Below are 144,179 nucleotides of genomic sequence, written 5' to 3'. Positions count from 1 at the left end.
AGTATGTCAAATACATATGAGTCACAACCCACATTTTTAAAATCACAGCTGTATCTTAAAGCCATGTTTTCTATGGTGCTGAAATATTTATGAATAGAGGTTCGTTCTTTTGAGTTAAAGAATTTTGTGTTTTAGGAACTCTCATACACATTATTGACCATTGTCATCTTTAGCGTATCATTTCTTCATTTCCTAAAAGCTCCTATTGCAAGGTATGTTCAAGGTATTAATATTATACTGGGCATGGTTCACAATAGTGAACAAAATATATATGGATGATCATGCCTTAGAACTTCAAGTGTGAGCTTGAAAACGGACAAAAAAGCAAATGAATACAACCAAACATTTAATTGAAATCACTCAATGAATATTTATTAAGTGTGGTTTCAACAATTGAATATGTTTTCAGTTGGGGGGCTAGTCACAGGATAAATGAACATGTACATTATATCGCCATATTTTGAACAGTTACAATGTGCAGTGGGAAAAATAATATCTGTAAATAAATAAGTACTCTACAGCAATTATGTACACGGTATTACCAGAGCAAAAGATATGGTAGAGAGTGATTAACTCTACCTAGGGAATCCAGGGAGGGCTTCTAAGAAGAGGTGACATTTTATATGGAATCTGAGAATGGGTGGGATCCGCAAGATACATCCAGGTATTAGATCCTGTTAGGAATTTGGGCTTTGAGGTAATACAAATTACTGCAGATTTTTGGTTTTCACAGCAGGAGTGTGGCACAAAATTATATCCCTGAAACACACATGAATTATGTGACATTGGCATTACCAGCACAAAGAGAATAAAGGTCAGTTACAGGTCAGTTACAATTCAGTTAAGTTCTGCAAGGGGTAGACATAGGAAGAGATGGAGAATTAGTTCTGGTGTTTGGGTTACTGTCTAAGGTAGGACTGATTAAGATAGAAAACTTTAGGTACCCACATGGAATGAAACTACAATAAATACCTAGATGGGAGGAGTCCAAGCTTGTCTTTACATTTTTTTTTTAAAAAAAAACATTGTTTTAAATCAAGCACTCAAAGTCAACTTTATAAAACATGCTGCTCCTGAGGCCAGTCTGCATGGTTCCATTATTGTTAAAACAGCAACACTCTTCTCTTGTTCTATACTATTTATGACATAGAAAATGATGGGAAATGAAGAATAACCACAGAAGCAAGGTCAAAATACATACCACACAGTTCACACAATTTACTTATGGGAGTCTGTTTCTTAGGTTCCTTCTAGAATCTATTTATCCTTGTTTTAGATACAATTCTAATAAGCTTTCTTGTTCGCTTTTCTAAGATCGGGAAGGGTAGGTTCACCACGTTGTGCCTTTAAAACAGTGCTACTGTCAGTTTTCAGAGGCTTTGCATTTTATTCTATAAGGAATAATAAAGAGTGTGTGTGTGTGAGTGGGCGCGCGCACATGTGTGTGTATGTGGTTGGGGGCGGGGTAATTAGCTCTGTCCAGAGAAAAGTTCTTTAAAAAATTAATGTCTCTTCTGGAATAAATTTGGTGATTAATTTTCAATATATGGAAAAATGTTAACCAGTTTTTTTGCATTTGGCTCAGGGCACCGATTTGCTGGTGTTATTCTCCTTTGCAACAGAAAAAGAGAGTCTCATGAAGAATTTTGTACTCATAATCACTGCCAAAAATAATAGCTTTTGATGGTTTTAATAGGCTTTTGTTTAGGATTTAATAATGCTTAGAATTGTTTCTATGTCTCTGATTTAATTTTTAAAGGCACTATTTTTCTAGAGATGGAAGAATACCAATTCAGAAAGAATCACTGTGTAAATAATTCACAACAGAAAAATATCCCTGTTAAAAGCTTAAGGGAGGTTCCTGTTTCTCCTCTGAAACTAAAGGCAATTCTAAATAAAGAACAGCTCTAGATGCTCATTGGTTTTGAGTATAATAACTGCTAACATTCAAACCTGTTAGAAAGCTGGGTGGCTGAATTAGACCTCAAATATCTCAGTGTGTAGAATTTTGACCTCGATCAAGAGATGTATAGCTAGCCCTGAAATTCCCTTTAAAAATATTCCGCCATTGCTCATCATTTAAGGATCATGATTCATTTGGTTTTTTAACAGATATTCACTATTAAAAAATGCAAATATTGCCTATGAAGAAATGAGAGCATTAATATTTAAATTTGTACCATATCTGACTATATGAAATTAATCATACAGACCACCTAATTTTTTGTCATTGTATTTTCATAATAAATGTTACAATACTTATATCTTATTCTGAATACAAATACATGTACCCTGTGTAAAAATGGACACAGAGCCATTATTTTTTACAACTTCAACTTTATTTTAGATTCAGAAGGCACATGTGCAAGTTTGTTACATGGGTACATTGCATGATGCTGAGGTTTGGGATGTGGATGATTCCATCACACTTAGAGTGAGCATACTCAACAGTTAGTTAGTTTTCAGCCTTCCTCCTCTCCTCTAGTTGTCCCTAGTGTTTATTGCCACTATCTTTGTGTCCCTGAGTGCTCAATGTATAGCTCCCACTTATAAATAAAAACATGTATTATTTGATTCTGTTTCTACATTGATTCACATAGGATAATAGCTTCCAGCTACATGCATGTTGCAGCAAAAGACATGATTTTCATCTTTTTTATGGCTGCATAATATTCCACAGTAAACATGTTTCACATTTTCTTTATCCAATCCACCACTGATGGGCACCTTGGTTGATTACGTCTTTGCTATTGTGAGTAGTGCTACAATGAACATATGAGTGCATGTATCTTTTTGGTAGTACAATTTCTTTTCTTTCAGATATATACTCAGTAATGGGATTGTTGGGTCAAATGATAGTTATTTTTTAAGTTCTTTGAGAAATCTCTAAACTGCTTTCCACAGGGCTGGATTAGTTTACATTCCCGCCAACAGTGTATAAGCATTCCCTTTTCTCCACAGCCTCACTAGCATCTGTTGCTTTTTGACTTTTTAATAAAAGCCAGTTTCATTGGTGTGAGTTGATCTCATAATGGTTTTGATTTGAATTTCTCTGATGATTAGTGAAGATGAGCATTTTTTCATTTTTGTTGGCTGCTTGTATATCCTCTTTTGAGAAGTGTCTGTTCATGTGTTTTGCCCACTTTTCAATGGGGTTATTTGGTTTTTGTTTGTTCAATTATTCAAGTTTCTTACAGATCTGGATATTAGACCTTTGTTGAATATAAAGCATGTGAATATTTTCTCCCATTCTGTAGGTTGTCTGTTGACTTTGTTGATAGTTTCTTTTGCTGTACAAAGGCTCTTTAATTTTAATTGGGTCTCACTTGTCAATTTTTGTTTTTGTTGCAATTGCTTTTGAGGACTTTGTCATAAATTATTTTTCAAAGCCAGTGTCCAGAATGGTGCTTCCTAGGTTTTCTTCTAGAATTCTTATAGTTTGAGGTCTTACATGGAAATCGTTAATTCACCTTTAGTAAATTTTTGTATATGGTGAAAGGAAGAGATCCAGTTTCATTTCTCTACATATAGCTACCCAGCTATCCTAGCATTATTGATTGAATACAGAGTCTTTTTTCCATTGCTTATTTTTGTCAACTTTGTCAAATATCACATAGTTTTAGGTGTGCAGCTTTGTTTCTGTGTTCTCTATTTTTCTCCATTTATCTATGTGTCTGTCTGTGTATTAGTACCATGCTGTTTTGGTTACTGTAGCTTTATAGTGTAGTTGGGTAATGTTATATCTCTGGCTTTGTTCTATTAAGATTGCTTTGGCTATTCTGACTCTTGCTTTCATATAAATTTTGGAATACTTTTTTCTAGTTCTGAGAAAAATGACATTGGTAGTCTGATAAGAATAGCTTTGAATCTGTGGATTACTTTGGGTAGTATTGTCTTTTCAGCGAAATTGATTGTTCCAATTTATAAGTGTGCAACGTTTTTTCATTTGTTTATGTCATTGGTGAGTTTTTTCAGCAGTGATTTGTAGTTCTCCTTGTGAGATACTTCACTTCCTTAATAAGATGTATTTCTAGGTATTTCATTTTTTGTGTGTGGCTATTGTAAATGGGATTGTGTTCTTAATTTGGCTCTCAGCTTGGATCTTATTGGTATGTAGAAATGCTGCTGTTTTCTGCACATTGACTTTGTATACTGACATGTTATTAAAGTCATTTATTGGTTCCAGGAGCTTTTTGGCAGAGTCTTCAGGGTTTTCTAGGTATAGAATTACCCTATCAGCAAAGAGAAAATTTGACTTCTTCTTTGCCTGCTTGGATACATTTTATTTATTTTTCTTGACTGATCATTCTGGCTAGGATTTCCAGTACTACACTGAGTAGGAGTAGTGAGAGTGAGAATCTTTGCCTTGTTCCAGTTTTCAAGGGGAATGCTTCTAGCTTTTGCCCATTCAGTATGATGTTGGCTGTGGGTATGTTATAGATGGCTTTTGTAATTTTGAGGTATGTTCCTTCTATGCCTCATTGTTGAGGGTTTTTATTATGAAGAGATGCTGGATTTTATCAAAGGCTTTTTCTGTGTCTGTTGACATGATAATATGGTTTTGTTTTTAATTCTGTTTACGTGATAAATTACATGTGTTGATCGGTGTATGTTGAAACAACCTTGCATCTCAAAAATAAAGCCTACTTGATTGTAATGAATTAACTTTATTATGTGCTGCTGGATTTGGTTGGATAATATTTTGTTGAGGAATTTTGCATTTATGTTCATTGGGAATATTGGCCCATAGTTTTCTTTTTTCATTGTGTCCTTGCCAGGTTATTATCAGGGTAGTGCTGGCTTCATAGAATGAGTTAAAAAGGAGTTCTTCCTTCTTGATTTTTTGGAATAGTTTCAGTAGAATTGTTACCAGTTCTTTTTTGTATGTCTAGTAGAATTTTGCTGTGAATCTGATCTGATCCAGGGCTTTTTTTGGTTGATAGGCTTTTTATTAATGATTCAATTTTGAAACTCGATATTGGTTTGTTCAGTGTTTCAACTTCTTCCTGATTCAATCTTGGGAGGTTTTATGTTTCCAGAAATTTATCCATTTCTTCTAGATTTTCTGTGTACACAGAGGTGTTCAAAACATTCTCTGAGGATCTTTTGTATTTCTGAGGGATCAGTTGTCATATCTGTCATTTCTGATTGTGCGTATTTGGACCTTCTCTCTTTTTATTCTTTGTCAATCTAGCTAGTGGTCTTTCCATTTTGTGTATACTTTTAAAAAGCCAAGTTTTGGTTTTGTTGATCCTTTTTACAGATTTTTGGGTCTCACCCCCTAGAACCAATTTTTTAGTCTTTAAGTCATGAACCCAGGCAAAACAAGATGCACCTGTATTCCAAAGATTTGATTATAACTCAGTGTGAAGCTATTGAAATTTTGTTTTAATAAAAGAAAAATGTGACGACTTTAGATCATAAGAGATGTTTTATATACCTTGATATAAGGGCATGTCTTAATCATTTAAATTATGTATCACATTTATTCCTTCAGTTAAAATTTACTAAGCACCCAAAGCTTAGTTGGAAAACAAAAACAAACACATACACAGAAAGAATAAAATGCAAGTAAAAGAAAAAGCTGGGAGGTGGGTCTCTTAGTCGTGCCCATCATAGTGGTAGTTCCTGCTCCAAGATGCAGAGTCTGTAGTTTTTGTTCCTTTTATACCACTGGATAATTTGTAAATTTTTTTAAGGTTGACAGATAGAACCGTTTATTTTGCTTTGTTTATAATTGCTTTGATGCACTTTTTTGTTCTATACTATTTCTGAGAAATGTGTTATTTTAACCTTTGGAACATTTATTTTTGGACAGTTGACAACAATAGTGTCCCATGCCTCTGAATCATGGCAGCCCTTCCCTCCACTGTGCACTTACGGATCTACTACTCAGAACTGGATCCCAGGTAAGGAAGCTGTGTGAATTTGTCCAGTAATTAAGTTTCCTTGTGCCTTTGTTTCTCACATGTGAAATGAGGATTCTATTATTTGCTTCAGGTTGTTGACTGGAAATTTAAAATAATTTGCACTGCATTTAGCACACAGTCTGGCACACGGTAAATCCCTTACAAATATTGCTTATTATTAGTAGTACAGTTGGTGCCAGAATAGTACAGGGGTGAGGGGTGCTGGCCTCTGTGCAGCTCAAAATCCATATACAAGTGTTGACTCCCTGAAAGCTTAAGTACTAATACCTTACCATTGTCTGAAGCCTTACCGATTATATAAAGTCAATTAACACATATTTTGGGCATTATATTATGTGCTGTATTCTTTTTTATTGCATTTTAGGTTTTGGGGTACATGTGAAGAACCTGCAAGATTGTTGCATAGGTACACACATGGCAGTGTGATTTGCTGCCTTCCTCCCCATCACCTATATCTGGCATTTCTCCCCATGCTATCTCTCCTCAACTCCCCACACCCCCGCTGTCCCTCCCCTATTTCCCCACAACAGACACCAGTGTGTGATGCTCTCCTCCCTGTGTCCATATGTTCTCATTGTTCAACACCCACCTATGAGTGAGAACATGTGGTGTTTGATTTTCGGTTCTTGTTTGAGTTTGCTGAGAATGATGGTTTCCAGGTTTATCCATGTCCCTACAAAGGACACAAACTCATCGTTTTTTTATGCCTGCACAGTATTCCATGTTGTATATGTGCCACATTTTCCCTGTCCAGTCTATAGATCATCAATGGGCATTTGGGTTGGTTCCAGGTCTTTGCTATTGTGAACAGTGCTGCAATGAACATTCGTGTGCATGTGTCCTTATAGTAGAATGATTTATAATCCTCTGGATATATACCCAGTAATGGGATTGCTGGGTCAAATGGAATTTCTATTTCTAGGTCCTTGAGGAAGTGCCACACTGTCTTCCACAATGGTTGAACTAATTTACACTCCCACCAACAGTGTAAAAGTGTTCCTATTTCTCCACATCCTCTCCAGCATCTGTTGTTGCCATATTTTTTAATGATGGCCATTCTAACTGGCGTGAGATGTTATCTCAATGTAGTTTTGATTTGCATTTCTCTAATGACCAGTGATGATGAGCATTTTTTCATATGTTTGTTGGCCTCATGTATGTCTTCTTTTGTAAAGTGTCTGTTCATATCCTTTGCCCAATTTTAAATGAGCTTATTTGTTTTTTTCTTGTAAATCTGTTTTAGTTCTTTGTAGATTCTGGATGTCAGCCCTTTGTCAGATGGGTAGATTGCAAAAATTTTTTCCCATTCTGTTGGTTGCCGATTCACTCTAATGACTATTTCTTTTGCTGTGCAGAAGCTGTGGAGTTTGATTAGATCCCGTTTGTCTATTTTGGCTTTTGTTGTCAATGCTTTCAGTGTTTTGGTCATGATGCCCTTGCCTATGCCTATGTCCTGAATGGTTTTGCCTAGATTTTCTTCTAGGGTTTTTATGGTGTTAGGTCTTATGTTGAAGTCTTTAATTCATCTGGAGTTAATTTTAGTGTAAGGTGTCAGGAAGGGGTCCAGTTTCTGCTTTTTGTACATGGCTAGCGAGTTTTCCCAACACCATTTATTAAACAGGGACTCCTTTCCCCATTGCTTGTTTTTATCAGGTTTGTCAAAGATCAGATGGTTGTAGATGTATGATGTTGCCTCCAAGGCCTCTGTTCTGTTCCACTGATCTCTATCTCTGTCTTGGTACCAGTACCATGCTGTTTTGATTACTGTATCCTTGTAGTATAGTTTGAAGTGTGGTAGTGTGATGCTTCCAGCGTTGTTCTTTTTGCTCAGAATTGACCTGGGTATGCGGGCTCCCTTTTGGTTCCATATGAAGTTTAAGGTGGTTTTTTCCAGTTCTGTTAAGAAGGTCTTTGGTAGCTTGATGGGGATAGCATTGAATCTGTAAATTACTTTGGGCAGTATGGCCATTTTCACAATATTGATTTTTCCTAACCATGAGCATGGAATGTTTTTCCATCTGTTTGTGTCCTCTCTTATTTTGTTGAGCAGTGGTTTGTAGTTCTCCTTGGAGAGGTCCTTTACATTCCTTGTTACTTGTATTCATAGGTATTTTATTCTCCTTGTAGCAATTGTGAATGGCAGTTCATTCTTGATTTGGCTCTCTTTAAGTCTGTTATTAGTGCATAGGAATGCTTGTGATTTTTGGACATTGATTTTGTATCCTGAGACTTTGCTGAAGTTGCTTATCAGTTTCAGGAGATTTTGGGCTGAGATGATGGGGTCTTCTAGATATACAATCATGTCATCTGCAAATAGAGATAATTTGACTTCTTCCTTTCCTATTTGAATACGCTTTATTTCTTTTTCTTACCTGATTGCTCTGGCTAGAATTTCCAATACTATATTGAATAGGAGTGGTGAGAGAGGGCATCCTTGTCTAGTGCCAGATTTCAAAGGGAATGCTTCCAGTTTTTGCCCATTCAGTATGATACTGGCTGTGGGTCTGTCATAAATAGCTTCTATTATTTTGAGATACATTCTGTCAATACCTAGTTTACTGAGAGTTTTTAGCATAAAGCGCTTTTGAATTTTGTCAAAGGCCTTGTCTGCATCTATTGACATAATCGTGGTTTTTTGTTTTTGGTTCTGTTTATGTGGTGAATTATGTTTTATAGACTTGTGTATGTTGAACCAGCCTTGCATCCCCGGGATGAAGCCTACTTAGTCATGGTGGAGAAGCTTTTTGATGTGCTGTTGCAATTGGTTTGCCAGCATTTTATTGAAGATTTTTGCATTTATGTTCATCATGGATATTGTCCTGAAGTTTTCTTTTCTTGTTGAGTCTCTGCCAGGTTTTGGTATCAGGATGATGTTGGTCTCATAAAATGATTTGGGGAGGATTCCCTGTTTTTGGATTGTTTGGAATAGTTTCAGAAGGAATGGTACCAGCTCCTCTTTGTATGTCTGGTAGAATTCAGCTGTGAACTCATCTGGACCTGAGCTTTTTTTGGGTGTTAGGCTCTTAATTGCTGCCTCAACTTCTGCCCTTGTTATTGGTCTATTCAGGGATTCAGCTTCTTCCTGGTTTAGACTTGGGAGGATGCAAGTGTCTAGGAATTTATCCATTTCTTCCAGGTTTTCTAGTTTATGTGCATAGAGTTGTTTGTAATAATCTCTGATGATGGTTTGTATTTCTGTGGAATCTGTGGTGATATCCTCTTTATTGTTTTTTATTGCATCTATTTGATTATTCTTTCTTTTCTTTTTATTAATCTGGCTAGTGGTCTGTTTTGTTGATATTTTCGAAAAACCAGCTCCTGGATTTATTTATTTTTTGAAGGGTTTTTTGTGTCTCTATCTTCTTCAGTTATGCTCTGATCTTAGTTATTTCTTGTCTTCTGCTAGGTTTTGAGTTTTTTTTTATCTTACTCCGCTAGCTCTTTCAATTTTGATGATACGGTGTTGATTTTAGATCTTTCCTTGCTTCTCATGTGGGAATTTATTGCCATAAATTTTCCTCCAGACACTGCTTTAATGTGTCCCAGAGATTCTGGTATGTTGTGTCTTCATTCTTGTTGGTTTTGAAGAACATCTTTATTTCTGTCTTCATTTCATTGTTTATCCAGTCAACATTCATGAGCCAGTTGTTCAGTTTCCATGAAGCTGTGTGGTTCTGAGTTAGTTTTTGAATTCTGAGTTCTAACTTGATTGCACTGTGGTCTGAGAGATTATTTGTTATGATTTCCATTCTTTTGCATTTGTTGAGGAGTGATTTACTTCCAATTATGTGGTCAATTTTAGAGTAGGTGTGATGTGGTGCTGAGAAGAATGTATATTCTTTGGATTTGGGGTGTAGAGTTCTGTAATGTCTATTAGGTTTGCTTGGTACAGGTCTGAGTTCAAGTCTTGGATATCCTTGTTAATTTTCTGTCTTGTTGATCTGTGTAGTATTGACAGTGGGGTGTTAAAGTCTCCCACTATTATTGTGTGGGAGTCTAGGTCTCTTTGTAAGTCATTAAGAACTTGTTTTATGTACCTGGGTGCTCCTGTATTGGGTGCATATATATTTAGGATCATTAGCTCTTCTTGTTCCATTGATCCTTTTACCATTATGTAATGCCCTTCTTTGTCTCTTTTGATCTGTGTTGGTTTAAAGTCCATTTTAACAGAGACTAGAATTGGAACTGCTGCTTTTTTTTTTGCTCGGTAAATCTTCCTCCATCCCTTCATTTTGAGCCTATGTGTATCCTTGCATGTGAGATGGGTTTCCTGGATACAGCACACTGATGGGTTTTGGCATTTTATCCAATTTGCCAGTCTGTGTATTTTGATTGAGGCATTTAACACATTTACTTTTAGGGTTAATATTGTTATGTGTGAATTTGATACTGCCATTTTGATGCTAGCTGGCTGTTTTGCCCATTAGTTGATGCAGTTTCTTCATTGTGTTGATACTCTTTACCATTTGGTACGTTTTTTGAGTGGCTGGTACTGGTTGTTCCTTTCTAAGTTTAGTGCTTCTTTCAGGAGCTCTTGTAAAGCAGGCCTGGTGGTGATGAAATATCTGAGTAATTGCTTATTCATAAAGGATTTTATTTCTCCTTCACTTATGAAGCTTAGTTTGGCTGGATATGAAATTCTGAGTTGAAAGTTCTTTTCTTTAAGAATGTTGAATATTGGACCCCGCTCTCTTTGGCTTGTAGGGGTTCTGCAGAGAGATCCGCTATGAGTCTGAAGGGCTTCCCTTTATGGGTAACCTGACCATTCTCTCTGGCTGCCTTTAGCATTTTCTCCTTCATTTCAACCCTGGTGAATCTGATGATTATGTGCCTTGGGGTTGCTCTTCTTGAGGAATATCTTTGTGGTGTTCTTTGTATTTCCTGGACTTGAATATTGGCCTTCCTTCCTAGGTTGGGGAAGTTTTCCTGGATAATATCCTGAAGAGTATTTTCCAGCTTGGATTCATTCTCTTCGTCACATTCTGGTACACCAGTCAAGCAACATACATTAGGTCTTTACACATAGTCCCATATTTGTTGGAGACTTTGTTCATTCCTTTGTACCCTTTTTTCTCTAATCTTGCCTTCTCATTTTATTTCATTCAGTTGATCTTCGACCTCTGATATCCTTTCTTCTGCTTGGTCAATTCAGCTGTTGAAACTTGTGTATGTTTTGCAAAGTTCTTGTGTTATTTTTTTCAGCTCCATCAATTCACTTATATCCCTCTCTAAGCTGTTTATTCTCATTAGCATTTTCTCAAATCTTTCTTCAAAGTTCTTTGCATTGGGTTAGAACATGGTCTTTTAGCTCAGAGAATTTTGTTATTACCCACCTTCTGAAGCCTGTTTCTGTCATTTCTTCAGACTCATTCTCCATCCAACCTTGTTGTCTTGCTGGTGAGGAGTTGTGATCCCTTGGAGGAGGAGAGATGTTCTGATTTTGGGTGTTTTCATTCTTTTTGCACTGGTTTCTTCCCATCATCTTTGTGGATTTATCCACTTGTCATCTTTGTAGTTGTTGACTTTCAGATTGGGTCTCTGAGTGGACATCCAGTTTGTTGATGATGAAGTTATTTCTTTTTGTTTTTTAGTTTTCCTTCTAACAAACAAACAGTCAAGCTCCTCTGCTTTAGGACTGCTGGAGGTCCACTCCAGACCCTGCTTGCCTGGGGATCACCTGCGGTGGCTGCAGAACAGTAAGGGTTGCTGCCAAGTTTCTTCTTCTGCTATCGTCTTTGTCCCAGAAAGATACCCACCAGATATCAGTCTGAGCTCTCCTTTATGAGGTGACTGGATATATGGGGGTCAGGAAGCTGCTTGAGGAGACAGTCTGTCCTTTATAGGAGCCCAAGTGCTGAACTGTGAGCTCTGTTGTTCCATTCAGAGCTGCTGGGCAGGTACGTTTACGTAAGTAAAAGTGTGCTGTAGCAGAACTCATAACTCCCCCTGCCCTTTTTTCCCAGGTGCTCTGTCCTGGGGAGTTAGTTAGGGCTTTATTTATAAGTTTCTGTCATGCTTCTGCCTTTTTTCAGAGCTGTCCTGCCCCTCAAGGAGGCAGCCTAGTCACTGTCTGCTGCAGAGGCTTTGCTGAGCTGCTCTGGGCTCCACCCAGCTGCCGTGTGAACTTCCCTGCAGTCCTGTTTATACGGGTATAGTTAGTTAGAACTGCCTCGGCAATGGCGGACTACCTCTGTAGTGGTGGACTTCCTCAGTAATGGCAGATACCTCTCCCCAACAGAGCTGGACCATACTGGGTTCAGCTGTGCTTGCTGTGAAACTCTCAATCCAGAGCATTTCAGATTGCTATTATTTTATTGTGCGGGTGGGACCAGCCGAGCCTGATCACCTGGCTCCCTGCCTCAGAGCCCCCCTTTTTTTTTTCAGTTGAATGGGCCACTCTTTCTCTCAGGTGTTCCAGTCGCCTGTTGAAAAGGTGCTGGGATCTGTGTGCTTTTCCTTGTGGTGACCCAATGCACCGGCTGAAACAGCTGCGTGGAGATTTGCGGCGCTTTTTTGCCCCAGAATCTCCTGGCCTGGCTCCCTGTTTCAGTCCCCTTTTTATCAGTTGAATGGGCTACTCTGTCTCCCACGCACTCCAATCACCAGGTAAAATGGCACCCAGACCCATGTATTTTGTGCAGAGACCCATAGCGCCAGCCAAAACAGCCACACTCGTCACCCGTGGGGTTCCTCTGCCTGGGAATCTCCTGGTCTGTGGGCCATAAAAATCTGTCTGGAAATGCGGCGTCCACTCACCCTCCATGCTTTCTCTGGGAGTTGCAATTCTGAGCTGCTCCTGATCAATCAGCCATCTTGGATCCATCCCCCCATAGTCTTATTTATTTTAAAAAGTAGGCTAGAGAAAAGAAAATGTTATTAAGAATACCATAAGGAAGAGAATATATATTTACTATTCATTAAGTGGAAGTGGGTCATTATAAAGGTCTTCCTCCTTATAGACTTCATGAGTCGGCTGAGGAGGAGAAGAGGAGAACTGGACTGGTTGTCTCACAGGTGGTGGAGGTGGAAGGGGAGGGAGGCACAAATGGTTTAAGTTTTATTAAAAAAGAAGAAACAAGGCTGAGGAGTGCACTGGCTTATGCCTGTAATCCCAGCACTTTGGGAGGCTGAGGTGGGTGGATCACAAGGTCAGGAGGTCGAGACATCCAAGTTAACCTGGTGAAGCCTCATCTCTACTAAAAAAATACAAAAATTAGCTGGTAGTGATGGAGCATGCCTGTAATCCCAGCTACTTGAGAGGCTGAGGCAGGAGAATCACTTAAACCAGGGAGTCAGAGGTTGCAGTGAACCAAGATTGTGCTACTGCACTCCTGCCTGGCAGCAGAGCAACACTTGATCTGAAAAAAAAAAAGATGGCTGAATAGGAACAGCTCTGGATTCTAGTTCCCAGTGAACACACAGAGGGTGAGTGATCACCACATCTCCAAATGAATTTTTACTGCCCACAGACCAGGAGATTCCCAGGCAAAAAAGTGCCACGAGTCTCCAGCACAGCTGTTTCAGCCAGTGCAGTGGGTCTCTGCACAAAAACACAAATTTGGGCGCTGTTTCAACTGGCGCCTGGAAGACAGAGTCGCCCATTCAACTGAAAAAAGGGGCTGAAACAGGAAGTCAGGTGATCTGGCTTGGCCAGTCCCACCCCCACAAATACTAGCAATCTATCTGAAACACAGTGGGACCTGGGATAGTCCAGCTCTCTGTGGGGAAGGGCGTCTTCCATTACCAAGGCAATCCACCATTATAGAGACAGCCCACCATTATTGAGGCAGTTCTAACTAACTATACCTCTATAAACAAAACTGCAAGGAAGTTCACACAGGGGCTGGGCAGAGCCCACAGCTGTTTAGCAACGCCTCTGTTGGCAGACTGACTAGGCTACCTTCTTGCTGGGCAGGGCAACTCTGAAAAAAGGCAGCAGCATGTCAGGAACTTGTAAATAAAGCCCCACCTTCCTGGGACAGAGCACCTGGGAAAAAAAGGCAGTTATAAGTTCCAATGCAGCAGACTTAAAAGTACCTGCCCCGCAGCTCTAAACAGAACAATGGAGCTCAGAGCTCAGCACTTGAGCTCCTATAAGGGACAGACTGTCTCCTCAAGCAGCTGCCCGACCCCCATATATCCAGAGACACCTCATAATGGAGAGCTCAGGCTGATATCTGGTGAGTAGCTTTCTGGGACAAAGATAACAGAAGAAGAAACTAGCAGCAACCCTTACTGTTCTGCAGCCACTGCAGGTGATCCATAAACAAGCAGGGTCTGCAGTGGACTTCCAGCAGTGCTACAACAGAGGGGCCTGTTAGAAGGAAAACTAAAAAACAAAAAGAAATAATAACTAACTTCATCATCAACAAAAAGGATGTCTACTCAGAGTCCCCATCTCAAAGTCACCAACTACAAAGACTACAGGTAGATAAATCCACAAAGATGGGACAAAACCAGTGCAAAAAGGATGAAAACACCCAAAATCAGAACGCCTCTCCTCCTCCAAGGGATCACAACTTCTTACCAGCAAGGGAACAAGGCTGGATGGAGAATGAGTCTGATGAATTGACAGAAACAGGCTTCAGAAGGTGGGTAATAACCAACTTCTCTGAGCTAAAAGAACATGTTCTAACCCAATGCAAAGAAACCAAGAACCTTGCAAAAAGATTTGAGGAAATGCTAAAGAAAATAATAAACAGCTTAGAGAGAAATATAAACGAATTGATGGAGCTGAAAAACACAACATGAGAACTTCAGGAAGCATACAAAAATTTCAATAGCTGAATTGACCAAGCAGAAGAAAGGATGTCAGAGATGGAAGATCAACTCAATGAAATAAGAAGGCAAGATTAGAGAAAAAAAGAGTAAGAAGAAATGAACAAAGCCTCCAAGAAATATGGGATTATGTGAAAAGACCTAATGTACATTTGATAGGTGTACCTAAATGTGACAGAGAGAATGAATACAAGCTGGAAAACACTCTTCAGGATATTATCCAGGAAAACTTCCCCAACCTAGCAAGGAAGGCCAATATTTAAGTCCAGGAAATACAGAGAACACCACAAAGATATTCCTGAAGAAGAGCAACCCCAATGCCCATAATCATCAGATTCACCAGGGTTGAAATGAAGGAGAAAATGCTAAGGGCAGCCAGAGAGAAAGGTCAAGTTAACCACAAAGGGAAGCCCATCAGACTCACAGCAGATGTCTCTGCAGAAACCCTACAGGCCAGAAGAGAGTGGGGTCCAATATTCAACACCCTTAAAGAAAAGAACTTTCACCCTAGTATTTCATATCCAGCCAAACTAAGCTTCAAAAGCAAAGGAGAAATAAAATCCTTTAAAAACAAACAATTGTTCAGAGATTTCATCACCACCAGGTTTTCCTTACAAGAGCTCCTGAAAGAAGCACTAAACATAGAAAGGAGCAACCAGTACCAGCCACTCCAAAAACATACCAAATAGTAAAGAGCATTGACACAATGAAGAAACCGCATCAACTAATGGGCAAAACCAGCTAGCATCAAAATGGCAGGATCAAATTCACACATAACAATATTAACCTTAAATGTAAATGGGCTAAATGCCCCAATCAAAAGACACAGACTGGCAAACTGGAAAAAAGTCAAAACCCATTGGTGTGCTGTATCCACGAAATCCATCTCACATGCAAGGATACACATAGGCTCAAAATGAAGGGATAGAGGAAGATTTACCAAGCAAATGGAGAGCAAAAAAAAAAAAAGCAGGAGTTGCAATTCTAGTCTCTGATAAAATAGACTTTAAACCAACACAGAACAAGAGACAAAGAAGGGTATTACATAATAGTAAAAAGATCAATATAACAAGAAGAGCTAATGATTCTAAATATACACACATTGAATAGAGGATTACCCAGATACATAAAGCAAGTTCTTAACGACCTAGAAAGATACTTAGACTCCCACAGAATAATTGTGGGAGACTATAACACTCCACTGTCAATATTAGACAGATCAACGAGACAGAAAATTAACAAGGATATCCAGGACTTGAACTCAGGTCAGGACCAAATAAACCAAACAGACATTTACAGAACTCTCCACCCCAAATCCAAAGAAAGAATATACATTCTTCTCAGCACCACATCCCACCTACTCTAATATTGACCACATAACTGGAAGTAAATCACTTCTCAGCAAATGCAAAACAATGGAAATCATAACAGTCTCCCAGACCACAGTGCAATCAAATTAGAACTCAGACTTCAGAAACTAACTCAGAACCACACAACTTCATGGAAAATGAACTGGCTCTTAAACGTTGACTGGATAAACAATGAAATGAAAGCATAAATAAAGATGTTCCTCGAAAACAACGAGAATGAAGACACAACATACCAGAATCTCTGGGACACACTAAAGCAGTGTCTAGAGGAAAATTTATGGCAATAAATTCCCACATGAGAAGCAAGGAAAGATCTAAAATCGACACCCTATAGTCAAAATTGAAAGAGCTAGAAGAGAAAGATAAAAAAAACTCAAAACCTAGCAGAAGACAAGAAATAACTAAAATCAGAGCAGAACTGAAGGAGATAGAGACACAAAAAAACCCTTCAAAAAATCAGTAAATCCAAGAGCTGGTTTTTCGAAAAGATCAACAAAATAGACCGCTAGCCAGATTAATAAAAAAGAAAAGAGAGAATAATCAAATAGATGCAATAAAAAACAATAAAGAGGATATCACCACAGATTCCACAGAAATACAAACCATCATCAGAGATTATTACAAACAACTCTAGGCACATAAACTAGAAAACCTGGAAGAAATGGATAAATTCCTGGACACTTGCATCCTCCCAAGCCTAAACCAGGAAGAAGATGAAAACTTGAATAGACGAACAACAAGGGCAGAAGTTGAGGCAGCAGTTAAGAGCCTAACACCCAAAAAAAGCCCAGGTCCAGATGAGTTCACAGCTGAATTCTACCAGACATACAAAGAGGAGCTGGTACCACTCCTTCTGAAACTATTCCAAACAATCCAAAAACAGGGAATCCTCCCCAAATCATTTTATGAGACCAACATCATCCTGATACCAAAACCCGGCAGAGACGCAACAAGAAAAGAAAACTTCAGGGCAATATCCATGATGAACATAAATGCAAAAATCTTCAATAAAATGCTGGCAAACCAATTGCAACAGCACATCAAAAAGTTTATCCATCACGATTAAGTACGCTTCATCCTGGGGATGCAAGGCTGGTTCAGCATATGCAAGTCAATAAACATAATTTACCACATGAACAGAACCAAAGACAAAAACCACATGATTATCTCAATAGATGCAGACATGGCCTTTGACAAAATTTAACAGCTCTTTATGCTAAAAACTCTCAGTAAACTAGGTATTGACAGAATGTATCTCAAAATAATAGCTATTTACGACAAACCCACAGCCAGTATCATACTGAATGGGCAAACACTGGAAGCATTCCCTTTGAAATCTGGCACTATACATGGATGTCCTCTCTCACCACTCCTATTCAATATAGTATTGGAAGTTCTAGCCAGAGCAATTGAGCAAGAAAAAGAAATAAAGGCTATTCAATTAGGAAAGGAGGAAGTCAAATTGTCTCTATTTGCAAATGACCTGATTGTATATTTAGAAGTCCCCATCATCTCAGCCCAAAATCTCCTGAAACTGATAAGCAACTTCAGCAAAATCAATGTTCAAAAATCACAGGCATTCCTATACACCAATAACAGACTTAAAGAGAGCCAAATCAAGAAGAACTACCATTCATAACTGCTACAAACAGAATATAATACCTAGGAATACAACTAACAAAGGATGTTAGGGACCTCTTCAAGGAGAGCTACACACCACTGCTCAACAAAATAAGAGAGGACATAAACATATGGAGAAACATTCTATGCTTGTGGTTAGGAAGAATCACTATTGTGAAAATGGCCATACTTCCCAAAGTAATTTATAGATTCAATGCTATCCCCATCAAGCTACCAAAGACCTTCTTCACAGAACTGGAAAAAACCACCTTAAACTTTATATGGAACTAAGAGAGAGCCTGCATAGCCAAGTCAATGGTAAGCAAAAACGACAAAGCTGGAGGCATCACGCTACCTCACTTCAAACTATACTACAAGGCTACGGTAATCAAAACAGCATGGTACTGGTACCAAAACAGAGATGCAGACCAATGGAACAGAACAGAGGCCTTGGAGGCAGAACCATACATCTACCACCATCTGATCTTTGACAAACCTACAAAAGCAATGGGGAAAGGATTTCCTGTTTAATTAATGGTGTTGGGAAAACTCACTAGCCATGTGCAAAAAGCCAAAACTGGACCTCTTCCTGACACCTTACACTAAAACTTACTCCAGATGTATTCAAGACTTAAACATAAGCCTTAACACCATAAAAACCCTGAAGAAATCCTAGGCAAAACCTTTCAGGACATAGGCATAAGCAAGGACTTCATGACTAAAACACCAAAAGCATTGGCAACAAAAGCCAAAATAGACAAATGGGATCTAATTAAACTCCAGAGCTTCTGCACAGCAAAAGAAACAATCATTAGAATGAACTGGCAACCAACAGAATTGGAAAAAATTTTTGCAATCTACCCATCTGACAAAGGACTTATATCTGGAATCTACAAAGAACTAAAACAGATTTACAAGAAAAAAAAAAACTATTCAAAAGTGAGCAAAGGATATGAACAGACACTTTTCTAAAAAAGCACATATGAGGCCAACAAACATAGGAGAAAATGCTCATCACCGGTCATTAGAGAAATGCAGATCAAAACTACATTGAGATACCATCTCACACCAGTTAGAATGGCGATCATTACAAAATCTGGAGACAACAGGTGTTGGAGAGAATGTGGAGAAATAGGAACACTTTTACACTGTCAATGAGAGTGTAAATTAGTTCAACCATTGTGGAAGACAGTGTGGAGATTCCTCTAGGACCTACAAATAGAAATTCCATTTGACCCAGCAATCCCATTACTGGGTATATATCTAAAGGATTATAAATCATTCTGTTATAAAGACTCATAAACATGTATGTTCATTGTGGCACTGTTTACAATAGCAAAGACTTTGAACCAACCCAAATGCCCATCGGCGATAGACTGGACAGGGAAAATGTGGCACATATACACCATGGAATTCTATGCAGCCATAAAAAACGATGAGTTCGAGTCCTTTGTAGGGACATGGATGAACCTGGAAACCATCATTCTCAGCAAACTGACACAAGAACAGAAATCAAACACCGAAATCAAACAGAAATCAATCTCACTCATAGGCAGGTGTCAAACAATGAGAACACATGGACACAGGGAGGGGAGCATCCCACACTGAGGTCTGTTGTTGGGGATGTTGGGGAGGGTAACATGGGGAGAAACGCCAGATATAGGGGATGGGATGGAGGCAGCAAACCACATTGCATGTATGTACCTATGCAACAATCCTGCATGTTCTTCACATGTACCCCAGAACCCAAAGTGCAATATATATATAAATATATATATATATATATATATATATATATATATATATATATATATATATGATAGAAAAGAAAGAAAAATAAAAGCAAGTGTATAGGTGGACCGGTGCAGTTCAAGGCCATGTCGTCAAAGGGTCAAAGTCAATTGTACTTTTTATGAATTAGGGGATGGGATCTGTCCTCAAGTAGTTCTCATGTAGTAAGGAAACCAGGCATGTGTGCAGTGAAATGGCAGCATTTGGACATTTAATGAAAATGGATCCAAACCTGTATACCAAAGAAAAACAATTTTTGTTTTAAACTCCACCAATTCCCCTCCCTACCTCAAATTAGACTTTATAGTCTATTCTCCAATAAAAGAAAGTTATAAATGAAACACAGAGTAAAAAGAGAAGTTTTAACTTTGAAGCTACCAAGGACCATGGTCTAGGTGACTTACATTCACTCCCTTTAAAGGGTAACTTGTTACTTTTCCAGTTGAAGAGACAGAATACTTTTTTTAACTGCTAACAAACAGTGGGTTCAGCCATGGATTTGCTGTGACCAATAGAATGAGGCAGAAATTGTAGTGTGATAGTTCTAAGCCTGATAACTTAAAAGGATCCTTTGTTTCTATTTGGCCTCTTAGGATTTTGACATCTCATAAGAAGATCATGCTCGAGAAAACCAGAATAATTTACCCCACAATATGAGTAAAGAAACCGCCTCACGGTGTCTCTGACTGTGACCTCCACCCCTGTCTCTCAATCCTTTGTCTCTCTCCCAGAGCACACGATAAGGCTGTTCTCTCAAGTTCCCTTATCTGCTCAGAAATTGTACCCCCAAAGCGGAACACTGCTTTCCATCCCCTCCCTGAAATCTCATCATCTACCAAGGAAAGAAGACTAAGCAATGCAATTACACCTGGACAGACTTATTCCCAAGATGATGCTTGTTTCTGGAGCACATACAAATTCCAAAGAGAATCAATTCCAAGTTAATTTCTGCCTTCCAAGTCCATTCTATTTTCCTAATAACCATTTGTTGCCCCTTAAAAAAACTGTCTACATTCCCCATCTCTCCCCTTCCCTATGAAGAAGGGTATATAAATTTCTGTACCCCATTGGGTTATTGGGCAATAATTCCCCTGTGATTCTCCCATCCTATGCACATTAAAATAATGTTTGCTTATTTTATTCATGGTGAAGCTGCCTTTTGTAGTTGAGTTTTTAGTGAAATTTCAGAGGGTAAAGGGGAAGCTTTCCCTTGTCCCCTACAATGCCTGGCCCTGTGGACTCAGGAGAAGGATGAGAGACACATGGAGCAGAGCTGAACCAGCCCAGCCTAGCCTAGAATAGCCTGTGCCAAGTCAACCAGCAGAGTTGTGTGCCATCTAAGTGTTTAATATCTCCTAGTGTGGCGTACGTTTGCTCTGAAGTTTCAGTGTTAAAAAGCTAGCCAATACTAACAGTTTTAATTTGTTGATATATTTAAATTAATTGTAATTTTTAAAGATACCTTTTACTTTTTCAAATCACTGCCTTTATTCTTAATACCCAATATTATCTTCTCATTTTCCAAGTATATAACATGTATGTTGGGCAAATTGCATAACTGTTTTCTTCAGTTATGTACTGAAAAACAAATAACAAAATAGTGTGGTACTGCTATAATGACAGACATATAGACTAATTGAATAAAATAGCCCAGAAATAAACTCCCACATATACCAACAAATAATTTTTCAATAAGGGCACCAAGACCACTTAATGGGAAAAGGACAGTCTTTTCGACAAACAGTGTTGGGAAACTGGATATCCACATGCAAAAGAATTAAATTCAACTCTTACCTTAAACCATAGACAAAAACTAACTGAAAGTAGATCGCAGACCTAAACATTAACAGCTAAAGCAATAGAATTCTTAGAAGAAAACATAAGGTAAAAGATTTATGATGCTGGACTTTGCAATGACTCTTTATGACACAAAAAGCACAGACAATAAAAGACAAAAGAAATAAATTGGACCTCATCAAAACTAAAGGCTTTTATGTATCACAGGACACTATCAACAAGAGTGAAAAGACAACTTACAGAATGGGAGAAAATATTTGCAAATCATGTATCTGATAAGTAATTAACATCCAGAATGTTTGAAGAACTCTTACAACTCAGCAACACCAACAAAATCCAACTTAAAAATAGACAAAAGACTTGAATAGGCACTTAAAAAAACTCATAAATGGCCAATAAACACATGAAAAGATGTTCAACATCATTTCCCTAATCATAAGAAAAATGCAAATCAAAACCACAATGAGATACCACTTTATACCCACCAGAACAGTCATTATAAAAACAAAACATCAATAGAAAACAACAGGTGTTGATGAGGATGTGGAGAAAAAGGAATCTTTGTGTATTTCTGGCGGGAATGTAAATGGTAGCTCTTCAATAAAAGATAAAAATAAACCTAGAATTACTATATAATCCAGCAGTTCTACTTTTAAGTATGCCACCTAAAGAACTGAAGTCAGGAACTCAACCTGGTTTTGGTACACTCGTGTTTTTAGCAGTATTATTCATGATAACGAAACATAAACAATCCAAGTATTCATCAAATGGGTAAAAATTGTGAAACATACATGCCATGGAACACGATTTCACCTTAAAAAGGAAGGAAATTCTGACACATATTACAACCTGGGTGAACCTAGAAGATATTATGCTAAGTAAAATAAATCAGTCATGAAAGAATGCATACTGTATACTTCCAACTACGTCAAGTACTTAGAGTAGTCACATTCATAGAGACAGAAAGTACAAGGGTGGTTAACAGACACTGGAATAATGGGAAGTTAGTGCTTAATGGGTATTAAGTTTCAGTCTGGGAAGATAAAAAGTTCTGGGGATAGATTATGGTGATGGTTGAACAATGATATGAGTGACTGTACTTATTGCCATTGAACTGTACATATAAAAATGGTTAAATGGTAAATTTTATATATGTTTGATCACAGTAAGACAAACAGATAAAAACCTTACAAGCAAGCAAATTGATTTCAGACCATTTTACTCTTCTGAACCATCCAATTGAGCATTGATCCTGAGTTGACCCTAAGTAAATCTCAAACTTAGGATCCTAAAGCGGAGGCAGGTGGGATGAAGACATGCTAAGACATACAGGTTGTATCTGTTGTTGATGGGTTTTATTTTCGTTCTCCTCCTACCTTCTTCTAGTTCTATCTTTCTAGAGTTAAAGTCTAGAGGAAGAGTTGAGAGAGATATTAGGGGTTATTTAATGGAGCAATTCCACTGATTCTGGTGAAGAGATACTTCTGTCACTTTCTGGGTCGGTATAGTCTGACTGCTGCTATAGCCTCAGCTGGTATGTGGTTTCCATGCGTGGCATGCTCTCCCAAGATCTCTGCCTCTTACCTGGCTCTGCTCCCACTGAAACCCTGTGGCAAGACTGCTGATTCTATAACTCAGCAAATATCCAGGCAGGGAGTGAGATGCCAGCCTCCCTTTACTATAATTTACTACCAATAATTTACTTTAAAACACATCAGGATAGACAGTGGGATATAATGGCCTGTGCATTGAATTCATTCTCTTGGAAAAGTTAGTCCACATTTAATCTAGTCTAATCAGAAATGCATAGTCCAATGAAGCAGAGCTAGCATTTGAGATTTCAATCAGGGATCTACAGATTGCTAAGACATGCATTTTAAATCTTTATTGAAGGACTTACTTACTAGGATAAGGTATATGTGAAGAATGAAGTGTGGAGTTTAGAATATGGGGGTGGCTAAAAAGTCTGTCCTTGTATAAACAGGGTGAACCATAGTCAATCTGTCCACTCTTGCAACCTAACACATTTAGAGAAATACATTTAGTCCATGGCATTCTATACTCTCTCTTGCCCACTTCATCCCACAGTCTGAAGGATTCTGTTATCTGATTCAATTAGAAAATTAGTTGATCATGCTATCAGAACATTGTTGAAAACTTTCATGTGGCCAGTTGTCAAAGTACCTAACAGCCAGAGTAGGAATTCCCAGAGTTTATAGAAAAAGATTGAATGTTCCATTTTTGTGTCTGCTTGCTAAAAAATGTTTACATGAGTCACGAAATTTGTTCCAAACCCTTAGTAGGTGCTCAATAATGTCTGCACAATAAAAACTGCATAGGAACCTAAAAGAACTCCTATTTCTCGCTTGCAAAAGAAGAAATGAGGCCTGACTAGAAATTGAGCAATCAGGAAAAATTATTTATATGTGAGAATCTAATAGACAGAGAAAACTGGATATGGATAGCTAGCCAGATGAAAAATAGATAGATAAATGAACTATTTCGTTGCTTCCATGTCTGTTTATAATGGTTAAAGGGTTCATCTACAATTCTCTTTACATGCTTAACCTCTCCTTAGAGTCGGGAATAACGCACTCTCTTGTAGCCCATTCCAGGGGACACCAAGTGAAGTGTCTCCCTTGAGTCCAATTACACCCTCTTCCAAATAGGAGCCCTGTTACTTTCATGAAATTGTAAAATCTCAGAGGAATAGCAGCTGCTTCTGCAGCTGTAATGCTGAATAGAACCTTAAGTAAATAGCTAGAAAGGCCAGTGAACAATGAATTATAATAAACCAACTATAATTAGTAATAAAAGCCTTAAAATAACTGTACTCATGAGATAGTATTGGTCATATCCTTGCTGTGTTCTGGAAATAATAGAATCATTTTTTTCACCCAATGTAACTACAATGGTAATTAAAAGCTGATTTAGGATCAAAGGCAACCTCAAGGTTATAAATGTAAGTAGCCCACTCTGAAAGTGTAAGTAGCTTGTTCATATTCACGTATTCACATTTTTTAAAAAAAGTGGGAAGGGACTTTCATAGTCTGCTTTAGAAAAAAAAATCAGCTGATAAGTGAAGCAAATCACTCAATTGATACAAAAGCATTGCCTAAACATTTTGAGGAGAGAAGACGCAAGTCGGCATGAGGGGGAGAAAGTATCTGTTTATACAGTGCTTTCTCTCTAGAAAGGAAAATTTTAATTGCTAATATCCATGATATAAGATGTAAAAGAAATTGAACTAATAGTGAATACTATAAGCAAAAGTAGTTGAATGATACTTCCAACAGTTTTTAGCAAATGTAGGGACTTTCTGGTCCTAAACCAATTTCACCTTTGCTGTGTGGTACAAATATCTATTTATCATTGTATTTTTCTCACTGTTTCATAACCACTTATTATTATAGATTTTATAAATTACACGATAAAATTAACATCTCTAGATATAAGCACAAAACCACAGCAGAGAGAATGTATCAATATCATTAAAGGCAATGTTAAAAAATGTATTATATTTGGGGCTTCAGGATGAGTATAATATTCTATTAACAAGAAGTCTTCAAGGGAGACACATGGTGTGATCCCATATCGTTGGTAATAGTGAGCAAAATAAAAACAGACTTGCCCTCACGGAGTTTACAGTCCACCTGGAGAGACTGGCATTCATGAATTAATGACAGATACATGTACAATCACTAAGTCCTTTAAAAGGGAAGTCCAGAAGGCCATGAAAAGTGTAGAACAGAGAATCAGCTAGTCTTGGGAGGGTGGGGAGGTGGTCAGAGGATGAATCCCTGAAGGAGAACCCTTTTGGACAGGAAGGATGACCACTAGGTGAAGGCACCCTCTGGAGGAGTGCAAGGGGAACAGGGCATGAGGGGGTGATGGAGAAGAGTCAGTTTCACATTTGCAAAAAGTTATATGGCTAAAGGTGACATGGCACATAAGCAGAACTCACAAGAGCCATTTTTTTCCTACAAGAAAAATTTTGCAAATGTGTTTATTTGTTCCACTGTTAAGCAGGCATGGTACATCTGACATGAATGTTTTCTCTTTCCTCTTTTATGCTGCTAGCATCCTTTCATGAGTTAAGACATAACCACAGAATCTTCGTATACTTAGCATTCCAGAAATTCACCAAGGGAAGCAGCTACCCATGTGTTAACCCCATCATAAAGGGAAGGAACCCAAGTGATTATCAATCTGTACATTCCCAGCCTCAACTTCCTTTCACGTGACAGGTTCTCAATAAACATAGAATAACACAAAGCATGAAGGAAGATCATGAGCGAGGACAGTAATGAGACAACGAGACTGTGATTTACTCACTCATTTGTTAAAACATATTATTGATCACCCACCAACTGCCAACCATTTTTTTTTTTTCTGATTTGTAGGAATAGTCACAATGCAAACAGAAATAAATCTTAGAACTTACTTGCTAATGGGATCAAAAGAAACCTTAATAAAGTAGTTAAATCAATAAACAAAATAATATGTAGTTAAATCAATAAATAGAAATAAACAAAATAATATGTAGTTAAATCAATAAACAGAATAATACATGCTACTCAGAAAAGTCTTCTCTAATCATGGGATATCTGAGCTGAGATATGAATGAAGGATGAAAACAAGTCCACTTTAAGAAGCACAGGTGAAGAGCAGACAGACACAGACATCTCAGGTTGAGGAAGAGCTGGAGTATTCTTGGAAGCGACAGGGACAGAGACTCATTCGTGCTATTGCAGAGAGTGGTTAACAAGCAGGAGAGAGGCAGATTATGAATATCAAGAATCAGGCAAGAGTAGAAGCATGCAGGTATGTTGAGGGCAAGGAAGATAATCTAGATTGTCTTCTGAGACCATGGGAAAGTGAATGGCAGTTGTTAGGCAGCAGAGTGGCCAGCAGCTCAGGGTGCATGTTTTACAGAGATCTTTCTGATTGAGAAGAACTGGATTTCAGAGGGCAAGCATGATAGCAGGAACATATGCCTAACATCAATGATCACATGGTTTCTGAACAGGGAACCTATTTCTCTGTCTTGGCTACAAGGAAAAACAGAAATAAAGCAGAGCAAATATGTCAACCTATGAAGGTCAAAATAAAAACAGCTGACAGATATGATCATGTTATCTAACAGAATAAAATAAAGAATGAATGAACAAATGAATGAAGAATGAGTAATTAAACCCAGACATGAATTGAGGGATTTGTTTGCAAGGCCTATAAGCATTCATGGGTACACCAAAGAATACCTATCTATCTTAAACCAGGATCTTTTGATTTCAACTATAATTTGTGACATGATCCTGCCTCTACTTCACATTCCATTTGGCAAATATTTTCCTGTAACATAGGCATACTGCTTTAAAAACAATATTTTTCTATTATCTAGCATCAAAACATTTTTATGGCTCAGATTAATTTTTTGCCTGAACTCTAGAGGAAACCCTTCTAATGATATTCTGATTGGTGTCAAGGAACACACTGTTTTAATTCAGTCCAGCTGTGACAATTTGTGCTCATTTCTCTTCTCTGTGAAGGTGCACCTTTTGCCTGTGGCCACCTAATTCTTGACACTGGGTTTTCCACCATCATGATTTGACCTGGGTTCCTGATTGCCCACTTTGGCCTTTTGACCTCTCCCATTTCTCACACTGAGAGTATATTTTCTTTGGCTTCTGACCTAAGCTTTTCTCATTAGCAGGCACTAATGAGCACTCCAGTGAAAGCAGTAAGAAGACCCTGTCACACCTCTATCTCTCTTGGAACTTATGTGATGCCAGGCTGACTTCCAACCCGAAGAAAAGTAGGATCGAAATATGTTTACAGACTTGTCGTCATAAAAAGAAAGAAGGTTCTAATTTGGACACATCTTACTGACTGAGCAAGGCTTCACAGTATTAGCGTCAAACAAATTTGTATATTTTTAAGTCTGTCCTATATAGGGTCCCTGGAACAATGTAAATATCCAACATATTTAGAGTATTTAGAGTATTTCAGACACTGCTACTTGTTTTACACGTGTTTTCTGGTTCAATTTTTATAATGAACTCATTAGATGGATTCAATTTTTATTCCCATTTTACAGGTTGGGAGACCATGATTTGAAGATGTTAAATAGCTTACCAAGATTATATGGTTAGAAAAGTCAGAATTTATCACAGGCCTGTGTGCTAAAACCTTCACCTTTAGCTACTATTAATAGCTGGAGTATGTTCCAAGACAGTAAAGCACTTATTCCTCTATGCTATATTCTGTACTTTATTCCTGGGTTTAAAATAGATTAAATTCATGTCATAACAAGAAAACAGGATGTTTTAAGTGAAAAGGCTCCATGTATGAGTTGAAAACCTAATTATCGTTACACTAGCATATCTAGCCAAAAAGATTTAAAATATTAACAATAACATTAATTTTCTCTATGGATTATTTTGGGATTGACATAATATGAAATAGCAGGCCAGCCATTCAAACTCCATAACCAATTCTTAAGACTTGTCTAAAACCTAAATTCTACCTTAATATATTCAACTGAATTTCAGCATCATAGATAATTTTTCTCACCCTTGTGTGAATTATTTTTCTTTCTGTCTCTAAACAGGAGGGGAAAATGTGTATCTCCAAGCAAGATGTTGTAAAATTTGCAGAATACTGAAAATTTAGCTTCAAGGCTAGAAAACTCGGTTTATTTAATAATTCAAACCTGTCTTCCTAGGTGGGCTTCACAATTGCAGTGAAAAGTTAGGAGCATGAGACTGCCTTCCCCAGGAAGCACATTCTTCTTAGCATACCGATCAGAATATTTCCCTCTTTGTCTTCAATGGATCAATAATATTGAGGCTGCCAAAGTATCTGTCCAACAGAGGACTCCATTTCAGAATTCACTCATGAAATTATTTTCCAAAACAGCAGCTGATATTATCACAACTCATCAATTTCTTACCTCCTCTGACTATAGCTTATATGTATCTAACATCAAGAGTTCTTATCCTCTTTTACATTACAGCAGTTTCCTTTGGGATTATATTTCAGAAAGTAAAATGCTCTTTGGGAACTATTTAATTTTTCCACGGCTTGTTCTTTTTCCTGCCCATCCACCCTTGCCCCCCTAAAATCCCATAGACTTGTCATTTTTAAAGTTGAAGTATCAGCTTTATCATAAAGTTTATGCTCTATAGGCATGAACAAGCAAAAGTGAAAGGAAAGAACTGAAACACCAAGAAAATACACACACACACACACACACACACACACAATTATAAATCTGTAGAAAGCATACATACACACAAGCAACCTACTTTGTGGTAAAAACAAAAAGAATAGGAGAGAGATCCAAGATGGCTGATTAGCAGCAGCTCAGGATTGCAGCTCCCAGTGAAAGCACAGAGAGTGGACGCCACACTCCCAGATGAATTTTTGTTGCCCACCGACCAGGAGATTCCCAGCAGAGAAGTCCCACGGGTCACCAGCACGACTCTTTTGGCCGATGTGGCTGTTTGGCCAGCGCTCCAGCATGGCAGTTCTCAGTGCGGAGTATATGGGACTGGGTGCCCTTTTAGTTGGCGTTTGGAGCTCTGGGAAGGCAGAGTCGCCCATTCAGCTGAATGTAAAGGGGACTGACACAGGGAACCAGACCAGGAGATTCCCAGGCCAAAAAGTGCCACGAATCTCAACGCCACTGTTTCAGCGGGCACAGTGGGTCGCCACAAGGGAAATTACACAGATTCTGGCACCCTTTCAACAGGTGACTGGAACACCTGGGAGAGAATCAACTGTTCAACTAAAAAAAAAAAAAAAAGGCTCTGAGACAGGGAGCCAGGTGATCAGGCTCAGCTGGTCCCACCCCCACAAAAAAACAGCAATTGGAAACACTGAGGATTGAGAGTTTCACAGCAAGCACAGCTGAACCTGGGAAGGTCCAGCTCTGTGGGGGAGGGGCGTTCACCGAAGGAAAACTAAGAAACAGAAAAAACTTCATCACCAACAAGCTGGATGTCCACTCAGAGACCCAATCTGAAAGTCAGCAATTACAAAGACAACAGGTGGATAAATCCACAAAGATGGGAAGAAACCAGCACAAAAACGATGAAAACACCCAAAACCAGAACACCTCTCCTCCTATAAGGGATCACAACTCCTCACCAGCAAAGGAACAAGGCTGGATGGAGAATGAGTGTAATGAGTTGACAGAATCAGCCTTCAGAAGGTGGATAATAAGAAACTTCTGTGAGCTAAAAGAACATGTTCTAACCCAATGCAAAGAAACTAAGAAACCTGAAAAACAGTTTGATGAAATGCTAAAGAGAATAGACAATTTAGAGAGGAATATAAGTGAATTAATGGAGCTGAAAAACACAATACAAGAACTTCGCAAAGTATGCACAAGTTTTAACAGTTGAATTGATGAAGCAGAAGAAAGGATATCAGAGGTCGAAGACCAACTCAATGAAATAAAATGAGAAGACAAGATTAGAGAAAAAAGGGTAAAAAGGAATGAGCAAAGTCTCCAAGAAATATGGAACTATGTGAAAAGACCTAATCTACATTTGATAGGTGTACCTGAATGTGACAAAGAGAATGAATCCAAGTTGGAAAATATTCTTCAGGATATTATCCAGGAAAACTTTCCCAACCTAGCAAGACAAGACAATACTCAACTCCACGTAATACAGAGAACACCACAAAGATATTCCTCAAGAAGAGCAACCCCAAGGCACATAATCATTAGATTCACCAGAGTTGAAATGAAGGAGAAAATACTAAGGGCAGCCAGAGAGAAAGGCCAGGTTACCCACAAAGGGAAGCCCATCAGACTCACAGCAGATCTCTCAGAAGAAACCCTACAAGCCAGAAGAGAATGGGGGCTGATATTCAACATCCTTAAAGAAAAGAATTTTCAACTCAGAATTTCATATCCAGCCAAACTAAGCTTCATAAGTCAAGGAAAAATAAAATTTTTTGTGAATAAGCAAGTACTCAGATTTCATCACCACCAGGCCTGCTTTACAAGAGCTTCTGAAAGAAGCACTACACATAGAAAGGAACAACCAGTATCAGCCATTCCAAAAACATACCAAAAGGTAAAGAGCATCACCATAATGAAGAATCTACATCAATTAATGGGCAAAACAGCCAGCTAGCATTAAAACAGCCAGCTAGTATTAAACTCACATATATCAATATTAATCCTAAATTTAAATGGACTAAATGCCCCAATTAAAAGATAGACAGGCAAATTGGATAAAAAGCCAAAACCTATCTGTATGCTGCATCCAGACCCATCTCACATGCAAGGATACACAAAGACTCAAAACAAAGGGATGCAGGAAGATTTACTAAGCAAATGGAGAGAGAAAAAAAAAAGCAGGAATTGCAATTCTCGTCTCTGATAAAATAGACTTTAAAGCAACAAAGACCAAAAGAAACAAAGTAGGACATTACATAATGGTAAAAGGATCAATGCAACAAGAAGAGCTAACGATCCTAAATATATACGCACCCAATACAGGAGCACCCAGATACATAAGGCAAGTTCTTAATGACTTACAAAGAGACTTAGACTCCCACACAATAATAGTGGGAGACTTTAACACCACATTGTCAATATTAGACAGATCAACGAGACAGAAAATTAACAAGGATAACCACGACTTGAACTCAGACCTGGAACAAGTAAACTTAATAAACATTTACAGAACTCTCCACCCCAAATCCACAAAACATACATTCTTCTCAGTATCACATCACACCTATTCTAAAAGTGACCACGTAATTAGAAGTAAATCACTCCTCAGCAATTGCATAGCATTTCACAGGTTTAAATGAAATATTGGTTGGCTGCTTGTTTGTTATTTTCCTCCCTTATTCCTTCCTGTCTCCGTTGTTAAGCACAATTATTGGCATAAAAGAGGTTTTTAATACCTATTTTTAGACTACATTCTAGCCTGGGCAATAGAGCAAGATTCCCGTTCTCTCTCCCTCTTTCTCTTCTTCTTTTTTCTCTTTCATTCTTTTTTTCTTTCTTTCTCTCTTTCTTCTTTTATTTAAAGAAAAAAAATAGATAATTTCATTAAAACCTCACAAAAAAACACAGAAATGTCTAATGTTACAAGTTTAAAAGCTAGACATTCTCAAGCATTTATTAAAAAGAAAAGTAAATAATAAAAATAATACATTCTTTCAGTTGTAAGTTTTTTTAGAGTTTTCGGAGTGCTGTTACATAAGTGATCTCACTACCTTTTTGGAGCTTAAGAAAATCTAATGCAATGTGTAATTTGCCTCGGTACTATGGCATGTTTCTATTTTATAAAAGAAAACTGAAAATAAGGTTTTTGTGCAAAAAAGCTGAACAAACTGCGTACTAAATAAGAGAAAGCATCCATGAAGATGGCAAGGACAGTCAAGTTTCAAGAAAGCACGTAATTAGCTATGGCTTGGAACTTTTCCAAAATCTCATTCACCAACTGGCTAACACTTAGGCTGAAACACGCTGGGTGACAGAAAGAACGCTCAGGGTGAGAGCTACCAGCTCTGAGACAGAGTCTCATTAGAACACATCAGGGCTCCCTCTACTACGGCCCTTTGTGGCCTAAGGCAATAGACGCAAGGAAACAAAAGGGGACCTCAACATGTGCTCATCTGACAGCATAGCCAAGTCAGGATGGTAACTTAGATAGAAAATCAGAGAAAAAGATCACACTAGTAACAATCGTGAACACACAAAATTGAAACTTGACAGAGTCCTAGATGGCAGATTTTATATCTAGGTCTGTTCATGGATATTGATAAAATTTTTAAAAAATATTTTCTGTTATCACTTGTTTATTCAGTCATTTAAATAATTTCCCTTAAACAGCTATACTTCAGACAATATAAGACACTGTCATATCAGCAAGCAGCTCCTGGACTAGAGATGAAATTGATGAGTAAGGAGAATTATGGTAAGTGGTAAGTTGAGAGTGTAATGAGGGACCCGGGTAACTAACTTAGCCTGGGAGGAGAGAGAAGCAGCTGTTTGTTTTTTGATAAATACATGCATTATTTTTTTCATGTATGTGAGTAGCAAGAAAGGTTACAATTCCCACTAAGAACAAGTAAAATAACAAATGAAGCTACTGCCGATTTGCATATGTACTTAGGAACAAGAATTCAAATACTTGGATTGGGTGAACACAGTAGTGACTCTAGTTTTATGACACATGTGCTGTCATTCCTGGGGATTACCTACAGAAGAGCTTCAACAGGGTGCTGCTCTCTAAACGCCACGCAGAGCCGTCTGGATGTCTTCGCTGAATCTGGAAGAGAGGAAAAGCACCAGTTAAAGCTATCAGCTTATGACACAAAGGTAGCACTGAGAATAAGTGATAGGAAATATCCACACCACGAAGATCTGCCCACCGAACACAGAGAATGCCAAGGACATAGGTGGATTAGTGGGTTTATCTCAGAAGTGACAGGTTTCTGCATTTCAGAAGCATCATGCTGGAGTGGGTGATGGAAGAGCTTTATACGAATAAAACCAAGATCCCCATTCACTGGAAAACATTGGGTTTCTTTTTTGATCTAAACCCAGTTTGGAAATCCTAGATTAACCTGGTAGAGCCAGTTTTTCTTCAATTTCAGTTGCTGCTTCCATGAGGATTCGAGGAAATTCTGAAATGCAGCATCTGTCACTATAACCATTAACAAACATGATATGGAAGTAAAGAGAAAACGCTTTTTTAAAAAGCCAACTTCTGCTTTTTAATAGTTTTACTTTCTTCCCAAAGGTCAAACAAGCTATTTGTCTCTCTGTTGGGTGGCTGCATTCATTTCATTTCATCATTTAGAGAGATGATCAGAAAGTCATTTTTCGTCTTAGATTTAGACTTAATTCACTGAAAAGAAATGCAATGGGCAAAATGCTGCAAAACAGCATATCTTACTCTGAATCAACTATCTCATGAGTAAGCCTTTCTATTGGGTTCAATCTTCCATGAGAATCTTAAAGAATTTACAACACGCCACCATAACACACTCTTGTGAATTTCTTTTAATGTTGGTAGCATAAATTAAACACAATAACCACAAGAAAATTACATTTGAACCTTCTCCAAGCATAAGCTTGAGAATGAAGGTGACAAGGCAAATATTTAGGACTATACACAAGTAGAGAGACACCTGATGATTTTATCAGGTTCCTGAATTGCTTTGGGACTTTTCTCTGAGTTCTGACAGGCAATCAGATGAAAACTGTCAATGACGATAATTGGAAAAGACCTCTTTAGCAAAACCTGATATTGGAGCTCTAAAATATTTCTCACTCTACCTGCATTAGAGTTTCTGGAACTACAGTCACAAGAGAAACACAGTGGAAATGGAAAAGCAGATGTTTTGGCCTCTATTTCCAAGGTAACTATCCTAACTGCTAACTCTTAATGAATATTAGCTCTAGAGAGCTTTGCTTCTTGGGCCTAGTTTTTCAAACAGGAACCTAAAACCCTCTGCAGAACTCTGTTTTGATGATCATGATAGTCCCTTTTGCTTCTGAAAAGAAAATAACAATAATTGACCACTTAAAGCTACAGATGAGGCTACTTTTTTCTCTTTCTTAAAAAAAATCATCAGGCTTTTTATAAACAGGACCTAATTAATATAACTAGTTTCATCATAATTATCAGCCTCATAAAACACATTTTGTACCCATGATGTACAATCTGCACAGAATTCCCTAAGTTATAACTATGGAGAAAGTTACTGGTCATCAGAGTTTACCAAATGACACTGTAAAGAATTACTAACCCCATTAGAGTAGCCGGTTTCATTTACCAGAAGATATTAAAACCCTGTCAATGTGATTTCTATCATGAAGGTTTTCACTGAAATAATAAAAAATGAATGAAGGAAATCAAATGTAGTCATCTAGTTAAATATTCATTTTCCAATATTTAGAGAGCTGTTTATGATATTTTGAACACCTGGCCTTTACTAGAGCATTGCCTGATTTTAAACTTATCATATAATAGCAAATTCCAGAATGGGTACCAGTTAAGCCCATAACTATGAAAAAGCCAAAATAATGAGGTGTCCTTCTTCTGAATCCAAGAATAATGGAACAAATGGTTGATTCTAGGAAAAAAAAAAAAATCCTGGAGAATTCTTTCAGTGCCTAGGCCAGAGGCAAGTGAAGCTCTGATGCTTCAAAATTTAAGAAGACACTCACTCAGAGGTGTGGACCCTCCCTGTTCTTGAAGCTGAGAGAAAGGGCCTCCCTACATTTTGCCCCATTGTTACCTCATTTGCTTCATTCTGGTCCTGGCTCTGAGTCCTCTGGCATTTGTGGTAATTGTATTTCATTTTTCATTGCAGTTTTATTGATAACCATGAAAAGAACAAAAATTTTTGTTTGCTTGTTTTGTTTTAGATGGGAGTCTCACTCTGTCGCCAGGCTGGAGTGCAGCGGTGCAATCTCGGCTCACCGCAACCTCCACCTCCAAGGTTCAAGTGATTCCCTGCCTCAACCTCCCGAGTAGCTGGGCTTACAGGCATGTGCCACCACGCCCAGCTAATTTTTGTGTTTATAGTAGAGACAAGCTTTCACCACATTGGCCAGGATGGTCTCGATCTCTCAACCTCATGATCCGCCTGCCTCGGCCTCCCAAAGTGCTGGCATTACAGGTGTGAGCCACCGTGCCTGGCCAACAAAAATTGTTTAAAATTTTTTCCCGTGTTTGACAGAATTATGATACTGTTTTCTACAATTGCAACTTAAATAAGAATATGTATTTTGGTAAATATAAGATAAAATAAAAGCAAAATCCTCAGATAGGGATAGGAGGTAAGAAATCAGGTAAGGCGAGGTAAAGGAGAAGTTCTCAGGTTATTTCCTAACCTTAACCCGCCTACACACACCGAGGAGGGGTCCTGGTGAGTAGCACAGTCATTGGGCAATATCAAATACAGTGCTAGGAAACAAACAAGTGAAATAGTGAAATAAAAACAAACACATTAAGAGAATGCAATCGAGAAGGCACATGCCTCAGTGAAACAAAACAACCAAAATGCCAAGATGTAAAGTGGAAAGAAAAAGGTAGTGAAAACTAGGATTTCAGTTCTGGATTCAAATCTGAGCCCAGTCCTATAAGTGAACTTTTGAAGCAAGTTAATTACTATGAAACTTAGTTTCCTCATCTATGAATTAAGAATGACAGAACAGTAAGAGCACAATCATAGCAATAATAGCTCTATTGAGGTAGAACTGTACCTATATGCCAGCAACTTTGAACAAGTATGATATCAATATCATGATTATAGCCCTGGGAGATAGGTGTTTCTCCTATTTTACCAAAGAGAAAATGTGAATGCTAACGTGATGCATTAAATTATTTTATGTATAAATTATGTGATATATTTTTCATCAAAATGCTTTAAATCATCATGTACTATGTCATCAGAATAATATGTATACACACACACATACATTTATGCATAGCATAATCAAAACAGTGCATTAAATTGAATGCATAAAGCACCTAGCAAGGCAGCAAGTTGTGGAAGCTCAAGGAAGAGTGGCCATTATTATGGTAAATTATAAATTTATTTACTGAATGTTATTTTAATATAAGCTTTTAAAATATTTTATTATTAATTTATGAGTTATCTTTTTCACTATTCCATCAATGTGGAAAGAAGCAGCAAAAGAAGAGTCCATCAGCATCATCACCAATCTCCCTCAAAAGGCACGACTAGATTTTGGGCTTTGAAAATTCCCAGTGAGGGCCGGGCATGGTGGCTCATGCCTGTAATCCCAGCACTTTGGGAGGCTGAGGCAGGCAGATTACCTGAGGTCAGGAGTTCAAGACAAGCCTGGCCAATATGGTGAAACCCTGTATCTACTGAAAATACAAAAAAATTAGCTGTGCATGATGGCAGGTGCCTGTAGTCCCAGCTACTGGGGAGGCTGAGGCAGGAGAATCGCTTGAACCTGGGAGATGGAGGTTGCAGTGAGCTGAGATGGCACCATTGCACTCCAGCCTGGGCTACAAGAGCAAAACTCTGTCTCAAAAAAACAAATAAATAAATAAATAAATAAAAAGAATACTAAAAAAAGAAAGTCCCAGTGAATCCATTAATACTTAGAGAAAGGGCACATCGTCAGGGTATTAGGTACAAAGGGCCAGGAGAGAGGAAATCAGAGACCATGGATTTTCATAATACTACAAATGAAATGCTAAGAAGCTTAGTGTGTCAGGAGGAGCTGTCACATTCCTAAAGCCAAACTACCCACTCCTGCCCATGGCCAGTCTGGGTTTCAGGGGCAGAGCTGGGAAACAGACCTAGGAGTTAAGATACCTGAGTTACTTTGGGAGGCCGAGGCAGGTGGATCACCTGAGGTCAGGAGTTCGAGACCAGCCTGGCCAACATGGTGAAACCCCGTCCCTACTAAAAATAAAAAATTAGCCGGATGTGGTGGTGCATGCCTGTGGTCTCAGCTACTTGGGAGGCTGAGGCAGGAGAATTGCTTGAACCCGGGAGGCAGAGGTTGCAGTGAGCTGAGATCACACCATTGCACTCCAGCCTGGGCGACAGAATGAGACATCATCTCAAAAAAAAAAAAAAAAAAAAAAAAAAGATACCAGAGTTAGACAGCTGTCTTTGTTGGAAGCAACACATTTCTCAGGAGTTTGTGAGTCAACAAATAGAAACAAAGACCCCAACTGCTGCTCGCAGCTGTACAACGTAGATCTCTTCGCCTGCAGGTAATACTTTTGTATTAGGGGAGCTTCAGATTTCAGCTCTAAGTGCACAGCTAAACACTGCTTAGAAATGCTTTCCCTTCATTTTTGTTGCCTTCCATTTAGCTTTGTTAAACAAAAGATGATAATTTGTCTACTCGAAAGAAAACTTTACAGGCACAAAGTCTGTTTTCTATACATACAAGCCTGGAACACTGAGAAATTTATGAAAGAATGAAAAGGACATGGTTTAAAATAGGAATTATTATTGCTGAGCAATTTCAACTTGCCCTCTCCTTCCAGTAATAGGTTGGAGGAAACCCATCACCATTTACTGTGCTGCCTCACATCAGGAAGCAGGATGTCAAGGGAAGCTTGTTGATTAAAAATTAGATATCTATATTTTTCATTAGCAATCACTTCGGAAAACAACGAACACATCTAAAGCCAAAATGTCAGAGCAAACATAAGATTATCCCATTTCCATTCTCAGTACCTAGGTAATTATTGTATCAGAACATTCAAAAGCTGCAATCTAGATTAAATAACCCAGCAGCCTTTTAAAGGGTCATGGAGATTTGCCTTTGAAGGCAGTGGATCTCAGAATTGAAGCTCCCAGCAACTTGAGTGGAAGATGTAAATTTTTGTTTTTCTGTGTAATCAGAAGGCACTGGGTTTGTACCACATGTTACACATAAACTTCACCAACCACAGCTGAGAAGGTAGATGGTTGTGGATATGAGGAAAATAGAGGAGGAAGTCTCATGAAACCTGAAGTCTCTTGACTCCAAGGATCTGGGTGGAGAAATAGGGACTGTTGGTATAGGTATTTTGGTAGCAGAAATGCCAAACAGGCTGCCTTTGAGCTCTAAGACACAACAGCATCTTACTTGGGAGAGGCATAGGAGAAGACAGATTTGGGATATATTTTAGAGAACCAATCAGTGTCACTTTAGAAATGACTGTAGCCTTAGGCCTTCTATATCATCCTAACTAACTATATAGAAGCCCAAACTCCAGTCACCTCTATCACATTACCCTGATTCTATTTTCTTCATAGCCTTTATCAATTATAAAAATAACTTGTTTACTTCTTCACTGTTTGTCTCTCCCAACAGAATGTAAGCTCTTAGACAGAGAGTTGGGGGTTTTCCACTCTTTTATCTCTAGCACCATAGAACAGTGCTTGGCACCATCAGCAATAAGCAAAACAGAGAAATAATGTCAAAATAGTTGTGCCTTAAATGTTATGCCATATTAAGCAAGAGTTTATGAAAATATATTGTCAAATATGTACATATTAGTATTTTAATATATTGCACAAAAAGTGTGTAAAATATATACATATAATTTGAATAATAACAAAATAAAAACCATCTTAAGAAAGGACCATGGCGGGGCGCAGTGGCTTATGCCTGTAATCCCAGCACTTTGGGAGGCCAAGGTGGGTGGATCACAAAGTAAAAAGTTCGAGACCAGCCTGGCCAACGTAGTGAAACCCTGTCTCTACTTAAAGTACAAAAATTAGCCAGGCATGGTGGTGCATGCCTGTAATCCTACTTGGGAGGCTGAGGCAGGAAAATCACCTGAATCCAGGAGGTGGAGGTTGTGGTGAGCTGAGATCACGCCACTGCATTCCATCCTGGGCAACAAAGAGTGACTATGTCTCAAAAAAAAAAAAAAAAAAAAAGGGACCATTGCTGTTGTCTTAGAAGCTGTCTTCCACACAGTTAGGCCCAGTCCACACAAAGGACATAGATTCCTAGCTCCAGGTATTTTCCTTTCCTTGCTTTCTCTTGATTAACTAGATTTGTGCAAAGGAAATGCATTAAACAATAGGGAAGCTGGCTGGAGCTGTGGTCCTATCCATAAAACACATTCTTTCTATAAATATTTATTTCTGCACTACATGCATTTACTAATGTTCAATATATTTTGAAAATTACAAAACTTTTCAGAATGAGATGTACAGAGTGTACTTTTTTAAAAAAAGATAAAGTATTTTATGAATATTTATATAATTTAATTTTACAAAACTGGTTTATTCTCATTAAATATATTATTAGCATGATTAGTGCTATAGTCTATTAAATGAAAGATGTGCATATTACTAAGGAAGAATAAATACTGCCAATTTAACTATCACATGCCACCCATCAATCATAAGGTACACCTGTAAAAATTTTACAAATGATAAAATGATAAAATAGATGGACTTCATAATCAATGAAATGCAGTACATTTTCTAATGAAAAAATCCGGTTGGACACAGTTGTTACTAAAAATTGTTTCCATAATACACTATTATACAACTACAATACAACATTTTAAGTGCTTAGTTACAAGATGATTTTAATTCCAGTTTTGGGTTTCGTGTTTGTTATAGCTATGACAAAGGTACTTCACAAATATATATTATTTGCATATATATTATAAATACACACAGATACATATGTATCTCCAAATAAAAGAAAACATAAGATTTTTTTTAATAATAAAATTTTTAACCCAACCCACCAGTTATTTAAAAGGTTCTGCTGTTGCAATTGCAAATTCTCAGAAGGGGGTACATTTAACAATTTTTAACAAATGACTTAAAAAATATACTAAAGCTTTATATTCAGAAGATTTTAATGCAAGTTCAGCGACTGTGCATCTAAGTGTGTGTGAGTATATGTATGTGTATGGGTGTGCTGGCTTTATCCATGGGGCTTCTAGATCTCTTTTTTATAGCTAGAAATACAAGAGAGCACATATGAAAAAGGAGAAAAAGCGAGCAGAGAACATGAAAAAGAAGAGGAGAAGGAAAGAAGAGGAAGATCTGAAGAAGCTGGGGTAAGAAGAAGAGGGAAAGAAAGAAGAGGAGGCCTGGTTCACTGGCTCACACCTATAGTCTCAGAACTCCGGGAGGCCAAGGTGGGCGGATCACCTGAGGTCAGGAGTTTGAGACCAGCCTGGCCAACATGGTGAAACCACATCTACTAAAAATACAAAAATTAGCCAAGCATGGTGGTGGGCACCTGTAATCCCAACTACTCGGGAGGCTGAGGCAGCAGAATCACTTGAACCTGGGAGGCAGAGTTTGCAGTGAGCTGAGATTGCACCACTACACTCCAGCCTGGGTGACAGAGCAAGACTCTGTCTCAAAATAAATAAATAAATAAATAAATAAATAAATAAATAAATAAATAAGAAGAAGAGAAGGAGGAAGAGAAGGGGGAAATGAAGGATAGGGAAAAAGGGAAGGAGGAGAGAGAAAGGGAAGGAGGAGAGAGAAAGGGAAGGAAGAAGGAAAAGGGAGGATAAAAAGAAAGAAAGGGGAAATAAATATATTCTGAGTGTGAAATCAACTAACATCTTAAAATACACATATGTAAAAATTCTTATTTTTTTTCTATTTTGATTAAGACTTTTTCCCAAAAAGGGGCAATTAAGGAAAAATTTCTAAAGATGTTAGATGAGGCTCTCTTGTTCATCTCAGACATCCTTCCATTGAAAGCCTTTCATCGAAAGCTGATCCAGAATACATATTATTGAAAAACTTTCCTTTTCTTTTGTTTTTCAGACAGGGTGTCACTCTGTCGCCCAGGCTGGAGTGCGTGGCACAATCCCTGCTCACTGCAACCTCCACTTCCTGGGTTCAAGCGATTCTCCTGCCTCCGCCTCCCTAGTAGCTGGGATTACAGGCACATGTCACCACACCTGGCTATTTTTGTTTGTTTGTTTGTATTTTTTGTAGAGACGGGGTTTCATCATGTTAGGCTGGTCTTGAACTCCTGTCCTCAGGTGATCCGCCCACCTCAGCCTCCCAAACCGCTGGGATTACAAGCGTGAACCACCGCACTCAGCCTGAAAACCTTTTCTAAGACCACTGCTTAAGCACCCATTAATTTAATTTTGCAATATTAAAAATATATTAGCTAGAAAGGGTAACAAAATTCCTCCCTTCCTTTTCTTCCTTCCTTCCTTTAATTTCTCTCTTCCTCTCTGCTTCCTTTACGTTTTCCTTTAATTCCACAGTTTTTTCCCTCCCTCTTCTTGTCTGCTGTCTTGTCTCTCTCTCAAGAGGGAAAGGTTGTTTCTTAAAAGCCAGTATTACATACAGTGAATTTCCCCATAAGTTCTTGAGCTGGTTTTGAAAATCAGTATATTGAGAGTAAAATTGGGAAGAAAAGCTCATAAAATGAACTATTATAGTCATACATGCTATTCTTATTATAGACGAGACATACAATCAAGTTTTGAAGTATGTACCCTTTTTAGTGTTAATATCATAAATTTCTACTTCACAAAAAATACTCTTGACAGTAAATAATTTATGTTAATGTCGTCTTTGCAATGTACTATCACAGCAATTTCTGTGCTTTGTTTTTGGATTTTAGGGTTTTTTTCCACCAATGTATTGGAACACTGCCAATAAGAATGGTTCATAAAAATATGACCTTATTTTTTTTCCAATGAGACAATGTAAAGAGAAGAACACTAATAATCTAAACAATATTTAACACCGTTAGCATCTGTTGGAAAGCAAATATGAAGACTAATGTTCTCCTAGATAGCTCATTCAATGTTTATCTTGATGACTAGAAAACAAGCAACTGAACAACCATTGAACTGAATTACAATAAAATATACGTTTTTCACAGAGAGGAGCACAAAATCAGTTTTCATTCGGCATGCTAAGTATGCTATATTTGAACAGAATGTTACATATTCATTTCATTCATCATTTAAAGGCAGATAATCAGGAAGTCATTACGTGGCCTGCATTGGGCAGCTATTTGATTAGAGCATAATTGAGCACTCTGTAATTCAGCCAAAGCTGACAGGTTGGGAATGCATAATAACCATTCTAGGTATTTTGAATGTGGGGAAAACTATGGGGCCAATGGTGTTTGCTGGTCAAAAGTGGCCACTGGACTAAAAGAGAAAACCCCGAAGCATAAAAATTTAATTTCCATTTTGTTCTTTTTTATTGTTAAAATTGCTGTTTTATTTTGCAAATTGGTAATTTATAAATTGTATTAACTTATGTGGGAAGTCAATTCTCTCTGGCATCAGAAAACTTCATGTGACATTTTGAGTCATGCTGGCATCGCCCTATGGTGCTCCAGACTGACTATTCATAGGTTCTTAGACATGAAGGTAGTAAGTTAAAGCAGAACCTGATTTTATCCAGGAATTTATGAAGTAGGGAACTGGGGATGGAAATTAACATGTAGAAGTGCATGATAAGGTAGAGCAAAAACTGGAGAAGACAAGCTACAGGTATTCTTACCATGCTTGTGGTTGGTGGGGACAGGACATCATAATACTAATGCTAGGCTGTGTATCATTTACTTCTTCGAAACACTACTGGCACATGGCAGGCATGACTTTCCAATGGTCTACTTGAAGTTTCCTGCTTGTCGAATTTCTCTTCTATCATTAGCCTTCCTATCCAATCCCCATGTGAAGTTTCAATCGGAAGAAAAAGCATTAGGGGACTTTATCAGGTTCAGAAATAAAATATATTTAACTTCACAATTTATAAACATTTACTAACTTTTTTGTTACAGTAGTGGCTAAATTCATGATTTTTAAGAGACAAGGAGGAGTATTTTATCATTGTCATTTGTATTAGTTTTCTAGGACTGAGATAGCAAAGTATGGCAAACTACATGGCTTAAAACAACAGATATTTATTGTCTTCCAGTTCTGGAGGCTAGAAACCTGAAATCAAGGTGTTATTGGCAGACTTGATTCTTTCTGAGGGCTCTGAAGAAGAATCTGTTTTATGCCTCTCACCTAGCTTCTATGACAGCTGGCAGTGCTTAGAGCCCCTTGACCTGTAGAGACATTGCTCCAATCTCTGTCTCCATCTTCACATGGCATTCTCCCTGTGTCTCTGTGTTTTCATATAGCTGTTCTATTTTAAGAACACCACATATATAGGATGAGGGGTCCACCTTATTTCCGTATGACCTCCTCTTAACTAATTACAGCTGCAATAATCCTATTTCCAAATATCAAATTCTGAGGTACCGAGAATTAGAATTTCAACATACCTTTTGCAGAGACACAATTCAATCCACACAGCATTGTGTAGAATTGTTGACATACGGTAATAATACAACGCAAGTTGATTAAATTTTAGTTGCTTCTAAAATTTTTATAGAAAAGTCATCCCTTTATTGCAGCAAGTGGAGAAGATTATGCCAACTGCCAACACATGATAATACTTTGACTTGATTAGGAGACATATTAACACATAGGAAATATGAGGCTGAGGTGTAAAGAATCCAAACTCTTGTGATCATGAAAATAGAGTCGGCCCCAAATTAAACAGCCCTTTATGCTAAAAACCCTCAATAAACTAGGTTGATGGAACGTATCTCAAAATAATGAAAGCTGTTTATGACAAACCAACAGCCAATTTCATACTGAATGGGCAAAAACTGGAAGCATTCCCTTTGAAATCTGGCACTAGACAAGGATGCCCTCTCTCACCACTCCTATTCAATATAGTATTGGAAGTCCTAGCCAGAGCAATCAGGCAAGAAAAAGAAATAAGGGTATTCAAATAGGAAAGGAGGAAGTCAAATTGTCTCTTTTTGCAGATGACATGCTTGTATATTTAGAAGACCCCGTCATGTCAGCCCAAAATCTCCTGAAACTGATAAGCAACTTCAGCAAAGTCTCAGGATACAAAATCAATGTGCAAAAATCACAAGCATTTCTATACACCAATAACAGACTTAAAGAGAGCAAAATCAAGAACAAACTGCCATTCACAATTGCTACAAAGAGAATAAAATACCTAGGAATACAACTAACAAGGAACGTAAAGGACCTCTTCAAGGAGAACTACAAACCACTGCTCAACGAAATAAGAGAGGACACAAACAGATGGAGAAACATTCCATGTTCACGGTTAGGAAGAATTAATATTCTGAAAATGGCCACACTGCCCAAAGTAATTTACAGATTCAATGCTATCCCCATCAAGCTACCAATGACCTTCTCCACAGACCTGGAAAAAACCACCTTAAACTTCATATGGAACCAAAAGAGAGCCCACAAGTCAATTCTAAGCAAAAAGAACAAAGCTGGAAGCATCACACTACCAGACTTCAAACTATACTACAAGTCTACAGTAATCAAAACAGCATGGTACTGTTACCAAGACAGAGATATAGATCAGTGGAACAGAACAGAGGCCTCAGAGGCAACACCACACATCTACAACCATCTGATCTTTGATAAACCTCACAAAAACAAGCAATGGGGAAAGGAGTCCCTGTTTAATAAATGGTGTTGGGAAAACTGGCTAGCCATGTGCAGGAAGCAGAAACTGGACCCCTTCCTGACACCTTACACTAAAATTAACTCCAGATGGATTAAATACTTCAACATAAGACCTAACATCATAAAAACCCTAGAAGAAAATCTAGGCAAAACTATTCAGGACACAGGCATAGGCAAGGACATCATGACCAAAACACCAAAAGCATTGGCAACAAAAGCCAAAATAGACAAATGGGACCTAATCAAACTCCACAGCCTTTGCACAGCAAAAGAAACAGTCATTAGAGTGGATCGGCAACCAACAGAATGGGAAAAAATCTTTGCAATCTACCCATCTGACAAAGGGCTGGTATCCAGAATCTACAAAGAACTAAACCAGATTTACAAGAAAAAAACAAGCCCATTCAAAAGTGGGCAAAGGATATGAACAGACACTTTACAAAAGAAGACATATATGAGGCCAACAAACATATGAAAAAATGCTCATCATCATTGGTCATTAGAGAAATGCAAACCAAAACTACATTGAGATACCATCTCACACCAGTTAGAATGGCAATCATTAAAAAATCTGGAGATAACAGATGATGGAGAGGATGTGGAGAAATAGGAACACTTTTACACTGTTGGTGGGAGTGTAAATTAGTTCAACCATTGTGGAAGACAGTGTGGCACTTCCTCAAGGACCTAGAAATAGAAATTCCATTTGACCCAGCAATCCCATTACTAGGTATATATCCAAAGGATTATAAATCGTTCTACTATAATGACACATGCACATGAATGTTCATTGCAGCACTGTTTACAATAGCAAAGACCTGGAACCAACCCAAGTGCCCATCGATGATAGACTGGACAGGGAAAATGTGGCACATATCCACCATGGAATACTATGCAGCCATAAAAAATGATGAGTTCATGTCCTTTGTAGGGACATGGATAAACCTGCAAACCATCATTCTCAGCAAATTGACACAAGAACAGAAAATCAAACACTACATGTTCTCACTCATAGGTGGGTGTTGAACAATGAGAACACATGGACACAGAGGGGAGCATCACACAGTGGGGTCTGATTGGGGGAAATAGGGGAGGGACAGCTGGGGTTGGGGAGTTGGGGAGAGATAGCATGGGGAGAAATGCCAGATATAGGTGATGGGGAGGAAGGCAGCAAATCACACTGCCATGTGTGTACCTATGCAACAATCTTGCATGTTCTTCACATGTACCCCCAAACCTAAAATGCAATAAAGAAAAAAAAAAAAAGAGTCAGCCAAAGACAGAGTGGTAAAGGTCTCAACTGAAAAAGAAGAGGCCTCCCTCATTGCCCTTTATGAAATGACTCCCTCATTGTGCTGTTGATATTAAAAGACATATCAATGTTCAAATAAATATTGGTAGTAACCAGATGCAGAGAGTCATGGACACTTGTGACCTGCATCATATGGGGGCTCCTGAGACCTCTATCTTATGAGAGGGATAGGGTAAAGTTTGAAAAGCATTTGAGTCAGCAAAAAAGCATGAAGTAACATGAGAAAGTTATGGATGACAAAGAAAATGAAAATGCTGAGCCTACGAGTTCAAGAATTGCTTGGCCACTATTCTTGTATTTCCTTCTCCCAGTGATGTAGTCTCAATGGTATAGAGTCTTGTTAGTATAGTCTCTACAGTATATAATATAGGTGATAGGAGCCCACAGAGGGGATGGCCGGGTGGCCTCTGGATTCCTAGGGGGGCTGGTCCAGGTTAGGGCTGGACTAACAAGTGTGGCGCTAAATAAAGAGCTTATTTTCCAAAATAGACTTTTATGAATCTGTGAGACCAGACTAAATGCCTTTATCCATTCAAAAATTCTGAAAGTGCTAGGTGTTTTTTTTTCCTTCTATAAGGTAAGTGTTTAATTGATAATTGAATCTGTGATGATGAACTGGACAATTAAATATGTTGAGTGCAATCCTGTGCCTGGAACCCTGTTATAGGCACAGCAGCTAGCAGATTAGACATGATGCTTGCCTTCATAGAATTGTCTATTAGAAGAAGACAAGCCAACAAAAAATTTCAACTGTGAAAAATGTCAAAGGGAGAAGCAAGGGAAGCTATGGGAACGTATGTGAAGAGGATTAAACCTTGTCTAGAGGGACAAGGATTCATTGCCTTCTGCATCTTTGAAACTTGCTAGAGCCCAGCACAAAACCTCACATGGCAGGTATGCAACAATTGTTCATTAGTTTCTTTGTAAGAGGTGTCAAGTATGTACTTTTCTGTTTAAGGTTGTTTGTCTAAACTTTAGCTCTCCAGATACCCATCAAATTTTACAGCCTTGATGAAGCTTGATGGTCAGCAGATGATTGGATCACCATAATATAGAATCAGTGGGAGAATGAGCTTGTTTTCCTGCAACTAGGTGGTCCCATCTAGTCTTTGTGCCAAAGGTGGAAGCATGTTGTGGACACAGAGAGAGAAACAAGGGGGCTTTGGGCCCTGGAGAAGACTGGTTAGATCAGTAGAGCCCATCAGCATCTCCAATCAAGTGGATCCTTTTTTTTCATGGTTACTTTTTCATTTTTGATACAAATGTACATGATACAAATTACATGTATAGCAAGATATGATGAAGGAAATTTCAGTCAAAAAGCTTATAAATCAATAGCACATTCTAAAGTGAGATGCTAAATAAAGATGCTTATTTTCCAAAATAGACTTCTGTGAATCTGTGAGACCAGACTAAATGCCTTTATCCATTCAAAAGTTCTGAAAATGCTAGGTGTATTTGTGACTTGGGTTTTTGGTGAGCAACTGGCCTTTGATGAGCCCCATCCACCCCAGTGAGAGAGACTGGGTGAAGTGGCTCTCATTTTGAGCTTAATAAAGAGATGCTTCAATGAGACTATTCCAGTTTCAAGGAATTTGCTGGTGAGAGAGGTCAGTGGTAGGGTAGGGAGGAGGTTTCTGTCACAATAACAACGTATAAGAGAAAAATACAATTTTAAATTTCTGCCAGAACCAGGAACATGAAACTACTTCTTAACTTTATCAGTAAGACAATAATTTTTACTTCCCATAAAATATTCATTCTGGAAAAGAGAAGGGAAGTTTTAACTTTAGTTAAATGTAGCATTTGTGTTACTGTGAGAAGATATTCATTCCAATTTCTGAATGAAGTCTGTGTTTACTAACTTTAAGTGACCATAGGATTTTTCATTAACCAAGAATAAGCAGAAAAGTTATGGTACCTAATTACGTTTCCAGAGACGGGTAAGAGAAGTAGTAAACCCATTGAGCAAATTTAAATAAAAAGTGACACTTAAAGTTGCTATATGGTTCTATCCTACCAATCACGTTTGTTCAATGAACCGATAACATTCACATCTATAAATCTGTTTTTCTTCACCATTCCTATGTGTTGTCGTTGCTTTATGGCAGAGATTGTGGGACTAGAAGTAAGTGGAGCTCCTTTTCGTAAATACTTTTGTTAAGTGAGAGTTGGTTGCTCATAATTGAGACAGCTATAATAGGTAGGTTAGAGGGAAGACAGGGCTCACTTCCATCTGTTTTTACTTTCCTACTACTTAATATCAATAACAATCACTTTGTGAATAAGGGTGATTACAAAGGGAATGATCAGAATTAGGTAAACATTGCTGAATATCCAGCTTGACAAGTAGAAAAATATTTGTAATCTGCCTAGATTCTTCTTCCTTTTTTGTTCTAGACTTCTCTTTTGGTGGTACAGTATATCAATATGACAAAGACCATGACAATATTACAGATTTGAATGCTTATTTTGGAAGGTAGATGTAATGGGTTGAATTTGTCTTCCCCAAAATGATATGTGAAATCCTAACCCCCACTACTTCATAGTGTGACCTTAATTAGACATAGGGTTTTACAGAGGTTATCAAATTTAAATTAGGCCATGAGGGTTGGCCTAAGCCAATATGACCTGTGTCCTTATAAAAAGGGAAATTTGGACACAGAGACAATTTAGACATTTTTATAAAGAGGGAGAATGCCATGTAATATGGTTTGACTGTGTGTCCCCACCCAAATCTCACCTTGAATTATAATAATCCCCACATGTCATGGGAGGGACCCGGTGGCAGGTAACTGAATCATAGGGGTGGGTTTTTCCCCTGCTTTTCTCATGAGAGCTCTGATGGTTTTATAAAGGGGAGTTCCTTGCACATGCCCTCTTGCCTGCCACCATGTAAGAAGTGTCTTTGCTCTTCCTTTGTCTTCTGCCTTGATTGTAATGCCTCCCCAGCCATGTGGAACTGTGAGTCCATTAAACCCGTTTCCTTTATATAAATTACCCAGCATTGGGTAGGTCTTTATTAGCAGCCTGGGAACGTACTAATACATCATGTGAAGACATAGAAAGAAGGAGCTCATGTGATTAGAGTGATACATCTACAAGCGAAGAAACGACAAGGGTTGTGACAAAGACCAGGAGCTAAAAGAGGCAACGGAGGATTCTCCCCTAGAGCCTTTCAAAGAGCATGTTTTTTCTAAAACCTTGGTCTTAGACTTCTATCCTCCAAAACTGTGAAACAACAAATGTCTGTGTTAAGCCACCCAGTATTTGGCATGTTGCTATGGCAGTCCTAACAAGCTAAAACTGTATGTTTTGAAGGTGATGGAAGAGCCTGAATTGAAGGTGGGGTTCAGAGAAAACATAATAATTTTAGAGAAATAATTTAACATAAATTTCAAAGAAAGATTACATTTTTTAATAGGGCCAGAGGAAGCACAACATGTATCCAATGAAATATCCTAAGATTTTGGGCACCACATGGCTTTCTCTCTGTGCAATATAATCTCAGGGATTCAAGGGGTCAGAGCCACTAAAGTGGGCTTTGATGGAGGAGCAAGGGTTGAATGGTGGTAACACATTAAGTTCTCGTGAAGCTATTATAATTCCAGGCACCAGTTTCATATGCCTAACAAAAGGCAACTAGTTGCAGAGGCAAGGGGCTGATAAGATCCAGAGAAACAGAATGTGGGCCAAGCTGGCTAAGACCCACTGGACCCAACATGGCGCTGGATTTGACCTAAGTTTCACCTAGAACCTCCTTATATTCTCATTAACATACTAAATCACACACCCACCAGCAACACGACACTCCTGGGAACAACCATATTTGGTGTAAAAATGGGTAGCACCACAGTTCTGAGAAATCTTAACCTTTCTCCTATATTTATGAACATTCCACCCCTTGGTTAAAGAAATCCGTAAAGGTAGCAGCCCCAAACTCCATCATGTGATTCACTCTTTTTAGTATACCTGCACTCACTTTTTTTGTATACTTTTCTCTTTGCAGTAAATCTCCATACTTCCACAATTTTCTGACTCATCCTTGGATTCCTTCTTGAAATGTTGTCAAAAGCCTAGACAGTGGCCATGGTCAAGTTTCCACTGGCATTTGAGGACCTCCCCTGGTATCAGGAACTACCAGCTATTTTTATATTTTATTGTTACCACTTTTGGTACATTTTTGCCTTCCCAAATTAATTATAGGCTTCTGTGGTCAGAAAATATACTCTGTAATTCTTAAAATCCTCTACAAAATAGAAAATTTCTTTGCATATATCAGGCAGCTAATAAATTCAGGTTAAATTGAGAATATCGGAACGGTGTAAGATAATATTTTTGGACCACACACACTTAAATCCTGTATAGACAGCTACATATTCTCCATTACAAAAGACCAATTTGGTGCTATGTTTTGTTTTGTTTTTTTTTTTTAAATCTACTGCATTTTAATTAGCTTTGATTAACAGAGCAAAGAGCTAAAGAGAAACAGGATCCATTTTTTTTTAAGTCAGTATGCAAGGGATTTACATTCAGTAGTCTAACTCTTTCACATATCACCAGCAGAATTGGGCCCCAAGCAATTTATTCATTTGCAGCTATAATAAATGACTCAGGGGATTGAAATGGTGAAGGAGTCTGTCATTTGAAGATTTGTAGTGATTGGTTACAATAGGAAAATGAATTCTGCAAAGCCAACTAGAGTATGTATAATGAATTCATTGCTTCAGTTGCCACAAAAAAGAAATACCAAAAGGTTTAGTTTCCATATATAAAACAAAAATCACTGGTAAAATTATGTGGAAAGCAAAAAGGTTGGGACGACAGAATCCAGCAATAGTTACGCATGCAAAACAGTACAGGCTGTTCTAGCATCTTAGTCAGTTATATATAGTCTACACAACTTCTGAAGACTACTGTTTATTCTAGATACTGCCTGCTCTTGGCTTCTCACCTTCCCTTTGGTAGTATCCATTTTATCCCTGGGGCTAGAAGCCTGAAAACTCTTTTCAAGCTCCCTGCCAACTGGTTTCCTGTTAGGGTCTGCCAATGGGAGGTATCACTTGGAGATTAAAAAAAACAAAGCAAGAGAGCTTTATTTCTTCTTATTTTAGCACCTCTGGCAGCAACAGCAGGAGCAGAGAGCAGAGGACTGTGACCAGAGGCAGCAAGATAGGTGGCAAATTCAGCAACATCATGGAATGCAGGCTCCCTTAGCAGCAAAGGTAAAACTCTATCAGGAGCTGCTCTAGCAAGCTACAGCAAGACATGGGGCATCTCCCTGGACTTCATATACTACTAATCTATCCCTTTCCTCCTCCAGCCCTTTTTGTTCTGTCTGTTGCTTCTCCAGCTCCTCACGTACAGTGCCTTGTGTTAAACCTCTTTCTTCCTGAAATATCTAGAAAGACTTCTGTTTTCCTTATTGGAAACTCACTGATTCAGCATTATCAGTGAGTGTCCCTAGAAACAAATACATCTGGAATTGGTTATGTAATCTGCTTGGACCTAATTATAGGTGCAATCCCACTGTCAGTAGAAAATGGAAAACTAGTATATACCATGCAGTGGCAAAACAGTAACTAAAATGATTCCCTGTCATTGCCTGAGATGATGTACCTATGAATGGCTAAGCTTGAGGATGCCAAGTGACTGTTTCATGGTGAACATGTTTTCAAGGACTGAGGGGTGATGAGTAGCTTCTGACTATACTAGAGAACTTACTGACAGGAAGGGACAATCTCCAGGCTTTACAGTCTCACCTTAAAATATGGAAGGAGAGGTTCTGTGATGGCCCCAATAGAGTATCTCATGAGATCATAGAACTGTGCCACGGAAAGTCAGACCCCAGATTTGATTCCATGAGTTGTAGAATTGCAACATAAGTTGACTTCATAGCTTCAGCATGTCTCTTGTGTAAGCAACAGGACATTGGTTAATATGGACTAGAAATCTGAAAACTGGAATGATCTGTGAGTGGGTACTAATTAATCTAAGCTTTGAAAATCCTAATCCCTCTGAGCCTTCTTTTCCAGAGGAAATAGTCCTTGTTTCTAAAGGAAGAGGAAACTAGTCTTCCTTTGCTTTAAGAAATCATAACTGAAGCAGTTACTTTGCAAGAAGATGTCAATTATTTTCAAGATACATGCTCATTCCAACTCACTGCCTTCAGGCCCAAAGCCAAAGTTAGATCCCCTTATTATGTCCAGGAATGTAAAAGCAAAGTTTGACCTAGAAGGAGACAGTTTATATACTGAAGAAATTGTACTGAACCCCAGATAATTTTTATCAGCAGAACGCTGGATATTATATGTAGGAAGGGATGTCAAGGTTGTCATAAACAAATAAATCTGGAACTATTTATATAATCTGTTTGGTTTTGTTTTTATAGTTCTCATTATGTTACCCAGACTGGTCTCAAACTCCAAATCTCAAGCGATTCTCTGGCCTCAGCCTCTCAAGGACCTGGGACTACAGATGCAAGCCACTGCACCTGGCTCGTTATATAATCTTTTTGCCAAAGAGGACAAAATAATGGATTCAATGTGTTTAGATAGACTGATCAGTCAGAAGTGGTTCTCACAGCTTCCTTGGTTAATTAAAACATTGACTCAATAGTGATAAGTATTTAATGAGTTTGTGATGACAGAACTTCCATGGAATAATTCTGTCGCCAGGCACTAGACTGGAGTGCAGTGGTGCAATCTCAGCTCACTGCAATCTCCATCTCCCAGGTTCAAGCAATTCTCCTGCCTCAGCCTCCCAAGTAGCTGGGACTATTTGTGCGCACCACCATGCCCAGCTAATTTGTGTATTTTAGTAGACGGGGTTTCACTATATCGGCCAGGATGGTCTTGATCTCTTGACCTCGTGATCCACCCACCTAGGCCTCCCAAAGTGCTGGGATTACAGACGTGAGCCACTGCTCCTGGCCCCATGGAATAATTCTTAAAAAGAAATCCAAAGATATAGAAGATAAGAATACTACAGTATATTTATCATGTGCTACTCACTTGCTTCCATGTTCCGTGGTACTGTCTAGACAATTCTTCATTCACCATGGCACTGAGAAAGCCTGAATGACAGGAGAACTAGGATCTTTGATTAGCTCCATGGCGGCTCTCCTCTGCGGGAGAGTGTTATGGAAAAGACGTCATTGTAAGGGGCTGCCTGATTCTGGTGGTAAGACGGAAGAAGCAGAGGTCCAATGACAAGGAGGGTGTAGTTACAATAATGGGCATCAGGCCTGGAGTGTTTGTTGGAATGTTTTATCAGGAAGGCATTCTTGGTTTTGGCTAATTGATCAAAGGTCCTTCAGATAAAATTAGATAGGAGGTTGGAAATCTATGGCCCAAGGACCAAATCCGGCATGCCATCTATTTTATAAGTCAAGTTTTATTGGATTACTGTGTTACCCTTTCATATGTGTGTTTTCTATGACTGCTTTAACACTGAGATTACATAGTCTGAAATGTCTAAGATAATTACTGTCTAGCCTATTACAGAAAAGCATTTGCTAACCTTGAAGCAGTCGGTTAACCAACTGTTGTATTGATGTCTGTACAGGTGACTATCTACATACATAGATTCAACCAGCTGCAGATCAAAAATATGTGAAAAAATATATATAATATGAATTTTAAGAGTAGAGTATAAACAACTATTTATACCCCATTTACATAATATTAAGTATTATAAGTAATCTAGAGATGATTTAAGATACGTGGGAGGATGTGCAGAGGCTATATGCAAATACTACACCATTCTGCATAACGGACTTGAGTGTCTCTGAGGATTTTGGTATCTGTGAGGAATCCTGGAACCAATGCCCCACAGATACTGCAGGATGAGGGATGACCATATGTGCACCAGAATTCTAGGTCTGGAATACAAAGACCTTACCGGATTCACTATAATGGGGAATAATGGCCTCTTCCCTAATTCCTGGATCTGAACCAATTAGCCAAATTGGGAATCTCTTAGGATAAAGAGAGCCTAGGTTTTCGTAAAAAGTGACTCTGCCATAGTATACCCTGAAAATATTCCCATAGACCTTCTGAAAGCAGCCTAATGTCTAGTCGACCAGATAGCTATGTATTGGGGAAAGGGGAACTCAGAACTTCAGGGAATTACTAGATGTGGGTGCTGAGTTGATGTTAATCCGTGAGGATCCCAAATGCTGTGGTCATTAATCAGAGGGGAGGCTAGAAGATTAATGGAGTCCTGGCCTATTTCCATCTTGCAGTGAACCTAGTGGGAACACAACCCTGGCATGGTTTCCTCAGTTCTTGGGTTCATGTTGGAATAGACATCCTGGAAGAAGGTGTCGTCTTTAGCCCTGGCGTCACATCAATTTCCTCACAACCTCCCTCTGCTCTTTGCTCTCGTTAAACTTCTTTTACTCTTCCTAACCTTTCCATACAATTTCAGTTCAATCCACTTTTATTTCCTTTCCCTATTTGAGGTAGATATCTTCCTAATTTATTTTCTTAACATCAGCTTGGAGTTTAGACTCTGGGAGAAGCTATTGAGCTCAGATCATAACGACACCTTCTTCTCACTTTCCTCAAGTCTAATATGACTATGTCATGCCCAAAGAAACCAAGCAAATTATACAGTGTCATGTAATTAGATAGTTGCCAAACACCAGTTTAAGAATTTCTGGCTCCTGGCTAGTGACTCTAAACTTCTATTTGAATTGCTTTTACATCATTTAAAAAAATTGATTATTTGGTCAAACTGAGATCCTGTAAAGCTGAACCTCTGGAGAAAAAGCCTGGGCATATGTCTCTTTCTAAAGCCTGGCAGTTCTTCGAACAGCATTAGGAACTACAGCATCATGTATAAGAAAATATCAAGGAACTGCATCACAAGTGCATTTATCTTATGAAGATTCAACTTATGTGCTTAGATAAGGGAGGTGGGGAGAGAAATAGAGAATAATAAAGAATAACTGAAGAAGGTGGCTTTGTTTTCCATCCCTTCAGTGGGTATATTTCCCAGTCCCCAGGGTAAGTATGATATGAATTAGATGTTTCCTTGGTCGGTCTAAAACAGGGCTCTCATAGTGAGAATGTCCTCTCTGTTTGGCAAGACTGTCAAAATATGTGACTCACAGAATCAGTCAGGAGTTATTGAAGTATCTTTCAAAGTTATATGGTCCGAACAGTGAGGAGAAATATTTCTTAAAAATTCAAGTTTCCATCAATCTAGTTGTGTTTTTGGAACTATATAGAAAAATATTTAAACATCTTAAGAGTCATAAGGGTGCAAATTTAATGACATAGTGTAGTAGCCTGGGGAGAATAAGATTTTTTAGATGATTAGGTTAATTAGGTAGCACTGTCTCAAACTGAAGGAAGTAGAGTCAGTGACTGTCTTTTATTCTAAGTTGTAGAGTTGAAGATAGATGACTGTGGAAAGGGACTCAGCCCAGCAACTGGGATCAAGGATGGACTGCACATCTAGATATCTGCACAACTACATGGATATTTGCTCATCTGGATGTATGTCTGCCCATCAAGATTGCTCTCTTGCTTAATATATTTTTTTATTCATTTGATTTCAACTGGATGAGAAGGTACACTCCCAAATTGCATGAGGTAACATAATTAACTCCGTAATGGGTATTATTCTTAACCTCAGTCATATTCATTTACAATGAAATATAGAAAATAGTTAAAAGAAAAAAACTATGAGTGGTTTTGTGTTAAGGTAATTGTGTTTTTTCCTATGTTCATAACACATGCAAGATTTTGACCTAATAACTAGAGAGTCTTTCAGTTCCACTTTAAAATGTAAAATTGAGGAATAAACTTGGATATGTGTTTTAAATTGATATCTTACCGTGAAGTATTGGAACATAGAGCAGAACTTAAAAAAATCCAATTTTAAATTGTATTTATAAAACATATAAGCATTACTTAACTTCCTGTTAAGGTTCATCCAACAATTGAAGTAATTAAAAGGAAATCAAATAAAGTATATTAAATTTATACATGCAATTTAAAAGTTTGAAGTTGTTTAATTAACTAAATTTGTAAATGGCATCAAATAGTAATCAAACGCTTCCTTAAAGATAATTACTAAAATTTGTTGTACTTATAAATAGAATAATAACTTTTATATGCTGAATTGAAAAGCTTAAGCAAGAACTAGGTTTACAAATTTGTTATTAGTGCATTGCATATTAACTTAAGTGAAGTAAACCCCTGAATAATTACTTCTACACTCCAAAGTTACAAATTAGACATAAAAAAATATATTTGGGGACTAAATATAAAAAGATTAGCATTGTCCAGACAATACGGTCCTTAAACACAAGTCAACTATCCCAACTTATGTTCCCATAAACACTGAAGAAAAACCTGGCTGTGCTGGAATTAAATAAAAATAATAGATGGTAAATTAGTATACAGCCTGGAATTTTCAAGGTGAATTTTGACCATAAGCCATTTTATTTTTTGCTTTGTTTAAAACTTCCCATGGAAAACTAACTCTACTCGAAGAGACTTCAGAGCATTCACTGATAAAATTTCCACCTTGAAAAGAATCTCAGACCTCATCAATACCAACCCCTCATTTTGCAACAAGGGAATGGCACCTCAGAGATGTAAAATACCTACTGGCATAGAGACAGATCATGAAAGAACTGAGACAGGAAGCCAAATCTCCTGGGTACCAGCGCCAGTTATCATCTCTAATTCATAGTGCTTAACCGATCAAGTCTTTCAACATTTGACCCCTGAGCCGGGTCATCATTTTACCCTCCAATTTAGAAATGGGAATCAGGAAATTAATGCCACATTATGCAGTGATATCATCATTATTAGCACCATCCCAGCTGAGATCCTAGAGCTCTGTTTTTTCACAAGGCCCTGTTGCTTTCATTTTTCAACCTGGCACCTTCTGTTGCCACTAAGTATTCACTTGGAGTTCCTTTTAAAAGGAAAGTTTCACACACTTCCTATGGCCTCTATGCTCTCATAGAAGGAGTGACATTTGAGAATTCTGACAGTAAGACATCTCTGACTTCAATCACAGAGTGCGAAAATGAATATTTTCCACATGCAACTTTGAAGGTTGGTGCTCTTTTAACATAGCCTTTCAGTTTTACTTGAGATTGACTGCAGGGGAATTGGATGGTAGTTCAAGCAGCAAAACAGAGGATGTTTGATAATCAGTGCCCAGTGTAAGAGGAAGGATGATGAGGCCTCTGTTGCGCCAAGGCAAGGCAAAGCCTATGGCTCAGGGAGAGATAATTGATTCAAAGAAATTTAGTGCTTCCACAGAAGACTTATATAGCAAATTGCGTGTGCACAAATTCTGCTCTCTAGCTGGTGCTGACGTTGCCTTCATACTTTTTTCCTTCTAAATTCTCATTTAACAGGGAATTTTCTAAAGTATTGGTTGGTATCAGCTTATAGAATATATGTGTGTCTACACATGCAATCTAATATTCTATATTGTTATATATTATATACAGTATGCACAGCTTAAGAAAAACAAGAGGGTAGAAAATGGGAGAGACATTTTAAAAGAAAGAAATAAAGACATGGTCAATGAAAGCCTTTTTTCTTTTTGATTAATTTTGAAGGATAAATCTTCTCTAGATATACGCTCCGTAGATTTGCAGTAAAATCTTCCTTATAGAAACTAGGATGGTTAGTATTGAGAGCATTAACCTTGATGCTAGATGGCTTGCTTTTTGTTTACTTATTTGTACATGTAGTAGAAACCCACAACACGTTATCATTATTACATTAAATAATTAGAAGTCTTTTAATCCTACCCCATATTTACTCTTCCTGGTGCTCTTCGTTGACCGGGCCCCGTTTGCAATTAATTCATTTCAGCCTAAAGAATTTAACAATTCTTGTGGTGCAGCTTTCTAGAGACAAATTCTCCCATCTTTTGTCTGTTTGAAATGTTTTATTACAGTTTCATTTTTGAAAGATAATTTTGCTGAATTTGGGATTCTAAATTGACAATCCCCCCCCACCCTCTGTTCAGTTTTTTAATGATATTGATTTACTGTCTTCATTGTTTCTGATAAGAAGGCAGACATCATGTATCACTTTTCTAAGTGTTCTCCTTGATGAAATGTATCACCCACCCCGACCTCTGCTTTATAGATACTTCTTTGGAAATCACTTCTTTATCTTTAGCTTTTAGCCATTTGACAATGACATGTCTGGGTGGACTTATCCAGCTTGGGGATTCTCTGAACTTAGATGTTGATGTTGATGCAGTTTAGATACCCCTCCAAATCTCATGTTGAGATGTAATCTTCAGTGTTGGAAGTGAGACCTGGTAGGAGGTGTTTGGATCGTGGGGGCATATTTCTCATAAATAGTTTAGTGTAATCTGTGTGGTGCTGTTCTCATAATAGTGAGTTCTTGTGAGATCTGGTTGTTCAGCAGTGTGTGGCACCCCAACTCATCCCCCACTCCTGTCCTCACTCCATGTGATGCACCTGCTCCCCCTATGTCTTCCACCATGACTGTAAGGTTCCTGAGGCCCTCACCAAAAGCCAAGCAGTTGCTGGGGTTATGCTTGTACAGCCTGCAGAACCATGAACCTCTTTTCTTTATAAATTACCCAGTCTTAGGTATTCCTTTATAGCAATACAAGAATGGCCTAACGTAGGTGTCTTTCATGAATCTTGGAAAGTTTTCTCCCATAATTTCCTTAAATATTTCTTATGTACCATGGTCTGTCACTACTTCTAAGATTCCAATTACATGTGTATTAGACTACTGATACTTTTTTATTTGACTAAACTGAGTTGTGTTCAGCAGAACTTTATATGTTGACTCCTAACTTCCAGTACCTTCTGAGGTGGCTGTATTTGGAGATGGTGTCTTTAAAGAGGTAATTAGGTTAAAATTACAGGGAGGGCCCTTATCCAATATAATTGGTGTCCTTATAAGAAGAGGAAATTTAGATGTACACATGTACAGAGAGAAGACTATGTGAAGACAGAGAGAAGACAGTTGTCTGCAAGCCAAGGAGAGAGGCCTCAGAGAAAGCCAACCCTGCCAACACCTTGTTCTCAGGCCTCTAGTTTCCAGAATTATAATAAATTAATTTCTGTTTTGCAAATCTGGGGTACTTTGTTACAGTAGACCTAGGAAACTAACACAGTGTTTATATGTGCTTTCAGTTTGGAAATTTACATTGATCTATCTACTAGTTCACTAAATCTGTTTTAATTCTCTGTCCAGTCTGCTGTGTAAGTTCATCAAAAATCTTTCATTTTCCACATTTCATTTCACCTTTCTAGCATTTTTGTTATTTATTACAGTTTTTGTCTCTCTGATGAAATTTCCATTTGCTAGTACACACTGTTCATCTTTTCCAGTAAGTCCTCTAACATGTTTGTCATCACTAGATCCTTCAATATATTTATCATAGTTACATAGTTATCATTGGGTGAGAAGCCCAATATCTGGGCTACTTCTGGGTCTGCTTCTATTGACAGTTTCCTCTTTTGACCATCAATCACATTTTCTTGTTTTTTTCACTTGCCTCATAATTTTTTGTTTATATGCTATGCTATATGTATATATATATACACACATATATATTATATATGTGTGTGTATATATATATATATATATATGAAGTAGAGATTGAAGTAAAGCTTCATTAATATTTACCTTTAGAAGATGGCATGTCTCCTCTGTCAGACTGTAGTGTTCCGGGGGCCAAATCAATCTAAACTTTAATGGAACTGGGTGTAGGCTTTGTTGAAGCTTTAAATAAATTTCAGTCCACTATTAGTCTGAAATGTTTTGAGGCTCATTGGAAAGTTAATACTCTTTTCTTCTAGGCCCACATTCAGCATTGTATGCCTGGAAAGACTACTGTTTACCCTGGTTCTTGCTGCCAACCTTTGGAAGACCTTGGCATTACCCTTGATGAAGACCTAGAGGACATCAGTGGGATGTCTCTCGGTTCACTTGCCCATCTCCAGTTGTTGGAAGCTACTGGCCCACATTCAGTGAGAACCTGTTGGTCTTAAGAAGCTTCCTCTCTGCTCTGATGCCTTCCTTGCCTGAGCTTTCATTAGTCACTACCTCATACTCCAAGAAGGCCAGTTCTCCTCATGGGGTATCTCTTTCAGTTGTGAGTCTTTGCCTCTTAAGAATAATTTGTTATTGTTTGGATTTTAGTTCATTTACACTTCTTTGTATTCTCTGCTCTGAGGTAGGCTTCTAAAATGCTATGACTTATTACCACATCTGGATAATCATTGTTAGTGCAAGTTTGATCATACCTTGAAACTTTCTACATTCTAACTAAAAGTGGCAGTCACTCCTTATTAATTGTTAGGTAAGAAATTCAACCATGCTTAACTTAGGCAGAACTTAACTGTGTTTGAAGGGTAATAACACAAATAAAAGCTCAAAGATGCTGAAACATGCAGTGTGTAAGAAGAATGTCAAACACTCTACTTACATTGAAGTATTTGATATATGAAGATGAACTGGAAAATGAGTCAATGTGAAAGATGTCTATTGGTTTTGACAGCATAGTTTTCCACCCCTAATTCTAGAATAGATCCTCTGCTTCTATTTGGAGAGCTGTTCCTTACCAATCCAATTATTTTATTTTGACAGAGTTAGCACAGAGATAGGCATGGGAACTCAGCCTAAATAATCATAATGCCCCATCTCTCAGTTAAAGGTGCAATGATGAGACCCATGCCAGTCTTGTTAGTGTTCCTCCCTGGAAATTATATACACCTAAGAGAAGAAAGAGAAGAAAAGCCAAATCTCCCGATGTGTCCAGTAGAAAACAGAGAAGAGGCGATAACCTAAATGCCAGCCTCACCCCACCCTTTGTTTTGAAAGACTTTTTTCCTTAAACTAGTTTGAGTTGGGTGCTGTCACTTGTAATCTCAAGACCTATTACTACACCTTCTTTGTTTATCTGTAATAAAATATTTAGATTGATGACTCCATTGTAACTATCAAGTTAACTCATGACATATATTCCAGAGGCTTCTTCTCAACTCATTATTTCTAAAACCAATGTAAAAACTTCAAAAATAACATTTAGAGATTTTATTTAGAGATTCCATAGTACTGTTAGATGGACTACTTCATTTAGTCCTACTTTTGAAAGACCACTGAACCACGTGATTACCCTCATTCTACAAATGAGCAAGTTATGACACAATTTAAACAGTATGAGCCAAGTTACCTAAATGCTGCCAGAATATTAAAGATATCTTTTTCAATATGCTGATTTGGCAATTTTGTTTTCTTTTATTCTATAAGACATTTTCTATAGAATAAAAATTACTCATAGGACAGTTGTCTGCATTATTCTCTTATAGACTAGGGAATTTCAATTTGACTCCCTTTTGTATCTCTATTCACAGTTATTAAAATGCACCAAAAGTTAGCATATCAATAATAACAGCAATGTAAATTCTGACAAACAAAATATTTTGTTAGATAGAAAGGATAAAAAGATAGTTTTAATATTCAGCTGTCATGTCTAGAGAAATAAGATAAATAAGTGAATTAATATAATAAAATTGGTACTTCATGGTAGGTATCACAGATTCAAATTATATTCCCGCTTCTAAATTAACTTATTTTATATATGTCTCTCTGATCACAAGTTCCTTGAAGACAAGAGCCACATCCATTTTCTTTACTACTGTTTCCCAGTCCCTACTTTAGTGCTTGATATATAATTTGCATTCAGTAAGTATTTGGGAGGTGAATGCGTAAATGAGAGACACTACTCAGTTTTAAAATAGAGCAAGATTACTTCTAGCTGAGATGATTAAGGAAAGCTTTGTCTAGCAGACAGTGTTTCAACTGGGCTGGCAAGGCTGGTTGGGATTTGAGCAAGATTGGGTTTGAGGCAGGCGAGCTACATAAAGAGGAGCACACAGGTGTCAAAATATGCAGCATGTATGGAGAATGTCAAACAGCCCAGTTTGGTTGAAGTATTTGATATATGAAGGGAAGGGTAGAAAATGAGGTTGGAAAGCAGGTTTGGGACCAGAGGGCCTTTTATTTCAATCTAAGAAATTTTGCTTTTATTTCATAGACAATGGGGAGTCAGTGAAGGATTGTGCCCTGGGGAATGAATGGAGCCATGGTACAGGGTGATTAATCTGGGAGATGTCTGCAGACTGGATTACAATGTGAAGAGATTGGAGGTAAGGAGACAAGCTGGCTATAAATTGCAGGTGAATAACAATGAAGTCTGAAAACAAGATAAAAGAAGTAGGAATAGAGATAAAGTGACATACAGTACTTTTTCTTACTATTAACAATTATTACAGCCACAACAATTTTTTACTGTTGCAGGCACTTCTGTTGGGGCACTAATGTATTATTTTATTGTTTCCTCAAAACAAGCCTATTAAGTATATAAAATTATCCCTATTTTGCAGTTGAGAATCACAGGGCACCAGGTCACACCTAGCAATTGTCTGAGCCAGTATTTTAACCTGGATAATGTTACTCCTGAACCCAAGCTCATAGCAACTCTTAGTTATGCAGAAATTAAATCTGAAGTCCTGGAGTAAAAAGGAAGAAGGTTTCTTCTTATTTTACCTATATGATTTTAAATTTATAATAGTAGTAGAAGGAAAATTTGTGTTTAGACTAAAGATATATTGGGTTTGTGATTCCTGGGTATCCGGATGGAGAATTGTGGCAGGTAACTTGAAATGTGAGACTGAAACTCAAAAGAGAGTCTGGAAGTGGAGATTTAGGAAGTGTTAGAGGAAATATTTGAAATCATACTATTGTCAGGACAAAGAGTATAGAAAATCAGCACAGAGGGCCAAGGACCAACCCTTTGAGAATGCCTACATGGATTAGAAGGAGAAAAAGGGAGCAGAACAAAAGAGTAGCAAAAAGACAGATAACATGGATTGAATTGTGTCCCATAAAAAGATAGGTTGAAGTCCTAACCCCAGTACCTAAGAGTGTGACCTTTTTTGGAAATAGGGTTTTTGCAGATCGAAGTAGGTTAAGATGAGGTTATTAGGGTAGGTTTTGATCCCATATGACTGATGTCCTCATCAAAGGGGAAAGTTAAACACAGACACATAGAGAGGGAAGACAATTTAAAGATGACCATTTGACTGGACATGAAGCGTCTACAAACTAAAGAATTCTAAGGATTGCCAGCAAATACCAGAAGCTACAAGAGTCAAGGAAGAATTCACCCCGGAGCCGTCAGAAAGCATGGCTCTGCCAACACCTTGCCTTTGTACCTCTAGCCTTCAGAACCTGAGACAAATTCCTATTGTTTCAAGCCATCCGATTTTTGTACTTTGCTACAGCATCCCTATAAAACTAGTACAAAAGACTGGCCTGGCACAGTGGCTCATGCCTGTAATCCCAGCACTTTGGGAGGCCCAGGTGGGTAGACCACTTGAGGCCAGGAGTTCGAGACCATCCTGGACAACATGGCGAAACCTGCCTCTCCTAAAAACACAAAAATTAGCTTATCATGCTTATCATGGTGGTGTGTGCCTGTAATATCACCCCTTTGGGAGGTTGAGACATGAGAATCGCTTGAACCCAGGAGGTGGAGGTTACAGTGAGTCAAGATCGTGCCACTGCACTCCAACCTGGGCAACAGAGCGAGAGTGTCTCAAAAAAAAGAAAGATAAAACAAATACAAAAGGCAAACCAAGAGATTTTTACTGGATAACACACACACACAATTTCAAAAGGATGGGAATGGTCAAAGAGTGCTAAGTGCTGTAGAGATGTGCTTGAGTATAAAACCTAGGCAAATTCTATTTTATTTGATAGGTGCTGATTAGTGATACCTGGAGGATCAGTTTCAGTTCAGTGGTATGGAAAGAAACTTACTTAAAACCCAAATACCTACACAAAACAGGCAGTTAACTAAAGGATGTGGAATACCGGATTGTATTTACCATTAACAAAGGATAAAGACTGTGACAAGCTGAAGACCGCATGCTCCGTAAGCACATTCTATTTGTTTAAATTACTGGGATGGCAAAGAAATACACATCTGCAGTCCATGAATGTCATCTTTTGTATCAGCGAATGAGTGTGTTATCACTAATTCCCCATGCCTGATGATACAAGGAAGAACAGAAGTTTAAGGAGGTTTCAGGACAAATGGAAAGAATTTAAGAATCCTACAGAGAATGTTTATTGGTTAAAGCTGAACTTTCAGTGCAAAAATAGAAATAAATGGTGCATGTTTCATGACTGCAAAATTATGAGTAATTTTGACTAAAACGTAACACAGTAAAAAACGTCATGGTCCTTAAACTAATTACCTTGAAGCATTGTGTTTTTTCATTGATAATACTATTGTTTAAATATTACCACAACAATTTGTTTCAATTAGTAATCACATAATGAGTTTCATAAGAAATTCAGTATTTTTATTTAATAAGCATACCATTTTGAGATAAAATATTAGTATTAATAATTATACTTATTCCTCTAATGTGCTTTGAGTAACAATCAAATCTTATATTAAAGACGAATATTACCCTGAGGTAATATTGAGGGAAATCTTGAATGTTTTGGTAAACTATGTTTTTCAAGAAGTATATTTATTTCATTTGCTTTGTTGCACTTACTGGCATAGAGTTGTTTATAAAACTCCCTTATTCACTTTGGGAGGCCGAGGCGGGTGGATCACGAGGTCAAGAGATCGAGACCATCCTGGTCAACATGGTGAAACCCCGTCTCTACTAAAAATACAAAAAATTAGCTGGGCATGGTGGTGCGTGCCTGTAATCACAGCTACTCAGGAGGCTGAGGCAGGAGAATTGCCTGAAGGCGGAGGTTGCGGTGAGCCGAGATCGCACCATTGCACTCCAGCCTGGGTAACAAGAGCGAAACTCGGTCTCAAAAAAAAAAAAAAAAAAAAAAACTCCCTTATTGGCTGGGCAAGGTGGCTCAAGCCTGTAATCCCAGCACTTTGGGAGGCAGAGGCAGGTGGATCATGAGGTCAAGATATCGAGACCATTGTGGCCAACATGGAGAAACCTCATCTCTACTAAAAATACAAAAATTAGCTGGGTGTGGTGGGGCATGCTGTGGTCCCAGCTACTCAGGAGGCTGAGGCAGGAGAATCGCTTCAACCCAGGAAGCGGAGGTTTCAGCGAGCCAAGATTGTCCCACTTGCACTCCAACCTGGGTGACAAAGGGAGCCTCCATCTCAAAAAGAAAACAAAACCAAAAAACTCCCTTATTAACCTATAATGTTTGTGGTGAGGTCCTTCCTTTCACACCTGACATTGGTTATTCATGATTTTTTGTAAAATAACTTTTCTAGGGGCTTATCTCTTTTATAAACATTTTCCAAGAACCAACGTTTAGCTAATTTTATCTACCGTTTGTTTTTTATTTCATTGATACATGCTCTTATTGTTTGTTATTTCCTGAATTCTACTTATTTTGGATGTAGCTTGTTCTTTTTTTTCTAACTTCGTGTGATGAAAACTTCTATCACTGATTTTATACCTTTCTTTCTTCTAATACAGACCTTTCAAGTAATATATTTTCCTCTAAGTACTGCTTTAGCTTTGTCCCCATATTTTCATTTGTTGGGGTTTCACTGTCATTCAGGGAACATGTTTTCTAATTTGATATTTTTCTAGATCCACAGGTTATTTTAAAATAAATGAATTCATAATATTTGGGGTTTTTTTTGTTGTATCTTATTGGTATTGATTTGATTTAATATACTTTTTATGTGTTTATATTTATATTGTATGTGTTATAGATAGTATATATTTGACTTTTGTCTTTTGACTATTCTGATCATCCTTCCCTTTGAATGAGATATCTAGATTATTGACCTTTTCTGTAAACATTCAAAAGGATGTGGTGAAGGCATTGCAAGCAATTTAAAAAAGAATTTTTCATATGTGTGAGCAGTAAAAAACTTCATTAGAATAAGCATGACTATTCTGAAGAAGACAATAGTAACATTTTAATAAATTAATTTAAATGGAACAGATCACACACGTTTCTTCCATTTAATGCACAATATTTTGATGGAGTGCTTTGACCCTTGGCTTATACTTTTGTTTCTGTTTTCTTCATAACTTTTCATTATGCTCTATTTCTTTACTGTCATTAAGGCTTTGCAGTTTATGCCGGAGAGCCCTTTCTACTTCCTATCACATATTTGATTATATCTAAGTTTCTAAAGATCAGATGGCAGCTTTTAGTTTATGAGAAGCCAGGAAAAGGCACATGCCTCATGTTTTTATTCGATTAATTTTGGCAGAGTTGCTTTTTGCTAGCTTATTCATTTCACATGTGAACAAAAAGAAAAACAATAAATATTTTTAAAAATAACGGTCTCCATGGAGTCACATTACATTTGGCTTCTGTGGAATACATCTGATTGTAGATTTGACAGATGTAAATTAATATGGCAGTAGCAATGAACTTATTTAATGACATATTTTTCTTTTAAGTATTTTTATTTCAGCAGCATTTATTCTTAGTACACTGGAAGTTTTTGAATAGTTTTAGTTGCCACTGTAACATTAAGTGGCTCTAATTGCTCTGCTATTCTACTCTAGATGGAAATTGGTTGCGCCATAATATTTGAGTTCCTTGTTATATTTTCTGTTCAGGAAGTATAGCAATTACTCTTCATTTGGAAGACCATAATAAAGAGAGAAAAATAAAATTTGAGAATTTTAAAATTTTGGTAGCTTGATGGATATTTACAAACTATTTCTTGTCCATATGCATTTGATCACAATAGTTATCACTAGAAACAGAAATAAAATCCAGATCATCTGGCAATAATTTGAATGTTTTTCTCATTACAATAAATTGTATAAATTTTATGCTTATTATATTTTCTCCATTTTAAAAATAGTACTGGAGTCAACTTTAAGTTGCTAACTTGAGAATCTCAACTGCTTCCAGCTAAATTTTCTGAGCCATACACCCTCAAACATGTGCCCACATACCCCTAAAGCATCATAGGTACATCAATTAAGTATGTGTGTCAGTCTTTATCATGCTTGGCTGGAATAATACAACTCTTCTAACTGGCTTTCTTACCTGTAGTTTCTTCCTACTGTAATTGATCTTAAACAATTTTGTGGAATGATTTTTCTTAAACCAAATCTGGATTATATAGGTAACTTTCCATTGCTCCATTAGTGTAGAATGCTTTAAATGGTTTTATTAATAGCATGTGCACATTCAAAACTGTCACCATCCAAATTCATAACAAGTTCAGCATCAGAATTCCGGCTTAGAATCCTTCCAGGTTGTATCTTCTTTCGGTTCATTCTCAATGTGTCCTTTGCTCATGTAGCAATAAAACATAAGCATTAGTCTTGCCAAGCCTCACCTTTATTTAGTTTTTTGTCTTGGATCAGTTTTCCCCATTTGAGTCTGAAAATTCAACTCCTGTTTCTAAACTTGTGGTAAATTTTTCCTGTTGCCCAACTCCCCCCTGCCCTCCCTGCCACAAAAAAAACATACAAAAATAGTACAAGAGGCCTTGTGTTTATTTCAGTTCCAGGAAATGGTGACAAGGCTCTCAATACTAGAGTAAAAACTTGAATTTTGCCATGATATTTTTCCCATTAAGACTGGCTCTAAAGTCCAGGTACTGGGACCCATTCTAAAGGACAATATAATATGTTTTTAAAGCTTGTGTGCATTAGAAATAATTGGGTGGGAGCAAGTGACAAATCAAGTTTAATCAGAGCAAGAAATCTGATTAAAAGATAGTCAAATAAAATAGATTATTTGTTGTTTAACTTATCTGAAAATCTAGATTTAAAGCTAGCTTTTTGCCTGGTTGCATTCAGAACTCAAATGATATCAACATGAGTCTCCTCTTTCTCTCCGTTTCTCTGCATTTTCTGTTTTGCTTAATTCATAATGGGGTTAGGCAAAGAACTTCTATATCCCAATATTTCCCTCTAGAAAACCCCAAGATTGGATCTCATTTGGAATATTTTGGGCCAAAAGCTCATTACTGATGTGTGGCATGGAATAACATTCACAGATTAATTTTTCTTGTCTAATTTGTAGAACATTGTTCGTTATCGACCCAACATTTACTCTCTTCCTCTGCTCAACTCTAGGTGAACCCTGAATTTCTTAAAATATTCACCATTTTGCTGTATGATACAGGAGACATTCATCTTATTATTGGTCCCAGGAATAAATCTTGACATGTTAGGGCAAATATTGTAATTCCATCCCTTCTGGTATTGAAGGTATTGGGAACTGGCGTGTGAAGTATCTTTTGCCAATGAGACATGATGTTTAAGCACATATAAGTGAAAATAGGTAGTAGAAAAGGCTTACTGTTACTAAGAAAGTGAAACAATAAGAAATGCTCACTTTTCCCTCCCTCTGGATATTGTCATGTCTGAATGTGATAATAGTACTAAGGCGGTCATCTAACTGATGACTTCAGAATGATATCATTACCAAGAGGGGAACAAGAAAAAGACAATTACAGTGAAACAGAGATTAAAGCCTGAGAAATTATGCCTAGAGTCAGCACTTCCTTGTTCCTTCCATATATTCATGCTATGAACACCTCTATTGTTTAACTCAGTTTGAGTTGGGATTTTCTCTTTCAGGCAAAAGCAACTTTCATTATTTTAAGTTTTTTTGTGGGTACATAGTAGGGGTATATATTTAAGGGATATATGGAATCTTTTGATACAGGCATATAATATGTAATAATTTCACTAGGGTAAATAAGGTATCCATCACCTCAACATTTATCCTTTATGCTACAAACAATACAAGTATGCTCTTTTAGTTATTTTTAAATGTACAATTAAATTTTTATTGACTATAGTCACCCTTTTGTGCTACCAAATACTAATCTTATTCATTCTTTCTATTTTTTTGTACTCATTAACCATTTTCCCTCACTCTCCACCCCCACCCCACTACCCTTACCAGCCTCTGATAACCATAATTCTACTCTCTATCTCCATGAGTTCAACTGTTTTAATTTTTGGTTCCCATAAATAAGTGAGAACATGTGAAGTCTGTCTTTCTGTGCCTGGCTTATCTCGCCTAACCTAATGAACTCCAGATCCATCCATATTGTTGCCAATGACAAGATCTCACACTTTTTATGGCTGACTAGTACTCCACTGTGTATATGTGCCATGTTTTCTTTATCTATTTGTCTGTTGATGGACACTGGGTTGCTTCCAAGTCTTGGCTATTGTGAATCATGCTGCAGTAAACATGGGAATGAAAATATCTCTTTGATGTATTGATTTGTTTTCTTTGGGGTATATGCCTAGCAGTGGGATTGCTGGATCATATGGTAGCTCTATTTTTAGTTTTTGAGAAACCTCCAAACTGTTCTCCATAGTGGTCGTACTAATTTACATTCCTGCTAGCAGTGTATGAGGGACCCCTTTACTCCACATCCTTACTAGCATTTGTTATTGTCTGTGTTTTAGATAAAAGCCATTTTAACTGGAGTGAGAGACATCTCATTGTAGTTTTGGTTTGCATTTCTCTGATGATTAAGGATGTTGAGCACATTTTCATATGCCTCTTAGGCAAATGCATCTTAACTGATATTCCTATGATGTTTTAGGTGTATCTGTGTGCATGTTTGAGGATGTCTGGCTCAAAACAATTTAGCTGAAGACAGTTGAGATTCTTAAGTTAGCAACTTAAAGTTAACTCCAATAATTCCTCCTTTAAAGGCCAATAATTATGAGCTCCCATTAAGAAAAAATATAGTCTTTGCTCACCTAATTATTTATTGGGTATAAAACATGGTTATGAAAAATTCTAAAAACCTAAATCTCATAAAACACAGAAATAAAGGAGAAAATACGTTTTACAGGTCTTATTCAACAATAATAGATGCGTATTTTTGTTCAATATTCTTCTATTGAGAGTGAGAGTAAATTGAGAGAAGTTGTATTTCAGTGTTAATTAAAAAGGAATAGTGGGTTTTTTTCGTTTGTTTGTTTTTTTATTCTGAGACGGAGTTTCACTCTTGTTACCTAGGCTGGAGTGCAATGGTGCGATCTCGGCTCACCGCAACCTCTGCCTCCTTGGTTCAAGCAATTCTCCTGCCTCAGTCTCCCAAGTAGCTGGGAATACAGGCGCATGTCACCACGCCCAGATAATTTTTGTATTTTTAGTAGAGATGGGGTTTCACCATGTTAACCAGGATGGTCTCGATCTCTTGACCTTGTGATCCACCTGCCTTGGCCTCCCAAAGTGCTGGGATTATAGGCATGAGCCACTACAACTGCCTGGGTTTTTTAAATTGAATTCTCTCTTGGGAACTAATAATTTACCTATTCTTTTAAGATTTACAGTAATTTGTTGGAAGAAAGTCATATAATTTAAACACATTTCATGTAATGTGTATTTTTTTAAGTTTCCATGGAATAAACAGGTAAAAATAAAACATTAAAAAAATCAAAGACCCTTAAAAGAAAAAATTTGACCCTGAAATCCCAAACATTCACATACTGTGGCTTATTTCAACTTATTAGTGGTGTGATATGGTCAGAAGAGAGGGCTATTTGGAAGACAGAGAAAAGTAAAGACAGAGAAATTAAGTGGAAAGGAAGGAGAGAACACGAATTAGTTTATTTTCTAAAGTGTACAAAATGTTAACTACCTCATCAGTTACATTCAACAGAATCAGGAGGTTTAACAGTGGCAAGGAGACCGTATAGAATATATCTATGTAATCTGTGTATTTCTTTCTCTAACTGCCAGAACTTCTTAGAAACACAAAGTTCAGTTAACTTTATAAAGTTCACTAAGGAGACAAACATCCTGCTGCGGTGATCTGTTCACTTGGCAAAAAGGAAGTCAGGAGCTGTGATTAAAGCTCTGCTAGTGTTTAGCAGCAAGAGTTTAATTTCCTGCTTTCCCTGGTATATATACAATGTTTGGCCAGGCAGTGATGTTTCCCTGTGAACTCTTATCTCCAATCCCCTCTCTTCTTCCCTTTTTGAATGGCATGCTCTGTCTTGAAATGTCAAGTCTCACTGTGCGATTATGTAATTCAACCTCTACACGACTCAGGTGATTATGCAATTAGGAAAACCCTAAGGTTTTAGCTGCTTGTTCCTTAATCTTTCTTTGATGGCCCTGGCTGTATAACGCTGCACAATGCTCTCTTTTCAGAAGTGGATAGCGTCTCATGGACATTCTTTTCTCCAGTCCATCACCTCTGAAATCTTTTTTGGATGCAGTTTCTTTGGACTGAGAAGATAAACTAACCATAATTACAATAGGAGGTGGGCATGTTCAATACAAGTTCTCCCTAGAGATAAGTTTCTTGGTCATTTTCTTCTCTCCGGAATGGTCTTTGGATTGCTCCTGCTCTTATTTCAGGACTATTACCTGATACTGTAAATTGGTGCTAATAAGGTAAATAATCTTTATTTACAAAGAAGAAAATGGTGAAGAAAAAGAAAGCATGTGATGAAAATATGATTCAGTAGACAAATTGGTAAAGCTAGCCAATTTCCACTTCTGGGGAATTACAGCCATGTAAATAGTAGCCACAGGTGGCTTATGAAATTTGTGTGTGTGTGATGCAACAGTCAAAATGCCAAAACAAAACAACGATGGTTCCAGTCCTTCAACTGGACAAATGTTTGAGACATCTGATCATATTAATCATCTAAAAGAATAAAATATGGAAATATGATAGTTACTTGATTGAACAAAATTTTAAAATAAAATTTAAGTTAAACTCAGCATAATGGGCCATTGGATATTGGAATAGTCAAGATTTGAAGTAGAGATTTATATGGTAAACTCTGTCCATTTGTCCTAAAACTTTCCCTTTATACGTAACCTGATTGGTTCATTCATCATTTAGTATAGTTTCCAGGATTATAACATTAGTTCTATAAAAATGCATTTGAAAAGCTACAGAAAATAATTTTAGATAAAAAACAAACAATGCCCATAAACTCCAACCATTTTCTACCTCAAAAATAAAAAAGACACAAGAGCAAATTTATACATAAACCAGGGCTGGCACTTTAAGATGCCTACATTGCTATTCTTGTTTGTTATTTATTATTCTCCTAGAGAAGAAACAGGAAGCCTCATTAAGGAAATTTAGCAATCCATTTTTATCTCCTCTATTGTCTTCTTAGCTATCCTCCTATGTTTTACTTTTTAGTGTTTGCTCTAGGGAATATAATATACACTCCTAACATCACAGTTTACCATATATTCATATTATACCACTTCGTGTACAATTAAGAAACTTGTATAATTCCACTGATACCCTCCCCTCTTTTAAATATTGGTGTATTATATTTAATATGTACATATATCTTAAACCACAAAATACATTACTATTATTTTTGCTTTAAAAATAATGCTATCTTTTAGATACATTTAAAAATGAGGAGTAAAAATCTTATATTTACCCACATATTTACTATTATTTTATAGCACTTTATTCTCAATTCTCAGATGTAAATCCTTTCCATCAGCCTAAATGACTTTTTTCAAAAATGTTTCTTATAGAATAAATTCAGTGTTAATAAACAATCTTAGCGCCTATTTATTTGAAAGTTTATTTTGTCTCCATTTTTGAAGGGTATTTTTATTGGACATAGAAATCACAGTTGACAGCAATTTTAAAATGTCATTTATTGTCTTCTGGCTGATTTCTCCCTGTGCTTATTTCCCTCATCTAGATAAACTTCTAATGTTTTCTTTATCACTGGTTTTTGGCAATTTTGCTATGGTTTACATAGGAGGTTTTCCTTCCATTTATTCTCCCTGAGATTTGTGGTACTTCTGGCATCATGAGTTATTATTTTTCATCACATTTGGGACAATATTCATTCATTCTTTTTTCTTTTAATCTTTCATTCTTTATGGGGGGATGCCTCCGTTTTAAACTCCTTTCAGAGCTCCAATTACGTAAGTGTTATATTACTTAATGTTTTCTCATAGATACACTGAAGTTTTGTTCATTTTGTTTTCCCTCCAGCCTTTTCTTTTTGTTCTTCAGATTGTATAGAATTATATTGCCTTGTCTTTGAGTCATTAATGTTTTTCTCTGCAATATTTAAACTTCTAAAAAGCCCACCCAGTGCATTTTTAATTTCAGAAATTTTATTTTTATTCCTCTTTTCTATTCTTTTGTTGTTGTTGTTACTACTGAGTTTCCTTATCCATTCACTTGGTATACACCATTCTATCTATGTTTTATTCTTAGATTCTTGAACCTATTTGTAATATCATTTTAAAATTCTTGTCTAGTATATCCAACATCTCTGTTATCACTAGATCTATTTCTATTCATAATTCTGATAGAGGCAGGAGGCATACAAATGCCTAGGCAGATGGGGTGGCTCCCTGGAGAAATCCAACCTTCAAGCCAGAAACAGTCCTGGGTAAGTCATCGGACCAGACTCAGAACCCACCTTCCCAGTTGGCATGCTTTCCTCTGACTGATCCTCATCTTTTACCTTTTACATATACTTAGCCTTTCCTCATTGGTTTTCTACACCATCAAACCCACCTTTGATTGGTGTCTTTGCTTTAACCTTTTTCACATACTCACAAACCAATCAGCACACACTCCCTATTCTGAGTCCATAAAAAGCCCTGGGCTCAGCCATATTGAGAACTCTTTTGCCTTTGGTTAGGGGGCCACCCCCATGTCCCCTTCACTAAAACTCATTTCATCACTCAATAAAAAACTTTCTGCCATTCCCACTCTTTGGGTGTCCACATGCCTTACTTCTTCTTGGTCATGAGACAAGAACTCAGACCTGGATGAGCTAAAGAGCAAAAAATCCTCCATCAATTCCACCCTTCTCAACTCTCTCCCCTGCTCCCCTGCTTTTCTCTTGTATAGGTCATATTGTCCTCTCTATTTGCATATCTAGTATTTTTTTAAATTAAATGCTAGAGAGTTGAAGGCTGTATTTTTGAGAGTCTGACTGGTGTGCTATTTCTTTAAATAGTTTTAAGTTTTATTCAGTAAGTTAGTTAATTTATTGACGATTCTGCTTGATTCTATTGAGGCTTACATATAAACCAGGACAAGGATTCTTAGATGTAAATCCTTTCCTTCAGCCTAAATGACTTTTTTCTAAGATGTTTCATTCAAAAAATAGTATTTAAAAATATTATATTTTGTTAGGGAGCCTTAAAACTAATCCTTATTTAAGATATAGAGTTGCACTGCAACTAAGACAAGTCCATTTGAGAGCATCAAGCGAACGATTATAGTGGTCAGCAAAATCTCTCCATTCTGGTGGTCAGAACTCCAAGGTCTCAAACTCTACACGTCTCTGGAGTAGTTGTTCAGCTCAGAGCTTTTTCAGTTGCTCTTGCCTGACAGACCTCTTGGTATCTTGCCTCAGGCATGCACAGTCTAGTATTGGCTAAAGATATCAAGGGGTGCAAATGAAGATATTTTGGGGCTCATTCTCTACAAAGCTTTTTTTTCCTCTTGGTACTATGTTCTATAATTTACAGTTAACTGAACAGTCCTGAAGTAGGATCTCTACTTTTTGAGCTTAGGGAGGACTGCCATGGACTTTGCCTGCCCATGCTGCAGTGTGGAAAGCTGGGACAGCCATGGGGCTCCACTGATAGATTTCCCTGCGCTAATAATTATGGTTCTGTATTGCAGTTGTATAAATTTGAAAACACTTGCTCCATACACTTTGCCTATTTTTATAGTTACTTATGGCATGAGATCTCTTCCAATAACTATTACCCTATGATAACTGGAGGTGAAAGTCCATTAAAATATTTAAATGAATAGCTTGCATTATAATTAAATCAAGTCAGCGTAGAAACAGGAATTATACCAAAGAATGGAGTGCCAATGTCTCTAAAATCTGTTTTAAAAGCTGGCATAATAAATTATAAGGTAGCCATACTAATTTCTGACTAGTACAAAGCTTTTTGGGGACTTCCCACCACCATCATTAGATTTTTTCAAAAAGAACATTGGAAAAAAAATCTTGAGTGGGTTACATAAAATACACTATATGTAGTATAGCATATATAGTACAACTTACAGATACTGGATATTTTACTGATATTATATTCCTCTCTTCTTCTATGGGATAGGAGAAACATTTTATTTTTTATTATGCTAGCACACAGCTGATATTTTGGTATTTTAAGGTGCCAAAAATGGTTTGATTATATTTTATGGTTTTGTTCCTGTAGATTTTCTTTAAGGCAGCATTTCCCAAGTGTGCTCCATGAAAACAAAGCTCCAGTATGGGGTAAATTAAGAAAATTCTGCATATTATATCCTTCCCATGGAGATTCACAATTCACATTATCATATTAAACCCACTGAGAAGTCCTCATGTAAAGACATTAGTAGCATTGTTTAATCTCATTTCCCCACATTTACTTGATCAAGGATCCCTTTTATGTTTTATTCATTATTATTTCAAGGCCTGGGAAATATTACTTTAAGTCTACATAGTAGAGGTAGCATAGTAGAAAGCAAATTTTTTCTCTAATTTTGGAGGATAAGACAAGTGGGCAAGTTAGATAGCATAAAACAATATACAAAAGATTATAGAGAGAATATCCTGATTAGAAGAGGAGAGAAACTTGGAAAGAGACTACTCAGGTCAAAACTGATTCAAGTTAAGACTGAGAAAAGTTATGAATTGCACCAAGTATGTGCACACTCTCGTGTCTCTCTCCTATTTGTTTTTCATTCAGTCCCTGGGTTCCCATTTGTCTCATATGAATGAAACTTTCTGCTATCAGCTCTTGGGTAGAGCAGTTGGGAAATTTACTCTCAGCTCTTTTGTCCTCATGTTTTTTTGTATTACTCAGAGTATTGATGGAAACACTTCAGAATATTCAAGGCTCTTGGCCAGGCGTGGTGATCCACGCCTGTAATACAGGACTTTGGGAGGCCAAGTAGGGCAGATCACCTGAGGTCTGGAGTTCCAGACCAGCCTCGCCAATGTGGTGAAACCAGGTCTCTACTAAAAATACAAAAAAATTAGCTGAGCGTGGTGGTGGGCGCCTGTAAACCTACCCACTTGCGGGGCTGAGGCAGGAGAATCGCTTGAACGCAGGAGGCAGAGGTTGCAGTGATCTGAGATGGCACCACTGCACTCCTGCCTAGGCAACAAGAACAAAACTGCATCTCAAAAAAAAAAAAAAAAAAAAAAAATCTCAAGACTCTTCAAAGCTTGAAGAACCTTAAGCTAGTATTCCACATGAGAAAATCTTCAAAAGGTGATTTTCAGGCACATGTAACAGGTCAAAGAGAGATTTGTTTGTTTCTTTTAATGATGACTATGCCAAAACATTTCTAAAATCATATCATATATTTAACTATTTCTTATACATACCATTAGCAATAAGTATGGTGGACTATGGTTTACAACAGCTACTCTGGTGTTATGGAAAATACAATGCATTTGGAGGCAAAAGACCTACACTGAGGTCCCTGTTTCACCAGATAATGCTATGGAATTTGGGAAAAAATGTACTTAGTCTCTTGGAGTCAGTGTGTTTATCTGCATTATGAGATTAGTAAAACCTAGCTCAGAGGTATGCTGTCAAAGAAATATAAAATGTTTGTGAATGTAATCTATAAAGCATAAATTTCTAAACCAATATAAGGCACTAATATGATTATTTTCTATAAAATATAAGCCATAGATGTTGAGAGATAATTATGAATGAATTCCTTATATTTCATTATGTATAGGAGCATGCCTTTGTTCTTTATTTTCCCTTCAAAGGAATTTGTATAGAAAACAGCTTTGAAATGTAGAAACAATGTTTTCTTCTGAAGCAAAAGGCAGGATTCCTTAACACTTTGGAAGACAGAGATACTGTCTCCCTTTGGGACAGGCTTGCTTTCCATTACAAAAGATTTGGGCCTCCTAAGACCGGTAATCCTCTACTGGAACTGGAACACAAACCCTGTTTATACAGATGTCCACCCTCAGTGAGACTGCACTCTCATAACTGGGCATAAGAAATGCTAATAATGCTCTGTTGCTATTGTTATGAGAAGTCAAATTATTTTTCTGGGATCCAGGAGTCTCATGACTTCTACCAGAACACATTAAGGCTAAGTTGACATTTCTTGACAATAGGCAAGGAACTTTCTGGAATAATTTGGGTTTAGTCTAGCATACAGAAAGCTAGAGTTCACATGACCTTGGATATCTCATTGATATTATTAAATTATCTTATTTTAATGCATTTGAGTCCTGTGATTAAAAGAAATAAATATTCAAGATTCTGATTTTGATATGCTTTGTGTTGATTTCCTAGCCAACAAAAGATTTAATGAGATGCAATGAAGTGGACACTATATTTAAACTTGAACTCTTTTTTAAAGTATTTCAAGAAAATTTTGTCTTTATGAAGTAAAAGAAAATTTTAACCTTCTTGCTACTACATAAGTTATGTAAATTAAAATCAGTACACCCTTCAAATTAGTACTTATTTTTAGATAAATAAACAAATATGAAATGAAAATAAAGCAGCCAATGACCTTCAAATTAATTCACATTTCTCTAGAGACTCCAATATATCTTCACTTAAATATTTTTCATTCTGGCTGGAAACAAAAGAGAAAAATAAAATACTCGTCTACCCTATCTAGTTTTATAAACTACAAGCTTGTATGATCCTTGTTAGAGTTTCCAAATCAAGAATGTTGAGATGTACTTAATTAATTAGTGAGCTCCTTTAAATGCTTCCCTTAGAGACAATTTTTCCTCATTTTTTTACTTTACCTAAAAGCTCTCAAGACATTTAACCAATACTTGCGGTAGTCATTCTTTAAAAGATAAGACAGTTATAATCCTAGAAATGGGAACATATCAAAGACACATGCACATTTCTTTACCTTAGAGTCCATCTAATTTAATTGCAAATAAAAAACAAATACAAAAACATCAACTCTCAAATTATTCTCAATGGTTGTTGAGCTATCAACCCCTTACACTTGGGGTTACCAATCTCCCACAGCACAAATCTGCTGTGGGTAACCCCAAGTGTAAGGGGTTGATAACACAAAGATTAAGTGAGATCCAAATGCACTCTATTTTGATTTCAAGATTAAATTTAAGATCAGCTTCTCAAACAGAGAAACTGAAGTAAGAAAATAAGTTAAATTTTTTAAAAATATTTTTAATTGAAAGAACTAATATTTTTCCTAACTTCTTTACACAACTGAAGTGTGAAGATTTGCTTGTAGCTTATATAGCTACCATCTTTAAGGATGAGGCCACTTTGGGAACTTAAGTACCCCAAAATCATTCTGTAAGCCTTGTTGTGACATGAAAAAATTAACACATGTATTTTTTTTCGTTCTGTGCCTTTCAAAAAGCTCAATTATTATAAGGTGTTCAAAGAGTTGGAGAAAGGATTGGATTTTTATAATTATTTTATAATCAAAGGTCCAATGTGTTCTATTTAAGGGAATAACTGAGAAGCTGTAATTTAAGTCAGATTTGTGAGTGCTCCAATACAAAGCTTTATTGGATTTTCAATTATAATTAACAGAATAATAACTGAAGATGTAAACAGAAACAGAAATGACTGTACTATCAAACACCTGCTTCATAATTATTTGAACAACAAAATGTTTTCGAGTCTCCCACTTATTTATAATCCTGGCATTTTTAAAAAAATCCATCTATGTATCAATCTGCTTAATTATTTTACAGCTCTCCATGAGACAAAGCAACTCAAAAAATAATCTGATCCAGGTGATGAAGCAGAAGCAGTAAATCTGTCACTGGGAGGTCACTTTACACAAGCAGAGTCAAAAGACTAGGTAAATGCAAAAGTATCTGAAAGTTCTTGTGAGTTAAATCTTCAGTCAAAGAGTAATGTAATGACCCGAAAATATCAATTTAGGACTTAAATTCAGTGGATTCATGGTAATCTTATAACTGAAAGATGGGAATGGCGTGGAAAAGTATTGTTAGAGAGCAATTGCTGAATGAAAGCAGGCGTCTGCCATTCTCCCATAAAGGAGACTATGTACAATTTTCATTTGGCATCCTAACAATCTTATATTTGGTTTGAGCAGTACATTTTCATTTCATTCATCATTTAAAGACAGATAATCAGAAAGTCATTACGTTGGCCGACACCAGACCCTTTGCTCGATTGTATTGTAATTGAGCACCGCAGAGCGTGTGCCAGATCTAATGGATAATGAATATATTATGTCAGTAGAACTGCCTCAGTGAAGCTTCAGGGGAATAGACAGAGGGGGGTTGTAGTGGTGACATATAGGGTCACAGATGTTGCACTGATTTACTGATGGAATGATTGTGTAATTAGGTAATCAATGGAGGGTACTGAGCTGCGGTGGGCATCTCACTCTGGAAATGGAAAGAGTATATGATGGACAAAGCACCATTTATTCGACATAGTTTATGAAGACCAGACTTTACTTGGATCAAACCTAAAGTTATTGTTAACCATTACGGAGCACCTTTCTTGGAATAGAACGATAAAGATGTAGACAAGAGCCTGGTCATGTTACAATGAGCATATGTAGCACAGCTCTTATATTACCTTTTCATCACAGCCTTATCAAGTCCCTTTGTTATTCTTATGAATAATGAAATCAATGCAGAAGTGTATAGAAACTCACATTCCACAATGGTCCACTTAGAAAATCTCCCTTTCTTTTAAAATTAACTATCTTGAAGAGTATAATTAACTGTATTCAACTACATTAACTATATTTTTAGGTCCAAGAAACACTTAAGTGCATAATAATATTAATAATGTTGATAATAATATCAGTATTATTAAAATTATTGAGTTCTTTGAAAATTCAGGCTTTTTCTATTTACATGAATTATTTATTCAAAACAGTCTGAGCAGATAAATATTATTATTATTATCCCCATTATACAGATTAGAAAACAAAAGCATGAACTAATCTAATAACTTGCCAAGACCACAATATACTAGATGGCTGAATCAGCACTCAAAAATGACTATTAAACTCAAAGCCAATGCTTTAAATCATGCTGCTTAATTATCTTCTTATCCTGACTCAAGTCCCCTGGTGCTTTTTTCATCTCATTTTCTTTTTTAAAGTCAGTTTCTCACACTGACATTTATGAAAGACATGCAGGAGATCATGAAATGTTACAGATTTTAAAAAGAAGGAAAAAAGAAAGAAGTTGTGGCCAGGTGTGGTGGCTCACATCTGTAATCCCAGCTCTTCGGATGGCCGAGGCCAGTGGATAGCCTGAGGTCAGGAGTTCAAGACCAACCTGGCCAACATGGCAAAAACCCGTCGCTACTAAAAAATACAAAAAATTGCTAGGTGTGGTGGTGGATGCCTAGAATCCCAGCTACTTGGGAGGCTGAGGCAGGAGAAACACTTGAACCCAGGAGGCGGAGTTTGCGGTAAGCCGAGATCACACCACTGCACTCCAGCCTGGGAGACAAGGGCAAAACTCCATCTCAAAAAAAAAAGAAGTTATATGTTATGTTTATAACACAAACCAAACAGTGTTAGAGGTATGACAAGGATACAGATCTTTTCATCCCTGGCATTCTTGCTTCTACACTGGGCAATCTGATGGGAGAAAAGAGTATAAAATGCTATATATGTTTTATTGCCATCACTAGTAATAACTAAATGTTGCCCATTACAGTTTACATGAACCCTATTTACATTCCATCTCTTGTGCATTAGGACTATGGCCTTTGGTCGATTGCCCTAGGTAATGATTGATATGGCAATCTAGACATGCTATGATTTTGGTGATCTAAAACAAGAAGATAAGCTTTTACAAAATGGTGTGCGTTGCCAGAGTTAAAAGGGATCATTCTTATGTTATATTTAAACATGTGTGACAGTATTAAAAAAGCGCTCCTGAGACACCAGCAATCAATTAAAAATTACCAAGCATATTACATATAGACCCAACTGATCAAGTGGAGGTGGGGAGCAGATGAAAGAAACGGAACCACAAGTAATCCAGATATTTGAGTCATCATAGATTTTAAAGTTGCTAAGATTAATATAAATATAAATTGGATAAAAAGACAGCGATTTCTACTTTGTGAGTAGAATTGATAGGAATAGTAAACCGAAAATTGTAGAACTCAAAAATGAAATATCTAGCATTGGATTAGACACAGCAGAAACAAGGATAGTAACCTGAAAGATAGCCCAGCAAAAAAATACTCATATTAAAACACATGCGTAAAGCTGAAGGAGATTAAAGAAACAGGGAGAAGGAAACACATGAGACATGCTTGAAAGGCCTATTCTATCTATGCATAAGTGGAATCCCAAAAAGAAAAAAGCGTGTATTTGTTACCTATTGTTATGCAACAGAATACCACAATGCTATCTAATACAACAAATATTAATCATCTCACAAATTTTACCGGTCAGGAATCTGGACAGGAATTAGCTGAATGCTTTTATTTCAAGGTCTCTAATTCAGTTTCAGCCACACTGAAATGGCAGTCTTACCAGAAAGCTTGACAGAGAAAAGACCTCTTGCCAAATTTACTAGCAAGATTGTTGGCAGGATTCCATTCCTCATTGTCTTTGGTATTAACAGAGTCAGTTGTTTTCTGGTTATTGGCTGAAGGCCTTGTTCAGTTCTTAGCCACGTGTGGGTCTCTCCATAGGACAACTCGTATCATTGAGAAACATAAAGCCATAGTTTGGAGAAACTCAAAAACTTCCAAGCAGAATTAAAAAAAAAAGATTATGAAATCTCTAAAACTAATAAGAAATATTTAAAGCAACCATAAGAAAAAAGATCCATTGTTTTCAAAGAAGAAATAAGCTTTATAGGTTACTTTTAAGGAGAGACTATCAAGCTAGATGGCAATGGAATGACTACTTACAAGTGTTAAAGGAAACCATCTGCCATTTTTTGCTTAGTATTCTATACCAAGCAAAAAATATTCTTCAATATTATGGCAAAATACAAGAATTTTCATACAAACAAAAATAAGAATATGTAACCAACAGAAGAATGTTCAGAAAAAGAAAAAACACTGAAGTTATTTACACTGGCATAAGAATCATGATCCCAGTTGGAAACGTGCCAATTCAAGAAACAAATAACATTGAAAAGGCTTTTGTTAACTAGTACTTATTATTGAGATCTCAAAACAATAAGTTCTTGTGTGTTTAAAATATACATAGAACTAAAACTCATGACAAAATAGCACAAAAGGAAGTGGGGATATGAAAGACGGAGTAAAGTAAGGTTCTAAAAGTATAGAGCGTTATAATTGTACCATTTTAAAGTGGATGCTAACAATTCAAGAACGCATGTTTATGTGGTAATCTCCTCGACATCTCCAAGGATTATTTTGTAATCACTAAAAGATTTTAAAACACAAATAATTAGTTGAAATGTCTGATTATTCTAAGAGATGGCAAGATAGGAAAAATACACATGAAGAAAATTTGGATCAAATAAAAAAAATTAGATTTCAACTCAAGTATATCAATAATTATACTAAATACAAATGAACCAAATATACCAGTTAAAAACTGAAATGTCAAATGGAGAAAAAGTAAAATGTAACTAATTGTTCTGGGGTATGTGATATGCCTATGAAATGTCTGTAGAATGAGTAAGGTAATGACCCAGGCCCTCCAACATAAGTCTACATTTCCTGTATTCACATGGCATTTAATAGGTAAGGAGCAAGTGTTACAACTCCATCTACTGTGTTCTGAGTTTGGGATAATATTAACTTCTTACGGCAATGAGAAATTTTCTATGCTAGTGGAAGACAATAGGACTTTTTGAAATATTCTCACAGTGATTGTGTTTAAAACCTGTCTTAATGCATTGTCCTATCTCATGAACTTTGCATAGTGACTGAAAGAAAAAAAGTAAATGATACATGAGACTTTACTGAAATTCAGTCTATTCAAACCACTGGAGAAATCTCGATTTAAAGATAGAATAGCACCATACATTAAAAAAATCCTAAGGAGAAATTTGCAAGGGCAGAATATAATAATTGAAAAAGAACTGGCCAGTGTGTCAGAATTCATATTCTCAACTTTGGTTATTTCAGAAAGTGTCATGGGGATTGTTCCAAGGTTGTCAAGATCCAATTTACACCGGAGTTAGCAAAATAACAAAATTTCTTTTATTCATCATTACTACCTCCCATTATTGTAATCCTTTTATACAAAAACAAAAATAACCTTCCCCCTTCACCACCCTGATTTTCATTCTTTTTCAGGGTTTAGGGTTAGAGGAATTTTCTAACGTTATTCTGGCCTGGGAGAGAGGCAGATAATTTTATTAAAATAAAATAGAGAAAAAAGTCTAGCATATTAACTTTCATAATAACAAAAAACAAAATGTATCCAGATTCCCCACCATAGTGACCTCTGAGCCTCCCGTTCTTCACTCTAAAGAAGCCAAGGCTCTATTTCATCATACTCAAAATGTTATTTTTATGCCTCAGCATTTATGTTACCTACGCTGTGTCATTAGGTGGCATCTAATAAATTGGTAACAATGCAGTCATTCTGTGGGTACAAACATGTCCTGATTTTCTTAGATACCTGTATTGAGATCCTTATTTCTTGTATTAGAAAATTCTGGTTCTAATGAAAGGTCATTGGCAAAAAAGAATCTGAAGGAACTTCCAAAAAATAATTTGTAAATATGGCAGAGATAAAATGTCTACTCAAAAACGAAGAAATTTCAGAGGCAGAAGAGAGTTTCTGTGTATGTTCAAAACACCTGAAATACAGTAAGACATGGTTCCTAGATTATTCAGACCAGAGAAACAAGTTGTTTTAAATCTTCCCTTTACAAGGGCAAATAGATTTTATTATGTGGAAACTGTGTTGAACTAATCCTTTCCTCATTTTTCCATTTCCTAAACAGCTTTACCCCTGGTAGCCAAGCTGACTATATATTATGTACAAATGTGTGATAAAGGTGATTTTTAACGGGATTTTCCCTGCTAAAGAAGTAGTGATACCCCTGTTTCCTAGCACCAAGTTTTATTCTCATAATGAATTGTCATTTCATTCACATCAAAGAATTACTTTCTTCTCCTTGTACAACAAAACTCTATGTTCTCATAATTTAAAAACTAAAACATTGCCAACAACAAAAGGTCTTTGACAACTTTATTGTCTGTCATAAATCAATCTGGCAAGATCAAGTGACAAAATATGAAATGTCAGACCTATACTTCTGTCTGTTAAAATGATAGTATTCACTATAAATTTAATGCACATATTTATTTTTTCTAATCTAACAACAGGCAACACTGCTTGATGCTTGATGGGGAAAGTCACATTGCATAAATAAATAAAGCAGAAAACAGGCTGGGCACGGTGGCTCACACCTGTAATCCCAGCACTTTGGGAGGCCGAAGTGGGTGGATCATGAGGTCAGGAGTTTGAGGCCAGCCTGGGCGATATGGTGAAACCCCGTCTCCACTAAAAATACAAAAATTAGCCAGGCACAGTGGCAGGCACCTGTAATCCCAGCTACTCGGGAGGCTGAGGCAGGAGAATCGCTTGAATCCGGGAGGCAGAGGTTGCAGTGAGCCGAGATCACATCACTGCACTCCAGCCTGAATGACAGAGCCAGAATCCATCTCGAATTATAAAGGATGCATAAAGGATGGATAATGATATCCAGGCTGCATTCAAGGTCATTCTTAAAGAAGACAGACAGAGGTTGCAGCCATTATCGCCTCATAGGAAATGCTTAAAACAATAGAAGGATTGAATAGATGGACTTCATGTTGTTACTTACATGAGGAAGATTAGGGAAAATGTGAATAAGAATAAAAGGTCTTTTATCATACTAGAGCGGTGTAAATTGTCAAATCTATATCTGTACTAGCATGAAACTTGGCCATTTGCTGAAATGAACCATGCCTTTTTGCTCTTAAGTCTTCAATTAGGTGATCAACAATCATTTTATTTATTTTTCGCCTTTGGGCTTGTAACCTTTGACAAAAAGTATCTTGTAATTATGTATGTATTTATTGTCTCTTATCACCACTACACTGTAAGACCTCTGAAGCAAGGACTTGTTTTTTGTTTGCTGTTTTCTTCCCAACAACTAAAATAGTGTTTGGCATGCACTTAGCACTTAAGTAGTTTTGAGTAAATGAATGAATTTAATGATAAATAGATAAAGATAATTAAGGCCAGGTGCGGTGGCTCATGCCTGTAATCCCAGCACTTTGGGAGGCTGAGGCAGGCAGATCACTGGGTCAACAGATTGAGACAGTCCTGCTCAACATGATGAAAGCCCAAAATACAAAAGATTATCCAGGCGTGGTGGTGTGTGTTCGTAATACCAGCTACTCAGGAGGCTGAGGCAGGAGAACGACTTGAACCCAGGAGGCAGAGGTTACAGTGAGCCGAGATTGCACCACTGCACTCCAGCCTGGGTGACAGAGTAAGACTTAGTCTCAAAAACAAACAAACAAAAAAGAAAAAGTGAATTAAAAAGGAGAAAAATGACATAAAATGTGAATGTAAGAATAAACTTTATAAGCCATCACTATAACTGTAAATGAAATTTAAATCAACAGTTAATACGGAGATTTTCAAAATTAACTCAAATAAATAGACATTCTCTCTCTCTCTCTCTTCCTCTGTAGTATCCAATGTAGTATACAGGCTAAATAAAAGGATTGATTATTGAAAAATGAGTAAAGCTTTAATATATAAATACTAGCCAAAAGAAGCCTTGTAACTGTTTTAACACCAAACCAATAAACTATACAGTTAAAAATACTATGAGAAATAAAGAATGTCACTACCTAATGATAAAAGATTCAACTTGCTAGGAAGGTAAAATAATTCCAAATATTATAAATCTTTTAAATTGGTCTTAAAATATAAACAAAATGTGTAGAATTTGAAGAATCCATAATCATACTGAGAGGTTTTAATATATTTCTATAATTAATTGATTATCAAACAGGACAAAAAAAAACAGTAATATCTAATAAAGACTTGTAAGATTTCAACAGCCTATTTACCCACCTGAATCAAATGGACACATGTGATATAACATCATCCTTACCAATTGAACAACAGATTTTCTGCTCAAACATACATAGAATACTGTATTTTGAAAATAAATTCTAAGCCACAAAACACATCTCAGCTCATTTAGAAGCATCAGATTTGCACTGACAACATTCTATAGTCAGATTAAATCAAGGTAAAAAAAAAAATGAAGTCTTCAAAAACAATTGAAAATTTCAATGTATTATTCTAAGGACAGCATGAGTAAAGTGGGAAATCAAAACTGAAAATTAGAAAATATTTAGAATTGAACAACAATGTAAATGTATGTGGGATGAGGGTAAGCATCAATCAGGAAGAAGAAAAGCCTTAATGCTTAAATTAAGAAAGAAAAAAAGGCTGAAAAATGATGGTCTACATATTTATCCAGCTCTAGCAATTAGAAAAGAAACAACAGAATGAATTCAAAGAAAAATAAAGGCAATTGTGAATAAAATAATAATAAAAGATAAAAGAAAGACTAGAAATAATTGACCAAACCAAAAATTATTTTTTTGTAAAGACTAATAAAATAGATACATTTCTGAACAGGCTAGTCAAATCAATTGAAAAAAAGGCAAAATAAATAACATCAGGAATGACAGCAGAGCAGAAGTTTAAAAACAACGGAAGAAAATAATATTTTAGGAAACAAAGAAGAAAATTTTAATTTAATTTACCTAAAGTGAGTAAGAAGAAATAAAAAGCATCATAAGACTGTTAACTGTTCAAGAGACTTAATTAGTAAATTAGAAATACACCCAGAAAAAACTCAGATATTACTTCTTAGCAAATACTCAAGGAACAGATATTACTTAGCAAATACTCAAGACCCAGATATTACTTCTTAGCAAACACTCAAGGAACAACTAATAACTGGAGCATAAATACTTCCAAGGAACAGCAAAGGCACAATGCTATCAAGGTCTGCTGTACATCAAGTAAATGTGTACAACTTAGCATCATTTTTAAACGCAAGATAAAGAAGGGTAGTTTGTTAAAAGATAAATACAGCCCAATCATATTTTTAGATTTAGAAAAAAATTCCAAAAAAAGATAGAAAACTAAATTCATCATTATAATAATAATTATAATAATTGCCATAATTTGTGATCAGAGTGGGTATTTTTCATGTATGAAAAATGTAGTATCAGACTGGGCATGGTGGCTTATGCCTGTAATCCCTGCACTTTGGGTGGCTGAGGTGGGCAGACCACCTGAGGTCAGAAGTTCAAGACCAGCCTGGCCAACATGGTGAAACCCTGTCTCTACAAAAAATACAAAAAATTAGCCAGGCATGGTGGTATACACTTGTAATCCCAGCTACTCAAGAGGCTGAGGCAGGAAAATCACTTGAACCTGGGAGGTGGAAGTTGCAGTGAGCAGAGATCCACTGCACTCCAGCCTGGGCAAAAAAAGCAAAACTCCATCTAAAAAAAATAGTAGTATCAGAATATTTATTATTAGTTTAATTTACCATATTAATTAATGAAATGAGAAAAATATTATTCTAGCATACATGTTAATAAAAGTAATCTGACAAAATTTAATTGCAATTCATAATTTTTTATTTTTTTACAGAGTCTCAGTCTGTTGCCCAGGTTGGACTACAGCGGTGCAATCATAGCTCACTGTAATCTTGAACTACTGGGCTTGAGCAACAATCCTCCTGCCTCAGTTTTCTGAGTAGCTAGGACTACAGGCACATGCCACTACACCTAGCTATTTTTTTTTTTTTTTTAATTTTTTGTTATGCTACCCAGGCTAGTCTTGAACTCTTGGCCTCAAGCAATCCTCCTGCCAATGTCCTGGAATTACAAGCATGAGGCAGCATGCCCAGCTACATTTCATAATTTAAATACAAACTCAGGAAAACTGGGAATAGAAAAAAAACTCTGAATCTGATAAAAAATTATGTACTACAAAAAAAATCAAAATTGAGAATCATCATTTTCCATATAATGTAGTCCACATAATACTAGAAATCACTGCTAAAGTAAACAAAAAAGAACAGAAAAAAAAAATTTACAAAAATTGCAAGGGAAGATACAAAACTGACCTTATTCACAAATACTAAGATTATCTACCTTAAAAACCTAAGAGATTTTACAGAAAAAATGAAATTGTATAAGAATTTGGTGAAGTTGCTAGGTAAGATCAATATAAAAAACTCATTATTATAAACTAGCAATATAATATACAAGTGATACAAAATATAATTTATAACTAACAAAAACTTCAAGTTGCTTGCGATTAAAGCTATTCAGATACACATGATATTTATGGAGAAAATTATGTTTAAAAAAAGAAACCCTAAATTAATGGAAAGAGGGTACACTCTTCAAGGACTCTAAATGCAATAATATAAAAATATAAATTTACCCAAATTGCTGTATAAACTCAATGAAATCCAAATCACATTCCCTAAAGGTCATATTGAATATTATATAAAGGAGCAAAAAGTCGAGAACAGAGAAAACACTTCTAAAAAATAAGAATAAGGAAGAATGAATTGCCCTATGAGATACTAAGATTACAGAAACACCATACTAATTCAGACACTGTGGCACTGGAGCAGTGACAGGGATGAAAGTAAATAAAGAGGTGAAATAATGGAGGTAATAGAGAGCCTAATTCTCTAAAAGCATTGTCCCACAGATCTTTTTGTGATTACAGAAAAGTTCTCTATGTGTACTGTCCAATAAAGGAGTGAGTAGTGACATATGCCTAGATGAGTAGTTGAAATGTCACTAGTGTGACTGAGAAACTAAATGTTTTATTTTGCTTAATTCTAATTAAATATAAGTATAGATAGCTATTTTGACTACTGGACTCTCACATCTGGCAGTTCACCCCTAGAAGCATGTGTATATGGACACATATATAATAGAGGTAACTGCTGATGAAGAGGATAGACGGTAACAGCATTGGTTAGCCATGTGAGAAAGATATGAATCCCTACCTCACAAAATACAGATCCCAAACTCAACATAGTTACATTAAAAAAAAAAAAAAAAGGAAAAAAAAACAAAGCTTTAGTGTATTTTTGAGTCTAACTTTATTACTTCTCCAGGTTAGGAAAGACTTTCTAAAATAAGATATAACATGACAAATCATAAAAAATTAAATTTTAAATCTTGTGTGTCAAGAGTAACCACGAAAAATATAAAATATAGACAGGGTGATAGTATTTGTAATGTAGATAAGGATTAAAATTTTTGTGTCCCAACTAAAGACTCTTAAAAAATCTGTTTAAAAAATTAAAGAAACAACAAAATAGAAAAAGGATATTAACAGATAACTCACAGAAGAGTCTACATAAAATGTTACTATGCATATAAAAAGATGCAGAATCTCACTAGTCATCAGGTATTCCAAAACAAACCAAGTTGAGATTTCCTACCCATCAAATGAGTGAACTTGATAATGACTGATAATCCCAGGAATTAGTAATGATATAGATCAGTAAGAATTCTTAAACACTACTGGTAGCAACAAAAGTTGATATAACCACTTTGGAGAAGAATACAGCACAGTCTAGTCAAGGTGAAGTCCACGTAATTTGTCACCTAACAATTCCATTCCGGAGTAGTTTAAAGATACATGTCTACTGTTATAGGTGATATAAGCATTGCCTCTAATAGTGAAAACAGCCTACAAGTCTACAACTGAAGAATAAAGTGGGACTATTCTTTCAGCAGCAAATTATAAAGCCATAAAAAGCAATTAATTATAGATCCATATATTATTTCTGAGTAGTCTATAACTATGCTAAGAAAAAAAGAGCTCTGCTGAAGAAGTATGCTGTACTATTTCATTTTAGAGCGTTTAATTTTGTTGAGGGATGTGTGTATATGTATATGTAATATTATATATTGTATGTATTAAAATATAAAGAAATTTTTTGGAATGATGAACATGCATTTCAAGGGTAGTTGCTCCTTCACAGGTGAAGGGAGAGCAATGCACTTAGCTAATGGTAAACACACAAATACACATATAAAATAATAATAAGTTGGAATGAGTATATAATTCCTGAATTTTATCTTTGTGTTTCTAATATCCAAATTATAGTAATTCTCTCTATAGTTCAGGTCATTTGTTCCCAAGTGCATACCAGGAAGACTTAATCGTCATTCATTAAGAGATTCTCAAAAATACCTTCATTTAAATTGACAAGCAACCATCAAAGATATAAGGAAGGAAGGAATGAGGAACTAGGGAGGGAAAGAAGGGAAGAAAGTAGGAATATGTAGGAAGGAGAGAAACTTTAAAATATCTTCCACAATCTCCCTGTATTACCATATTATTATGATTGTGTTTGTGTCTCAGATGTATTCATTTGATACTGTTTATTGGCTAATGAGGGCACAGTTTTAAACTTATAACTATCTGTCTGATATCCCTCTCATTTTAGTATTACTGTCTGATTAAGACTGTCCATGCTTTAAAATATGAAGTTTGTCATGAAGATTCTATCAAACATTTTTGAATTCATTATACAGTCCAAGAGGTCAAAGATAAAGTCTCATCTGGTGAGTGGAAAACCTACTACAGGCAAGGGATCTTTAGAACCTCTCTGTCTATCCTTTTCAGTGGAAGAAAAAAAAAAACCCACAAAAACAACGATGCCTCCAATTGCTGCATTACATTCTTAATTTCGGTATTACATGGCCGTCTAAAAGCATTTCACAGGTGTTTGCTGGAACTCATTAGACTATTTGGAACTCCTTCATGCTCCCTAAAAGGCAATTAAAATGTGTCTGCAAATTACCTCATGTGGGCCAAAGCACAGCTGCCTCTTCCCCCAGTTACTACACAGTGTTTCCAAACACCAGAAAACTGCTTGGAAACCATCAGTTTGCAAAGGCAAAAAAGGGCCTTTGGGTGGCTTCTTTTCTTCCCATCCCCAGATAGGCCCATTCATTTGGGGTCGGCTGCCAAAACGCAAAACGAGGCTGTTAAATGATAGAAGTGGCTGATTAGAAAGAAAGCTTTAAGGGTCTAAGGATACAATAAAGACTTAACTGATCCAATGAACTTGTGGATTCTGCTATAAAATCCTTTTCTTCTACAATAATAGTCACACAGAAGTGTGTGTTGGCCTTTAAGGTTACTGAATTCAAAATTTTGTGGCTTGTTTAAGCGTGAAACAATGGCTTTCTCAGGCTGCTAATCTCATAGTGACTGTATATTATCCGCTTATTTCTCTCAGTAACAGGCACATCATGAGTATAAGATAGATGGTGCATATGTAATCTACTATTAGGGAAAAGGTCTCTCTTGTTCCTGGAGAATTTTACTCCTGAATGAATAAAAAGGTACATCACTGAGCAGGCAGAAAGAGCCTGTGGTGATCCTTAGCGTGAACTACCCTATTTAATCCCACTATGCAGATCACAGCACTGAGGCCGAGAGAAGCCAGAGCCAAAGAGTCAGCTGGAACCTGGCAAAAGTGAGATTCAAACACACCGCTTCCAAATCACAAGAACTTAATCACGTTTCCAAGGTAACACAAATTAAGCCTAACAATTCCATTAATTTTAAAGTTATTCTTAGTCCAATTTTTAATTAGAATTATTTCCCCTGAACTTGAAGTACATCAGTTGATTTCACTTTATAGCCTAGTTTCTTGATTTCAATTAAATCATGATAAATCATGTATTATGAAATGGTATAACTCAAAATGAAAACAAAAATTAAGCAATATGAAACTTCTATATATTTATTGAAAATCTTATGTCATAAAATAAGCATGTATAATTATACTAGTATCTAAGTGTTGAATGCCACCAAAATGAAATCTTTTAATATTAAAAAAATTCTATTTCTCTAATCAGAGATTAAGTTACAGACTGGTATTTTTTGCAGCAAGAAAATTTGCACATTCAAAGAGGGAGATATTTGGTATAAAGCAATTGAAGTTAAAGAAATTACAGTTGAAAATGAAAAAATAGCATGGAAGAAATTTAATATTTTCTCAGATAGCTTGCAAGGCATATTTATAATAATTTAATAGAATGCTGTTTGAAATAACTAAATAGTGATATAAGCTATTTTGTAGTTACATAATGCTAAATAATAATAGTTGGGTAATTATGATTAAAAAGTGCATGGATGATTACTGGGAAGAAAAGAATGAGATGACACTGATGGGTTTAATATCTAAATGAGTGGTCATCTTAGCTACTTTACTGCTGGCCAATTAAGGCGATAAATGAAATTTTAAAGCAAATGTATAGATACTTTGCTATACCTTAGTCTACAACACAAAATTCCACATGGCAGGGGTAGAGGAGGCAAAAATAGCTTGCTACCGTACCAAGCATGAAAGATAGTAATTTATAATGGTGAAATGGGAGAGTTCCCCGATTCCCCGCACAGGACGTGCAACAGAGGTGTGGCTTGCCTGTTCTGTTGCTGCCACTGTTCAAACCCCTGACGGGACGGGGAACATGCAGATAGGCAGGCACAGGACTTGGGGCAAGTGATTTGGGCTCTGGCCCCATGGTAGTGTCTAGGGGTGGGTGCCTGCGGCCCCACTGTTACAATGCTCTTTTAGCCTTGCCGTCTGCAGACAACTTAAGTGCTAACCAGCTCAATAGACCCTTTGCCTTTTCACAAGGCAGAGGGTCATTGTGACAGCTTTATGTATCCCAAGCTCTTGCCCAGAGTCCAGGAAGTACCTAGTCACACACAGGCTTTAGGGATAAATGTGGGGTTTTCTTGAGTGGTGAGATGGCTCTCATTGGGATGGATGGGAGCTGGAAGAGGGATGGAATAGGAAGATGCTCTTCCCTTGGAGTTTGGCCATCCAGCAGCCGAGCTCCGCTCAGACCATCCCCAGCTGAACTCCTATTGGCGTTCAGACGTTCCTTCCCTTCTCTCTTTCTCTTTCATGTCATCCGACCATTCATCTCCTTGTCTCCTTGTCCATCTGCTCCTCTGCTTCTGGAGCCTGGGGTTCATCGTTTATATGAGTACAGAATAGGGGGCATGGCAGCCCAAAAGGCAAATTTTGGGGCGTGAAAACAGGAATGCCTGTCCCCAGTCAGGGCCGTGGGTCTCAGACTTGAGGGTAGGCCCTTTGCCGGAGAACTGTCCTCTTCTACATAGTATTTCCCTGCCCCTATCTGCATCAGTGGCTCATGGTAAACTTTGTGATGTTTTGATCTTTTTGTAGAAGTGTAATTTAGCTCCCTATCAAATTAATAAAGTTAATGTTTATTATTTTTGCTTTTCTTATTTGCTTCAAGCATCTTTCTCCATGAAGTCCTTCCTATCACAACTCCCAATGACCTTTCTCTGTGCTGGAATAAGAAAGTGCTTTATGTATCTCATTCTTTTTTAATTCTTTCTAGCACTCATCACTACCTAGCATTATGTTAGAAATGCTTGTGTGGATTATTTGTTCACTGTCTTTGCTCCACTGTCCTTCACAAAAGAAATTAAGCTTATTGAAGACAGGAATTTGGTTTATTTCCCCCACTATAATGTGGTCCTGCACGGTGCTTAATGACTTGTTTAAGTAAGGAAACCAAGGCATTTCCTAAAAATTCCCCAGTTACTAGTAGCAATTTTTATGGTCATTATAAGATCAGTCCATGTCCTTTCGGAAGTCCGGAAATCCGGTCTTCTCAATGGAGCCATAATCAATCAGAATCAAGGAAAAATTGGCTGGATGTGGTGGCTCATGCCTGTAATCCCAGCACTTTGGGAGGCCAAGGCATGTGGATCACTTGAGGTCAGGAGTTCAACACCAGCCTGGCCAACATGGTGAAACCTAGTCTCTACTAAAAATGCAAAAATTAGACAGGCATGGTGGCAGGTACCTGTAACACCAGCTACTCAGGAGGCTGAGGCAGAACTGCTTGAACCCAGGAGGTGGAGGTTGCAGTGAGCTGCCGACGTCGTGCCACTGCACTCCAGCCTGAGCGACAGGATGAGATTCCATCTCGTAAAAAAAAAAAAAAAAAAACAAGGAAAAATGATTCATATTAATTAAATTACAAGATACATATGTATAAGTAGTCATGTTAAAGGTTTAGAATGCTTGGTGGCAACTATGTTAAAACAATAGGCACTTGTATGTATAAATCTATGAATCAGACTAGGCTAAAGAGAGGAATATAGGACCCATCAGCACAGAGTAGGTTATTAAAACTGCTATTCACCTCTTGTCTAGTTTGAAATATTTTGAATTAATCTACCTCCTCAACTTAATTTTCTATTCAGCTCTGACCACGTTGTCTTGTTTTCCTTTGGCATTTTAGATATGACAAGTTTGCTTCCATGTGAATCTCTGCACACAAACAATAGTACCTTCTCTTACCTCCTTCCTTTTTTGTCTCCCACCATCTGCCAGGCAACCAGGAATTCCCTCTTCCACCTCTTTCTTCATAACACATTTTCTTCCTTATTTATTTCCTTATTTGTCTATTGCCTTGTCTCCACCTCCCCAACCCTGCAGGAATGTAAGCCCACGAGCTTGGGGGACTCTTAACTTGTCTGTTAAATTCTGAAAGCATCCAGCACGAAACAAAAGCTTGTAGAATGACTGAATGAATGTTGTTTAACATTTGTGTATTTTTTAAAATCAGGATACTGAAAACATAGGCTTGGGAAGATAACTGAATAAATGTACGTAAAGCACCTGGAATATAGTTTTTCAATAAATGACAAGCATCAAATACCAGTTGGTTTATAGGATGTTTTAGATCATTTTGATGAAGACTATACTTGTAGCAAATAGCATCAAATACTAGTTGATTTATATGATTTTTTTAGATCATTTTGATGAAGACTATACTTTGCAGCAAAAATTTTAAGTAGTGTGTTTCAAAAGGCTCATCTGAAATCTGCCACAGAAGCCTAAAATAAACATTGTGTTTTAAGCATACAGAAAAACCTCCCTTTTGAGATTTTCCTTTTAACTGGTGTTTTGTAAAATATATTCATCATTTTGAAATATTGATTAATTGCCCCAATTCTTTGACTTCCTAATTTAATGTTTTGAAAAATGATTTCCATTTTTGGCATTTATTTTGCAATATTTTATCTGCAACTGAACTTTACTTAGGTTGCCGTCAGAAGTTTTATGTGATAGAGTTAGCAAGCAAAGTCAATATTTGGCAGTCCTAGTATGCACTACTTATAAATACACTCTCCAACATGATTTCAGCAATCCATAACAAAAGATGGACGGCGCCAAACTGCTGTTTTATTACACCCATACAACCATGGTAGGCTTTAATAGAGGAAATATACACATTTAACACTTTAAACCAAGGCTAAAGTAAATATCCCCAGTAAAGCTCAGTGATGTCATTCGGTGTGTATCAAAGACTGATACAAAGGAAAAACTTAAAGTAACTTCAGTCCTCTCTCATTCACTCTCTGGATGAGATTTAAAATCGATTCTTTGTCAGATAAAGCACTGTGATCGGATGACATACATAACGATAATTTGATATCACTAGTATTGCTCTATTGAGTTCTACAACCAAAAAGATAAAATTATCTGTTGTCCATTCAGAGTTTTAGTAGCAGTTTCTGGTAGTTAAGCTTAGAGTTTGATAACCTAACCTCAGCCAATTTATTTGCTATTAATATACAAATATTAGACTGACTAAAAAAGCTTGTAGGTGTGGTTATTTCCCTTCCTTTGTCAACTTACTCTTGGTGGATCCAGTAAAACATGACAAGAACTTGTAGATGTAAGGTGCCTATAATAATTTATGCAATTTTGTCCTCAGATTTATAATTGTGGAATTTGGTATTACGCTCACATCCCCTAAGCCACATTTTAAATTACTTTGGAAATACTAAAATGTGTGTTTTGGGCACAAACTTGCTTTGATGGATAACTCAGTAGAATATCTTAAGATATCTGACCATTAAAATACTAGACACAAGTTTAAAAACAATCTTTCCTCATTAAGGTCAGCTTCTTATCTTCATATCCCAATGGGAAGGTTTTAAATGAATCAATTAAATAACCCATTCCTTTCTCTGTCCTTGAAATTCAGTATCTTAGGCCAGTGGTTCAAATACCCAAATGAGTATTAGTATCAGTTTAGAGAGCTTTAAAACATATTAAATTCCAAGACCCTTTCTAGTCCTATTAAATCAGTATCTCTGAGGTTAAGGTATAGGAAGTAGCTATTCAAGATGAACAAACAACGACAGCAGCAACTTCCCCTGTGAAACACACATTAAAACCACTATATATTAGTTATATACCCACCAAGATGGCTAAAATGAAAAAGATAGATTAGAAAAAAATGAACAAGACATACTATTTGATCACAAAACATGGTGATGATAGTTAATAACTTAATTGTACATTTTAAAATAATTAAAAGAGTATAATTGGATGGTTTGTAACACAAAGAATAAATGCTTGTGGCGATGGATACCCCATGCAATTTCACATTGCACACCTGTATCGAAACGTCTCAGGTTTCGATATACAAACATATACACCATGTACCCACAAAAATTAAAAATAAAAAATTTAAAAGATAAAGAAAAATGGCAAGTGTTTGCAAGGAGGTGGAGCAAAAAGAACACACACATATGTTGCTAGACGGACATTTGGTACAATTTTCGAAAACTATTCTACTGTCTGCAAAAGCTGATCCTACACATATCCTGTGACCCATGAATTCTACTCCTGAGTACATTCTACTGCTGGGTACATATTCAGCCTAAATATGTGCATATGTTTGCTAAAAGACATGCAATAGAATGTTTACAATGGGATTATTTGAAATAGTCTAAAATAGGAAACTACGAAAATATTCATCCATACTTTATAAACAAACTGTGGCATATGTAGCCAAAACAAAACATGTTTCCAGGGCTGAGCATGGTGGCTCACACCTGTAATCCCAGCACTTTGGGAGGCCAAGGCAGGCAGATCACCTGAGGTCAGGAGTTTGAGACCAACGTAGGCAATACGGCAAAACCCAGTCTCTACTAAAAATACAAAAATTAGCCAGGGGTGGTGGCAGACTCCTGTAATCCGAGCTACTTGGAGGCTGAGGCAGGAGAATCGCTTGAACCCAGTGGGGCTGAGGTTGCAGTGAGCCGGAATCACACCACTGCATGCTAGCCTGGGCAACAGAGCAAGACTCTATCTCAAAAAAAAAAAAAAAAAAAACCCATGCTTTCATGCGAATAAAGGAGCTACAATTACATCAACAATGTAGATGAATTAAACATAATGTTGACTGAATACATTGATCACAAAAGAGTTTATTCTGTTTCATCAAATCTATATAAAGTTAAAAAAATACAAAAACAAACAAAAAAATAAAGAACGGTTTACGATGTTAGAAGTCAGGGCAGTGGTGCCCTGGGGGGAGATGGGAGTAATATAGGAAGGTATACAGGAGGGCTTCTTGGATGCTGGAATAGGTACAGTGATTAATATGATCCAGAATCCAATGATCCCAGCATCCAAGAATTTTCACAAAATCCATCAAGGTATCTCTACACGTATGATTGGGTCCTTCTTTGCATGTATGTTAAGCTTCAATAAGAAGCTTAAAACAGAATAAAAATCCCATGTAATTCTGCTGATCAACACACTTGTTTAATTAGACAATATTATTGTCTAGAATTAGATAATTCACTTGTCTAATTTAAAAAAATGTATTCCAGGTTCACCTCAATTGTTCCAGCCTACCCTTGTAATGTAGAGAAAAAATACTCTCCGTCACATATGAAAACCTACTCAGACCAGAAATTTAGTGAGATGCAGGGGTAGGAAGGTGCGGATGGGAAGATTAGGTCACTAAATCCTTATTTTGAAATTTTGCTGAAATTTCATTTGAGAATCTGGATTTGGGAATAGTACCATTACCCAATTTTCTCAAACGGTAGTGTAAATAATGAGTTTGGAATGAGTTGTAAAAATCTGCATATTTATAAATAGTAAAGGTGATTCTGATGCAGGTAATTTAAATATAGGTCACACTTCCAGAAATGCTGACTTTAAACAAATAAATGAAACTTTGACATGGACAATCCATGCACTGTGGCAAAGGAACATAGGGCACGCTTTGACAATGGAAGTTTTTCCTTGGCATTTCTAAAATTCTTATGCTGTAACAGGCTGCCTCTGTGTGAGCCTGTGTCTTTCTCTAGAGCCTGATGGCAATGTTTGTGTTGTTTATACTTCTAAAATCATATGATAGGTGCTGATAGATTCTAATGGATTAGAAAGAATTGCTTTAGATTAAAATACTGTAAAATTGTATTAATAATGCAAAGTTTTACATTCACCGTAAGTCTTCTATGTGCTAAGTGTTCTTTGTAAGTGCAAGACACATAGTATGTGTAATACACGGTGCCTGCTCCCATGAAAGTACCAGAGAATCTCTTCCAGGCCATTTTCTCAGAATTATATCTATTTACTTGCTCAGATCTGGAGAGATGGCCAAGAATCAATCACATGTTATCTTCCCATACACTCAGATCAGGGTTCCAGGCCTGTTTTCTTTTCTGTCAGTCAGAGTTACTCAGCGAATTTAAGGAAGCAAACTATTACTAATATTAACCTAGATCAATTAAGAAACACATATGTCATGGAGCCATATCTGAACACATGCACTCACACACATACCCTTATAATTAATTATTCTCTCTTTTGGTAGATTAGTGCAATTCATCGTCTATTTTAGCACACATAATGTAATAGTTGAAAATTCCTAATTCTTTACACAATCCAGATACAGAAGTAAAGGACAGTTGATAAGCAGGGAAATTAACAGTGAACTGCTCAGCTTCGCACAAGCATTCCTGCTAGATTACAAAGACTGACTTCCTCTCTCTCTCTCTCCCTTCCTTTCTTCCTTCCTTCTACTTCTCTTAATAAAAAAAATTGCACATATTCATTGTAGAAATTTTGAAATATATGGTAAAGCACAGAGAATAAATTATGAATAATGCAACCAACTGCAGAGAACTTACATAAATGTTTTATCTTTATCTCCTTATGTCTTTTTTAGATACACGTATTTATGTCCTATGGCTATATTTCACTATAGGTACTGTATAATATAAAGTCATTATTGGCTGGGTGTGGTGGTTTAGGCCTGTAATCTCAGCACTTTGGGAGGCTGAGGTGGACAGATCACTTGAGATCAGGAGTTCGAGACCAGCCTGGGCAACATGGTGAAACCCGTTTCTACTAAAATACAAGAAAATTAGCTGGGTGTGGTGGCAGCTGCTTGTAATCCCAGTTACTCTGGAGTCTGAGGCAGGAGAACTGCTTGAACCCAGGAGGCTGAGGTAACAGTGAGTGGATATTGTGCCACTGCACCCCAGCCTGGGTGACAGAATGAGACTGTCTCAAAAAAAAATAATAATTAAATTAAAAAAAGAAAAAATAATTATGCCACACATATTTTATGTAATCTGATTTTCTACTAATCATATAGAAGTGAATTATTTGTAAACTCTATTCCAAATCAAGAGCACTTGTACATCAGCTTAAATTGCCTATTGTCTTGAATCCAGATTAGACCAGTACTCGATGTGCTGCACCCATATTTAAAAACTTTCAAATATAGAAAGATTGAGAGAAGGAAGGAAAGATGGGAAAGAAAAATAACCCATGTGAATTCTAAAGATCTTGCTACAATTCAGTAATTTCAAAAATAGCTCATTGGACTAAATTCTAATTTTTAAAGCATTTTATTACATTGTATATGCATGCTTTAATATTATTCATTTGCTATAATTCATTGATCTCCAAAGAAGACTAAACCAAAAGAAAGAAACTCCTTTTCTTTTCTCTATAATTACAACAGAAAATTTGACATGAATATTGAAAAGTTAAGGGGAAATTTCTAAGAAGATTGTAGAGCTTATGATATAATGCTTCATCTGTGTATCTTAGGGCTAAATTGGGTAATAAGAATAACTTTGTCAACCTATCTGAACTCTACTTTGCAAAATTAGAAGATCATTTGAAAGTCCATGCATTCAAACTCAGAAAAGATGTTAATTGAGAATAAATGTTCATAATTTTTTAACTTCCAGACTGAACATTTAGTTGAATTGGACAGTTCATACAAGCATTGTTATTTATCTATGGTTTAAGATCATTTGCTTCCACTAGTCACAATATCCTAGTTCCACACAGATATTTTAATATTTAAATATTGTGTATGTATATGTTCTTTTAACATAATCTACAATTTTTAGCTTTTAGAACAGAATATTTTTTAAGAATATTAATTTCATAGGCATTCACCAAATCCATTTCCAAAGAAAGAATATGGATACATGAACATACAAGATAGTTTTCCAAGAGTAGTACAACTTCAACAGTTAATGATTTAAGTACACAGTCATATAACATTTGAATTTGAGAAATTATTTAAATGATAATTTTAATTTGGATTAAGATGAAACAAATTTAAGGATAGGGATGTTTATACTATAGTTATAAAAAGATATTTGAAAAAGCTGTTAATATAAAGTATATTTACTTTGAACTATAGTAATCTGTGTGACTGTGTGTGTGCGTACATATGTGTGTGTGTACATATATACATATGTGTGTATATATATATGTACACACACACAGGTATATAAAGAATGAACCCTCTATTGTACAGAAAGCATGGTAATATTTTTAGGACATGGGTTATCTCCTTCTTTGCTTTTAAATTTAAGTTATTCAATTCACACTAAAATTGGCTTTCTAATAAAAAAAGAAAACTAATTCTTTTTTTCAAATGCTGGTTATTCAAGTCTCTATTATGAATATATGTATTGCTATTTTACAAGAATGGAACATAGTATAAAGTACTTTTCAAATATGAACACTGGTTATTGGTGTGTGTGTGTGTGTGTGTGTGTGTGTGTGTGAAAAACAACTAATTCTTAAAGTTTCTATATAGTCTCTGTGTTTCTAAATCCTACTAACCATCTAAGTTTTAAAAAATACCCCCAACACATGCATACACACAAATTTTATACCATCCATCCTGAGCTTCCTAAAATTCATGTTTTAGTTTTCATTCATAAACAAATGCCAACTGTCTATGTGACATCCATGCACCTAGCTAATATGAGATGTTATTGAATTTTTTCTTGTGTTTTAAATGTAAGGTAGAGAAAAATTTTCTTAACTAAAAATAAAAGAAGATGCCATGGGATGAATTAAGTCACCACCTGGAGCAAATCTAAAGAGGGATGAGAAGAATTTGGAAAAAAAAAAATCACTAGGAAAGAAGCCAATAAAAAAGAAGGCAGGGAAACCTCAAGCAGAATAAAAAGCAAAATGAGTTTGATGGCTTTAAATAAATGTAAAGGAAATAGTGGGAGGAAAAGGAAAACTTCAATAGTGGAAGCATAAGACTCTCCCAGAAAATGACAGAACTTAATCCTATCAACATCTCATTTGCATATCCATAGTAAAAAATAACAATGGTATTTTTGTGACCAAAAATATATGCAAAGCAGTCATTGTGATAGTTCAGTAGCTATTTTTGAAATGGAAATTTTCTTACAATTTGAAACAGCTCATTCTTCAAAACACCAAAAGGCATCAGACTACAGAGCATTTTTTTCAATGTGATATGCTGGATTTAACCGTGGTATTCCCTCTAGAGGCAAAATTTACCCCTGTCTGTAAAAAGTTGATAGATTTTTTTCTTCTTGTATTTGAGATTGCTATAAACATCTGAAGCGACTAATTAAAAAAAACCTGCATCAATACAATGAAGTGATACAGCTATGTCAGTTTGCTTCTTATTGCAATTAAAATTTTTTTTTGCAAGCTCTTGGAAAAAATTATATCTCAAGTGGAAAAGAGAAATAATTTTACCATCAGTACCATAAGAAAATCTCAGATTGTTTATTAGTTCTGACCTCCTTCATTGATGGCTGTATAAACTCATATTTCTGCCATTGATTCTGTGCTTCTATTCAGCACTAACATTTTAATAAGAAAAAATGTTAAATATCAAAGTAATAGATGAGCATTCCTCTAAAAGCCAATTTCATTAAATACCATCGGTATTAATCTTTCTAAATCTTAATTACAGCCTTTTGACATATTACCCCCTATTTGACCTTTTCTGCTCAATTCCAGTAAAGATCTGTAGGACAGACAGGGATACTAGCCCATGTAAACCTACAAGAATGCATCATTTTAATGCTACTGAGCAAATGGGGATGGTGACCCAAATTATATTTTATTCAGGAATCAAGGAGACCACATTTTTCTAAGTGAGCAAGCAAGTTCTGACTTTTCCTGTTTCAAGATTAAGACATCTAGAAAGAGAGGCCCATAAGTCTGAGCAGACAAAGTTCTGAAAACTGAGACCTTAAGAAAAAAAGAATGTATTGCCAAAAGAACAAACCTTCCTGAACTAGGTATGTTCCATGAAATTTAGAAACAATAGCAATGGCAGGCTGTAATCGAATGACTCGAAGTTCAGTTGAAAATAGTAAGAGCTGGCAGTTCCAAGATTAAAAAAGTAATGATTCTGCTATTAAGCCACATTTGCACCAATCAATAGCTCAAAAGCATCCTTATTTTGTTCGATTCACTGAATAAGCACAAGTAAAATATTTCAGGAAAGGGGGCTTAGGAACCTTCCCCTAGAAACACATACAACCAGGCACCAGACATTTGAATGGCAATTCATTTAGTACAATTATCTTTTCCCATCATTCTCATTTTTCATGATGCCTTTATCCCTTTTATATCCTATATGCTTCATTTTAGTTTATTTGTTTTTATCTAAAAAAAATCTTTACTTCCTCCACTCCTTTTTCTCATCCATTTTTTTTCCTGTTATATCATCTTCATGTCATTAGGTTTACTGGTCTGTCTCCTCATTCGTCTTTTATTGACGGGGAAAATAAATCCCAATAGCTAACAATCCTAAGGAATTTTGAAAATTTTCTGCATGATGACCTTACTAAGGCATACCTTTAAATTTTAAATATGAGGTGCAATAATAATCATTATTGAGATTATCTACATTACAGTAATAGATTATCATCATTGTGGAAATTATCACAGCTTTACAATTTCAGAGCCCATCATCAGTACAAGCATTTTTTTAAAGGGACACAACATTTAGAGCGTCTGGGAGAAAGCCTGTGCTTACAGATGTTTAAAATGAAACTATTGTGATTTTTAAAAGATGATTATGATAGTGTATTTTAAACAAAAGGGTGATTGATCAACTTCTTGTTTTCATATTGGAGATGGGCAAAGAAAGTCTGCCAAGAAAGAGTAAAAATCTATAGCCTGGGGAATTTGAAACTTACAAGGTTGTTTCTGCCAGCCTGCCTTAAGGAGAGCAAAGGTAGTAATAGAGTGTTGTGTTGAAGAAATGTTTCTTTCGCTTTGCAACATCATGTCAGTCTTTAATTCTAATCTACCCTAGCCTTAGAAACTGACAAGGTAAGTAAGAAATGTAGGGTGAACAAGTAGTAGTTCCATGTCTGCTTTCTGTAACCTGAAAAATTACTTCTTCCCTCAATGTTTAAGTACATCTTATTCTCACAGTGGTGTCCTCAATGTATGAAATTTTGCCATTACAATTCATTGGTTCTGCTGCTTCTTTAAGCTAACTTCCTCCATTGTCTTTTTAAAAGAAGATATTCTGCAGATTGTACATTCAGGATCATAAACTTGAATGTAACATTTTATTATTACAATCCATTAGCTATTGTTTATTGAGGTTAATTTTGTGGTAGACATATTGGCTAAACATTTTACAGATATTATCTCAGTTAATTTCACAATACTTCTAAATTTTACTATTACCTTTTATACTGTTTACCTGGTGAGGCTTAGAAAGCATGTATGAATTCCTCCATCTAACACAGCTTCTTAGGGACAGAGCCAGAATCAGAGCCCAGGTCTGCAGATCCCCACAATCCATGGGGTAAAGCTAACCACTACAATCTACTGACTTTCCTGTTATTTTAGGTTGATTTCCTCCCAGCCTGGACACCCAGTCCCCATAAAACATTTATTTGGGGTCACTGAACGGCTGATATGGTTGCCATGTCTGGCTGGCATCTGGGGTGCTTTGGAGGGAGGTCATTTCAGAGGGGATTGCTTATAGAGGGAGGGAGTGTTGAAGAAACAAGCAGAGCTGGAAAATGAGTTTCAGAAAATTCCCCAAAATGTACTGGGATGAAAAGCACAGGAGGCAATTTTCCAAGTGCACATGTAGTCCAAATTCTTCTTGTTAGGTCTGACACGGAGCACTATTTCCATAATGCACATTAATAAGGCAATTTTCTTAGAAAAATAAACGGAGCTGCTTGCATGGCTTATTCAACTCAATTTCCATGGGAATTCAGTGCTTTGGTGCACTATGAAGAAGGATGGAACCCTTCCACAGCAGGGCTCTTAACTCGGAGGTTCACTGCTGACCTTTAACATATATTTTTATAACTTCCCTTAAATCTACAGTGTGGAGAAAACAACCTTCCTGCTCTTCAGTTCTCCAGGGCTTATGTGCTCATGTTGCGCTAGTCATGTTGCATTAGATGTTGTAACTAAGAGGAACTTAGGTGACGCATCATAATGAGATATCCTAGGAGGAGAATTCGAAAGCAGGAAATGACAGGTGGATGGATGGCAAAGAATCGGCGCCTTGAAATTACAGACATGATTCTCAAGGAGATACCTTCCCATTACCTCACAATGCTGAGGCCACACAGTTTTGATTTCATTCTGAGCATATTTCCTGGGTATCAGGAAGATACTTTATTAGGCGCAGAGTGTATATAAAGATGAACTCAACATGATCCTTGTCCTCTCAGGGCTAATAAACAGTGGAAGGGAAAGAGGTGCACACAAAGGGGCACAGTAATTATCAACAGTGAATCAGAACATGGGTTTGGATTCCAATGAACTTGGAGAAGTGTCCTGGCTCTGCATTTAGTAGATGTGAGACCTTGATCTAGTTATTTTTTTTTTATGTTTCAGTTTCCTTATCTGTAAGATGGCAATAATAATATTATTTTATAGGGTTGTTTTGATCAGAACCAAGCGCCATGTCTGATTCACAGTAATCACTCTGTGAACTTACACTAATAGTGTTAGAAATAACATCAGTAAGAATACTAAAAGACAGTCTGTGGTCAGTACATTAAATGAAGGCATTGTAAAGTGCCGAGCATCAGAAGGAATAATTCTTAATTCAATCAGCAAAATCTTTATGGATTACAAGGTAGCACTTAAAACAGGACAAAAAGAGTAGGGGCAGTTGAATAGAAATAAATAATTAACATGCCCAAGGAAAAAAAATGAAAACAAAGTCATAGAAATAAAAGATATGTCCATAGAAAAATGAAATCTTCTAATTTGAGTAGGGTGTGGGAATGTAAGACTATAAATTTAGGTAGTGATCAGATAATAGAAGACCATATACAAAACATTAAACACTGGGTTCTTTCCCTAAATAAACTAGTCTTTTTTACAGGATATTAATAGCAATATTGCAAAATAGAAGCTGTGGTCAGTTGGAAAAACGTTGGATTAAGCAAAGTTAGGAGATGTTTTAGCCACAGGACTTTTCATAGCCTTTAAAAAGCTAGTACTCCCGGACTGGGGATGCAGTATGCAATGGCTTGTTTTAATATACCATGGAACATTTTCCCATTTACAAAATATAATTTAGAGAATACTCTTCTATATACAATGAAAGAGCTTTAAGAGATTTGGAGCACAACAATGGCAATTATTTGGTTTCGTGTGTAACAAGCTTATTGAGAAATCTGCAAGTCATTGGTGTGTAAAATGACATGACTTTATTTTCCTCCAATTGTTGATTTCAACTCTTACCTGTCAAGTCTCCTTTTTTGGTTACTTAACACTATCTTGTGCAGTTTTATAACATTCTGGACAAGCTTTGATATTACAACGTTGGGCAATCCAACTTAAAATTCTAATCTCTAATTTGAATCAAAGCTTGATGTTCTCCTTCTTGTAAGCACAAATGCTTATAGTGTGTTAGTATGAGGAGAAGAAGAGAGGCAAAGTCAACTCTTGTCTCCTAATTTCTGAGGCAGTAGCCCCATCGCTTTACTGGTTAATACCGAATATCGGTACTCCTGTGTGGCAGGCATCCCTAATCTGATTCTCATAAATACATGCATGTTGATTCTTCAGAGGATCACACAGAGTCTCCCCATTTGCCTGATCCCTTGACATGGGAGCTCCCATGTCAATGTCACCCTTCCACTCCTCCATCTCCCAACACGGGAAGGGGAACCAACAGGATGGCCTGAGGCAGCTACTTCCCTGGTGTCTACTTGACCTATTGAACGGTCGCATGCTTGCTAAGATAGCATCATGCTCACTGTTCAAGTGTACTGCACGTGAAAGAGCTCACCAGTTATCTTTCCTTCACTCAGATTGGCCTGGGCACAAACCAGCAAGCACATTTCTAGGCAGACATCCAACCAGGGAACAGAAGGAATGTTAGTTTCTCCTTCTCGTTGGTACCTCCAGTCATTATGAGCCAGTTACCTAGAGCCACCCTTCGAACACCTCTAGCACATATCTAGTTGACTTTTTAAGGAAAAAACACCCTGTGGAGAGAAGAAGAAAATATCTCACTATCAATCTTTAACTCCGAACAAGCCCTGTGACTCAAGTGTTCAACTTCTCTCCTATTCACCTTCTATATCTGCTGAGGTTAAGGAAGGGGCTGGCAGGGACTGGAAAAGCACAAGCTGTGTTTAGTTTGATCAACCCTGAGTTTTCTGACTCTGTGGATTATCAGCTCCTTAGCAACATTTTTTTTTTTTAGTACACAAAATACACAAATCTTGGAGTTCCAATTCAGATTCTGTCCTCAGCCACAACTCCTGAAACCTGAAAGCGTCCTAGTCAACATTCAGCTACAAATGCTAGTTTTTAAATTTGACTTTACACACACACACACATGCACACACACACGTGTATGTGTGTGTGTCCACATGGAGTGAAGTGCAGTGAGCTATGATGGACATGTGATAGACATATGGCTTGAGTGAAAAACAAACTTTTGCTGTTACAAGCACTTAAAATATTGGAGCTTATTTCTTCCTATGAGTAACCTAGTCTATCACAACCAATGTAGATTTTTTGGAAGAAAAATAAAATAGGGAAGATAGATAGGGAGTGCTGCAGTGGCAGGGGAGTGGTATTTTGGTTTATAATAGAGAAATCAGAGGAGCTCTTACAGAAGTGTCTTGATCTAAGACCCAATGAGGAAATAATTATGCCTGGACGCTAGATGGTGGCGATTTCCCAGTCCCCAGTTTGTCCATCAGGAAACTCAGTTGAGTTCTTGACCCAAGTTGCTATGAGATACTTTTGTGACCTTCCAATAATTTCCCATTTTGTGCTCAATCTGATTTGAATTTATTTTGTTTCTAGCACCATAACCTGTCCTGTCCTTTTAGTTTTTTACAAATAAGGGACCATGACCAAGAATAGAATACTCTAGATTGCAGCTATTCCAATATCTTCCATGATGTTATTGTGATTACATGTGGGTGTGAATTTATTGTCCATCCTGCACTGGTCCCTGAGAAATCCTGCTGAGGCTGAGGCTGAAACTGAGATGGAAGCCTTCTGCCTCCTGTGATTTATAATCCTGCAAACATGAAAACTTGTTGTAAAGCAGAAATTCCAAATGACAGAAGAAACATCTTTAATTGGAGAAAAATAACACTGAGACCTTAGATATAAATATGTAGTCTTAATGTGAAATAACTGTTAAAAGACAAGGGTCTCTTTTTATAATGTATCCATCATTAACAGGCAGCTTTGTGAAAGAAAAGCTGGTTTTAATGGGAGCACAGTGGAAGATACTCCATAAACAATCAATAATTGTGGAATGAATGTTAAAAGCATCTTTTCATGCTCCTCCTGCTAGGCAAGAGTTTTTGTTTTTATTTTGTTTCCCATGCATTTGCTAGTTGTTTGTTTTTTCTGCCCACGATTCATTTTCCTTCTTAGAGTATACAGATCTCCTAGGGGAATGCCTCAGAGTCTCTGTAGGTGGAAATGTGGGTCATGACCCCACAGGTCTCTGTCTTCAGTGATAAACATGAGGAGAAACAAGAGACCCAAGACCAGTCACATGGTGTCTCTTGGACTTGTGAATTCCCAGCAGAGTAACCTGAAAAAGGGAAACTGTTGGAATGGATTTCTTCCTGTACTGTTACCCTCTTGGGATAGTCCATTAAATCCCGGTTTCTAGGTGCGTATGGGTTGTCCTGGTTCCTGCGTGTTCCTGTGTTCTGTTGCTTGGCATTTTCTAGCTCTTCTTTTAACTCTACCCCATACTCGCTAACAAAATAAACAAGACAAAAAGCAAAAACAAAAACAAAACTACAGGCCAGGTGCGGTGGCTCACGCCTGTAATCCCAGCACTTTGGGAGGCTGATGCTGGTAGATCATGAGATCAAGAGTTAGAGACCATCCTGACCAACATTGTGAAACCCCGTCTTTGCTAAAAATACAAAAAATTAGCTGGGCGTGGTGGCACCTGCCTGTAGTCCCAGCTACTCTGGAGGCTGAGGAAAAAGAATCACTTGAACCCAGGAGGCGGAGGATACAGTGAGCTGAGATCACACCACTGCACTCTACCCAAGGCGACAGAGCAAGACTCCATTTCAAAACAAAATAAAACAAACAAGCAAAAAGGAAACGACAACAAAACCCATCTTTATATTCTCAATTTTCTTGAAACAAAAGAAGCTTAATAGGTACCCTTTTGAAGAGGAGCTTTCTGAAATATCTTGGAGATGGTGACCATTTGTGACGGCCATGCTTTACTGGTCAAGCTGGAGTTGCTCATACACTTCCCTCACTTGAGACACTTAAACCTATTATTCTAATCCTTCCCAAGACTACAGGGCTATTTTTCCTTAGGAGATCTGGGGGTTGCTGTCACTTTGTCACCAATGCCTGGCTTTGAACTTTTCTGTTACTGAGTGCCCATGTTGCATCTTCATTGCAGACATTATCAATAAACTAATTGAAATAAAATTCTGATACTGAATGCATTAAAATGCTACATGGGGCCGGGTGCAGTGGCTCACACCTGTAATCCCAGCACTTTGGAGGCTGAGGCAGGCGGATCACGAGGTCAGGAGCTCGAGACCATCCCGACCAATATTGTGAAACCCTGTCTATACTAAAAATACAAAAATTAGCTGGGTGTGGTGGCACACACCTGTAATCCCAGCTACTAAGGAGGCTGAGGCAGGAGAATCTCTTGAACCTGAGAGGAGGAGTTTGCAGTGAGCCGACATCGCACCACTGCACTCCAGCCTGGGTGACAGAGCAAGACTCCATCTCAAAAAAAAAAAAAAATTGCTACATGGCTCTCTGATTGGAAGACTATAGAGCTTTATTGGTAAGTTGCTATACTCTGATCCTAAGACCCAGTGCCAGGTCAGAGATATTTCCTTAAGAACCCCTTATAATATGGCAACCTCCTGCTTGTATCTGCAGTTACAAGTTACCTTGTTTATAAAAATGGGCGTATTTAAAAAATATGGCTGTTTATAAAATTAAGCATAAATGTTTTTTCTTAAAATCACCTCTTTTTTTTCTCATCTTTTCATGAAGATAGTGGGAAGAGGCACACGGACTGCTTTATGTTGGAGGTGGAGATAGAAAAACATCTTTATTTAGAGCTTTAGCCACATATCATGAGAGGCACATTTAGGTAATATAGAACATGCCTGGGAGCTCTCAGTCCAATACCTACACCCTTGAGACAGTCTCTGGAACCATACAATCATAGAAATTTATGATTTGAGCAGCCTTAAAGTCTCCCACTTCAAATTTCCACCTATGCATTCCACAGCCCACCTATTAAATGGTCAGCATATAAGGCATCCCATCTCTCTTTGCTTATCTCTGATGGTGGGGAATCATTCATATAAGCAAGCTGTCCATTTCACCTTTAGATAGGTCCTTTTTAAAATGTTCTAGTTTAATTTAGAATCCATCTCTATAATTTTTACTTAGTGTTCTGGAATCCACTCTAAAGTAACCAGAACTCTCTGTACTATTTAGACATATTTTAAATCAGACTCAGATAAAATCTACTAGATTCTCTTGAAAGCCTAAATGGTAAGTTCCTAATAGCCCAAATAAACTAATTAGAAATTGCAATTTAATTACACATTAATTACACACCATTCTCTTTTTAATTAGTGTCACTTAAGGTGAACTGTGACTACAAATTTGTTTCTATTGATTGTGATGGTAATAAAGCCAGACTTAGAGTAATACCTTTTTTCTTTCTTTTTTTAAAAAACATTGTTCAATGGATTAATGTGGTTTTTACATTCTTTGCCTCCTTTCCTAGGGTATTGTACCAAGTGGATTAAAACTTCAAATGCTACAAAGATACAAAAGTGCTTTACTGAAAAATCCAAGACAGGTAATTATCACCCAGGTTTTTCAATGATTTTTTTTTTTTTTTTTTGATGTTTAGGTGGAGCTTTGTGCAATAATGTTTTAAAGAAAGAATAAAAAAGTATTTTCAGTGGCTATATAATAGTCTTCAATGTCTCATCTATTGGTTTTCTTTAGATGTTTAAAACCTCAGTATGAGTTAAATTTTATGAAATGGGGTCACTGACATCTGCAAAAGTACAACAAAAATACATACTGAATATCCTGTGGACTGAAACACATAATTGTCTAATGAAAAGGTTATCCACTGTGTTAAGTCCATCACTGGTGGAAAATTTCTATTACTTCTAAGAGAACAGATTTGACTGTATCTTCAAAGAGCTCAAATTTTATGTTGACTGGAATCTATCCATGGGTATTACTACGTTCTATTACCAGCTTATAGTATCTAATTTATAAAGTCAATTTACATGCAAAGCTTTTTGTATTATTTGTGCTACTTAAATTCATCATAATACATTTATATCTCCTTTGTGAAATCACTTCCTGTCTCCAAGCTATTCAACATATAACATTTTAAACAAAAGAAGCCAATTGAAAGATTTTTCCAATAATTCTAATTCAGTAACTGGGTTCATAAAACCTTAAAAAATAATTCCTTTCCAGTAGAATAGACTCACAGTTAGAAAAGATCATTCATTTAAAACACTGTCAATACAACATAATATTTTCTGGCATGGTTAATAGCTATTATCATAGCTATCCAGAAAGGGGTGAGGGGCTTGAGGAGGCCAGGTGTGGTGGTTCATGGCTACAATCCTAGCTCTTTGGGAGGTCAAGGCGGGTGGATTGCCTAAGCTCAGGAGTTCGAGACCAGCCTAGACAACATGGTGAGATCCTGTCTCTACTAAAATAGAAAAAAATCAGCTGGGTGTGGCAGCAGACACCTGTAGTCCCAGCTACTCTGGAGGCTGAGGTGGGAGAATTGCTAGAACCCTGGAGGTGGAAGTTGCAGTGAGCCAAGATCGAGCCACTGCACTCCAGCCTGAGTGACAGAACCAGAGCAAGACTCCATCTCCAAAAAAAAAAAAAAAAGAAAAAGAAATCAGAGGAAACTGAAATGTTTTTTTTCTTTAAAGAGGAAGTTGCGGGGAGCATGAAATTAGCAGTGCCTAGAGAAAATTTTTATTCTTTGGTCCTGACTTGGAGGAGAGTTGTTTTTATGTTGAAACAGTTGATGTATACATCTAGCCTCTTGTTCTTCTCTAGCCACCCTCCCCAATGTGCACCACAGCTACCGTAATGACCTTTTTCTTAGTCTCCATCTCCGACTTCATTTCTCATATCATCAGCCTTTCTGAATGGATTCCACTCAGTGGCTTCATTTGTAATAGTATAAGCTGAAAAAAAATCATCCACAAATCATATATTATGAAAGGCAGTTCTGGTTACTATATAAAGTCCATCTATTTTTTTAAAATTTTTGATTATTATTTGAAACAAAAGCACCATGAACATAAGTTTCAAAAGGTCCTGAAGAAACTCGCAGTGATGTTCTACAAGTTGTAGTTTTCACACATGAACAAATGTTCAGAGTGTTTAGGGGAAGATAAGACTCTGAGAATTTGTTATGAGTTTGACTGAACAAGTAATGATGGACAGAAGGCAGGGAGATCCTGGGCAGAAGAGCGAGGGTCCCCAGTGAGCGCCCCAATCTCAAGACAAAAAGCCTGAAGACCATAGCCCAAAGGGAGAACCTACATTCCTGTTTTCGCACTCAAATGTTGCCTTTTCCAAAACTACCTATGGCCCCATCCTACCCTATCCTGTGCCTATAAAGACCCCAGACCCAGCCAGCAGAGAGAGGAGAAGCAGCTGGACATCAGAAACTATGGTTGAATGTCAGAGAGAAGTGGCTTGACTTCAGAGGGACAGCTTGACGATTTAACTTCAGAGAAGAATCCAGCCAGAGATGGCCGGACTTCAGGGGAAGATTACATATCTGCCCCATACCTTCTTCAACTTCCCATTCCACTGATAGCCACTTTTATCAACAATAAAATCCTCTGCTTTTACCATCCTTCAATTCATTCATGCAACCTCATTTCTCCTGGATGCCAGACAAGAGCCTGGGACCTATGAGTACAGATATATGAAGGCTGTCACACTTGCCCTTTGACTTTGCTGGTGGAAGGCAACAGCCTCTTATGAAAAGGCAGAGGGTCCACAGAGCTGTTAATATTTAATTCATCGTGGACAGTAGAGCTAAAAGAGCACTGTAACACTCCCTCTGGGGCTTCGGGGTTCGTGAGCACCACCCTGAGATGCTGTCACAGGCCCTGATGGACTTTATTCCTGCCAGGACCCAGAAGCATTCACCTCGGCTCCTGCACCCACTCATCTGAGTGCTCCCTCTTGCAAAGAGGTGAAGCACAGGGGGTCTGAGTGAGTGGAGTTTGCTCTGGTTGGCACCAAAGTGACCAGCTAGTTTTAACACCCATGCACTCCAGTTCCCACCTTGTTTGCTCACATTCTCCCTCCCACGAGGAGTTGAGAGCTGCTGCCGACTGAGTAAATGAGGTACCCTCTTTGCAAGTTCCATGAAGGGGTCAGGGAAATAGCCTGCTTCAGTACTGTTACCCAAAGCTTACAGGACACATTCTTCCTGCTATAACGAATGACAGACAATACAAATGCAGTAATGTCCTATAAATACCAACACAGTTCAGTAAATAGAATGAATATCTTTCACCAAGTATTTTGGGAGTGGGGGTAGTGTGTGTATATATAGAGTCCAGCCCTATAGGGTTCTGTGAGTTCCTCCCTGTTGGTGCAGAGATGAGAAACTGTAGAAATAAAAGACACAGACACAGAGATAGAGAAAAAAAAAGTTTGGGCCCGGGGGTCCACTGTCAACCAAAGCCCGGAGACCTGCAGTGGCATCGAGTGCCTGGACACTCTGGCTCTTACTGAGTACAAAGCAGGGGGCAGTGAAGGTAGGGTGAGGTAATGGTGATCGGTGATAGGGTCAGGTCAATCACGTGTCTTGAAGATAGGGAGCCCATGACTTTCAAGTAGCCGAGGGGAGGAGAAAAGCTAATGTGTCAATGCCCTTCTCATATTTGTCAGAAATATCAAGGACACTAAGATTATGTTAATTCTTATTCTTTAAGAAAAAGAGAAACCAGGTGCAGAAGCAGGGCGTGAGAGTAGACATGGAACATGACCACTGAAGCACAGCATCACATAGAGACAGTTAAGCCCCCGGATGTCTGCGGGTTTCCCTGACAGCCATCAGGCCCACAAGAGCTTGGAGAAGCGGAGTTTTCTCCTAACTTCCCCAGGAAGGAGATGTCTCAGTCATTTTGGACATCTCCTTCCCTAGCTGGCTAAGCAGCGGGTGCTTTCACAGAGCTGGCGCTGCCACACAGCCGAGGCGCTCTCCAGCAGCCCTTATGTGGGTGTGACAGAGGGCCTAGAGCATCTTGCCTTAGGATCACTTTGTTTGCAATGTCACCTCAGTTCCATGTTTCATAACCCGATAGTCATTAGTAAATTAAAGATTATATTGAGTATATAACTTTATGATAAGTAACTATAAGATTATATATCATTATATAAAGGAATAACTGTGTGCCTACATTTCTAATTCTTTTCTAAATCAATATTTATATGGGAACAGGCTGAGGCTTCAGACCCTTGCCATGGCACTTGCTGGGTTCCCCCCCCCCCACCATATATGACTTTATTAAAAAGCCTCATGACGTCAAGGGAACTATGCCAAAGTATTTAAAAAATTCTAACTCCTGGTGGAGGTTTCTCTTTCTCTTAACTAAAGTTTCAGATATTCACATGTATATTATATATAACTGCTACCTTTACTGGAGTCAAAACCAATAAACGTGTTTTCATTTCAACCAAAAATTCCTATTTTTCACTAGGAATTTTATCTTTTTTTAGTCATTTTTAAGAATATTTTTATAAGTACAGTATCAAGGGAATACTAAACAAATTTATCTGGTTTTACAACTTCAGTACTAAAGATGTCATTCTTTTTTTTTCAGGTACTTTTTAATGGTCTGAAACGTACAAACTTGAAACGCTATTTAAAATGCAAACATATGTAGTAAACTTCTTGGGTATAGTTTCGATTTGAAAATTACTTTTAGAACCCATGCCAAAGAATAAGGTTTTTCAGCTACTGTATTTTTAAAAATTAAATTCAAACTTGGATTGATTTGGTGAGTTCAGAAAACTGAGAAAGATGGTATTTTAAAAAATGAAATGTTTTCTTTAAAGTGCCTGATAATAGTACAAAGATGTACTGAGTTTTAAACCCTGAAGATGCAATCACCATGGGAATCATTTAAACTTATTTCTTCTGTTTCTTTTATTTAATGATCTAGAGTCTGAAAATGAGAATCAGGTATGCCAGTTTGGTTTTTATCTGAATAATTCACATAACTGTAATACAGAAAAACAACTCTGTACTTTATGATGATTTGATATGCCTGGTTTAGATCTTATCAAGATTAAACTGATGTGAAACTGAATAGAACTGAAATTAATTGGAAACCTGACTGTCATATGGTGATATATACATTAGGCTTCTTGAATCCTGAAAGGTATCCTTTCATGGACTACATGTTGGCAGATGATTGGGGTCGTTTTAGGAAGTATAGCTCTCAAAGGACCCATGATTCAAACTTTCTCAAATACTCCCTTTGTTTATAACATAGCACGTTCTGTAGTCATAAAGTAACGAAGGCTAAACGTACTTGTAACTCAGTACAAAGTTAGGGAACAAGTAATTCTTTGCTTTTATATTGTATTAGAAAACATTTTTTGCTGATGTTGAGTAACAATGAATTAACAAGATAGAGAGAGTTGTCAGTAGTCACAGCACAAGGAAACACATCAGGAATTTATTAGATTTGGATTTATCAGTGCATAGAAATTCATGATGTTTAACTTAAAGGCAAAAAGAGCAGAACACTTTGAATAATAGCTTGAAGTGGATGATTAGCTAAGGGGATGCAACATTTAATAGCCAAAATAAATTACTATAATTATTTTATTACCTATGCTAACTGATTCCATTGTTTTTATTGAAATAACAGCTCCCTGAGGAAGGGAACAGTGCTTCAATGAATCTCAGCTGTAGACTTGTATGTTCTCCTACAGCAATCAGAAATTATGAAAAATAGCCTTTATTGATAATACTCTTAACGTCTGCATTTCAGCACTTGGAAAAATACAACATCCAGATGCAAACATATGGAATTATTTAGAAGTGTCTGGATAGAAGAGAAAGCCTATTGAAGACAATTTTTTTTTTAGTTATTGAGCCCTGCATATTTGCACTCTTTTATTGGTTCATGCTATCACCATATAAGTCTTTTCTTTATTTTCCATTTTATTTTCTGGGAAAGACCTTCTTGAGATTCTGATATGTTCACCTTGTAGTAAAAATGTATACATGTGCTTGCATTCTCGTACATATGCTTCTCAAAACAGTGGGAAGGCGGTGCAATGAGTCAGTGCCTGAGGTCTGAAGCCATGGAGAAAAATATTGTATATTTCTAGAAAGTCCATTTTACTTGAAGATTTGAGAAAATAGTAAAAGAGAAATTGATGCATTATGGAGTATGTAAACATTTCCATGCATGAAAAAAGGGACTCAAAAATAAATTATGACCTTGTGGCAGACCATCTTTCTTCCTCTTTTCCCACCTTTGTCCCCTATTTCATCTTTCCTTTCCATTTCTTTTTTCTGCCTTTAGGGGTCTTTCATGAAAGAGCTTGATAAAATTTCCAGCCTACTCCTTCAGTTCCTTCCACTTTTTTCATCTTCAGATGACACAAAAGGTCTTCTGCCATTGTAAGATGCAAATCCACAGAGATCCTTACTTTAGGAAAAGTGGAAGGGTTTTACTGCAATATTTTCAGTTCAACTTCAAAAGATTTTGACCACACTTTTTTAGTGAAGTGAGGTCAATGTTTATGTGTTTGAATTTTAATATGCCATGCATTTTATGTGGATAGTTTCTTCGATTTGATTTTTTAAATATTGGGAGATCAGATATTTAGAATGGTTTCTTCCAAGCCTTTGGCAAAGTCTACCAACTTAGCATTCATTCATTTACTCATATATTCATTTTTTATGCAAATATTTACTGAGCTTCATTCTCATTTGGAGACCACACTAGGCTTTGGAAATACAAAGTTGGCATCATGGATGCCTGCAAGGAACTCAAAGTCAAGAGGTGAACAAATGAAAAGCTAGTAATCCCATTACCAAGCACTTTTATAAGAAACATGTACGAGGTGCAGCAGGATGGGGCAGGGCATGGAGAAGAGGTAACTGAAGAGCAGAGGAATGGAAAGTTAGAAAGTGTATGAGTGAAGGGTGAAAAAATTAGTTGAGAAATGAAGGAAGAAATCCAAAGATGTCTCTTTTTTCTTTCTTGAAGAAAGGACAATTATATATAGAGGGTTAAATAAAGGATATTCATTTATATTTATCTTTTAAAATAAGTTGATATTTCATAAGTTGCAGTGATAAATATGCTGGATACTTAGGCTGCTCTAAGTAAATTTGGCAGCTGTCTTTGTAGGGTTGTTTGAAGGAAAGCGGGAGGCAGGGTTTACGTAAAGAACCAGATTCAAGCAATGCCTCCCACCTGATGGCCAAAGGGTCTACCGTTCACCCAAGAAACATTTTATTGAGTAATCACATAAAAATCAGGCCTTAGTTTGGTACATTAACTGCAGCATCAATGCACTGTATAATGAAAAGGTAGCTCTTAATTCATATTAACCTCCAATGCATCTAGCAAGGTTCTGAGGAAATGGTGGACACAGTACAGTCTTGGAGATGGCTTGAAATTTTCAAATGCTATTGCATAATTTGAAATCATCTTCCACTTTCTTTCCCTACATCCTATCTCAACACACATACACAAATCCCAGTATAGTTATCATCTCTTCAGTGGAGTCACCACTGACTGCTGTATTTAAAGTATGTTCCTGTTACCTTATTTTACACTCTTTTTCCTTCATACCAATACATTCATTCATAATTTATTTCACTTATTTGTTTTTGTTACTTCCTCACTAAATTTTAACTTCAAATTCACATGATTTTTTCAAAAATTATTGTACCCAAGTCCCAAACTGTTCAATAAATGTTTATTGAATGAATACATTAATAAAGGGATGAACAAAGAAATAGAATCTGAAGGTGGAAATCTGATGGACTGAGTATTCCAAATTATACAAATGTTTGGGTGGTTTAAAGCAAGAAATAACAATTTAGAATTGGGAATGGCTTCTTCTCCACACTAAAGCAGTAAATGTGTAAATTCAAAGCTGTTCTAGTTAATATTTCTCCTCATATTTTAGACTGCTATACTGCCTTATGTATTAAAGAATTACACTGGTGTATTTTAGAATATCTCCATAATGAGATATTTTGTCTTCTTTTGTTCTCTAGTCTATGTAGTATCCATGTCATTGCACTATTCAGCTTATCTCTCCATGCTGGGTTCAATTGTGAAGATACTCAATGTAATGCTTAAGGTATTGAAGAAGGTAGTGTCCCTCAGGACAAATATTCTTGACTTAAGAATAAATTTTGGCCAGGTGCAGGGGCTCACACATGTAATCCCAGCACTTTGGGAGGCCGAGGCAGGTGGATCATCTGAGGTCAGGAGTTTAAGACCAGCCTGGGCAACATGGTGAAACCCTGTCTCTACCAAAAATACAAAAATTAGCCAGGCGTGGTGGTGTGTGCCTGTAGTCCCAGCTACTGGGAAGGCTGAGTCAGGAGAATCACTTGTACCCTGAAGGCGGAGGTTGCAGTGAGCTGAGATTGCACCACTGCACTCCAGCCTGAACAAAGCAAGACTCTGTCTCAAAAATAAATAAATTAATTAAATACAAATAAAAAAATAGTTTATAGAGGCGAACTTATTTGTCTCATTTCTACTGAAAATGTTTCCCTACACACACTCATAGAAAACAGACTTTGAGGAAGGAAGTTAGGAAAGAAATCACCAGAAGGAGACTTTGAAATGAGAGAAGGACTTCTTTTCTTATGTCTCCGTTTTTAAGAATAAGTCTAATTCTTCCTAATGGCCACATCACTAAAATCTGCTAAATGTTCATCACTTCAAAGCCCCAAAGTATGAGAGCTACTAAAAAGAACAGTGCTGCCATAGCATCAAAGTAAATTACTGAATTTTAGATTCCAATAGCCAGATATAAGTTAAGATTTCCTTGAAACTGAACAAACCCTCTGTCAAATGATAACATCATGTTTATTTGAGGGCTTCAGGATAAAATGGTTGGACAAAGATAAGTACAGGCCAGGCATGGTGGCTCGTGCCTGTAATCCTAGCACTTTGGGAGGCTGAGGCGGGTGGATCACCTGAAATCAGGAGTTGGAGACCATCTTGGTCTCCAACCCCATCTCTACTAAAAATACAAAAATACAAAATTAGCTGGGCATAGCATGGTGGCAGGCACCTATAATCCCAGCTACTTGGGAGGCTGAAGCAGGAGAATTGCTCGAACCCGGGGGTTCCAAATTATACAAATGTTTGGGTGGTTTAAAGCAAGAAATAACAATTTAGAATTGGGAATGGCTTCTTCTCCACACTAAAGCAGTAAATGTGTAAATTCAAAGCTGTTCTAGTTAATATTTCTCCTCATATTTTAGACTGCTATACTGCCTTATGTATTAAAGAATTACACTGGTGTATTTTAGAATATCTCCATAATGAGATATTCTAAATCCACTGCACTCCAGCCAGGGTGACAGAACAAAACTCCATCTCAAAAAAAACCAAAAAACAAAACCCAAAAAACAAAAACAAAAGTAAGTACAAATATATCTGTGGAAACTGCTTATAAAGTTCTTTTTGTTTAATGAAGTGGGGTTGACTTTGAGTACCTTTCTTGTTAGCATAATTAGAATTCATGATTGAAGCATGATGCATGTACATGATACTTACACATTCCAATAATTAGCTATCCTTTGTTAAGCATATAATAGGAGTATGTTACATGTATTATTTGTTTTCATTCCTAAGACAGCACTATTTTATGGAAAAGATAACTGCAACTCAGAAACATTGAGGGAGGTATAGACTTCAATAACAAAAAGTTGCAAATGAAATTGAACCGAAGTCTAACTTATTGCAAGAACTATTCTGTTACCTGTACATTGTTGCTGTCTCCTTTTTGGACTTTAGTGAAGACTGTGTGACACACCCTGAACTCATTCTAATTCTGAGGGAAACAAATATGGGTAAAGTGAATCAATAAATCATCATTTCTGTCCATTATGCTACTCAACCAAGGGGATCCTTGTGAAGTTCTGAAACCAAGCACCAACTGAATGAGTCAGGCCCCCGATTGGTGTGTGTATCTACCAGTAAAAGGTGATTTGCTAGATAGGTCATCAAAGTCCAAAGAATGGGCCACGTCTGTAGATCATCAAAATGAAGTACTTGGACATATAGGAAACACCTTATGGACAATATGATACAAAAGAAAGACGTGAGAGAGAGGAAGGGAGAAAGAGGAAATAATGAGACAAATAATTTCTAATCCTATCAAAAATTCTGTATGGTAGGAATTATTATCTTTATTTCACACCAGAGAAAACTAAGGCACAAAGGGGTGAAGTGGCTTGTCCAAGTGGAACATATTATTTAGTAGGAGAATTAGAAATCATAATTGTAATTCTTTTTCTAGTGCTTTTCATTTTGTAGCTATTATTTTTGGGCTGTAGTTGACTGGATTTAAATAATTAATTTGGCATCCTTAAATCGGTATTTTACTTTTTAGTATATGTGGGGATAATGGAAAAGAGAGGGAATATTGACAGTTTTTTTTAAAGCAGGGTTTTTCAGACTGGACACTATTGATACACTGGGTCAGACTGTTCTATGTTGTGGGGGGCTGTCCTGTGTATTCTAGAATTACTGGCAGCATCTCTGGCCTCTATTGACTAGTTGCCAGTAGCACTGTACTCCCAGATTCAACAACCACAAATGTCTCCAGATACTGCCAAATGTCTCTTGCAAGGCTCAATTCTCCTCTCCCCATTTGAAAATCATTGCTGTAGAAGAGCCAAGGAGTAAAGTTATAAGCCTACACTTCAGGCACCCAAATTGCACTTCTGCTTTAGCCATTTGTGACCTCCGTAAACTTCAGATATTTTTGAACTTATCTGAGATTCAGAGACTTTATTTTTTAAAAAAATTAGAAAATTATGATCACTTTATTTATTTTATGTAATGATTAGAATGCCCTAATACAGTTGTGTGTCTTGATGTGGAAATATTCTACATATGTAAAAAGTGCTACTAATATAAAGAAGCATTATTCTTATTTGTTTGTGGGGATAAAAAATGAAGAACAAAAGAAAATAAAAATCAGAGAACAGAAGCTTAGATCATTTTAATGAATATACCTTATTTCCTGAAGATTATCAGAAATCACAGATAAAGGGGTGCTAACTCATAACAACTGAGACAATTGCTTCCTAAAACTACCATATAAGACATGGTAACTGTAATGAAGCTCCTTTTGTAACCCTAAAAGTTGTAGTTTCCATCCTATAAGTGAGACAAAAGAGTCCATTTCACTTTCATAAATGTGAAATAATAAAGAAAGTCTTGTTCTTCTGGAATTGTAAAGCAAACACTGGACTTGGCTGAGTTAATTTCACATCTGTCAAGAATTAACTAAGTGACTCTGACCAAGTCATTTCATTTTTCTGAATTTCATTTTTGTTATTAGTTCAGTGGTAAGCAAATTGAATTAACTAATTTGCAATCTAGTTGGGAGCACACAGTGAGATAATGTACGTGAAACAGAAATCATAACACTTACAAGTATAAAGTGCGGCATCAAACCCAGAAATGTTACTAAAGCTGTCTTTCAACATACAAAAGCAAAAATATTTCAGAAACAGCTGCTTCAAACAATGAGGTACTTCTATTTCTTCCAAAACTCTAAATCATACAGGCCTGAAGAGACTAGATTTAAAGAGAAAAGGGATGATTTGTCTCACTTTACAAATAATCTTGCCAGACAATCCTCTAGTTATTCAAACCATATCATAAATCATTTTAACTATCCAGAAATCTATAACTATAAACATTTTTATTCTGATTTCTCTACATTGTTCTTTTGCAAAGTAAAAGTTATAGAGCAGAATAGAACAGTTTTACCCAATCCTTGAGTTTTAATAATAATTCTGAAATATTAGTCAGGTTTATATGCTCCAGAAACATAAGCAAATTGTCAATAGAGGGGAATTTGTTAATTAAAATGATCTGAGGCAGAAGAATACCTATAACAATCAGAAATATGATAAAACTATAAAAGGTACATGAAATTAAATAGTGTATCTATTTGGGAATATATATAACATTATTATATATTTTATAATAATATATATTATTTTATAAATTATATAAGTTTTATATAATCGGGATATAAATTTATGTCCTAAATGGGATAACATAGTTCATAATGTTTAATATTGTATAATAATACATATTATATATTCATGTATAATTAGAATATATAGTTTTGAAATTGAAAATATGAAAGCATATTTTCAATTGTCATACATTACAGTATAACAATTGAAAACATACTTTCGACATATTAAAAAAAAACTATGAGTATTTAACTGGCAATTCAATACCTATGCCTAGAGAAAATGTATTTTTGCTGCACCCTAGAACTGCTTTTCTTGCTGGTATTTTTTATAATTGCATTGTTTAATACTCTCTTTCTTGTCCTTCTTCAGCCACCTTTCAGGTGGCTAAAGTCAATGGTAGTTTGTATCCATGAGACCAAATACTTGAATATCACTTTAAAAGAAAAATGTTGTCTTTTTCTCTTCTCAGAAGTTGTGATTTCCAATGGTTTTACATATTTGTCTCTTTTTTTTTTTACTTTCTCACTTCCATACTTCTACCACTTCTTTATTTATTTACTTCTTAATTCTGGAGATGTTGGGCAGATGGCTCTCATGGGCCAAAGTTGTGAGAATAAAAATTGCCTTGTACAAGAAAGATATCATTCAGTACCATGGACAGCAACACTGACAGCTTGCCCTGGACTGACAGGACTTTGTAATTTGCTAATAAACCCACCAATAAGATTCTGCAGGATCCATACTCACAATTAGTAGTTTATCTGTCAATTTGGGCTGGACTATATTCCTTCTTTACTTAGAGGTGTGGTATGTTTACATAGTTCTAAGGAAGAAGTTAAGACTTTCAAATAGACGACAAAAAGATCACAAACGGAATGTGAGTTATAGCCTTGGCCAGTGAAAATTTCCTAGCACTCTACATAAGAATCAAATATGTTTTGTGAAGCCTTGGACTTAAAATACTTGTGTAGAGAATACACACACACACATGCTTTATCATAATGTAATAATAACATCTGTTATTTTACTTCTTATATCTTTGTACTGTAAGTCAGAAACCTCTTTGTGCTTCCTTTACATTTGTAGTCATATATTTGTCTTTTGTAAGAAATCTTTACTTGGATTTTGAAACTAAGAAACAAAGTGTGCTGGTTGTATTATTTTTCTCCTGTAGGTTGTGAACTCAGCAATACTTCTGACAGATATCTACCTGATCTGGAGAGCCTTCAATATAATCTTCCAAATGTTTATTGAAGGTTAGTACACACATTTTTCCTTTTCATTGTAGAAAGGATAAAACCTGTACAACAATTGCATTTTACAACAGCCCGTTCTCAGTGTCATAAAACTGAAGTTGTAATTTAGGGTTGATAGCTACAGAAAAGAACAGGAGTTCTGGATTTTTTAAGTTTAAGACAAACACTTTGCACATGTACCAGTTAAACCTCCAGCACTTAGAATCCTGTGAAGTAAATTCAGGCCCTGGGGCTTGATGGGATAAGCACTACAGGTACTTTATAACAGCAAGTGAAATCATCAATTTAATACATTTGATACATGTGCTGTTCAGTTTTTGAAAAGTAAAAAGAAAGCTGAAGGAAATGAACATGGCATATGACTCGATAATAAGCATTTTGAAAATGCACATCTAGAACAGGAACATAAATTTTTTTACAGCTACATGAGCATTCTAGAGGCCTCTCTGCAGAGTCAGCAAAGTGCCATGCATTGGCAATCAGCCTGGAGGGAGGTGAGGTCACCGACCAGCTTGTAGAAGGAGACCTTGCATTTTTGTAAAGATTTTGATCAATAAAATGGAGCTGGTGTTTTCTACCTTGACTAAACTCTAACATTTGGAGAATTAGAATATTGTATAAACAACTTTGTACCCTCTGAAAACCCAGTTACTGTCTCATTCTCCTGCTGAGGATAGTACTTCCACCTTAGTTGGTTTCAATACCTAAAGTATACCATGGTTAATGCGAGATAACAAGAGAAATCACCAAGAATCAATCCTGGTTAAGAATTTTATATTAAACTTCCAGCAGCTGAGTTGAAAGTACATGACATTTATAGTATCGGAAAATATGAAACAACCAACTGAAGTCCAAATGCTTGAGAAGAGAATCACATAAAAAGGCAAGTATCAGTCTATATTGTTTCTAGCTTCATCCATGACCATGTACCATGTGTCAAAGACTATGCAAGGTATTTGAGGTCTAAAATGAAGATCGTCTTTGCCCATAGACTAGTTTTTAGTCTAACAGGGAAAAGAAAACAATTTTATGTTATCACACTAGTAATATCAAAATATATAAACTATAAATTATTATAAAAGATAGAATGATCAATATCTGCTATACCCAACCCATGAGATAAAGAACAGTGTTAAAGGAAGAAAGGTATAAGGGAGTAAGCTGAATCCTAGAAAGTACGGCTGTGTTGGAACAAGAGTAGATCAAAAGATTATGGACTACATATGAAAGCAGGAGTTCAGTGGGAAAATTGTTTTTGGATGTGACACAATATGGAAGATTTTAAAATAATAAAATAATGAGTCAATTTTAATAAAGATAATTCTTATAGAAATAGGACAGATTTATTTGATGTTGACAATCAAACCCACAATGGGAGTGTCAGTGGAAAAACACAGCTGAACCAGTTAAGTAGATAATGTATAGTACAGGTAGGAAATAAGAGTCTGAACTAAAGGCATGACCAAGAGATAACAGGGAAGGAAATGATTGGAGAGTATTTAAGGAAGTAAAATGAGCATCATAATTGTAATAATCAACGTTCAGTGGAAAGATTACAATTAATCTACCCAATAACTCTTGGGGCAATCATCCTTGTGAATGACAACATTGGGTTTCAACAGGAAAAGTATCAGCTCTCCAAGTGTAAGGATCAATAAGAGTAAATATATATTCATAGAAATACAGGCAGGAAAATAAATCATATTGAAATTATACCTAGTTTCTACAAAAGGTGAACAGAAATTCAGGAAATATTGTTCTACTCTAAGATATGCATACTCAACAGAAATGTGTACAAATAGTCACCAAAACATGTACTAGAATGTTCTTAGAAACTCTATTCATAATTGCCTCAAAATAAAAACAAAATCTATCAGTAGAGCTGATAAAATGTGCCTTATTTTCACAATAAAATACTATTGTGAGTAACAATTATGTCCTGACAGAAAATACATATAAATCTCCTATACATAGTGCTAAATAAAAGCCGGAAACAAGACTGTATACTATATGATTCTACTGACATAAAGTAGACAAAATTTTATGAAGTTAGAAATCAGCATAGCTGTTACTTTTGAAGGAGATAGTGATTAAAAAGGGACAAAGAGAAGGAGAGGATTTCTGGTAATTTTGTTTTAAGACTTGTGTGGGTTCCATGAATGTGATCAGTTTGACAATACCCATCCAGCTCTACTTTTATAATTTATGCTGTGCACTTTTCTGCATTTTTTATATTTTTACAAAAACTGTTGAAAAACATGATGCTTAGTGAAAATGAGAAGATCTAGTGATAGACAAGAAATGGGTTGTTGTGTAAATGGGTACAGGCTTGTCAGATAGGCCTGTTATACCCATCTCTATGTAACATTTCACATACTAGGTCAGAAAAACAAATTAGCCTCTCTTGGGGTTAATTGTATCACTGGTTTAAAGTGATTTCCCAAAAATACATTATTTTGACTTCATAGTCACCTGTAGGCTTTGAAGAGTTTAGGTTTACACAAACCACATCAAAAAGTGTCTACTGGTTGCTTTTTGTGTTTGTATAATCATCCCAAGGTCTTGTGTGGGCTGTCCATGGAAACTCACAAGTGGTCGTGTATTGGAACAATGTTCTACTTCATACTCTGGAAATAATGGCTTCTAGCCAGCTCATGAGAAGAATAAAAGTGCTTTGTATCAGACACCCTGCTGTGCATTAGAATTTCAGTTACAGCTGCTACCTTGTTATGTTATAACACCCACATTTCTTTACTTACAAGGCCAGCTTCATAGAAAAAAAAAGCCTTGTATTCATTGTCTAATTATCAACTTCATAATACCTTGGAAACAGACTATAGCTCAAACATGTGTATAACTCAAAATATTATTGTAAGGTTAAGATCTGGAACAATAAAAAAATTTCCCATCACTGTTAATAACCTCATGTAAAAATAATGACTACATAAAACTAGTGCTTTTTAAAAAATGTAACTTCTTAATAGACAGATTTATTAGTTGAAATATGAAATGATTTAGATAAATGGAGAGAAAAAAATTTAGCATGGAACAAGGTGGGCCAAGAACTTGTTTCAGAGCTTTGGCAGCCTGCCGAGCACACCTCTCGATGGGGACATGCAACTTTAATCTTTATTATGGCGTGATCATAAGTGGACTGATTCTGAGCGCCATCTGCTCTCAATGAAGCATCGGAGTTACAGGCTGCTCACTCTGATATGCCCTTCACCTCTGCTCTCCAATGTCACCCAAAGTCCATTTTGAAAGGTTGAGTTTTATTAAATGGAAAAGTTTATTATAATTAATATTCTTTATGAGAGCCATTTATTTTTAATGAATAGCAGAATGGACAGCTGAGGTTCCTTCTTCAACTCTGAAAAGCAAACTAAATGTGGTGAAAGCTATCCAGAGATTTCTATTTAGGCGTTACGGGGATAAACTTTCAGTTGGATGGGCAGATGAAACTTTGAATGTTAGATACTACATCAACTCTTTTGCCTACTTGTGTTGCAGTGCAGGTACTGAATTTAAAATAGTGACAAAGAGAGAGAGACATATGTCCTATCCTTAACTTAAAAAGAAAGTTGTGCATTCTCACTTTTAATATAATGTCCTAAAGTAAACAAGGTATCCTGAATTTCATTTGTTTTATTGTGCCCTAGTGAATATTGTGCTCTATTGAATAGGTATTTATAAATGTGATCTTTTTTGGAAATAATAATTACACCTATGTTATGTCTGTGCAAGCATAATTAAGGGTCTTAAGTTGAGAATATTCTGGATTTAGTGGTGCCCTAATGCCAATGACTGATGTTCTTACAAAAGAAAGAGGAAAGAGATTGGAGATACAGACACCTAGCAAGGAAGGCCACTTAAAGATGGAGGCAGACATTGGAGTGTTGTATCAATAGGTCAAAAATCACCAGGGATGGCTGGCAGATGTCAAAGATAGGATAGAAGCATCGAATAGATTTTCCTGCAGAGCTTCCAGAAGGAAGTGACCTTGCTGACACTGTAATTTTGGACTTCCGACCTCCAGAATGTGAAAAAATACATTTCTGTTGTCTTAAGTTACCCAGGGTGTGGTAATTTGTTACAGCAACCCTAAAATACTACTACAGGGATAGTTAGTGTTAATTTAGACTTTCTGGAAATCTTATGCGCTTAGGAAAAACAGATTTCATTGATGTTCAGAAGACACTGGCTGTTTAAGTGGCTACACCTAAATGTATTTGCCTTTCTCTCTCTTTCAGATTTTTCCTTTTGCTCATTGACTCCTTCTCTTCCTCTCTTTTGCAGAGGTATGTTAGAATGTTTACAAGTGAAAGAAATTCTTCTTTGTGAGTGATATTTCAGATAACATAATAAAAATGAAAGATTTCAGGAAATTCATGGGAGTGGTTTTAGTAGATTCTTCAGAGATTCCCTGAACAATAAGACAATGTAAGTATAAAGATGACACTACTTTTCATATAAGCCAAAAAAAAACTACAGAGTTAAATATTATCTTTTGGATATGTTAGCACTGTTGCTCACTCTGATTATGGAAATACATTTCCCCAAAAGAAAATGTACATCTACACATTAAATCAGCCTGCCTTTGTATTTTCCTGATTAGTGTCACCAGGATGTCTGGCAACTTACCTAAGGCAAACTCCTACCACCCAAATAACATATGTTACTATTTCCTGGAACTTCCATTCCTGGGGCCTCTCTGAAAGGATACCACTAAATTAGTGTCAAAATGCCTACTTATGGCTCAGCATAACTCAATTACCCTGACAACATTTTTTACATTTATTTTTTATTACTTAAAGATTTATTGTTCTGTCCCTTAAATAAAAACTGTGAAGCAAATAAAAAACAATTTATTCCTAATTTGCAAAGGCAGTAACAAACAACCTTGGCCCCTTAAAAATGAGATTACTAAGGGTAATGTTCTAAGAATCTCTTTGTCATCAAACAGAATTTTTAAACAGAGATACGTTTTAAGATTGAAGCAGTTCTCTTTTAAGACTATTCCTTATCTTGTGAAGTTGCCCTTGTGGAAGATGTACAATGACAAAATATCGAAGTATTAGGGTTGACAGAGGATAGCTGGGGGAAATGGAAAGGATTTCAATGTTAACAAATATTTTGAAGTTTTCTTTTCAGTAACTCTAATGGCATATGCATAAAGCAAAATGAACAGAAAGTGTTTTAAAATAATAATAGGTGCATAGCAATTAGAGGCATAATATGGATAGAAGAAACACTTCAATACAATGAAACAAAATGTGTTAAAAGAGAAAAACAACAAAACACAGGACTTCAGTTTTTCTCAAGGGAGTTAAATGCATTTAGTGGATATTTGACAACCGGTAAGTTTTATAGGAAGTCATAAGACCTAGATTACAACAAATGCTTTGAATCTATTTTAACTGCTAGTTGACGAGTTACATTACTTGGCTGTATTTTTCATTCCTTGCCTGGGAAATGCTGGAATAAGGGAAAATGATTCTATGTTAGTTTCCTAGGGCTGTTGCAACAAAGTACCATACATTTGGTAGATTACCACAAGAGTACTCTCTCATACTCCTACAGGTTGGAAGTTCAAAACCAAGGTGTTAGCAGATCCGTGCTACCTCTGAAGGCTCTAAGGAAGAATCTTTTCTTGCCCCTTTCCAGCTCCTGCTGGCTCCTAGCAATCCTTGGCATTCTTAGGTTAGTGTATGCTCCGCTCCACCATCTGGCTCTGTCGCCTTCTTCTCTCTCTGATTCCTCAGTGTCCTGCATCTGTGTGTCCTCTCTTCTTCTTATAAGGACATCAGTCATTAGGGCTTGCCCTAATCAACTATGACATCATCTTCACTAACTACAACTACAAATACTTTCCAAAAAAAGGTCACATTCTGAGTTTCTGGGTGGATGTGCATTGGGACACTATTTAACTCACTATGGTTTCTAATGCAACAATCCTAAAATAATTCTCCTCATTTTTTAAATCTCCTCACTAAGTAAAGCAGGGCAAAAGGAGTGACAATGTATCTTGGTTCTTTATGAACTCTTACATGAGGATGGAAAAAAAAGAAAATTGATCATTTGGTCTCAGGGTTTGCCTGTAAGGTAGCAAAGGCTGTTGTTACAGTATCTGGTGCCAGTTAACCCAGGTAGGTAGCAAGCATGATGGGAGGATTCCAACTAGCTTTAGGCTTTCACAATACCACCAACTCAGGGAAGATACGGACAAAATACTTGCTTCTTAAAAATAGACGCAAATGAAAAAATCCACACCTATCACTACTAACTAAAAAATTAATCCAGTAACATTGTTTCTGATGGATGAATGAAGTTGTCTTTAAAAATACCAATTGCTTTTCCAACTAACAGGAACCGTATGTGAACTACTGTATTTGTGTTTTCCTCTTCAGTTCCCATTAAGTATTGTTATTTGTAATAACTATAAACAATTGATATCCCAAAAGGTATTTCATAATCTTTAATTTATGAAGAGTCCCATATATCTATTGCTTCCAGACCCTTTGACTCTGCAGACCAGACAGTGTGGTAAGAATACTACCATATGGATTACATATCTAATAGAAATATACTGATTTTTTTTTTTTTCTTGAGACGGAGTTTCGCTCTTGTTACCCAGGCTGGAGTGCAATGGCACGATCTTGGCTCACCGCAACCTCCGCCTCCTGGGTTCAGGCAATTCTCCTGCCTCAGCCTCCTGAGTAGCTGGGACTACAGGCACGCACCACCATGCTTGGCTAATTTTTTATGTTTAGTAGAGACGGGGTTTCACCATGTTGACCAGGATGGTCTCGATCTCTTGACCTCGTGATCCACCCGCCTCAGCCTCCCAAAGTGCTGGGATTATAGGCGTGAGCCACCGCGCCAGGCCAACTGATTTTTGAAGAGCTAACATATCCACTATGGATTGCCTCACTTGATGAAAATAACCCTGGGAATTAGGAAATTTAATTATCTCCATTTTGAGGATGAGAATATCGAGGTTAAGGATATTAATTAAACTCTTCAAGGTCACAAACCTACTGAATGAAGAATTTTAAATTAAAAAACCAGTTTTTGAGTCAGAGCTCAGGCACTTTACCATTGTACCATATTGCATCTCATCCTCATTTAAATCTCAAATTTGCACACAAGCTGCTAGGAACCTCAGGACTTTCCTTACCTTAAACCTTTTGGGGAATTTCTCTGCCCTTCTCATATCACTCAGTCCCCGGTAAGCATGCTATATATCTCCTGCAGGACGCTTGTCTTAGATTTGGCTCTAGTTTCTAAATCAAGTATCTCTTAAGGCCCCTACTCTCTCAGGCTACTTCCTTGCCATCTAAATGAAAAATCCAGGAGTGCATTTTTGCAGTCAGAGTTTTGTTAATCTTCTCCAAATGAGGAAACAGACTAGTAACCGACATGGGGAAATTACAGCAGTTTCAAGAGAATGTAACATCTTCCTTTCCTGAATTTTTTTTCATGGGAACCTTAAAGAATACCTAAAAATTATTTAACATAAAGGACTACTGAATCAGTTCCACAGAACAGCAATGGTTGGGGTCTAAACTGGCCTTGATAGAGTTAAATCCATCTCAGCTTGAATGTTTTGTTATTGTTGTTGTTGATTTTTCCTCCTTTAAGAATCTGATCTTTAAAACCCTTGCAGTGCTCAAAATCATGCTAACTCTGGTTTAGAACCTCCAGAGGAAACCTTGCGTTCTCTCTGCCATCTTATTCTCTTTAACCTGGGAGAGAAGTGCACAGTCTTCACATTTTCTCATGCTTCAGTGAAGCTATAGGTCAGTTCACCTCCCATCAGGTCCTCGGGAATTGTCCACAGTAGAGTTATCTGTAGCCTTAGGCTTATTTTACCCCACCTTCCCAAGTTTCACCTTTGCAACTTTACGCTTCTGAGATTCTACTAAAATACTGATATTCCTGTTTTCACTTCATCCTGCTGAATGGTTTTAGAGGAGTAAAAGCCCAGGGGAGGTTGGTGGCCCAGTATCAAGACTAGTCTCATGAAAACAGGCTAATGAGATATCCATCTTAGTGATAGTGTATTGACTTCCAGGACAGGGTTTCCTAATAGGTGGTGAGCACAAAACCAGAGACAATGTTTTTGGTGATGCATGGATGAATATGACAAAAGTGTAAAATTGTGTGTTTATCATAACGCATAGCACAAAGGAAAACACAACTATTCTATCATGCCTGTGTTTGCTAGGACCAGGAAAAGTTGACAAAATGAGCAGATCTCAAGTCCATTAAAAGGGGAGAAAAACACTAAATAATGCCATAAGCCGTACACAGCAATGGCAAGACATGGAATGAGACTATGTGAATGACAGGAGTGTAGAAGTCTTGTTTAAAAGCAGGAAATAAACATGCACATTCAGACTTTGAAGCGAGATGACTCACCAACTAAGTCACCTTAGACAAAATTACTTTAATTTCTGTGGCTTCCTCTGCTTCCTTCGAAATGTTGGAAAATCTTTCTCAAAGTGCATTTATAAGGATTAAATAACATAACTACATACGAAGGTCCATCATACATAGTTCATAAAATTTTGTTCACGTTCCTCCCCCCTACACCCACCTGCTAAAATAATAAGCATACTAAGTAATATCTGTGGGTGGCCTGAGATCTACAAATGTTTTTCTTTCTCCTCTGTCCTGCCTCTTTTCTTTCTCTCCCACAGATGACCTCCGCTAGTCCTTGAAAGGAAGATTCATTCTGTGAAGATTTTTGGATTCATATTACAAAGAAAGAAACCCACAAACTTCAAACTCTTTTAATATCTGTTCTAAGCTGTTTTGTTTATTTTGGAAGATGGGAATTGGCCACTTTTATTTTCCAGTGGCTGGTTAGAAGCTGGGTCACTAAGGTTAACCTCTTAAAGAAATGAAAAACAAGTTTTCTTTTCCAGAAAAAAAAAAAAAAAAATTGACTTTCAGTGAGAATAAAGCAATGTTCCAGTAATACTGAGTAGTTCTTTAGCAATTTTTCAATACTCATCACTGATAAATCTTTTATAAGGAATGTAATTCAGTGGTTCTCCAATTTAAATATACTTTTGAAATATCAGTATCAGTAAAAAATTGATTTTATAGGTATATGGAATGATTTCACTGAAAATTATAAAATGATTGAAGCAGAAATTACTTTAATAGAGAGATATGTGTATAATTTTCAATGATTCTTTGCATAAAGTATGTTAATTTCTTAAAATGTTTATTTTTATGTATAACCTAAAGCTTGTTTACAAAACATTTTTAAAGGAAGACAAACTTAGCTAGCTTTTCTATTTAAAAAAAATTGTTTAATAATTATATACAGAAATATCTATGTACTGGGTTTTAAATAACACATTAGATAAAAAAAGAAATTGATCCTATAACTGACCTTTTTTTAAAAGTTTGCAATCTATCTTTTCGAGAGGATATTTATTTAATGAAACTAAATGGAAAAAAGCATCTAAGGCACTATAAATACTCAGAACATAGTCACTAAGGAAGCTCAGAGACGCTTTCTCTTGGAGCAGATAACCTACTCATATTGGGACTTTGAGTTGAAAATCCTTTAGGGACATGGCAAGGAAGGTGATAGTTATAAGGCAAATAAAAGTTGTTTGGGACCCACCACTGGATGAAGACCATGACTCTACTGTTTCTAGGAGGAAAATATCACAATATTCTTATAAATTGACCTGCCTGATTTACCTCTCTCTAAGTTTAACACCTAGTAAGTGAACTAAAATATTCTTCTCTCATAAAATATATATATATTTAAAATATCATAAAATATCAATATCATAAAATATCAATAGACTTTACAGTTCTTCAAACAATAATCAAAAGATATAATGAAAGGGGGAAAAAAACTCCATATGCAGTACCAAGTTTAAATATTAAATAATTAGGAATAAAATTGATTAAAATGAACAAAATGAAAAGACAATTTTAAATTTCCCAAAAGATCAAAAGTAGTATTGGACAAATGAAAGGCCAAACACTATTGTTAGATAGGTTAAATCAGCATTATAAAAACATCAATTATATCCCAGTTAGTAAAATACAGTACAATCACAATAAATATAGTAATTCATTAGCTGGAGCTAGACAAGTTTACTTTAATAATCTTGTTTCAAAATATATACCAAATAAGAATGACTAGAAGAAAAACCTGAAAAAAATGAGTAATGGTGGACAAGATAGACCTATCAGAAATTAAAACATATTAGAAACCCTCTATCATGTGCTTTTTGGGGGGCACAAAAAGTGTAGGTAACAGCACATTAATAGTCCGCAATTTTTTAGACTAGAAGAGTCCAGAATTGACCCAAGTATATAAAGAAATATGACATGAGTTTCCAGGGACATTTGAAATCACTGAGGAAGATAAACTTTTAATCAGTAATGCTGAAACAACTGGATAATCATTTACAAAAGGCTATACCTGGATCTAAGTCCCACACTTCACAGCTGAATAATTCCAAATAGATTAGAGATTTTTTAAATACAGGTATTCCTGCTCATGCCTGTAATCCCAGAACTTTGGGAAGCCCAGGCGGGAGGACCCCTTGTGGCCAAAAGTTTGAGACCTGCCCGGGCAACAAGTGAGACCCCATATCTACAAAAACATTTTTAAAATAGTTGGGTGCGGTAGTGTGTGCCTGTAGCCTCAGCTACTCAGGAAACGGAGGCAGGAGGAATCACTTAAGCTTAGGAAATTAAGACTGCAGTGAGGTATGACCTTTCCATTGCATTCTAACCTGGGAGACAGAGAAGTACTAGATAAAAACATAGATAGATTTACCTTATATCCAAGGAACGAAGACAGTGTTGTTAACATTCAAAAATCCAGAAGCTGCAAAAGACAAGACCGATACATGAAGTCTTAACAGAGCAGTAAAGCAACACAGAGAAGTTACAAACAACAGCAACAAAAAATGCAAATGACACAACAGGCAAATGGTTTCTTTTTTCAGCATATAAAATGCTCTGAAAAAATTAAGAAAAAATTGTCAAAAATCTAATCTAAAAATGGGCCACAAAATCTGAAGAGTTCCAAAAAAGAGTTAAGACACTTACGTTTATGAAAAAAGTGACCAGTCGCATTCATATGATCCACACAAATTAAACTACAAAAAGATGCAACTATTAAACTGACAAAAATCCAGAAGTTTTACAATATGCTCTGTGGGCAATGCTATAGAGAAATAGGCCCTCCATAACATTGCTGAAAATGACTGCAAAATGACATAACTACCACAGAGGAGAATTTGGCAACATCAAACAAAATTGCCTATGCATTAATCCCTTGACTCAGCATTCCCACTATAAAGATTTCACCTAGGAGAGAAAGAAAGCCATCCAGGTATGAAATACCAAGGCAAATGGTTACTCCTATCAGAATTATTTGAAACAGCAGAAGATTGGAATTATTCTAAATATTCAAATTAGAGGATTGGTTTAATGAACTACTTCACTTCCAAAAAACAAATGTATTACACAGCTATAAAACAAAAAGAATGACCAGCATTTATGTACTGAAGCAAATTATTTCCAGGACATATTAAATGAAAATTTTAAAGAAGTCGACATATAAATATACATGTGCATGTATTTGCTTATTTTTATAAAAAATAAACACTGGAAAAGAAACAAGAAATAATAAAAAATGTTTACTTATAAAGGGCATAGGAAATAAAGCAAGATCCCTAAGAATGATTTAAAATATTTTTCTCTTTTAAACTATGTAAATGGTTTTATTTACTTATGAAAACATAAGTAAATCATACGAAATAACCCTAAAATTAAAAACAAAGTAAAATAAATGAATAAAATTTTACATATAATATTCTAAGACAAAAAGGACTACAAAAAAGTCTTACACTTCATGAAGTGAGGTTTTTTTTTTTAGGTAGCATTGGTGATATCACTATGATGTGTAAGATAAATTAAGTAAATATATGAGGACATATTATTAGAAACAAGTTCTTCAACAGAAGAGAAAAAAGAACAAACATAAAGAACTTTAAAGAAAGAAACCCTATAATATTAAATTTATATTAGGAATATCATATACAGTTATATATCTATATACATCTCTGTCTATATATCTACTCCATCTCTGTATCTCTTTATCTCTCTAACTCTGTCTCCATTTCTATCTTTTTCTATCTATCTCTTTCCAATTTTGTTCACTGGAATGGCCTAGGAGCAATATCTACCTAGTAGCAATGAGGACACCCGCACTGGTTTCTAAAAGCATTTCTCAGTAAGAGGACCAAAGTTCCTTGCAAAAATGACTGCTATAAGGTCTAAAGCAGAAAAGGAAGAGAAGAGCACAGGCTATTGTTTGTGAGAGTCATACACAACTAATAGGAACTTCACAAGAGGATGCAGGAGTTAGCTAGCCAACTTTAAAAGAATTTGACCATCCAAAACCACAATGAGACACCATCTCAAGCCAGTTAGATGAATGGTGATCATTAAAAAGTTAGGAAACAGCAGATGCTAGAGAGGATGTGGAGAAATAGGAATGCTTTTACACTGTTGGTGGGAGTGTAAATTAGTTCAACCATTGTGGAAGACAGTGTGGTGATTCCTCAAACATCTAGAACCAGAAATACCATTTAACCCAGCAATCCCATTACTGGGTTTGCCCAAAGGATTATAAATAGTTTTACCATAAAGACACATGCAGGTATGCTTATTGCAGCACTGTTCACAATAGCAAAGACTTGGAACCAACCCAAATGCCCATCAATTATAGACTGGATAAGGAAAATGTGGCACATATACACCATGGAATACTATGCAGCCATTAAAAAGGATAGATTTGAGGGGATGTATTCTATTTCCGGGTCCACAAGGGGGCATAGGTTCAAAGGCAAGAACTTCCCACCACCACACCTCCCCCGAGCCCCCCAACCTCCAACGGAAGTTTAAAGGAACTCCTTTCATAGGAAGGGAAAATTGAACGGGGCAGGAATTTCTCCCAGGTTAAAAGTCCCTGTCCTCCACATCCGGGCAGACTCCATGTCTTGATCCCCTTCTACAACCTCATGGAAGCTGCTCTTTCTCTTTTCTACTTCTTTCTCCTTTTTCTCTCTTTCTGCCTAAATAAATCACTTTCTGCAAAACTCTTCGAGGTTCGATATTTACTTAATAGTGCACTGCGTCCGATGGGGTCCTCCCTCCCATTCTTGGGTGAGCAAGAGACCAAGGGCCTGGAAGAACACAGCCCATGGGGGAGCGAACTGAGCCTGCCCTGGAACCTGGTCACAGATTCATGTCCTTTGCAGGGACATGGGTGAGGCTGGAAACCATCATTCTCAGCAAAATAACACAGGAACAGAAAACCAAACACCATATGTTCTTACTCATAAGTGGGAGTTGAACAATGAGAACACATAAACACAAGAAGGGGAACATCACTTACTGTGGCCTGTCAAGGGTGTGGGGCAAGGGGTGAGACTAGCATTAGAAGAAATACCTAATGTAGATGACAGGTTCATAGGTGCAGCAAACCACTATGGCACGTGTATACCTATGTAAAAAACCTGCACATTCTGCACATGTATCTCAGAAGTTAAAGTATAATAATAACAAAATAAAATGAAAAAAAACACACAAAATTTGACCATCAAAAAGAAAAATGACCATAACTGATTGAAAACATGAATAAATAAAACTGCATAAGCTTTTAAAATCCTTTTTGCATAATACCAAACCATTCAACTTACTATTCTCTATACTAAGGAGAAAACTTATGCATTTGTGGACAATGCGTAGGAGCAGACACACACACATGCATGCATGTGCACACTCGCACACATACACCACTTTGCAGTGGTCATATCTGGGGGTCCATATCTTTACCAAATCATCCACCTCAATGGACCTACTTGGGAATGACAACCTGACATTTTGTATTTTGTGATAACGATGCGTTTTGAAGACAACTTCATTAGCTATTTAGCATTCTCAAAATGTTAAACTGAACTTACAAACTTCTAGTTCTAACTTCCAGTTTATGGAAAGTACACAGTAAATAGGAAAGTTCAGTGACCAATGAGGAGATAAACAAATTCAGAGTATGGAGCATTCTAGTCAGATCTCTGCAAAGAATTAACATCATAGACCAAAACAAAGCAAAACAGAACAAATACCACCCAAATATTTCCATAGATTTTTTTAAAATAACAAACCAAAGCAACAAAATAGGATGTATGAATCTTGATTGGCTCATTGTTAGGAGAAAAAAGTTGTAGAACATATTGGGTGGCAGGAATAAAGACATTCATATACGGAATTAGATAATAGCAGTCAATATTATTAGATTTCATTATTGTAATAATATTACTATAGCCATGAAGAAGAATCCTCTAATTCTTAGAAGACACGTGGTAAAAGTTTTAGACGAAAAGTGTCACGGTGGCTATACTTGCTGTCAAATGACTCAGCAAAAATAAAAAATAAAAAATAAATATGTATATATACACATAAAACATATATGGCAAAATGTTAACTTTTTTTATGCTAGATATACATTTTACTGTATTATCCTTTTAAGTTTTTAGTATGCTTTACATTTTTGATTATAAAACATTGGGATAAAAGTATCCTGCAGACTTGTTAACCCTGTTGACAGGTTGTATAAAAATTATCCATTTAGGCCAGGTGTGGTGGCTCATACCTGTAATCCTAGCACTTTGGGAGGCCAAGGTGAGCAGATCACTTGAGTCCAGGAGCTGGAGACCAGCCTGGGCAAACATGGCAAACCCCCACCCCACTACAGAAATACAAAAATTAACCAGGGGTGATGGTGCATGCTTGTAGTCCCAGCTACTCTGAAGGCTGAGGTGGAAAGATCACTTGAGCCCTGGAGGCAGAGGATGTAGTGAGCTGAGATCATGCCACTGCACCCCAGCCTGGGTGACAGAGTGAAACTCCATCTCAAAAATAAAATAAAATAAAATAAAAAGGAATTCTCCATTTACATAATTAATACTCCATGCCACTTGGCTTTAAACAGAAATCAGAAGAAATGCAACTTTTGTAAAATTTAATTTCGTGTTGTTAGGTCTACCCTTTCAAGATATTACTTTCTATCTTAATCACTGATAGGACAAGAGAAACTCTTAAATAGAATTATCATTGTAAGCTGCTAAGTCATAGAGCAGCATGGACATTCGGGGCATGCAGGCCAGTAGGTTGATGAAGCTAAATGGAAACCATTCCCCTAAGGATTCAATTTGTCTCTCTGTCTTGGATTACCTGAAGCAGTTGGAGTTTTTCGTTTTAATTTCAGGGAGGTCAGAGTGGGGAAAGCAACAACTAGGCCTTACATAGGGCAAGAACCACAGAAAGCAGAAATTTCCTTTTTCACCATTGTAACATATCGCGCCACCAGCTTTACCACTCCAGTCACGATCGACATTCCCAGGGATAACCGGGCCCAGCATAGGTTACGTGTAGTGCTCTCTTCCCTCCTGATCGACAACAATACTGTGGACTCTGGGGTAGGACTAGGCTTCCTGAAAATAACATCAAAGCATCTTCAGAGAGAAAATGTCTTTGGGATAATAAAATCTCAGAAGTCATCCACGAATCATATGCATATCATAAGGATTTTGAAAAATCTTTAACTCTGCATTTAAAAATTTTTTTATGAATAAGCTTTACTTTTTAGAGCAGCTTTAGGTTCAACAGTAAAATTTAGCGAGAAATACAGACAATTTCCACATACTCTATGTCTCCATCCAGACTCAATCTCCTCCACCATCAGCATCCCATACCACAGTGGTTCATTTGTTGCAACTGATGAACCTACTGACAAGGTACAGGACACGGTACCTCAAAATATGGCTCCTCGGCATTTGAGAAAACAGCAGAAACATGGAGGCCATTCTCACGTTTCTTTCTTCCCCAGAGCAAGCCTTGAAACCTAGGAAGGTCACCTCTGACCTTTCCCTCCTTTCTCGTCTGAGGATACTCATGTATCCTACACTGTCCAGATGGAAAGAATGTCACACGGGGATGCCAAGAAGAATCTGAACAGACCGTACCAAGCTTCCCCCTGTTTATTACCATTATTTCTTACCCTTCTATGCTTCAATCATACTTCTGAATGACTGTCCAGAGAAATACACAGATTTCCCTGTTTTGGGGGGGTCTTCATTTCTGAATGCTCCTGTGTCATATAAAACTTTTACTAAATAAATTTGTATGTTTTTTCACTTGTTAATCTGTCTTTTCTTACAGGGGTTTCAGCCACGAATACTGTGATAAGTTAGGAAAAGATGGTACTTTTTTTCTCCTCTATACTACATTAACAAACCTTTATCATGCGAGGTCCATAGTTTATACTAAGGTTCACTCTTGAGGTTTTTTTTTTTTTTTTGAGATGGAGTCTTGCTCTGTTGCCAAGCTGGAGTGTAGTGGTGTGATTTCAGCTTACTGCAACCTCCGCCTCTTGGGTTCAAGTGATTCTCCTGCCTCAGCCTCCCAGAGTGGCTGGGACTACAGGCACGCGCCACCACATCCAGCTAATTTTTGTATTTTCAGTAGAGACAGGGTTTCACCACGTTGGCCAGAATGGTCTCGATCTCTTGACATCATGATTCGCCTGCCTTGGCCTCCCAAAGTGCTGGGATAACAGACATGAGCCACCGCGCCCGGCCCACTCTTGGGGTTTTATATGCTATGGGCTTTGACAAATGTATCCGCCATATATCCACTACTGTAGTATCACCGAGAATAGTTTCACTGCCCTAGAATTCCTCAGTGCTATACTTATTATTCTCTCTTTCCTTAATAACCCCTGGCAACCACTGGTCTTTTCTCTTTTCTTTTCTTTTCTTTTTTTTGAGATGGAGTTTTGTTCTTGTCACCCAGGCTGGAGTGCAGTGGCACGATCTCAGCTCACTGCAACTTCCTGGGCTGAAGTGATTCTGCTGCCTCAGCCTCCCAGGTAGCTGGGATTACAGGTGCCCACCATCACTCACGGCTACTTTTTGTATTTTTTAGTAGAGACAAGGTTTCACCATGTTGGCCAGGCTGGTTTCAAACTCCTGACCTCAGGTGATCCACCCGCCTCAACCTCCCAAAGAGCTAGTCTTTTTTCTGTCTCCATAGTGTCAGCCTTTCTAGAACATAATGTAGTTGGAATGGTACAGTATGTAGCCTTTACAGATGGCTTCTTCCATCTAGCAATATACATTTAACTTTGACCATGTATGTTTTTAATCTGACATCTAAAATTTTTCATCATAAGTTTAAATTATTTCAAAGTATACAACTTTTAGGATATTATGATATCGACATTTAAAAATAAAAGTTATACTTATTAAAAGATAATTTTTTTAAATGGGTAAAAGCATGACTCCCATATTGCTGTAAAAATAAGCACATGTTATATTTTATTTTCCTTGTTAATAAGGAAACTGAGAAGATGTTATAATCAGTTTAAAAGAGAATCCAAAGAACAGATATATCTGTAAATTAGGAATGTGGAAATGAATATGCAAATAGAGGCCAAACTCTTTTTCTACAGAGGAAGGAAGGCTGTACCTCCACTGAGCAGGATTCATTAGTATGTCTAGAGAGAAAAATTATTTTACGTTGCTCTTAGTTATCTGCAACCTAAAGAATTGTAAAATAGACAACTCTTAGTTTTTGATAGACAACTTTTTTTAATGCAACCAAAAGAATATAAAGCCAACAGCAATTTGACATGATATGTATATATATACACACATTTATTCAAAATATTATTTCCATTTGAAGTTGTCTTTTTATATAATTTAACTTGCAATATTTTACTTCATACTCCTCCCCAAAATATAAAGGTATTCAAACTAATTAAATTTTTTTCCCTAGGGTCGTAGGCTTCAAGAGTTAATAATTTTGAGAGAGATTTAGTTAGCATTATAATAATCATTACTACATAATTGACAAAACATGTATACACACACAGGAATTTTGAAAAAATAGTTATTAAATACAAAAAGTAAAATTGTATTGACAATCCATCTCTCAGTGAGATAGACTGTGGGGGTGGGGTGTCTTAGTTCTCAACATCCATTGCACGTGTATTTTGAAAGATTCTTTGTCACATCAGAAGGATCTTTCCCCCTTTGGAATAATGCAATCAGAAAATTTAGGATGTGGGATGGGTAAGATATCTGAATTTCTTTTGAAAATTTAGGATAAGGCAACTATAACAAAGGAGGATCACAAGAGGATTCATGGATGGATCAATTTTTAAAAGGGATCCACAGAAAAAGTTGAGGATTCAGAAGCCAAACTTGTTTAAACTGTCCGTGCCTTATGTAGACTCAAGAATTCATATATCTAGATTAAAGACTGCGGCTCTAAACTACCCAAAGATAATTTAATCAGAGGCATTCTCCTTCTCTCATTTTTTCCCCCTTTCTTTCCTTTAGTTGTGATCCCACTTCACAATGTGGTTATTCATAATAAAAGCAAAACAAAACTTCACTACCAAGAAAATTCTGGAGCGTACCTAGATTACAGATTTTTCATATAGTAACCAATGCTTTTATAATTTCACTTTGCTTTAAAGCTACCTACTTATAATTTTTGCCCAACAAAACATTGATCTTTAAATAATAGCAGTGTTAACAAGAACTATATTGCTTGCCTACATTATATCAGGCACTATACTGAGATATATTATTTGGTCCTCATACATTTTAATCTGGATTTTATAGATGGGAGTATCAAGGTTGGTTTAGCAAAATAGTATTCCATGTCCAAGGTCACACAACTAGTAAAATAGGACTCAACATACATCCAGCTTCAAACTTTGTCCATCTAATCATTGTACCGTTCTGTTACGGCTCCTTGATTTCAAGTTGCAACTTTATTCTTCCACATTTTAGAGGCTCTAATACTCTGTATTACATTTGATATTTATTTAAGTTTGAATGAATTCGTTTTATATTGTGTTTTTCAAATTCGTCATCTCTAAAATACTTGATTTGGACAAGTTGATTCTGAGGTTCTCTGCCAGGGCTAAAGCTCTATGGTTCTATAACTTCTTTAGTCTACCACTTATTTGAAGCGTTTCAGATAAAACAGTTATTAGAATAACAAAATCAATCTGCTAGTCTTTTCCTTTCAGGCTGACAAAAGCAGCTTCCCCAAGCTAAATCCCGTTGTTATTTCATTCTGCCTCTCGCTTCTTGCCACTCCTTTCTCTTCTCAACTTTGTTAAAAGCTGCTTCTTTACATTTGTTGCTGTTGTCACTTTTCCTGCCTCTTTACTGGTCACTGATTTGCAGAGTCAAGGAGACCTGCCAACCAATTATTTTGAAAGTTGGCTCTAGTATTTGTTAGCCTTTTCAGCAAAAGAAGACACATGCTACTAGAGAAAGTACCAGCTCCTCACCGGAGCTACATCCTTAGGAAATCAGGTCTTAAAAGAGAGAAAAACAACTCCCAAATATTTCTCTCATTGTTCTGCTGTGATATCTAAAATATTTGATATTAGAGTTTTCCCTTTACATGAAGGCACTGAAGTTTTGGTAAGATCCTTCTAAAATCCACATGTGATAAATGCATGAAGGGCGAGGGAACAGGATGAGGAGGGAAAGGAGAGTAAACTCTAATCACTTAAGTTATTAAAATGATTTTACTTAAATAACCACTTCCCACAATCATGGAGACCCTGGGGGAACAGAGCACCAACCAGGTAAATTTTGAATGTTAAGATTGGAGAGTGCCTGATGAAGTGAGGGGTAGAATAACTCTTGGGAGGCAGGGAACAGCCTGAGGGCATTCTGGTGAAATGACAAATGGAACTGGGAACTTTGCCTACTTAACAATTTTGCCCAAGGCCAGCCTATCTGCGGAGGTCATCTTCTTCAACCCCAGACCTGCAGACTTGATTGCATCGAAACCGAAACCGCATAGGACAGTTGGGTTCCTATTCAATACAAAAATATCTACAGCGAAGGAGATCCAATAACCTTGGCCCAGGGAAAATTTATCACAAACTGTTTACTCCACAGTTTTGAAAGCATAAATACCCAAAGCCAGGCAATAATGACAACTCTTTTTAATGGATGCTACTGCCACTCTCTGAGATGACCCAGGCGCTGCACAAGCAATAATAATACAATACACTTGCTCCCTTGCAAATTAAGCTGTGAAGATCTGCCTCAAACCTTCCAAAGAGATTTTTTCAATGAAAGAGGAAGTGTCTGCATATTCAGCCCTGTGGTACACTAACAGCACCAAGATTTCTAATTAAAAAACCTGTTCTTACTAAAATAACCCTCAGGCACACACATCTGCAGCAGGAACCCCCACTGATAACTGAATTTCGGTTCTTTTGGAAGGGTGAGACCTTAGTAGAGGCATTGGGTAACAGATAAGAGTTTGGAGAAACATTGCACAGGAGAGGTACATAAGCCTAAGTCTCTCTAATTTTCTAACGGTGGCAATGTCAGAATACCTAAGTACTTAATCAAAAACAGTACATTAGAAACTGAAATGGGGAAAGATTATGATTTATTCTACCCACCATCTCATCCTACTAGGGTGCATAAACTATTCCTAAAAGGCAGAAAACACTACAAAAATATATCATCAAGAAATGTGTTCTTCTGCCTTTAACAATGCTTGCTGGCTGGGGCTCACCTACCAGCAGTCTTGTTTATTAGTAGCTGCTTTATTCCCACATGAGGGGCAATAACGTTAACATGGGTGGCAAGGTACTAAACTTAAAATATGCACCGGCATGCAGAATTAAAGCAGAGATGCAAGTCCTCATTGCTCTATTCACCTATGGAGGAAAATATTAGCACACTACCTTAATTGGATTTTTCTATGATCAGTTTTTGAAAGTAAATCATGCAACTCTAAAATATCACCATAGGAAGTCAACATATATGCCTGCAGCATTAGAAATCCTTTTATGCTCTTTTATGGTTAAAGAGAGGGATATAGATAACTTGATTTTCATTTGTCAGATTTTTCTTCTTTTTAAAACAGACATGCAAGTCAATCATTGGAGGGTGATTCCTTTTTAAACCTAATCCCACATTCATACAGCAAGCCTTAATGAGTCCACTAGGAGTAAACAAATTAGTCTCCAGGATGTATTATGCATTAATTAATCAAACTAATAGTATTGTATAATGTGCAATAGATGAAAATTAGGTCCAAGTACAATACCCACATACGAGAAGCAATCTGGAGAAAAATATGGAGTAATAAAGAAAAATCAGTTTCTACAAATACAAGTTAAATAGCTCTGCTTTCCCTCCTTACATTTCAGGCCATGCAAAGGCAAACAGAGCATTCAAAGGTAGCCTTAACAGCTGAGATATCTATGTC

Source organism: Aotus nancymaae, unplaced genomic scaffold (assembly GCF_030222135.1).
Source record: "Aotus nancymaae isolate 86718 unplaced genomic scaffold, 86718_ANA_hifiasm-v0.15.2.pri h1tg000015l_0, whole genome shotgun sequence".
Classification (NCBI taxonomy): domain Eukaryota; kingdom Metazoa; phylum Chordata; class Mammalia; order Primates; family Aotidae; genus Aotus; species Aotus nancymaae.
The sequence above is the reverse complement of the archived record's forward strand: the minus strand, read 5'-3'. Positions refer to the sequence as shown.